Here is a 115,870-nt window from a genome sequence, read left to right on the forward strand (position 1 = left end):
TTTGACATTGCTGCAACTGATTCCTAATCTTAAAACACAGTAAACTATAAGATATGATGTAAAATGCTGTTTTTACTTTTTCTTTTTTTATTGGAAAAAAATAATTCCTCTTTTGTAAACAGTTTCATTTTTAAAAATTTAGCAATCCAGCAGGGACACAATGTCCTTTCCTGGTCAAATCAAATATACATGCAAAAGATTTCCTGACCACTTGTACAAGACCTGTGCAGAAGTTATGCAGAAAAAAATAAAAGAAATTATCTGACAGTATTACTCATTTTATTGCACGATATGTACAGTAGATGGTCTGTCTGCAATGATGTAGATTCACTCATTGCAGTATGCCAAATACTGTAGGAGGCTACCATGGCAGCGGATTGAACCTATTTCTGATTGTTTTACCTTGGAGCTATGTCACCCTAGATGGAATCCATAGACTGCATCATGGTTAAGATTTGAAAAAAAAAAAACAATAATTGAGACCATGATAACTCAGCAAAAGTAACTTACTGTACAAAAGCAGTATGTATGTAACGGCATCAGATAAACTACACATCATGTATTTACCAGAATCTGATCCTTCACAACATGTACCGAATTTCTTCAAACTCGCACCTATATAAAATGTTTTTCAATTCCTATTTCAAGATAGGAAATAGTATGACATCAGGTTTCCTGACATAGTGACATGTTTTTGTGATTTTAAGGAGTGTCTCCATACTTTATCTATGAGGACAAGGAGCTGTCTGAAAGGAAATATTTTTCACTTTCTCTCCCCTGCTTGTGTCAACTGTGATTGAGGTGGAAGGTCATATTCAGAATGCAAAGTGAGGACAACAATAACAGAGTGCACATTTCTCATGCTAGAAAATCTTTATGGGCATGTTTGCGCTGGCATATGATTAGAATAATATGAGACGCTGAAATGGAGCATTTCCTGAGTTCAAATGATTTGCAAGTGATATGCAAGTACATAAGCTAACAGCAAGTCTACTATCACGATCTTTTGAAATCACAACCCGAAACTGAAGTTGAAGTAATTGAAATGCTATTATAAGTATGCAGGCAATTAATACATTTTTAATTGATAAAAAAAAATAATAATTGTGGGTGAAAAAAATCAAATAGTAAAACGAAATGAAATTCGGAGCCAAAGATTTTGCTTTTAATAATATTTTGAAAAATGATACAAATTTAATGTCAGCTATGAACAAATAAGATTAAACTATATTACCTTTGCAGCTGTGTACACATTTCCTGCATGATTCTTCCTATGCTCAGATTCCTGCTGTGATAGTATTATTTCCTACCTAGCAATGCCTGCTGCCTGGGAGGGGACAGCTGGTCTGGTACTTTTGATCCAGGTGGTCCATCATGATTTCATCAGACAGATGATCCTCATAAATGTGTATGCCTACATTGGTAGTAAGATGATTAGCAATTTTCCAAAAAGCTAAATAAATAAATGTATAACCATAAAATTTTTTATGTATGTTAAGGAAAATTCCATTTCAGAAAAAAAGAAAATGTACAATTTGTTTGACTTATAATAATTGGCAATTAGTGTGTTTGTTACATTCCTTGGCACCTAGCTCTATGCATTTAAAGTTGGCACCATTACTGATAAAATACTACACAGGGATTTTACTGTAAAAATGCTTGTGCTTAATACGAATAGTAAAAAAGAGTTATTAGCAAATAATGTAGTACAATTGTCACACAGTCAATGAATCCTGCAAGAGTCACTGTGCACTTGGACACAAGTATGGAGAATAGATCTGGTGTAGTAGATGAGATTAGAGAGTTCACCGATCATCAGAGAGCTAAGAGAAGAGAGAAATTTGTCAAGTTGAAACTTCAAATTAAGTTTAGCTAAGCTATTTCTTAAAATAAAAATTATCTAGAAGGGGCATCTACACAAGAAGTAAGAAAAAGCTAAAGCAGAGCTGACTAGTTTTAGAAAGCCTTGGGTACATGATAACAATATTAATACCTGCTCCTTTTCTCCATAAGCAAACCTTTAAAGCACAACAGTTCAAGTTAAAACCTCCTAGTCTGCCGTGTTCTTCTCTTAGACTGGAGAAAGCTATATTATTCTTAATATAGAACAACTTTTACAGATGACATGGCAATTCTTCTTTGTTAAAAAAATTCTTCATTCTCCACTGAAAAAAAAAAACATTAACTGTTTGTTGCATCTTCAATCTAACAAACCATTAAAATGCCACAGAATTACATACAGCTATAATTGAGCATCACAAGCCTTTCTAAAAAGATGGTAATACCTCACCCACTGGTATTATTGAAAGTTCAAGAATAATCTCCCACTGGGGAACACAGGGTGAATTTTATGTAAATCCATTCCATTGGTTTGGAAAGAGAAATTTGCTACCTTAGTCATGTCAGTACAGAAATCAATCTCATGTTAAAACAAATGTTTTTGAATCTGAAAGTGAAATCTGAGAGCATTTTCAGAAGCTTGCAGATTTGAGCACTTTTAAGGCTCTGTTAAGTTGCCCCCATTTATGAAGGTTTTCTTGGAGAAGAAATATCTAGGAAAAGACCATTGAATGACAATGAAAGGGTAGTCTTGTAACAATGTCATTACGTTGTTTTATCCTATGGCAGTGGCTAGCTATTTGCTGTCGTAATAGGGAACACAGGCTTTTGCATTTAACAAAAACATCTGCATAAATTGCAAGCTGCATCTACAAAACATTACCCAGCTCGCTCTCATTTAAAACATACAAGATGAACAACAAGGCAGCGCATCATTGGATTGGACACGTTGTCAAAACAATCATTTTTTTCACTCTGATGTTAAATTTAATTAAAAGCAGCATTTGTTGTTTTTGTTGTATTTTTTGTTAATAATCTGTAATCGACATTTAGATGTCAGACAATTTAGGTGTGAAAAAGTGCAAAGGGACAATCATCCCTTTTTCAAGTACATCAGTGAAATTCAGCTATTTGTCAATGTCAGCAAATTAGGTTTGAAACTTTAAAAGAATAAGTTGGGTCTGAAAGCTTAATTCTAATTAATTATACATTAGTCAGCATATTGCTGTATAAAGTCAATTTTGTTTAGTATTTTTCAATGTCTTTCCCGCTCTGTTTTTGTCAGAAGCAGACTTTCAAAAACTGCTGCTGTGCCTTTTCACGTATCTAAAATAAACCTTAGCAATGTCGGTCAGAGTAACTCCTGTGTGGTCCAGTGTTGTAATGCGTTTTTTTTTTTTTCCTTTTAGCATGTTGTTCTGTTGGTCTTTTTCTTTGGTTTACAAAGAAAAGTCCTACAAACTTGGGGTACTTTTTTGATGTGTGTATGTGGACTGGGCTCTGGTTCAGAAGCTTTCTTTGAAGTTCAAAATATTTAGGTTGCTATATGTAGTCTTTGTCTCAAAGGGAGCAGTTTCAATCAGGACAGAAAAAGAACACTATTTCTTTTTTGTCAATGTACAGAATCCTAGAAGTAGCCATGTTTTTACTAATAAAACAGAAATGTGTTAACTGGCTCCTTTTTTGTACCCAAAACAGCTCAAAGTCATCTTAAAACCAACATTGGTCCCAAAGTAATAAATACCTAATTACAGCTAATACAACCAATCGTATATGTTTAAATACCTGGTGGCTTCATGGTGCAATGAAATAACACAGTACATACTGTAGTATCCTTATTACAACTCACTCAACGATGAGAGTTGAAAATGCTGCAGTATTTGCTATTATTTTTCCAATTCTTCCTTTTCCAGACAGCAGCAGCCTATATGCAGCTCTGGTTCAAGTTACCTCAGTTGAGAAAACGAGTGATGCTCTCACAATACATCACCTAAAATACATATAGCTTTATTGTTTGTTTCTCAACACACACTGCATATAATCTCATAATCAAGACTTTACTGCAGTCTTCAGTAAAGTTAAGCTTTGCTCCTCTTGCTAACAGTTTACTCCGTTTACAGCTGTGGCCTTTTTCCTAAGTGGTAAGATAACGTTACTGTCTTTGCAGAATATTCTGCAAATAATTTGACTTGTGCCATATTTCAGTTCAGTTTCACCTGTTCTACTGGTGTCTAAAAGGAAATTTAAACACAAGTAATAAGGTTTGTTAAAGGGAAAAGTATTATTCTGTCAGATAGGCGGTATTCACAAGAATTAGGCCATGTAGATATCTGAATTTCATATTGTCTTTGTAACACATGTAGTGAGTTTATATCTCTGTCACAAACTCAGCTCTGTTTTGAGCTTATATTTACAGCAAAAAATCTTATGAGTTTCCAGTACAAACTGCAGGTGACTGCAATTATGCAAATTAGGTCATTAAACTAATAAACAGCATCTGTAAACAACAACACAAAGACACGGCTTCCTCGTTTCCTCCCTTTGTTCTCTTTCTTTCTCTGTTTCAATTAACTTCCTCTGTCTTTCTGTCGATTACTTCTCTCCATGTTTTTTTCATATTTCCAAATTTAACTCTGTGGTCTTTTGGTCTTCATGACAAGTGTCTGAATTTTAGAGAACCCTTTGAAATCAAAAGAAGAAAACATCCGCTTCATCGCAACAGCTAAATAAACAGCTGATGGCGCAGCATGGGAGCTGAATGAGTTTAATGAATAGACTCTGGCAACGTGACCCAGATCTAGTTTCAAGGCTGTCACCGTGCTGCTTGCAAAAAACCAAGCTGACAATAACAATCATCACCAACAAGTCCCATTAATTACAGCAGTGGCACTCCCGGTCTCCATTCTCAAAATCGACCAGAGCCAAGTCCCCTGTGTCTGCTGAGGGAGTGTGAGAGATATCAGCGTCTGTCTCCTGCTAAATCCCTTTCCTACTCCTATCTCCTTCATGTTCTGTAATGCTCTTACTCCAACTTGGCGTTGTCCCACCCTCACATCCTTATTACGCCACACTAAATGTCAACAACTGAATATTCATCACGGTGCAAAAGCCCCTCACTTCTGCCACACTAAACCTAATCACAGACTGGGAAAAACAATTGTGTCATCCCCTTTTGCAGACAGATTAGTTGCAGATTTGAATATTACCAATTACCAACATTACACTAGTAATTTGCTAGTTCTTCGCCTTATTTTCAGCTCAGAGAGATTGGAAAGCATTTTTCTTTTGTAACTAAATAAGACTGACAGTTAAAAATGGAAACAATGGGGATGACTGATGAGAGAAACTGTCACAGAGATGTTCAAATAGACAAAACATTGCTTGTTTTAGCCATTTGATTAAACCAGTCTGTTTTAACAAGCAATCTTTTGTTATAGGATTCATAAGTGTGTTTTAAAAACTTCAGTACAATGGGAACATAGTAGCATGCATAGTTACACGGCAAAACAACATCAAGCAGGTTATAAAAACAAATACAGTTGGACTCAGCAGGTTTCTGTCGAAAAACAGAAGAAGCAGCGTTCTACAATGAGCTGCAGAGTCAAGAAAAGTAAAGCTAAACAAAGTAATTGGCTAAAATTGGAGTCAAAACAAATGACATTTTGTTTCATCACATTGCATAAATCATGGTTTATATTGAGAGTGAATAGTCAGGACAGAAATATTTTACTAGTATTAGAGTCTAAATTTTTTAAATAATACATGAGCAACACCATCAATATCACTGACCACAACACTAGCAACCCTACTTGCTTCATTAAATCTTTTAGTCGTATCTCAAACAGCTCTGGAATGACTAGCCACCCCACCCTCCATGACAGAGTGATGTATTACCTCAGCTTGTTGTTGAAAGCATTGAAGCTCCGCTAGTTCAGTCTCTGACTGGTACAGAAAGGGAGTATTTGATTCTTATTACACAACAAAGTTTCAATTTGACTTTTCATTATTCCCTATCATTTAGTTCTATTGTTCTTGTGTTGCCTGTTCTGACAGCTTGGATAAACATTATGGTGGGTCTTGTGCGTTACATTTGTTTTAACAGATTCACCTACAATCTGTAGGTCAACAATGACCCCATTACATAATACATTTCACTCAAAGGATATTAGTGCTTTGGAGTGACCACAATTTTAACTTGCATCTAGAAAATCTGTTTGGGGGACTAAATAAAAAAAAAAAAAAAGACTTGCAACTGCACTGGAAACATGCAAAAATAATTGGTCAGGTGAAGGCAAAAGAATCAAGAGTTTGATTGTTGTGATCATAATTAAAAGTTTAAAATATATAAATAACCTATGATATGTTAAAAATTTAAATTTTATATATAAATCAATATTTTTTTGTGCTTTTGAGAAATGCCTGTCCCATTTGCTATCAAAAGCAATCATGTTGGTTGAATGAAAATTGTTTTAAATCTAAATATGTCAGTGGAATGAGTTATGTTTAATAAGTTAGCATATTGTTGAAAAGCTAATTTATTTTAGTAATTAATTTCACTAAGTACTGTTAATCATAACAATTTTCCACTTGCAACTAATAAACATGTAACCACTACTTAAACGAATGAGCAATGAGCTCAATATAAGTTGGGGTCAACTCAAGTTTATTCCCCACGACCCACCAAACACCAAAAATAAATAAATTCCAGGTAACACCAATTACCAACCAATAAATGGAAAAAACTTAAATAGTCCACCCTCATAGAAATAAAATTAATGTTCGAAATCAGGGTAGTTTTCTAACCTCTTAGCTTTACAGCTCATTTAAGCAATTGTTTTATTCAAGAAAAATGCAGATTCCAGTTAGTCCTTCAGTATAACAATTCAGTCAGTCATCTCAGTCAATGAGCACATAAGTTGTCAGTCTTGAAAATATTCATAAACGAATAGTTTGTGAAATGAAAAAGTTGAAGGAATTGGGGGTCCCATTTTTTTTCAATAAGCTTATCTGTTGACCAAGCAAAGCATCCAGCTTCAGCAGCACGAGACTGGCCACTGGCTCGCTCAGCCATACAAAATCAACAACAAAAAATAAAAATAAAACAAAACAAACAAACAAAAAAAAAGAAAACAACTTGCATATTGAGCATTAACCAGTCATGCGGGTACATGGGAATCAGTAAGACGTCGCAATGTCTTCCTTCTCAGTGTAAACTGCAATAGCGTTTAAAATAAACCAAAAACGTCCACTATTAAATAACTTTTTTTAATACAATCAACCTCAAACATATACATTATGTATTCACAATACATACTGAACTAATAAAATAAAATGAAAACACGAAAAAAAAATACAAACGGCCTAAAATGAATCAAGACTTTAGCAGAGCAACTAACATAAAAAAATGTAATAATAAAGCAGAAATGGTTACAAACATCATTATTTCACCATCAAATAGTTTCGTTTCACTTAGCTTAGTTATTTACAGAACTACACATCATACTCCGGTTGTTTTTTTGTTTGTTTGTTTTTGTTTTTAGTTCAACAAAAACTTAGCAACGTTAGCCCTGGCTAGGTAGCCATGCTACGTAAGTAAACTGCTGAAATATAACAGCAGACTCACCGGAGAAATCCCAGAACAGACTGCACATTGTCCAGTTCAGCATAGGCGGGTTTCTTTCATATCACAGCAGCACTCATGATAAGTAATTCCAGTAAAGCAAGCTTTTTCTACAGAACGGGCTCCTTCTACGGAGTCCGCTATTTCTTTTTCTTTACTTCCTCCTGCCCTACATTTCTTCTCTGACCGACACAGGAGACGTGCGGGTATAGTGAATCCTACAGGACATTTAAAGAACTAACAAAATTAGTCAAACTTACAGACAGATCAGCACAGTTTAAAATACATGATGTTTAAGATTAGAATATTACATCAGATCAAAACAACTTAAGCAACAACTGCGTGCTTAAGTTTTTGCTTTTTTTAGTCAACTGATTGGCAGTCTGCAGCAACAAGGTGTGGAGGGTAAGTAATGCATATTCTCCATATAGCTGTTAATATAGCCTTTGTTAATTATAATTTTTCCACTGACAGCTAATACAAATATGACCTTTAAGATTAGCATACTAAATCATACCACTGAAGAAACCCCCCCCCCCCCCCCCCCCATATTTGCTGCAAAACATTACTGTCAAAAAGTTATTTTAATCTGACAAACAAGGCTAATTGAAATTCATAATATAATGTATTGAATATAACTGTACATATAATTTTTGGCTTAGCTTAAGCAGTAAGATGTGCTGATTTGGAATCTGGGATTCCCCCCAACAATTAAAAAGCACTGCTTGACTTTGTCTCAGTGTGTGTGGACAGGATTTGCCTGAATTGCTTGCTGTTAGGTGTGGATTTAATGAAAATGAATATATCAAGACCACACGTCTCAGCTTCAATGGCAGGTATAGATTAGAGGTCATCTTGTCTCCGTGAGTCATCGCCGCAACTTTAATCACTGTGACTCATATTTAATGCTCATTCAGGGGCGACTAGAATAGAAATGGAGGCAAGCACCTCCTTTTCAGGTTTCCAATGGCTTGACTGACACAGTCAGGGTTGGGGTTATCTGCCTTATTATGTGTGTGTGAGTGTGGTTAGCAGGAGGTGTGTTTGAGGAAAATGAAAGGTTGAGACTACCATGTAAAGACCCCTTGGGCTCGTGTGGCTTATCAGTCTCACACACACATTCTTTTCTTTTTCACACACCAGCTACCTCCCACACAGACCCACATACACAGTCCATAGAGTTATATGTCACTGTGGTCTTTTGAGTTCATCTGTAACCTGCTCCAGTCTGCTTTGTTCTCTGAGTTGCCACATTATTTTTAGGTCATTACTTTGTGTTAGGATCACAAAGCGCCTCCTCTCTAATTTCTTTCTTTATACTTACTACCTTCTCTCTGTTTTTCCATCTTCTCATGTCAGGATGAGCATAGCAAAATGACATACCTTCAAAGTGCAATGACTGGATGTATAATACATAGCTGGAAGCTAGGAATAGGAAATAGGAAATGTTTCAGACATTACATAAATGTCAGTATGCAAAGGATGTAGCAAAGCACAAAATATTCTAAAGGACATCAGAACTTTATGGCTTCAGTTAAAATGTTAAGTTTTGATTTATGATTGTTAGTTGAATTTAAGCAATATTTACCAATGTCAACATTTAACAATTCAAATTCAAGCTGTTTTCACTTATGCACACATAAACATTAATGACATCATCCTTAATTCATATTGAACTGGACCTTTCTTTGAAGCTACTATAGCTTCAGCTTTTCTGGGAAGGCTCTACATAAAGTTTAGGAGAACACTTGAAAAATTCTTTTAAGAAACCATTTGTGAGGTCAGACACTAATGTTGAACGAAATCCTTGGCTTATATTCTTTGATTGGATCCATCATAATGTTGCTCTGTTGGTTCGGATCAGGGCTCTTTGTAGTTCAGTCAAGCTTATTTCATCCCAAGCTTATGAACTTGCTTTCTGAAATGTTGAACAGTTGTGTTGGATCTGAAGAGACCATTTCCTAACATTTCAGTCAGAGTTAGGTGGTGCAGTACCTTTCACAAAAACTGAGGTCCTGAAAAACAATTCCATTGTAATTCTCTCTGCGTTGACTTTTGCACAAACATTGCAGTCAGGCAGGTTCCATTCTCTCACCAACTGACAAACCAAAACCTTAATGCAAGGCAGAGAGGATTTATTCATCACTCCAGAGAAGGATCTGTACTGCTCTGGAGTCCAGTTGCAGTATGCTTTACACCTCCTTAGCTGATGCTTTGCAGTACACTTGTTGATGTGAGGCTTGGATGCATCTGGTCCATTTCATGAAGCTCTCTGGTTTTCTTGAACTAATCTGAGAGCCAAATGGCTCTTATTGACTACAAGTAGATGGCAATCTCTGCACCACTTGGGACGCACAGAAAAAGGGAACATTTGTGTGTAAAAAGGCTCTGGACTATTCTGCATTCTTAGCTTTCTCTGGATTTTGCTTTGAACATTTTTGGTAAATAAGTCACTCAATGAAACATTGCTGTCATTACTACTTTGTTCAGAAGTTCAGAAAAGCATTGAAATAAATAGTATGAAATCTTAAATGTTGAAAGTTCCTCATATCTTCATCACCAGATGAAGAAACAGATGTTGGAAAATCCCATGGGATGATTGATAAGCCTGTGACTGACTTACATAAGCACTATATGGAGTTTACTCAAATACTACTAAAATGTTAGTCAACCCACAATGTATAATCTTGTGCTAGTCAGCCCTAACTGATAAAGGTTCTTTCACCTCGGCATGCACAATGCTTGCTGACAGCTTGTCAAAACATATAAGAAGCAGTGGTATTTCTTGAGTCACACCTTTTTAATCTGGGCAAACGTGGTAAAGTGTTAGTTCACACACCATGAAGTGTTAATTTAAGAATAGGTCATTTTGATGTCTGATACTTCTATTACAACAAACTAAAGAATGAACTGTACTTCACCTACAATTTAGCCCAGTTTTTTCTAATGTAGGATGTAGGTTGTGAAAGGTTACAGAAGTCAAGCAATACCATTACAGAAATAGAACATGATTGTTACTCTTATAATGAGTTTTGTGCTTGTTGTGCTTACTTTTGACCCGGTCATCTTTTAATTGGAGCATTAAAAGAAAGCTCCCAAACGGAACATTCAGGGACAAATTCATGAAGATATTTGCAATTGCAAAATGTGTGCAAGCCTGATTACTTTATTGATGAAATAGTGTGTCCCTGCGCTAACACAGTTTGTTCACAATTAAATGAGACATTGAGAATACACTCAGGAAAAAGACTTTCAGTAGTTATGTAAACGTGGCTAATTACAGCCAGAGCAAATTGCATTCTCAAAGACTAGAGTTGTTTGTGTTATGCAGACTGGATGGGAAAAGGTACTGCTGACAGCCTGGGGGAATTGTAACCTGCTGAGCTCTTGGCTCAATATGAGTCAACTCAAAACAGATATCATTCAAATATTTTTTAAATTCTGTGCATTGTATGTTTATTTAGAAACAGTTTTCTGACAGTTGAAATGAAAGAATTGTGACATAAATCCTTGAGTTAGATGTTTTCCTTTCCTGGAGGAGTGCCTTCAACAGGCAAGATCTAAGTCCTCTGTTATTTTCAACAATAAAAAGTTACAATGCTGTGCTTGTGACTGAAGAGAGGACCTGATGGGATTATCCATTAAATTGTTTGTGAATAAAATGCAGAAATAAAGCAAAAACCATCAGCAAAACAGTAGTAAAAAAAAAAAACATGAAGAAGACTCCATTCTTCGCAATTGCTTTGCTGCTGCTTTTTGAGGCAGCTACTTGAACTCCCCGCTAAGTTTTCTTTCAGGGCTTTTCCAAAACTGTCATTGTCTGTTCAAACAATCTCTGCAGGCTGGGGGATTGTAACAATTACATAAGATACAAGGATAGTTCCGCAAGTCATTCAGCTCTTGATTCATTACCTTCCCCTGGTCATTGTTCTTTCTGTAAGGCATCCAAATACTGTAGCAACTTATGGCTTTTGCCGGATGCAACATCTGCTCTGGCATCTGTTGTTAGCAGCGACTGTTTCATCACCCCTAACCAGAGAGCACACTCAGTAATTTGAACATCATGTTGATTTTTTGACGATAGTCACAGATGATTAAATTTATGCTCCACAATAGTGCTGATGACAGATTTGTTAGACTCCTATGACTGAGCTGCACCTGATGCCTCGCTTCAGCACTGGTGGTAAACGACTTTGTGTAACTTTATTCAGCACAGAGAGAAGCACACTGTTAGCGGTGCTGTGGAAGAATTTCAACAACACTCACATGTCTGACTTGTGATTGAATTCATAAACACCCTGAAAAACACCTTGTGAGCAGTTAGCAGGAAAGCCTTAATGCTGAAGCTGTCATACTCTGATGTTAAATCCTTTTTGCATATTTTTCATTTTCATCTTTATGCATGCTTTTATTTCTTCCCTCCTGTATGTACATGTCTGGGAATACCTATTTGGTGTTTATTTTTTAATCTTTTAACCACAAATACTAATGATCTTTGTGTGATCTGTGAAAATTCACACAAAGACATCTGTTGCTATGCTCGTATCTCTATTTGACAATACCCTGCGGTAGCTAGTTTAAATGGTCAAGTTCTGACATTTGACCATTTCTTTTGTTTTCTAGGCGCTCCTTTGTGGTACTCTTCATCTCCCTTTATAGCTTAAAGTAGCAGCTAGCATACAAGCATTATCAGTGTAGGCTTTACCAGAAGCGATGTTGTGCAACATAAATAACCTTCCAGCTGACAGTGAGTGGAATAGTGTAACGGTATTTATTATTACAGTAACAAAGCTTTGAAACAAATAATTTGCCTCGAGGAATTTTTGTAATCGAAGTACCCAAATTATTTGAGGAATTGTTTGTAATCAACTGAATAACTCAGCTTGCAAGCTTGTCGTATTCTTGCTTTAACACTACAATAAGCTTATGAATGTAAATATAAAAAGCTTTTAAAGCCTCAGGAAAATCGCCTGGAGTGTGAAGGCGATAATAACTATTAGAGTCTGAAGGCCGAAAGTGGATGCACCATGTTTTATATTTTAAATAATAATCTGGCCACACCTCTTTAACCACTCATATATTCAGCTCCATCTATTATGCTGGCAAACATAAAACAACACCAAATTATTAGTCACTGTGAAAATGCCCTACTTGCTGCCTGTATTACTTTAAAAAAGAAAAATAAAATTCAGTCACAATCTCCAGCAGAAAGATATGTTTGCCAGCCTAATTAGTCTTTTGGGAATGTACTGCAAACATTTTTTTTATCTTCACCTGTTTGAAAAAAATCTGAACTTATAAGCACAGTTTATCTCTAAACAGACCAGTTCCAAGCTGCTAAAAATAAGTCGGTGATAAATGAGTTCTCAGTAACACATCACAAAATACCCCGGAGGAAAGAAATATTTCAGCTTGTTTGCAGCAACATGATGAAACTTATGAGGTTAACTATAAAGTAATTACCAGTTTAATTAGTGATTATGAGCTTTTTTTTTTTACTTCAGGTTTTCTACAGAAACAGATTTATTCAACACTACTGACATCAGCGATTAATCTATTGAAAAGAAACTGCAGCCGTGTGACACTGTAAGGGTGGAACAAAAATACAAATACTCCTTTTTTGAAAGGTTTTATTCATTTCATATAATACTGACACATGTACTCAATAGCAGTTAACAGGCGTTTTTAAAAACACAGATATTAAAATTATTAGAGCATAAATTTATTTCTAGCCCCATTAATTTCATTCATTCCATACTTTCTCTTTTGTTGTTTTTTTATATGTTTACATGTTTCAATATACCATAACATCTAGTTTGTATTAGTCTAACCTCACCTCTGTAAAAATAAAAAGCAGAAAAAAGACAAACTGCGTTTTAAAAAATGGCATGTGGTAAGCCACAACCCGCTCATGGTATAATATTGTTACAGTGTAGAAAAAGAAAAGAATAAACAAGAAAAAAAAAAGAGATCAAGGATTATTTTTGACAGCATTAAGCAGGTTGTATGTGGCACACGTAAATTTGAATATGTCACCAATACTACATGAGGCAAGTATTATGGATTAATAGCCATTTTTGTGATGTTTTGTACTTAAGGGCTCTGTTAAAAGGATTCTTTATAGTTGTTCCAACAATGTATGGGGAGTACAACTTATCCAGAAACATCAGATAAGCAACATGAGCTTCTGGAAAGATGATCTATGTTTAAATCATAGAACTTGTTCATTTTTTCGTAGCATGAAAGGATTGTGGGTAACATAGTCCTTTGCTGTAGATGGTCCAGGAAAGTCAGCCATGTTTAACGCGATGGGAAGCAGTGTTAGAGTCCTGTTCTCCAGCCACTAGTTCCCGGCTGTCCTTGGAAAGATTAAGCAATTGCTGGTTCCACATAGAAATCCATCTGAGTGCACATCCTCAAAGGTTGACGAGTTCATTGTGCTGAGTAAATAACTTTGCCGAGTACTTTTCTTTTTGACTTGAGATGAGCAGGACTATCGGGTTACCTACAACAGGGAAAAAAGATGGAGGTAAAAATCACAATCAACAGTCTTCCTGAAAAACTGAATATCATGTGAAGATAAACATCTACAGATGGCCTGTACCTGCACTGATGTTCGACATGTTGCAACTCAGGGAGAGTGGCACAATATTTAATATCATCCTACTAGTTTTTGTATTGGTGGTAAACTAAAATAATTTCATTATCAATTAATAGTATAGAACAAGTGGATAACAGTGACTTAAGTCCTTACACAATTGAATCTTATCTGTTTCTAAGGTGAAAAAAACAATTACACCCCAGTGAGGGTTGGCGGTTTCATCCTCCAGAAGAGAGTTATACATTTCCACTGTTGCCACATGTTCGCCTAGTATGCGTGACTGCTGCAAAGTCAGTCAACGTAGTGATCTGGGCAACAAACTCAGTTGTAGTATATCTAAGAATAAACTGGTGTTCAAGTTATTAAATTGTATTCCCTCTATGTGATTGATTTGATAATATATTTCTGAATTCAAATACTCTTAACATACAGCAAATGGACAACATGTACTTAAATTCACCACTTAAAATGAGTTTCTCTGATTTCACTTTTTATAGGTATATATGTGAGTAAAATTAATATTATTCTTTTGTTTTATGAACTACTGACAACATGTCTCCAAAATTCCAAGCAAAAATTGAGTATTTATTTGCAGAAATGGTCAAAATAACGAAAAAGATGCAGTTTTTTAAGACCTCAAATAATGTAAAGAAGACAAATTCATATTCATTTAGAAACAACAATATTAATATTTTAACGCAGGAAGAGTTCAGAAATTAATATTTGGTGGAATAACCAGGAGGTTTTCCATGGGGTTCAGTGCAGTGGTCTCTTAATTTTTTTCCAAAGCTGTAAATAAAAAGACTAAATTTAAGAAAAAAACCCCCACAAATATTCATATATCTAGAGCAGTCATGACTGTAGCGAATCATGTGCACAAATGAATATGAATGTGAATGTGAATTGTGCAAAACAGATCAACTTAATTTGTGAGTTTGACTCAAGGCTTTCACTGCACGTTCACCACTTGCTATGAACTACAACAAACCAACTTGTGCTCTTCATTTGTTACAAGTTTGTAAAATTATACTGTTTTGCTTAACCCCTTTGTAAAGTTTGTTGCACAAAAGGTGTTAGTTTTTTGGGGGTTTATAAATTGCTCATTATATTCACATGAGATGGTGAGTTTTTTGGCACTCAAGCAAAACCTTGGCACATGAAATGTCAGGCCTTATTAATAACCTCAAATAATCTATATGCTGACTGCAGTGAATAGGGATTGTTGGTGCCGCACTGATACTATAGCTTGTATAGTCTGTGTCTTCTGGCAAGAAACTAAACATGACGCAGCTTGAGATATGGCAGCCGGCCCAAGCTACCTCATTTTCAACACCTGGCCGTCTGCCACATCATTACGTCTATTTGTTGAGACGGCTGCCCTAATCACTCTGTCTCCTTATCTCATCTGACCATCTGTCCATTTTCTTGCTTCGTACTTTCACTTTTGGTCCATTTCAAGCAATTTGTTGCCAAACAAACACAGTCCACTGTGCTGGAGCAAGTAAGAGACCATCTCTCTGAGGATGTGAAAACTGCGTCTCTGTTTTGAGTTGCCCAGGCCCCTAGACCCCCTCACACCCTGGGTCTCAACACATGCTGTTCCCCTTTTGCTGCTTCTTGAGGGAGTCTCTCTTTTGTTCTGTCATCTAACCGTGAGGCAGCTAACAAAGTGCAAGGACTTGCCTTTTCTGAGAGATCTCAGAGTCTGGCTTCCTTTGAGATGACAACTGAAAGTATTCTTCTGCTCTACATGGCTTCAGGCCACCTTTCCTGGGTCCATCGCCATTGCCTTCAGGCATCCACCCTGCACCTGATCAAAGAGTCTGCAGGAGTTTGTTGTCATGCCAGTTCACTGTGCAAGTACAATGCAGCATTTCTCTGCCTGCTATGTTTTACTGTGCAAAGTCATAACTCCTTTAGGTAGTCATTCATTGCCTTTAAAAAGCATGTCAGTTTCTGAGCCCTATAATAAAAAAAGCACATTTAGGTGCTTACTTTTCAAAGCATAAAGAAGGTGCTTGACTGTCATTTAATGGTTTTTTTTTTTTTTACCATCTTTTCTCTTGGCTGCATTTTTAAATCTTTTGTCCCTTACAATACGAGATGTTACATCTGTTCTGCTGCTTCACTTCACCTATGGGATCTGTTCTAATTGTAACTTTCACTGTTAATTTTCACAGCCAACATATCTCTGACAAAAATTGTTTGCTGTGCCACTAGATCATAGGACACCTGATGAGAGAAGTCCAGCTGTATCTGCAGCTCAACATGAATTTCTTAGGTGAAAGTTGTAGTATAATTTCTTTATATTTTAGTGATGGAGGGCCCCTTACCTCCATCACTCAGAGGAGTTTGAAGCTGCATATTTTCCTCTCTGAGCCTGTATCATTTTAAACTTTACAAAAGCAGCTTAATGAACTTTACGTTAAAAGTTCTAAGTTGTGCCTTATTGCTATACATCTCAGGTTTGATGTCTCTGAGATATTATGAATTATTTTAGCCATTTATTTTTTGTCGCCTGTTTCTTTTCAAAAATGTGATTCCGTGCTTTGGATTACATTTTCACAAGAGTTCATTGTTTGCCAGGTCTTATATTGCCACTAATGTTCTGGCTGAAGAGGCTAATGGTTTTATTATTTTCCCAAAAATAACAGAAAAAAAAAATGACGTCCTGTAACATTTTTTGATTTGTTTGTTTGTCTGTGTTGTTTTGCACACCCTTGCCTTGCAATCTGAGACAACTTCGCGGTTTGGTAATGTGGCCATGTCTGCTTGTTCATCCATATGATATTATTTGGCATCGATCGAGCTGTCTCCTGTCTCCTCCTCTTACCCTCCTCTTCTCCACCTTTCCTTTGCTCCCGGCCAGGGACACAGGGACAAACACAGAGAGTTATCCCCCCATTTCTGTGGGGTGTTGAATAATGTTGTAAGCCTGCCATTGCCACTTATTTTTTCTTCACTTGTTATTTTACTCTCATTTGTCTCCAGGCTCCTTTTTTTCTCTCTCGCTGCAAACCACATCTTCCCCTTTTGCATTTTCCTCTGTCTTTCATTTATGTACCATCGTCAATTTCAATTTACGAGCAGGTCTTAATAGGACTATAAGAGATCGTTCGATGCTATTGATCTGGATGCCAGCACATTTTGACCTCACCATACAAAAGCAAAGCAAAGGAGAAAGTCATAAAAAAAAAAATCACTGTTTTTGTCATCGGACAAACACAACAGCTAACACTCTCAAATGAAGTAGACACAAATACAAAAAATACATCACAAATTATTGATTGAAGAGCCGAATTCAGGAGACTGCAAATATTTGTGCTCTTTTAGGCAATGGCAGCATCGACGATAAAGCAATGGCTGGTTTGGTTTTGATCTTGTTAGGGAATTATGAATGCACACCTTGGGGCGGACAGAACTGAATTCAGAGAAAATTAAGCAAATAAGAAATGCCCTTTATAAAGCCAGAAATTATATCTGTTTTATATCTGGTCAGTAGATATTTGTCTCTTTTTGAGATCTGTTAAAAGATATACTACAAAAATATTCTTACCACATAAACCGTTCTGCATGTTGTCAATGTGAGCCTACGATGCACTTGATTTGGATTTGATCTCATAGTTTAGCACAAATTAGTGCAGAAATGGGGGGAAATAATTAACAAATAAAAACCTGAATTGTGTGACGTGCATTCTTCTTTGCTAAAAAAATGTCTAAGATCAGTCAGACTTTATTAAGAATGTCTATGAACATTAAGTTTCAAGTCTTACCACACATTCTCAAATTAATTTTAGGTCTAGAATTTGGCTCGGCAATTCCAATGAAATGCAATTTGATCAAAACCATTCCACTGAAACTTAGGGTGGTTGTTCTGGTAAGTGATCCTTCTCCCTAATCCTTTACCAGCTTTTCATTCAGGATTTACCTACTGTATGTTTAATCATTTCCTTCTTCCTATACAGTTTTACCAACTTCCTCTTCTCTGCCTAGATTTAGGTTTGTGAAAAGATTTGAAGTCTATGTTTCATTTTCTTTGTACTACAAAGTTTTGTGTTACTATTTGTTTGTTTATAATAAAATCTCAGCAAAATATATTGAAGTTGGTAGCTGTATTATATCAAAATATAAAAAGGGTATGAAAACATTTTAAAAGAGAGCACACATTCTCTCTAGCTCTGTAATACTATTTAACTTGTCAAGTTTGTTCATCTTGTGCTCTCTGCAACGTAAAGTTGAAATCCGAGAAACTGCATGATCATAAAGAAAAGAATGGATGTTGATGTGGAGAAACTTCTTTTGAGTGAGATAATTTCCTTTGCTGGATGGAAAGTTGGCATAGAAAATAAAAGTATGACAACCCATCATATGGTGCCCATATCTTCTGAGTGTTTTAGTGAAAGTCAGGACTGGAAAGAACGTGCAGATTATGTATCTCAAGCTCTTCCAATCACTCTGTTTTGCCCAAAGAGACACATACCCAACCGCTCTTCTCTGACCACGCCTTCGATCAATTATTTAGGCAGAAAACAAAGGTCTGCACCCGGCCATTAATAATGGAGGCTAGCAAAGGCACCGAGAAGGATGGAGGTTAGAAACAGAAGCGTGAAGTTACAGGAGGCGAGAATCACACACATATTCTTCCTATGACAGAAGAAGGCTGCAGGAGGTGGATCGGGTCAGTGAAAGCCAGTGAAGCCAGTGAAATGGGGCAAAGAGGTGCAGACGGATGCTGGTGAACATATGTTCACACAGACACACAAAAAACAGACAGAAATTAGACCTAGAAAAGTCTTTGCACACATAAAACGTACCCTGGAAACACCATTCCAGGACGTTCTGTGCTGTTGTGTATCCAATATGACAAGTTCTTTTTGCATCAAGTCAGATGGAGTGCCAGAGCGGCGGGGGGGGGGGAAACAGGGCAAGTGAGAGCGAGGGGATTTGTGATTTTCATGTTCAGCAAGTGTGTTGGATGCCCTATTCTTGATGAGCGTATTATTTTTTTATTAAAAAATATCTAATGCTGGAGCAAAATGGGAAAAGTAGAGGCAAAAAATGAAAAGAGAGATCTTGGAATGAAAGAGGAGGAAGCGGTGAAGGCGTGGGAGGACAGGAACATGCTCTAAATTAATAAAGGTGTAAAAGTGTGAGACTACGGAAAAAAAAGCAGGTGTATATTTGAGGGAGAACACCCACCTTTGTGGTCTTGACTTTGTTGCCTGTGCTGCAGCTCCATCCTGTGAGGTCCGGTAGAACCTTGCACTCCTCACCTTCCATACACGGCTGCATCTGACACCACCACTTTTGGGCTACAATGGAGGCTGAAAGAAGAGAGAGGTGTGGAAAGTCTCAGAGGTTTTGTTTCTCAGTCATGTGCTTTCATGTGCATTTTTTTCTTCTTTCTTTCTTTTTTTTTCTTTTGAGAGTGCATTTGTGAATTTTGACACAACACTCTCCTGAGCCCTGCTTCCTTATAATCTTCACAAAAGGAAAAGTGTTTCTAAAAAATAAACTTGCAATCCAACCCAGCAAGTTGAATTTTGGGCATACCAAGAGTTTGGGTTGATAAGATAAACACTTGGAGGCAAATTTTTTATTGACTAAAATAAGACCTTGCAGTCGAAAGTGCCACTGAAACCACAAATGAACCAGCTCAAATGTGAAGCACTGCATATGAAAAATTTAGCCATTGTGATTGTTTCTTATACTAATTAAAGACATTTTCTAGCACTTTCATCAAGAAAGAGAAATCTGACATGTCTTTTGTCGTTTGGTATATTTTATCCCCTCATCCCCAGCATGTCGGCGCACGTGGCAGTGTTGACATTTTCAGAGTAAAAATGTCATTATTATTACTATGCAGCCATTAGTTTTTTTATACTAGTTACAGTATATAATATATATATATTGTTTTTTTTGGTTTGCCACTGAGGAGGCTAACCTTCTCAGTGGGTCATTCCATTTGTTTGCCAGAAGGGGAAATTTGGTCTTCAGTTTAATTTGACCATTTCTTTAATGTTTCTTATTTTTGGAAGTTAGTTCAGTTCTAATATTTATTTAATTTAAAGATTTAGTAATGTGTTGACCAGTATTTAAGTTCTTGTGTGTTTATTTACCCCCTTGTGTGTTAGCAGTGGTCTGATCATCCACTATTTAAGTTCCCCTCATCTCTTGTTTGTTAGGTCAGTTTTGTGCTTGAGTTCTTTGTGTTACTACCTGAGTTGTAGTTTGTAATGTTGACCTCAGTTTTGGGCCCAATCCATCAACTTTGAACTATATTTGGACTTTTTGTAATAAATTAAGAATATTTTTAGGAATCCATTCAACGTCTCTCTGGCTGTTCTGTGTAAAACCCTCACAGATGGAGATAGCAGATCAAGTAACAAGAATCTGCATGTTATATGACTTAAAATCACAACAAAATTCCTTAGTCTTTGTATTTATTATTATTATTATTATTATTCTTTTATCATTTGATGTGTACTGATGATTGTGACGATAGCACTTGACAAAATGTAATGTCTGCTATTGGTTTCCACACATGTTGACTACATGATGCTTTTGTTTTTGATGATTTTCACTACATAAAGCACTTTGAACTGTCATCTTGCTGAAATGTGCTACACAAATAAACTTTACTGATTGATTGAAAATAATGGATGCATTTTCTGTAACAATGTTATAGAAGAACTAGTTGTTTTTGGACAATTGCTTTAAATTTTCATTTTAATACAGAAACACTGTGCTGAAGGTTTTTGTACTATGAAAGCAGCATACCAGCTCAGGGCTAGTCTCCATGCAACTAAAATTACTTAAGACTCAAGAAAAAAGGGCAACCGAGATTTTGTCAAACAATCTTAAATACTTTTAGAAACAATAAAAAAAAATGCAGGAATTGCGAAGTGGCTACCTGTTAATCACAGAAAGGACACATTCGAAAAATGTTTTCCGACATTTTTCAGACTCATTTTCTTTCATTAATCCTATTATTAGCTTTATTGGTGTTTTTTAAAGATGTAAGTGTGTTTCCTAGGTGTTTTGTTCAACTGGAAAGTTTTCCAAGGTGTATCCACTTTGTTGTTTACTGTCTGGAAACAGAGACTGGCCCCTCCAACCCTCGGTGGAGTAAATTAGGCATAGCTAATGGATTAGTGGTGATGTGAAGTAAGTGCTTCTCTGAGAGTAAATCAGCATACAAACATGTTGGAAAAAAATCTTACTAAGCTGCATTTCACTCTTTGTTTTTAGTTATCTTAATAAAAATGATTTACTAGATGTGCTTTGGATGGACAGATAGATGAATGTTTTATAAACAGCATTATATGCCATAATTTCATAATTTCCATCCGTCCATTATCTTCCGCGGGGGTTTGTTCTCGAAGGCAGCACCCTAAGCAGAGTGATTTTCTTCACCGCAGCTCGTTTTGGGGGAATCCCAAGTCATTTCCAGGCCAGCCGAGAAACATAGACCCTCCAGCATGACTGGAAGATCCAGGAATGTCTCCTCTTTGTGGGACATTCCAGGATTCATCCTAAGCAGATGCCACCTAAACTGATTTCTCTACATGTGGAGCTTTGAACATTTGAAAGTTGTCACAAGTTGGTGTCAGAAAGGTTTAAAAAGGAATCCAAGCATGTCTACGGGATGCGGGTCTCCTGCATCATAAAGGCTTTCTTCTTTCATGTCGTAGCAATACCTTGTTGCCAGTTAATGTTGTTAAGCTACAAAGAAATTTCTTTCTAAGAAATGTTGTTTTATTCTTCTGTTGCCTCAACAGTGACAAGCTTGTCCCTTTTTTAGCTTGGCTGAAACATTTCCTTAAAAATGCTCCTTCAACAAACGAGTGCTCTCCTGACATAACAGAAGTTCTGCCTTGTCCTGCATTTGTGATCAAATGCTGACTTTGCAGGACTAACCTGCCAGTGGCAAAAAAAAAAAAAGAAAGTGCTTTATTCCAGTCTACATTTTGACATCATTCTGCTGCAATAGGAAAAATAACAATTTTCAGTATAAAAAATAATTGATAAAGTTTATATTTTTGTTCTATTTAAACACTTAAAAGGACAGATTGTTAAGATCTATACTCAGTCTGGTCCTGGCCCTTTGGAGATCATATTATGTCCATTACTCATTGTAGGTATGATTAATAGGAATACCTATTAATCTCATGGTTCTCATGGTTTATATTAAACATAAGATTACAGATAAAAATATTTAGAACTAAAACATGTTAAAAATATTGAAACATTTACATTAAGCGTTCAAAAATTATATAACCAGTCTCTAAAACACTGGCCTCTGTAGAACAATTTCAGTCAGGTTAGAAATCACCTAGATCTCTTTCTCTCATGAACTTAAATCTGCTTTTTATTATTTCAAATTTCAGGCACTATGACACATTTTATTTAAAAAAAACTTGCTATGCGATTCCATCATACCCATCACAAAATTTACCCTGGTTATGTGATAAATTGATCAATGTCAAAATGTTTTATATCTGCTATTGGCACTCATGACTGCAAAATAAGGAGAAAACTTAATTGATTTGTATCACTTTGCATTAATGTACAACTATTTTCCTAACTCAATTCAGCTTTTATTTGTGCCGGATAAAAACAATAAAAAGTTTTAATAAAGAATGGGAGCTGTGTTGCAAGAAAAACAAAAACACAGTTACATAAATTACGCGGCTGAAGTTCCAGAAAGCAATACTGAACACTAAAGTGGCACTAACTCCTCTGTAGCTTTACTGCCAACGCACACATGGGATGCATAAATAGACTGCTGGTAATGCAGGGTAAATGTCAGGCAGCACTGTATACATTAGTTCAGTATTTCTCCCAGACTGCAAGCTCGGCCTCTGTGCAGTGCAGTGAAATAACCAAACAGCAGCTCTGCTCCATCGTCACACCCAGAAAATGGAAAAACGGTAAAAACCACAAATAGTATTTTTCTTCAGGACTCCTCAAATCATGTGTTCATCAGGCACACAGAATTCGCAGATTCATTAGAATATGCACAAACCTCACCCTTTCGGTGCAACTTACCATCAACACAGGAGGGCATCGCCCGAGTGGTGCCGGCAACCTGGCCGGGGAAACAGGAGCACTTGACAGTTTGAGATCTCTCCTCAATCTTGTTCTTGTTGCAGCAGCGGTGGGCAGCAATTACCTCACATGTTCCTGCCTTTACATGCACTGAGGAAAAAAAAAAAGGAAATTGTGAAAATAAGCTCTTTCCCTTTCAAATTTTAGCATCCCATAGTTATTAGGATAAAAATGCATGTGGACGGAAAATTGGACTGAATCAACTGCCTCGATTATACTGAATAATGAAATACATTTGGCAGATTGAAAAAGTCGACAACTGAGTCAGTCCAACACAAACCATTATCTCAATTAATGCACACAAATACGGCAACAAGAAGATGGTGAAGGCAGCGCGTTCAGGTTTTAGAGATGTTCTCACTAAGCCGTACGGCCAAAAGGGTAATTTACTTTCTGAATCATCATATTCTGCAAATTAATAGATAAATATAAATACATGCACATATCTTTATCAGTCTCATTTGTTTCCTGAGCAGCAACCAGGGCTTCAGTTAGTGCAGTCATAGTGAAAGCATAAATGAAGTCTTTTGCAGCTCTGCAAGATGCATGCAATATCTGCTAACATTTGCAGGGGATTAAAATGCTTTGTTTCAGTGTCACTCTTACATCTTTGCAGTACAAACACAGGTCGGATGTGAAAAGCCTCTTTACAGCTTTTGCTGCTGCCAATTTCTGTTTATATTTACGTGCGCACACATTTCAAACAGGCTGGCATGTGCTTAATTAACAACCAGACCAGCCCTGAGCACAAAAGTCCCTCGAGTCGGGCACAAGAGAGGGGAACAAAGAAAGGCACTCTATATTTGAAGATTTGTGATGTCAACATATGGCCCTTTCATATAAGCCTTTCATCAAATACATGAAAATGTCAAGGACAAACAATAAGGCCTGTCAGGAACTCTGTGTTTAAGTATGCAGTCTGTGTGTGTATGCCTTTACACCTGTGCAACAATTTGCACAGGCTACATAGCTTTCTTCTGTTGAGTCTCGTGTTCAGATGGGCTTGGGTTTGTATTTGTAGGCATATAACAAATGACAGTTAACATCTATGTTCAGGCTCGCTACTGGGAAAGTTCCAGCTATATGTAAGTTTTTACTTTTTCAAACAGTGGTTGGAAGTCACCGTCATTTCCATTACAAAGTATGTGCCCACGTTAGGACAAAGGGTGCATGCTGCAGTGAAAACTAAAACAAAGAAAGAAATGCCTTTGCTCTGTCTGAAAAGTATTTAACTGCAAAACATCCTCAACTGAAAGACCCCCATATGAATATGTCAAGCAGGCTAGCAAAGATTTGAAAAGTTTCCTAATTTGAACGGGTAATGGGGCAAAAGGCAAAGTAGCAGAAATGGCAAAATCCAGTCCAATTAAAGTCACAGTGGAAAGCTGTCTGTGACTGAATCTCACCCACAGTGTGTCTGCCTGACATTGTTCTGTTAGATTTTCCCTTTTGTTCCAAAGGCACCATGGCCAAAAGATGTATCTGTCCATCTGGATATCGATTCCAGCCAACACTTTGAAAAATAAAATAAAACTCTGACAGCAATTGAAGATTTATATATATATATATATATATATATATATATATATATATAGCTCTGGATCAGTTTAAGAGACCACTTAACTTAAAATGATCAGTTTCTCTGATTTTACTTTTTATAGGTATATGTTTGAGTAAAATGAACATGAAATGAATATTCTATGAACTACTGACAAAATGTCTCAAATTAATAAAATATAGAACAAACAAGACAACATTTAACATAGGTTACACTAGTTTTAGATGTAATGTATGACTATTGTTGTTGTGTATTATTAGTAAGGTTTACCAGAAAATGGTAGCATGACAAACACAGAAATTAAAATTTAAGTTTTACACAGCAGATCTTAACCAACCGCTTTACAGTTTTGACAAAAAAAGAACATGTTATCGAACTACGGCGAGTCAATTTTGAGCTCTGGTTTCATTTTAAAGTGAAGCCCCTTTTCCTTTGTCCATTTTGTTTTAAAATGCATATGTAATAGGAAATACAGTTGACCAGCTCTTAGTCTTTACGCATACTGATGAGATAAGTTAAAAGTAGTCTAAAATCAAGTGAAGGACACACTTTTAAGAGACACTAGAGTAGGAGAGTGTCCTAGTCTATGTTATTTCTTAAATGAGCTTGACAGCAGTATATGCATTTAGCACAGCTCGAAAAAATCAACACACACGGTGAAAACACCTTAATCGAGCCTCCCACAGACATACATATAGCCAACCCATTTTTAGGCTGAGCACCTGCAGTAGTAATTGACTTAGTATTAGCAAAAGCAGCAGCACGCTGAGCTCAGCAGGAGGAGGGCAGTAATGAAGAGGTGGGTTTTACTAGATGAATGATTTGATTACACATATTAGGGTTAATAGATGGCAGAATGTTCTTTCCAATATGGGCCATATGGTAAATTAACAGTGCGCTAAAGCTCCTTGACACAATGGCTGAGTAATTATTTTGGCACTTCTTTGCGCAAGGAAGTTAAACAGTCTTTGTGTGTGGCAGAAAGGATGTACAGTAACTACAGTAGGCTGGAGAAAATCAGTGCATGCGATGGACAGACTGCATAGCTGAGAATTTAACCAGATAACGTCTTGAATTGAGATAACAGTACTAATTACTGTAAGACTATATCTTATGTCCAAAAGCCAGATTTCAGCTGACATGTTGAAAATAACAGCTGTGAGACTAAAACACTGTTTCTTGTGATTGTTGCGAACACTTTATCAATTTCTTGCCTCCTCTCTGCTACATCGCTTTCCTGCTACACCCTTTTTGTTTCACCTCACCCTCCTGTTATTTCAAAAATGACCCCTCTTTTCTCTCTCAGCTAATGCAGGACCCTATTTTTTTCCTCTGCTCTCGCTCTCGGCTGGGTGCAAAGCAGCTCAGCATGGTAGCAACCTATTATCCTCAATCAGAGTCCCTAAAATCTGAGACTTTTTACACTTTCTATAATGGCTCCTCTTATTCCGTACTGTGAGTATCTCTCTGCTTCGCTTAGTTTGATCCTAGTTTTTCTTCTTGGCACGATCACTTGTTTTCTGTGCCTCTCTTAACACAGCAGTGGCTGTTAACCCCATTTACTAAAGATGACATGAAACTGACAGACTGACAGATGGACACATCGCCTGAACAACCCAGAGGGGGTGAATGGGTGTGTGTGAGTCTCTGTGTGTGTAATAAATCACTTGATCCCAGCAGGGTGCTCTTTCAAATGCCATCCTTGCCACTGACGGCCTTTCTCTTACTTGCACACAGATAAATTTAAATACATGTAACTGTGAAGCAAGTAGATGGAAAACTGGATGCCTATGGGAAAAAGACAAAAAAAAAAAACTGGACTAAAAATATTTTCAGTGATCGCTTCTTATTTTCAACTTCTATCTAATGATTGTTTTGTAAGAATACCATCATTAAAGTCTTGCTTCATTGCTCCAAGAAAAAGGTTTCCTTGTAATCTTCTAAAGTGGCCATGATCAATCAAACTTTGGCATATTTTTAACTCATCTATGGAAATCCTTGTAGCAAATTACTTCTAGAGAAACCGGAAGAACTCAAAAATATGTACAGTAGAACAACAGTATATGGAAGACAAGCCTTAAGCTTCACAGGCAGTTTGGAAGTAGGTAAAAAAAAAAAAAACACTTTATGGAAATTGTCAATTACTGGATTGAACATAACTGTAAAAGCAAAATATGTAGAGAAAAATCATAAATGTACTCTAAAAAGCCAGACAAACATTTTGACCAAGACTACTTGCAAATGTTAGTGCGCACAGTCTGATTGAAAAAGACATAAAACAAAAAAGGGATGACTCAAGACTTTTGCACAATTCTGAATGTTCCTATTTTCCTTTTGTATAAATGTCATTATTATATGACTTTTATACTACAATAATAACACTTGATTTAAAAAAATAATAATTTTGACTACAACTACAAACTCAGCAGTAAGACACAGATCAGTTACAGTAATACTCTTGCAGCATCCACTTTCACTTTACAGGATATTCTCACTATTTTCTCAGATGTGTAATTGGAAGTCAGATGATACAATAATTGTGAACCTAAATAATTCGGTGTTTTCCAGTTGTTTTTAATGAGTGCCACTGACAATAAAGTTCTGTAAAGCCATATACCAGCAGAGCTCACAAAAAAACCTGGAAGCTGTCACATGTCATCAAGCTTCCAGCTGTGCATACCTGTAAGAACATGTTTTATGGGATGATTAGGATGAGTGTAATTGGGATGATCTAAACTTAAAGGTAGAGGAGTGCTCTATCCTTATCTATATCATACATCCCTAAGTTCCTGCAGGGTGAAAATACAATGAGCCTCACATAAATCTGGCTTCCACTGGAAGAGGCAAAGTAAATAATTTTCTTTAAGTCATACAAAGAATAAAAGAAGGTATTTTGTAAAACTCCACTTGTATCATGTAAGTTGGTAAGTCAAAGGCAATTTCTCACTCTTTTGGACAATACGGTCTTACTCTTTTACCTTTTCTTTTTATGGTATTATTGTTATTGTGCTATCACGTTTTAAAGTTTCTGATAGGAGGAGTCTTGTTAAAGCTCAAATGTCTCACAGGAATAATGAAAATACCTTTTAAAAGGTTGTTATAAATGTTCTTTTTTTGAAAGAGTTGAGCATGGTATGGTCCTGTTTTGATCCTACTAACACACCCGCAGTGGTTCTGAGTGGGATGAAGGTTTGGGGGAACGTGGGTCTCTGCTGGTACCAAGGGAGAGAGCCGAGCGGGGGGCTTTTGTGTGGCCTATGACTCTTGCTCTTGGGGATGTGTTAGACCAACTATGGGTAGATGTCATTAAGCAGGGCTCTGATAAGAATCACTCCTTCCTGTCCTTCCTCTGGCCTACTCATATGCTCACCCACTCACAAACATACATAGACACACATTGAATCACCCATACACAAATAATTCAAGTTTTTGAAGGTCATACAAATGCAGGTTACTATTCCACCAATGTAACCAGTCTACTTGCCAGAGTCACACAATCAGGATTTCATCTTTACATCTTTTTTGAAGAGAAAAACTGTTGTGGGACATGTCGGCCAAAAATCCCCAACATGGTGTGACTGAAATGCCAAGACAAATCACGTCAGAAAAGGAAAACTAAACAAAAAACTAATAACTCTAAATAAAACCAGTTAAAAATGATGCATATTTTTCTATTTACATATATGTAGTCTAACATGTCTTGCTGACGTAATGGAATTGCCTTTGCCTTTGGTATATTGTTCCTACACAATTAATACAACTGGGAACATTTCAGCCCACTCTTAAATTAAGCACTGAAGGATGTGGAAAAGAAGAATGGGAGGTATGAGCAATAGCAGGGAGTGAGATTTAGCTCTTATTGTGTATGGAAGGAATAGAAAGGGTATATAATCCTTCAAGTAGAGATTTTTCATCAACACAATTCAAAAGAAGTAGTATATTGTCATATATTTAACTGTTACAGAAGCCAATGCAATATCCTGTTTTGTGAAATTTGAAGCATTACCTTTGCTATCAATTTCAATCTTCACATAATAAATAAAAGTGAACTACTAACAAACATATTAAGGAATATCACTGTTACAAAAAAAAAAATCTAATCAGCAGTTTAATGCAACATGATGAATAATTTTAAGTGACAATGCTGATTTCACTCAACAGGAAAAATAAATAATGTAAACGTTGAAAATAATTGACTTGCTTAGATTTTCTTTCTTTTTTCATTTTTGACCTCTTTCTCTTCTGCCATGGATCTGGCACATCGTCCTTCTTTAAATAACTGACACAGAAATTACTACAAGTGGAACTAGTCTAAACACCACAGTTGTTTATACACAGTCCACATTTCACGGGTATAAATATTTAAGCATTTTCTTGAGCGGGATAGAAGAATATTCATAGAGAAAATTAGTACAGAGTGCATGCCAAATTAATTGGATTACAATGTACATTTTCCAATGAATGTATGTGTGTCCATCATGGACTGCGTGTGTGCTAATTAGATTACATTGGCCTCTGAGATGGCACCATCATAAACAGAGCAAATTAAAATTCTGTTTCAGAATAGGCCAAGAAAATGAGCGTGGAGAGATATGGTGGAAAGCCCATTTGTCCACTTCCCTTTTCTGTCCTCTGTATTGGTTTGCAGTCTCTGAAAGCTTTCTGCTTAAGCTGAACTCCAGCCCCCATATCTGCTACCACAGCCTCTATGTGCAGTGGTGCTTGTTAAAAGATTAAACGAGGTGCATAACAAGCCCAAATGCAAAATATTTCTCAAGAAAATATAATTATCATTCAATTTAATCTGTTGCTAAGATTGGAAAATTTACCAACTGTAAAAATCTTGTGAGCAGATAGCCACTATTTCATCAGAGATTATGTTTTATAAACAATAACATTACTTGTTATTAATTTGGTGTTAAGGGATGAGCGTTTTGTTTTCCTGGTAACAAACTGCCACAAAGTATAAATAGATTTTAACTTTTGTGTTGAATGTCAGTTTTATAATATGTTTACCACCAAAGAAAAAAAACAAAACAAAAAAAAAACAACACATTTTCACTTTTCTGCAAAACTTACCAACTGCACAATTATTAAGTAGTCTAAAATAAGAATCAATTCAAAAGAGCAGAGGAAATCTTATGTTTTTTGAACAATATTTGTTGTTAATCTGTTGCTAAGAGATGAGCGTGTTTTCTGGTAACCAAGTGCCACGAAGTAATCATCTGATTTTTACTTTTGCAAAATTTATCAAAAGTTTTCATAATTATAATATTAGTCGGACGTCGGTGATCTATGTTACCGTTACATTATTATTATTTTGAAAATCCAAATGGCTTTTCACTGATGAATTCAAGACAAACACAGATATAATAAAGCGCGGTTAATGTACAGTATGTTGTATTGAAAGATTTTAATTATTCCTCACAAAATCATTTCGGTTCACATGTCATAGCCCTTAACTGCCATAAAAGCATGTTCATCGCTATATTTCAGTTAAGATATAACTGTAATGTCTTTACTGAGGGCTGAAGATTGTATTTAATAATGAATAAATCTCTTCCTTTATTCTTTGTTGTAGAACTGTCCTATACAATTTATAATATTGTATATAAAGTTTTTAAATTATTATTATTGAACAGCTTTCTCTACAGAACTCCAAAAAGAGTTAACATTGAAATGTAAGTAAATCTCAGTATAAAACAAAGCACTTCTGATATTTTGGTATTTTCACAGAAATACTTATCTACACATAAACCTGGTAGCCAAGAAACATACTTGTCAGTATCAATGTTAATCAAGACATTGATACTTTACACTAATTTGCCCATTTGTTTTAGGGACCAAGGAGCAGACGGGAAATTTAATCTCCCTCAGGGGTCAAAACAGCCACTTGTTCACAGGGGCCAAAAATTCTGCTACAGTAGCCTGGAGGTAAAATAACTTTCCAGTTTTATTTACCTCTATCCAGAAAACTGTGGCGTTGTTTTCAAGATACCACTATTCTTCCTCTTTTAGTAGTCATGTCAACAAATTAAGTTTATTTAACATGATACAACACCTAAGCATACTGTGCAATGTTTTGTGGCTTGCTCTGAAAAACTTTATTCCTTTCATGATTCAAATATTTTCTCTCTCTTTTTCTCTCTGTGCTTGGTCTAGTCTAGAGAAGATGGGCCTCCAGGATGTAGTAACACCTTCTAAGGCCAAAACAAAGAAGGGATAACCTTAAAAAAAATATATAAAGTATGTAATATTTTATTGTCACAATTAATTGAACAAAAATCTAATAAGAGTTTAGTGTATTGCTGTATTTGTCAACTACTGTTTTCTCATTTATTCTTTAGGGCTGCAAATATCCTGGCTCAGGAGAGGGAGTGAAAGGGAAGTCCACTGCTGCTACTTGGCCTTGGTTTGTCCAGATGGATGAGGTGTTAGGACAGAGGCCTTCTATAAGGCATCTTGTCCTAATTTCCTCCTTACCAAATGAGGCTCCAGTGCCAAGTGCAGCAGTGGATGGACGTCATGAAGAGGAAGAGGAAGGTGGCATTATTAAAAGAGGCCAGAAGAGGCGAAGCGAAAGCTTGGAGCTTCTTGAACTGATAAAAGAAGATATGTGATTACAAAGAGAAGCAGAAGACAGAGAAGGGCTTAGGAGAGCAAGGAGAGACTTGATCAATTATTATCTATTTAGCAAAAAATTGCATAGACATAATTATCTTAAAAATAAATTTCTTGAACACTTTTCCAGATTATGATTTTGTCTTTTAATAAACAATTTCATATGATTTACAATATACAGTAGATCTATAAAATTGGTTTCATTTTGAATAACAAGTACAAACATTTTAAATTAAATTACATTCAGTGAGGTTCAGTTCACTTTATTAAACAAATATTAAGTAATGCATATCAATGAAAGCTATTTACACTGAAAACTGCAGAATTAACCTCAGTGACCTCTTCCTGGAAAACTTATGACGAAAACAACAAAACAAACCCCCCCCCCCCATAAAAACAGGAAGTCTTTGTCAGTGTGCCTAAATCTGTTAAGGCAAGATCAGAGACATGGATAGGGTGCTGCAACAGAGACATGTGACTTTTCTTCTTCTGGATGGCAAGCGAAGCATCACACAGGGTGGCCTGCAGAGAGTTGTGACGCTTTCATCCACTGTCCACTCCATCGTCCAAGTGGGTTTACAGGGCTGGCTCAATCGACGACTGCTGCATCACTACATTGGAATCACAGTGATGCAAAATTAGGTAATGGTTCACATGAAATTAGTATTGCAATGTCATGCTGGTAATACTTTGGTGCAGAGATTGGTGCAGATTATTAAAAATAATTATATTTACTCGCCTGCAAGTAGTCATGGTCTGGTGGAATCTCCTCCAGAGCAGACACCTGGGCAGAAAGTTGGTCCCACCAGAGAGCACCACTGACTGCCTCCAAACCAGCTTCCCCCTCATCCTCTTCCACAGATTTCTGCCTCATCCTCTGGTGCCATGACTTCACCAGCCGCGAGGCAGATGTTGTGAAGGATGGCGCATGCTGTTATGACCTGAAAATAGTGAGAGAATCTATATATATATACACAGTACAGACCAAAAGTTTGGACACACCTTTTAATTCAATGAGTTTCCTTTATTTTCATGACTATTGACATTGTAGAATCACACTGAAGGCATCAAACTATGAATTACACATGTGGAAATATGCACTAAACAAAAAAGTGTAAAACAACTGAAAATACCCCTTATATTCTAGTTTCTTCAAAGTAGCAACCTTTTGCTGTGATTACTACTTTGCACACACTCTGCATTTTCTTGATGAGCTTCAAGAGGTAGTCACCTGAAATGGTTTTCACTTCATAGGTGTGCCCTGTCAGGTTAATAAGTGGGATTTATTGCCTTATAAATAGTCATGAAAATAAAGAAAACCCATTTTAATTAGAAGGTGTGTCCAAACTTTTGGTCTGTACTGTATATATATATGTGTGTGTGTGTGTGTGGGGGGGGGGGGGGGGGGGGGTGCATATATGTATGTGATACACAGACACACTGCACACACAGAAACACTAGGCCAGTACTTACATGTGGTACAGAGGTGTGGTGCACCTCCAACTCTTTTGAACAATTTTAACGGAATCCTTGCTTTCATATCTTGCTTTTTGCTCTATAACAGAAGGTGCTTTTGAATGATGATTATTGAAGCGCTGGGCTCTGAAGAAATGTTAAAAATTTAAAAGCTGTTTAGTTTACATAACTAAAAAAGTGTATATTTCAGTCAAATGTAGAATTAAGGTTATTATTATACACACGTTAACAATAACTTTTAACGTTATAAGTTTAATGTTAATAAACTGTTCGCTTTATTAGCTACACAATGTACAGGCTATGAATAGAGAAAAATAAATTCATTTTGCCTGAACGTTTTCTTTCAACCGGAGATATAAAACATATCTGCGCCGACAAAACAAGATCATTAACTGTTCAAATATTATATAGGTGGACAGAAAACAGCAGATCACATTGTTCTCCATCGCTTCAGTTCAGTGCAGCTGAAAACGTGATTTCAACGCTGTCATGGTTACTAGGAGACATAAGTTATGCTGAAGTGGGGGCGGGGACAGTGGTGAAGGCTAGGCCTGTCCGAATTCACAATTTGTTTTCTTCCGGTCTTAGTTTATTCCCGGTCTGCGAAGAACCCGTCCTAGGTAGACCGATCCTTCGAAGGATGCAAACTCTGAATTCGGACACAGCCATTAAGTCCATGTTACTCAACATGCTTGTGATTCTCCACATGCTATTGAGTACATTGTAGCTTACTTTAGCATCCATGCTAATTTTTAGCATCAGAATGCTGGGTTCCCGTTTAAATTTCTTCAGAAATCTTCTATTTTCTTACTAATATCTGAAAGAGAGATACAGGTGGTTGTGCCAGTTCACACACAGAAAGACACAGCAACACTTATTTTCTAGTTGTCTGTAATTTCTGCAAAGGCAGACAAAAGGCGATCAAGATGGAGCTTAAAAGAATAGAAGCTCTGAAAACAAATATTGCTTACACAAGAGGTTTTGAAATCACCTGTCTTAGCAAAATAAGCTTCTAATACTCCATAAGGCCCTGAAGAGCTGCCTCCTCTTATAAACCAGCATGTGTCCACCTTCTGGAAGAAGCAAGCTTAACAGGTTAAGACAAAAAGAAACACAAGCTAAGACATATGTGCAGAATTAAGCTAATTCTTCACTTAAAGCCGAATGCCTTTTTATTGTATACTCTCAGTGAATTGTCCTGCAAAACCACATTTTTGATGTTACAAGAAGCTATGACTCGCATACAAGAGATCATTGGTAAAGATCCAAGTGACAAGTAAAATGAAACAAAAGCCAGGCTTGTGCAGATATACATCTCATTATGCATATCACATGGATTTACAGAAAGGTTTTCTAAGTAGGAGAAAATGCTTCTACACATACAAAATCTTTTTTTTTCCTTCTCTGCTTCAGGCTCAAATCAGAACTTGAAAGTTTGATCTATTTTCTGTTTGAATACTTTCTACTTAATTGTTACCATGTCATGCCATGTTATTTTAAAAGCACTTCAAGAACAATTATAGCAGCTGACCAAAATGCTGTACAAAAAATATGAGAGAGAACAAGAATAGATCATTAAAAGAGCTGACAGTTACCACACAGCAATATAAAATTTTAAATATAAGAGGAGCCTAGGTTACCAAAACTGCAAATGCTCTCTCTTCCTTGACATAAAACACTTTTTCTCAGAATATACAGTTCTGAAAAAAGTTAAGAAACGACTTAAAATTGTCAATTTCTCTGATTTTACTTTTTATGTGATTCCTTTTGAATGCAATGTTTGCTTTTCAACTTAAAACTGGACTGCAAGGATGCTTTTCATGAACTTCTGGATGATCAACCTGTTAAATACCGCTCCCTCCCAAATCAAACAAATATCTGTGACAGTCCTGCTAATGGACGTATGACCACCTTGTGCCAGATTGTTTTTCACACAGCAATATTGGGCTCCTGATTCCTCTGCACAGATTTCATTCACTCCTATTGCCGCTTAGACACAAGAACTATATCTCCACACCAGCAGCATGGCTAATGTCCTGCTAAATCATAGAGGATATTAGTTCATGCGACAGGGTGAGCCTGGTGACACATGGCATGTCCTGACTTATTAGCAAGCCCATCAGCACCGCCGCTGCTACCCCATAGCAGACGATTTGTACTAATTTGTGCTGCAGGCAAGATATTAGGGCGGTGAATTGGATATAAATTGTTAATATGTTCAGATGAATTAACATAGCATTACCACTCAACCATTAACCTGAAGCAGTGTGTGTGAGGGCTGTAAACCCTGTGTTCATTTTTTCCTTGCTGACTAATGGTGTCTTTTCAGAAGCACACCTACATTTCCTCCCTCATCCGTATTTCCACGTTATCTTCTTTGGTGTCTCCTCACCCTCCCAGTTCGCCTCACAGGTTGGAAGTCTGTAGAGTACAGGAATATTTGCATCCTTTTTTTCACACTCCAGTTGCCCTTTTTTTCTCTTTACATTGTGGTTAGCCATAAGCTATTTTTGTCACTTTTATACTGGTGTCTCCTTTCTTTCTCTGCTTTCTCCAGCTTGTCCTTCTGTGGAATACTGGCAGATCAGCAGAGAAAGACATACATGATTGTATTGAGTCCAAACACCCCCTCCTGGGTTTTTCTCTTTGTCAGTCAGGGAACAGAGATGGATCTATACCACAGCAGCTTTGTTGATGAGGATTTCATTCTGTCTGAATTCTGCCCCCGTCAAAGGAATAAAGATGGACACTCGTAAACGTCAAGCTGTGTATTTCACTTTCAGTTTGTACGTGCACGTGTGTGCGAGAGCGCAGACACTGAGTTATGATTGTTGGGTATACGGCTCTGAAGCAGTGTCATTTCACAGATCGTGACAAATGGCTTGCTATCAATCTATTTACTTGCACCGAGGAGACTGGACAATCCCATAATTTGCAGCATACCCTGCCCAAAGTCAAAGCACACAATGCTGCATGTCTCCTGAATCCAAGATTATGGATTGTTGCATTGCTTTTAGAACTTAAGTTTTAGGGATAGTACAGCAAGTCGTCACTCAAAGTAGTGCAGCAGCAAGCAAGTTCAACATGACAAAGCTTTTTTGTTATCTAGATCAGACATTAGATACTAAGCTTCTACTTGTCCCTCATACCATCGATACATTTTCCTTTTTTTCAAACTCTCATCTTTATTTTAAATCTCCAAATAAATTATTTCATACCTATGCAATTAAACAATGGCATACAAATGTTTTGCATTATGACTGTTATGTGTTGTTCAGATAAAGTTCTGAAAAAAAAAGTTCAATGTGTCATTGAATTTAACTACACATAATATCAGAAAACTCTGATTTCGATTTATTTTTCTTCTGATCCCTAAAGAGAGTCTTACTCTCTTTAGAGAGTAAGACCTAAAGAGAGTCTTGGTTACTTAGTAACCAAAATAACTAAGTAACTTCTTGCTGACAAACTGTCCAATGAGAGCAAATGTACAGCATAAGCAAAGATAAATCATCTCTAAATTGTAAAACAATGTACAATTTACTTTACGTACATTATTTTAGACCTGCCAAAAAAAAAAAAAAAAAAGATAATCCAAGGACATTTGGTTCCTTAGCGTAGAAGCAAACCAGCAGAAAGAAATAAAATAGATGTTTTAGATTCATGCCAAAAAAAATAATAAAAATACCTGCAGAAGAACCTGCTTTTAATACAGAATTTACACTTTTTGGTCAAGACATTCTTTTGAGTACTTTTTAAAGACTCCATCATCCAGGAAACTAATTTGAGTTCCTTTTGCTGCAAATGTTGTCTTTTTTATCCCCCTGTCACAAAAAAACTACCTGACATTATAATGACTACCCTTGACACCTTGACAGCTACACAAACACATCTGAAGCTTCATTCAAATGATGCTGGAACATAATGACACAATAGATGTCTCGGATTAAAGGGTTTTATTCATAATTCAAACACTTCCATTGGCTGTTGGACATTGACAGGTCATCTGATGAGCTCTGTGATTGGTGCGTTGAGCTCATCTGCTCCAAACGCTTCCCTTCTGTTGTGTCAGCACTTTCTCTCAAACCGCATTCATCAGGACAGATCATTACATCCCTCCTCTCCTTGGGTCTCTTGCTTCTTTCTGTCTCTCATCCTATCCCTCACTACGAAATGAAAGGGAAACCCTGGTGTGTATGAGCCAGGCTCGCAGCAGAGCCAGAGGTGGAAAGATGAGAGGAGTGAGAGAGAGGAGAGATGAAGGCAAAGAAAAGGGAATAGAAAAGACAGGCAGATGAGAAAAAGCACAGCCTGCACAGACTGTAAATGCTGTGAGGGACAGAGAGAGTTTGTGTTGGAGGGCAGATTGGTCTCTGTTAGAACTCCATGGGGAAGAAATTGAAGAACCAGCAATGCTGGGTTATTAATGTAATGAAATTAAAGCCTATAGACATGCCTTGTCTTGCAGACACACTAGGTGAGTTCTTTTTAAAGAGGATGAAAGAGGTGCATTTCATACTTGACAGACATTTCTTCTTCATTCATTATACAAAACAAAAAATAATGAAGTAAATCCACCCAGCCTATATGTCCACTTAATCCTTGAAAGACTGAGAGACGCGGTTGCCCATTGTCAGTGGTCAAAGAGTGGGACACGGGATACACATCCAGGTGATGGACGTTTCATCAGTCCATCACATGAACAATGCCACACACTGAGACCAAAGTAGCCTGGTAAAATCCAGCCCCTTGTTCTATGGTGTCAAACTGCATTCCTCGAGGGCTAGAGTGCCGTAACTTTTAGACATATCCCTTGTCCCAAACACTTGACTGCTTGTCTGCATCGTTTAAAGTACTGGAAATGCAAAGGTGTTCGTGTCGTCTGTGTGTTCAGGTTCACTGTCAATGTTTGCAGGGTTGCAAAAAGAAAACCGATCAATTTTCTTAATGCCACTTGTTTTCTTGTTGTTGTGAGGAAATCATAATATCCTCAGTTAAAGAGTTTCAACTATTGACCACTTAGATACCTTTAGACAAACCGGGGTTGACTTTCCCTCCCATTGCGCATTGTTGTGCAATGCCTGCAAACCTTTGCTAAGGAAAGTCAAACATTGCACAGGAGGAGTGACATTAACAACATCGGTCCCTGCTGGACTGCTGCACTGTTATGGTTTATTAAGGCCCTTTGCTAATGCAACTCTCGGCAACAAAATTGACGTAAGCTGTTCTTTTGTTGCTGTGAAAAGACAAGAACAGTTTAACTCACCCGGTCACATTACCGACTGAGTTGAAGAATGGACAACAACAAAACTTCGCAAACATGTCATTTTCCACATAGCTCCATTCAGCTCTGGCAGGGGTCTAATTAGCTAGGGGAAGTGAAAACACCTGAGTGGGTGAACAGGCCATTAAAAGGCCCTCAGTGTCGTCTCTACACCCACGCTGGTGTTTTCACCTACCTTTGCCAGAGGTAGCCACAGATCTTTCTCAGGACTGTGTGGGCACATGCAGACAGACACCTTCCTGACTCACCTTTTGTGTTTTAACGAGAAACATCTTTAATTTCAGCACAGCTCTGCCCATTTGGAGCAGGAGGCTAATCAGCAAAATAACTGCAAAAGCACCTGTGTGGGTGAGAGCACAAGCTTGGACTAAAATAAAATAAAAGAAAAAAAGACAATCATGCTTTTTGTTTGTTTTACTGCACCCCGTCTGTGTGTTCAGTTCTCTTACTTTACACTTTGGTAATATCCACCATTTTTTGTTGAAGGGAATAATATTCCAGCTACTTCTGCAGAGCAAATATGCAGTATTTGCTTTTGGGCTGCTTGTATATCTCTCCTCAAACACACCTGGGGAGACATTAAAGAGCTCAGCTGCAAAAACCTATCTGAAAATGAGGAGTAGGGATCTTTATGCATATTTCATCATTTCCACAGATTAATTACAAACTGCATTGTAATATTTTCAGAGCAGTTGAAGGACCCGGGAAAATATTAGGATATGAGAGAGCACATTGAAGTGGAGGCTATGTATTTCTCTTAATTTCTGCTCCCTATCCATAGAAAAAAGGTTTTAGAAGGCCACAGTAATGTTTGGCACCTTGTTGGTGCAACATGACCTTTTACAGAGAATTCTTGATATTTTCCTTATGCACAAAAAATAGTTGATGTACAATTTAATTTTATTTTTTAAAGGACATCCGTTGTTAAATTACATTCAAATTCTGTAAGGGAAAACACTTGAACTCTTTTACTTAACATTCAGTAAAATTATATACAAACTGATAAAGATAAATGTCAGCATACCTGTTTTTATGAAAAATAAATTCTCAGAGGAGAGTAATAAAAAGACACAGCACAAAGACAAACATCTTATTTTGTGATATCTTGGGGAAGATGGAAAAGAGCTGTGTCATGAATTTGTGGAGATGAGTGACACATATTATATTGGATGTAAAACGTAACATGAAGAAATGTATGTCTTTGACATGCAGCACTCATTGCAGATGTGCCTTATCCAAACTTGAATTAATATTTATTAAAAAGGGCCTAATGGGTGTGCTGCAATGGTGCAGGGGTAAAGCACAAACCATGCATGGGGACCTTAGTCCTAGATGCAGCTGTCACATGTTAGAGTCCCGGCCTGATGACATTTGCTGCATGTCTTCCACCTCTCTTTTTACCCATTTTCCTGCCTGGCCACTCAAATAAAGCCCACTAGAGCCAATAAAATCTTAAAAGAAAAAAGGAGGGCCTAATGGAGGACAGTTGGTAAGTAAATGTTTGCTAACGTTTGAGGAGTAGTGATAAACATGAGAACGAGACAGCGCTGAAGTCCAGAGCATTTGAGTCAAGAGGAATTTCACAGCTGCTAAGGGATCTTGAGAAACTTTATTTAACTTTAACCAAAAATCAGGACTCAAATTGGTTAGATTTGGACCGAGCTAACACTAAGTTTCTCATTCCTGTAACTATTCTGTCTGTAACAAAAATAAAACAAATTCAGAATACAGTTCAGCATCAGTTTTTTTGTAGCCTTCATTCCTGCTGCAATCTACAACACAATGCAGCTACAGCATATGGTGACTGCTGCTGTGAGCCACTGAAGCACTTACAGGTGGCCAGTCTGATAATAAAATATAAATGTATTACCAGTTTTGTGTTTAGAAATCTAAAGCTTTTTATTATGGAAAAAACAAACAACGTACTTACATAAAAACATAAACACCACCGCAGGACAAAGTAGGCCATAAGCACGTTAAAGCAGAAGGTACCAATGAAGCTGCGATTTTTCTATTTGATGGTGTAAACCATATATAAGTCATCTCACATCCATTTTTAAGACTTTTTTTCTGACTCAAGGATACACAGTCCTGTATTGATTCACTGCATATATAGTACAAAGATGCATTAGAAAGACACAAACATACACACGCACACAGGAAACAAAAAAAGTACAGAGCAACAGAAGGCCAGGAGGGGTGTCCTATTGTTTCCAGACTCTCTCTCTCTTAGAAATGAAAAAATAACATGAGTTTCTATTAATCTGAACCAAAGTAAGCATAAAACACTCAGTGAGGGCTTGAGTGATTGGTGCTTTAATGCAGCCCACAGAGTATTTACAGTGGTGTTCTGCTAGGATTAGTTGTGTGAGAGGATTAGTGAAGCTGCATTACTGCTGTTTTATTTAACTCACAACAGCAAAAGACTAAAAATGAAAGCCTCTTAAACACATTTAGGCTACATGAGAGGCCTGCCCAAACGTTTAGATAAATCCAATGTTTTCTGCGTCTTTAAAGGCTGGCACCGGAAGGAAACACGCACATGCTTTTTTCACGCACTCAATTTCCTGTTTTGAATCTATAATCTATTTATCGTCTTAAAATTACCCCACTGTTGCACGTGTGGCGCTCGGAAACACCGTGGTCCTTTAGTTTAGGCATTAATGTTGGTGAGACTGCAGCATGTGCAGATAACAGGATCAACAAAGTGCGAAATTTACTGAAAGAGGATAGGATTAATGCAAGCAGATTTGTTGGAGGGCGGGGGCACAGAAAAAAAAGACAGAATAAGGGAGATTTGCAGATGCAGCACAATAATGCTCTCTTTTTCTATCACACTCTCTTCCCTCACATCAGCATTGATCACAGTGCATCAGTAAAGTAAAGAGCAACTCATCCATCAGTGCATGGCTCTGGAGCTGCTGTTAAGAATACTGAAACGATATTCCATGGCAAGCCCTCATTTGTGCAAAATCACAATCAAATACACTTAGTTTACAGCATCAGCATGAGCCTCACCCCATCCAGGCTGAAGATCCGGCTCGTCCAGGGTAGCGCATAGGATAACGTCAGTGTTTTATTGTTTTTACATCATTTATTTACAATCACATGTAGCCGAGGGCACCAGAACATTTAGCCGTACATTAAGCTCCTCCAGATTATCCTTTTCAATTTGACAAATGCCTTTTGAATTAGTTTATTTTCAGTGCAGTCACCATAGTAAATCACTGCAATTTTATGTTCACAAAATCCATTTATAGAGTATGTGTCCCTTCTTCCATGCCAATGAGTCACAGTGCGACACTTTGTAAAGAGCAAACAGGGCTTTGAAAGGCTGCTTTTCTACTTTTTCTTTTTTTAAATATTAAAATGATTCTCCCACCCTCAGGGAAAAACAAACCAAAGAGGTCCAAGGTAATTTTTTCTATGATATAAGTGCTTTTCAAATCTATTTTTTTTTTATTGCTCCATGCTTTACAGGTAAAAGACATTGAACAGAATATGCTCATTATAAGTCAATATTTGCAAAAGTACATTACCTGTTTTCTGCACCAGATCCACAATGCAGATTTCACTAAATTCATCAAGTTATAAATATGAACTTAACCAGATATATATAACTTACACCTATTTTTGTGACAGGTTGCGCTCGACTCCTATTCAGCCACAATCAAAGCAGGCGCAGAAAGATGAAAGAGCAAGAAACATTCCCACTTAATTATAATTTTAAATTCCAGAGGTAATCACACCTTTGTAACAGCCATCGGATTGAAAGATAAGACAAGATCACAGAACAGGTGTAATAGGATGAAATTTTGTTATTAAAAAAGCAACACTTTTTTTTTCTTCTCTTGCTAAATTACCACCATCTTTTAACATGGAGTAATTTCTGCATAATTTGCATGACACAAACAGCTTTCTTCTTTGCAAATACAGTGCTAAAGACTCCGGCTGTCAAGAGGAGAAAACTTTAATAAGAACAAACCAAACATGGCTCACAGAAATTAACACAGGGAGAATCCGAACAAGGAGCAACAACTGGGAAACAGGTAATGCGATGTGTGCAAGTGAATAGGGAGCTATGTATATACCCAAGTAGAAGTGACAATGCCCACCTAAAACTAGTAGGTGGGCAAATGGAAACAGCTGAGGGAAAATGGAGGCAGAGAATAATCAGGAGATGGAAAACACCTGTGAAGGGGAACAGAACGGCAGGCTAAGACAGGAAAAAATACAAACCCAAGAGCCAGGAAAAGGAAAACTAAATGGGAAAACCTAAAACTAACAGGAAACCTAAAACTAACAGGAATCTAATAAACCCAACTCTAATATACAAATAAGAATCCAAAAAATAAACACATAGGGATGAACTGTTGCTGCATTGCATTTGTACCCAGTACTGGAAAATTCTGACTTCCTCGTCAGAAGAATTGACTGAAACGCCTGGATTTCCCACAGGGAAAGGGGAAGCCACTCCAAGTACCCCTAGTTACCACTTGGAAGATTGACTTCGCTTTGCAACATGGCCACTCTTCATATCAACAATAGCAACATGTGGTGGAAACATGTTTATTTCACAATATACACACACATGAGAGCACATCTAAAATGAATGTTACAAGTAGCGCCTGCAACTCTGAGCAAATTAAGAGTGCCTTTTGCTAACGGAATGCAAAGCTTAAATGATGTCTGAGAGTAACGTCACCCGTATATCAGACTGCAAAGATATGGACTGCAAACAATGTCTATAGGTGTATTTAGAAAAAGCCAGCAAGAAAACCGAAACGTCTGAATTTTTGTCTTTATCATCATGAATATACAATGCACGTTTTATGTTGAGAGCTACATGCCACATGTCACTTGAAACCACAGAAATGCCATCATTTCTGTGGTTTCAAGATCCCATAGTGATGTGGTCTGCAATGATTTGTCCTTTTGTGAATGGCTAGAGTTGCCTTAAAGAGGATATCCTTTGTGGTCATTTCAAATAGAAACAAGTATCTTCCCTACTTCTCTACTTTTTCAGTGACCAGGATAATATGGGTTGTTGCAAACGAAAGAGGCCTCTTGAATCCACGAGAATCTCAGCGATATCTCTGCTCATGTTTGGCAGACAAACTATTGCAGGATGAGAACATGAACTTGCATCCTCACACTTTTGTACTAGCATACGTCAGGCTTTTATCTAGACTAAGTATGTTATATTTATTATTCATATAGTTTCAAGCAAGCCTGCACAACTGGGAAACTCTGAAAAAAGGCATAACGCAGAAGAGAAGCACCACTTGGGACGGTACACACCTGAACTACAAACACTAAAAAAGCTTGAGGTACAGAAGACTACTGCTCTGTTGTGATACACAGCATAAAAAATTAAATCACCAATCTTTTTTCTTGCGTTGCACTGATTAAAGTGTGTAACAGAAAAGTTGGATGGATACCTGCCATGGATGGAAGCCAATCTACTGGATTCTAAGATGTCTCCCAAAATTAAAGATAAAAGTTATTTGCAAAGCACCCTGGGCCTGAAGAGAGCTCTTAAAGTGACAAAATGTCAGGAGCACTAAGGAGGACTTCTAGTGAGTTTTAGGTTTTAAAGACAAACAGAAAGGAGAAATATTGTCCATAAAATGGATAGAGCTGTGCCAACAGCAGGCATTGCTCCTCTGTCCTGTTTGATTTTCACATCCTTGGCTCCCACATTTTATGTAGGTTGTTTTGCCAAATCATGCAAATTTATACAAGAAGGCAAACACTGTAAAAGCTCAGAAGCTTGGAAACTGCAGCTCAGAGAGGGAGTTGCGCTCCCTAGGTGGCGCTCGGTCCGCCCAGGTGCTTTGCACAACTGAATGGCTGCTATGGGGGGTTTCTCACATGAATGAAAGGTACCACTGTGTTTTTGATGAGAGGAATAACATAACAACATGATGTAAAGCTCAAAAAAGTGAATTTTACGTAACACTGCGCCTTTAAAGGAAATATCCAGATCAAAGCTAACACTAGGGTTCTTTATGTTACCACTGAAGGTCAAGTTAATACCATCTGGAGTAAGTGACTGAGAAAATAATTTGTTCTTCAGATGATCTTGTGAGAAGGCAGCAATCTCTATCTTGCCAGAGGTTAAAACTAGAAAATTAAACGTCACAAACACTTTTATGTCTTGAAAACATGCTAGTACCCTGATTGATTAATTAATTAATTGGCTTTACCAATTGGTATTGACACTTATTATTGGCAAAAATATGTGCATCAATAGCAATAATGGAAAGTTTTACCATACAGTGGAGGAGTTTTTTTCCAAACTAAAACACAGACTTTCTGTTTTGGATGTGTCAAGTACCACAAAGCTTTATGGCTAAAATAAGGTCTTCTAGTCATTTTTGACCGTAATGACATTTATTTACACTGCACTGTAAATAAATACATAAATTATACTGCAATGCATGTCTACTGAAAGGGGGATCCCGATCTCAATGTGACTTTCTTATGAAACATATCCAAGAGCACTTCAGACGCAGAGTTGGAAATTCAAATGCATACATCTGTAAGTCTGTGTTCCTATGAATACCAAAGACTAGTATTGTACAAACACATAAGAACAAAAGCGCTGTGCCACCCACCAGGCAAATACCTCCAGAGAACAAATTGGAAATTGAATCATAAACTATAAAGAGTCAAGGTTGAGTTCAGCTGCGGAAGAAAAGAGAGACAAGATAGAGGTGGAGAGGGGAAAGGAAAGAACGGCTGCATTAAATAAAAGTTCAGTCTTTTTCTCCTGCACCTGCAGAAATTCACGCTGTGCTACCTGATTGAAATTTCCTGGTTTAATAGCTGTGAAATAAAGCAAAAGTTAGAAAGAGGAGGAAAGGGAGAATATGAAACAGTGGGTAAAGAAGAGGTAATGAGAACAACGCAGGAAAGAATGGAAGTCCTAAAAACTTAAATGACCATCTGATAAGTAAAAGGAATTGCCCTTAGTACAAATGTTAAAACAAAAAAATTAAAAGGAAAGGAAAGGGATTTTTTAAAATCCCTTGGTATAATGGTTGGGGTAAGATGGGCTCTTCTCAATAATTCATAAATTATTGATCCAATTTGATTGCAAGTTATAACCATTCTCCAGTATACATAAAAACGCCTTGTTGTTATCGTTAGAGAAGATCAGGAAGAGCGTTTCAAGAAAATAAAAAAGGCACTGGAGATCACATAACCACAAACAAGGTATGCAGAATACCATCCGTGAAAACACAACATGTCAAACCATGTAGCATACAGGCTACATCAGCAGAATTTTCACTGGACAGCAAACCTTTCTGCTAAAAAGATCAAATTCGGGCATCACTCTGGAGCTACATATATGTCACCAGCTGACATAATGTGACATTTTGTATTTGGTTTGGCAATTAAATTAGGTCTTATATTTGGCTTTTGTTGGTGGTTTTTTTATGTTGGTTTATCCCTATAAATTAATTTCCAAGAGTTGTTTTAGTTTTTAGTTCTCCACATCTTTTATTCATATCTTTCAATATATCTTTATACAAGTGTCTATTTGCATCCAGTCTGCTTTCTTCCTGCATTAAATGGGGTCCTTGAAACCACCATTCCACAGTGAGTCCAGGGTTTTTTCTGAAAAATAAAAAAATAACCTTACATGTCCAGTCCAATGGATCCAATAAGGCTGCAGGATAAACAAATTATTTCCTTTTGCTGAAGGAACTACTGATTTACAAGACTGCATCTATGCAGAATTAGCTTGCAAGCTAAATGGTAATGATTCCCACTAATAAATCCAATCAGAAGGCCCCACTGCGGTAATCTCCCTGCGCACTCAAAGGAAGCTTTTTATTTACACCAATTAGCTTGTGACTAGAACTTTAGACACAGGGTGCTGCAAATGATTACCGTGTTAGCTCTCAGTAAAACTTTTTTTTAACACCGCCCACCAAAAACCTAAAAGGTTTATGTCATACAGCAGTCTCAAACTCCATTCCGCATAGCCCTGAGTCCTGCACCTTTTACTGTAGGTGTGTCCCTTTTCCGACACGGTTGAATTACACGTTGATAGTGCCTCACTAGCTTGAAGTCAAGCTCTCCAGAGTCCTGTTAATGAGCTAATATTGGAGCCAGGTGTGCTGAACCAGAGAGACGTCTAAAAGTTGCAGGACTCTGGCCCTCGATGAATGCAGCTTTAGATCCCTGATATAGTACGATTGAATACTGATGGGCAACAGTGGGACATTTTTTTAGAAATACTAATTTAACATATATTTAAATGAAGTAGCAGCATAGTTCATTTAGTTGTGATTGAGCCTTCGGTTCTAGAAATAAATGACTGGCAGATTTTTAAAAAGCAGGCAGTGATGTAAAAGTGAGCTTTCTGTAAGAAATAAGCTCTATGGCCACCATATAAGCACGTTGTTTCTTCAAGACGCACCTAATATATTTTGGTTTTCTATCTGCTTGGACTGATTAGGTATTAAATGTACCTGTACCTAATCAGGTACCAAACTTGTTTTTTAAAGTGTATTAAAAGCCCATTAAGAACATTGGGCTTTAAATACCTTGACCCATTTGACTTTGAGTTCATTATTAATTATTGTGTGTTTTATTGTTGCTGTCCATTTCTTGTTATTTTGTAGCTAAAATATCTCACCAACATGAACTAAAAGGAAAAAAAAAGTTTTCTAACTAGTAATTTTCAGGTTGCCTGGGGACATTTAAACCAAATGACTGTTTAGAGAATTTCATACAGTTCTAACATTAATTGACTTTTTTAGTTGAATTGTTAATATACAACATGTAATATAATCTAGAGATCTGTCAAATTACAGATGCAATATATATAAGATAATATTTTTTTTTTATTAGTTAGTACTTCATTTTAATCATTCAAGTGATAAATGGTAAGAACTGAGTAGACTGAAATATTTTAAAAGTATATATATATATATATATATATATATATATATATATATATATAATATAAGACATACTAGTATATAAAATGTACAAAGTATACAAGTACATAAAAGCTGCCCTAAGACAGACACAATTACTGCAGACTTTAGTCACAAAGTCGTCAGATGTTTGTGAACTCGACACAATTAAGCACACAGACACTCGTTTTCATCACAAATGCAACATTTGCAACATTGTACTGCAATGTGGTTTTCAAGATGGGCTTTTTTTATGGCAGTATATTTGCAAGCCTACAGGAGAAGCATATCAGTCAATTTCTTGGATATCTTTATCTTAACTTGTTTGGGTATTTGAGAAGAAGCATTTGTGGTTGTGTAAAGTAAATAGAGAATGCATAAGTTATATGTAAAGCTTCCAACTCATCCTTAGTGTGTTACACCAGCATATTCCGCATTTGTTTATTTTTTACTGTGGATTTTCAGGCAGAGGCCATGAATCATACTCCTGCAAGCAGAGTGCATCTTAGTGTCTGTCAGGCTTCACCCTTACATAGACATACATTTTTCCTTGCTCACTTAAAAAACCCAGAAGTAAATACACTCCCTCCCTGCTCTGGATATAAAACATTTTTGCAGCTTTGTCAACTTCCTGTTCAATATTTCAGCAAAAACAGAAAAAAAAACAGCTGTCTTGACGGAGAGGAAAAAAAATGTTTTTCCATCCCTACATTTTTTTTTTAATTTGTGAAGGTATTGTGTCTGAGAAGAAATGAGCACAGAAGATTATCTCATGTTTAACCACAGAAGGTCAAAGAGTCCGTTATGAGATGCATTTCTAGCACATTAATAACTACATGGCTTAACACTACATGTGTACCAAGGACACGCTGATTGGCGAAGGTGAAAATATGCAAATTCTGTTACATTAAAACTTGTAAACAAGAAAAAAGACGGATTGTGAGCCCAAGAGAGTGAAAGCTTGAGGCGATCTAACACATAATTAGGATTAAGAAATGGACAGATTGTAAATAACATGTTTCTCTGAGTAATAAAAGAGGGTTAGCTAGAAACCAGTATGACAATATGCAACGGCCTTAAAATCAATAACTGAGTAAACCAGAGTATGCAAACAACACCCACGTAGACTTGAGCAGGATGTGCAAGCTTCACACAGAAATTCATCCATCCAGATTGGTGGGCTCATGCCCATCTCCAGCGGTCAACAGGTCAGCTTTTGTCTTGTTTTCTAAGTACATAACTTTAAAGTCCTGTGCACTACAGATGAGACACACATGCATTGAGTTTTAACATACTAATTAAATACGGTGTGACTAATGGCAATAAAAATTCAAAACCTCTGTTATTTATTCTAAAATCAAATATGGACTGGTGTGAATCCCACATGTGAGAAAGTTAAAACATTATACTGTTGAATTTGGCAGCAGCTCAGAGAATGGAAAGCTACAAACTGTGCTGTTGACGGGGGGCAATTTCAGTGAAGAGTGGTGGCAGATTTCTTTGGATGCAACAAAGCTGCGACTTCTCTCCACAATCGCCCCCGGAGCTCTCACCCTGTCTCTAAGGATGAGCTCATTTACTCTATGAAAAAAGCTCATTTCAACCATTTCTTATGAGGACCTCTTTCTTTTATAAAGCATATGTCATGATCATGTGTGATAAGTGAGGGCAACTGTGACTCAGTCGGAAGATTAGTCATCTTACAATCTGACAGTTTTGGGGTTTGAGTCCAGCTTCCTCCTTCAACATGCCGATGTGCCCCAGGGCAAGACTCTTAACACTAAGCTGTCTACAAATTTGTGTTTCAGTATAGGAATATGTGCATGTTTGTGAGTACAATTGGGTGAATGTGGCTTTGTGGTGCAACACTTTGACTCATTAGTATCACTGGAAACGTGCTACACAAATTCAGTCCATTTAAACCATGGCCGTTAATCGAGAGCTTTGGTCTTAACTCAGAGAGACTGACTGAATCAGCAGCTAGAGTTTGTCTAAAAGTCTCCTCCTCTTATCATTCATAACCAAGACACCTAGATACTTAAACTCCTTCTCCGAGGTAGATAATGAATACTGGCAGAGAGTGGGCCATCGTTTTTTCCAGCTGAAAAGCACAGCCTGAGATTTGACTATGAACAATTTTAGCGTACACTAAAGATCACTGCTTAAAGAAGCCAAGAGAACCACACTGGCTGGCCTCCTGCAACTTTTACATGTATCTCTACTTCAACACACCTGAGTCAAATAATGAGGTCATTAGCAGGACTCTTGAGAACTGGACTGCACTTAGGATGTGATTCAGCTATTGGATTCAAGTGGATTGGACCAGGGAGACATCTTAGAGTCGCAGGACACTGGCCCTCGAGGACCAGGATTGCCCACCCTTGTCCTAGGGCTAGGATGAAAATTGTGACCCCCTAAAAGTAAAAGTATCCTTCCTAGCCCTCTTGACATCCCCATCCTCCACGTCTCATTGAGAAGGTTTGCCAACCACGCTAGGCTCACAATGTCCAGAGTCTCTCATCTGCTGGCAGCAATGGTGGTTCTGTGTTTATTTAAATTCACACAATGTGTTTTGTAGTGTGAATCATTAAAATGTTTGTTTTACAAACACACACATATCAAGGCCAGTTTGTTCATTAAAATATCAAACATGAAAACAAAAACAGTTCAGTTTTAGCCACAAATTTCATTTGCAATATTTTTTATACTAAACACTAAATACTTGATGTAACTCAATGTCTTTTGACTCTTTCTCACTTACACAACTGTACATGTTCTCCATCTCTTGACCATCTCTTGACCATTGAAGTGACTCTGCAAGGGACTGTTTGAAGGTTTGTCAGCATGAAACATTTCACATTGGTGATTTTTGTAACTTGAATTTTTCACTAGCCATATGGAGCCATGTTGTTGACCAGGCACTGAGTGCAGCTTTGCTGTGGAACGGCCACTAAAGAGGGCAGACAGCTTGTCTCCACAGATCACATTTGTGGATAGCCTCATTGGCCATGCATGAATGTAGACATGTGTGTGTATGTGTGTGTGTGAATGAGGGTTGGTGGGTTGAATGTTTTGTGTGTTTTTGCATGTGCATTCATATGCAGTTTGGTCTAAATGTCCCTCTGAGCTTGTGTAAGGGTGTTGTAGCACCCGTAGCCCCCCTATGCCTTTGTCCTCATATCTCTTTTTCACCTTCTTGGCAGTCACAATCCCTTTCAGAGCAAGTCAAGTTCTCACTGGCCTCTAATCAGAGGCAATGTATGGTGACGGCAGGCCATAGACTGAGAATCAATGACTCGACAGTGTGTGGTGAAGTGATCAGCGTAATCGCTGTTCCGCTTTGCTTCAAAGTCCAAGCCAAGCTGTTTTGCCAAGACTATTGGCAAAGCCACTAAGGCATTTAACCAAGGCCTAGCCTTCGCCTTCAAACAAAAGCTCTTCATTGAAGAAAATCTTTAGTACTCCTAAGGCTTTTTTTAGAGTTCTAAATACATTACAAGGGATGTACAGTTTAAAACGAACAGATGGAGCCGCAACATGAAAAAAACATGATGTATTTCTCAATTCAGTCTTGAAGGCTAAATGTCTGGAGGATGATAAAGGAACAAAACCTATACACACGCATGTATTCACACTTGTACATGTGCTGGAACTTAACCACAGAGACTCTTTTTTTTCCCCATCTCCATCGTTCTGATGATATTGGTTACTGTCTCACCATAGAAAGCATTGAGCATAAATCTGCTGAAATGATGCTTACTTATTTGATATTCATTCCACAATTTTAAATGCTGGCATGTGTAATAGTCAAATAATGAACCACAACTACAATGACACAAGGAAAAATAAGAGGTCAGACACGTTTAAATACATATGTAGGTGCATAAAGTCTGTCTTGTACTTTGTTTATAAATGAGCTTATTGTTGGTAAGTATCTTGGAGACTCTGGAAACATTAATTTAAATGATCACGTTAATGTGGGGTGTATTATCCTGCGAGAGTAGGAGCTTATCTGATCAGGTTTACTTTGAGAGAGCCAACTGAACTAAATATAACACTGAAGATTGCACTTCTGTTGTGCTACAAGGTGGAATATCAATTTGGCAAGTCATCTCAGGGTTGCTTGCTCTAGATATTTGCACATCCATGTAAACCAGTTTGGAGCTGACAAAAAGAGCAATGAATCTCAACTTTAAAGAAGCCATCAAATACACAAATGAATGAATCTGTTTTTGTGATAAGAGGTTGTGGCATCTATTTGGAGATTAGAGAAAATGTAATTCCTAATTACTTTGCCACTGTTTTGCAAATGGTGTATTCAAATTTATTTTCTGCTATCTTGATTCAATGACATTCTGTGAAATGTTTCCTGGTTAAAATGTGATTGAACAGTTCAGTAAAAATGTAAATTGTGATGTGAATATGAATATAAATATACTGACACCATACATAGCCTGACGAGTATAGTGCTCCCATGAACTCTTGATAAATGACAAAGATATATGGAAGGTAGACATTTTAATTAAGGAACACAATTATCATTAGTTTCTAATCTTATCTACTAACAGGGACAGACTTTAAAGTAATTAGTCTCTGTGTAGCTACACAAGGATCAATTCAAATCTGCAAAGATATCTCACACACCACCACTCCAAATATTTTACATATTTCTTCTTTTATTTTATTTTTATTGGGTAAGGAGGCCTTCTGGACACCTCTCCTCGTTAAACTAAGAGAAGACCCAGAGGGAGACTCACAGGAGGCACTATGTTTCTCGACTAGTCTAAGAGGAGCTGGACCAGTTATTTGAGGGGAGGGTAAAGAAGGCAAAGCAAGTGTTGTAACATGTCAATGTTTTTCCATAGCTATATTTCTAATATATCCTTTCAACAGAAATTTTGCATTTATCCTGGTCATCTACACATACAAGGAAATCAAAGCAAATTCATCCACAAATGTGGTGATGAGAAAAATATTTAAGACATTAAAAAAAGGATTGGCATTTAAAGCCAAGAATCCGGTTGAAATCTGCCAGTACATTAAAAATGCATTCCTGCTATTTTCTAGAAAGAAATATCAGCCGGTTCAATATTAATTGATGGCCTACAAAAAAGATTTTTATTTAGTCAAAAGAATAATGAAGGGTTGTGTAAAAAAAAAAAACACTTGGAGTGAGCATCAGAAAACCCTTGCAATAACAGGAAAAGTTTTTCCTATGAAAAGAATAAGTATAAGAATAAGAACAAAACTCCAATAACTTCTATGCACAATCGGTGCACAATACTCCACTGCTAAAGAAAAACACACACTGAAGCTTAGGGAGAGTTTGTAGCACATGATTTGAACAAGTCAGGTAAAAAGTCGAACCCTGTGAACCGATCTGGAGGAAGATTGGTTCTGCACATCACAGATAAATTACTATGCCAAAAAGTCAAGCAGGCTGTCATACGGCATGCAGTACTGGCAGACAACATATAATTGAAGGCGGGATGAATTAAGCAATGTGTTGGGAAATTCTTGATAATAATTTAAAGATGAGTGTGTTTTTCCAAGCAAGTCAATAATTCCAAAAACACAGCAAAGGAAACTCTTAACCGGACTCAAAGAAAAACCTGCTAGAATTGCCCAATCAGTCGCCGGAGTTGTATCCAAATGAACATCTAGAAAAATCAAAAGATCAGAGGAGGATAGATTTTAAGAGGTTTTTTTTTCTTAATTATTTAATACACCTTGGTGTGTTCTACACAAAACATGAACAAAAGGAGGTTGTTTGTTTTTTTGTGTTTTTTTTTTAAATCCACTTTGCTGCTTTTGTTATAAAAAAAAAAAAAAACATCCGAATTTTCTCCCAAACCCTTTTTGCATATGGATGAGGGTGGTATTAGGTCACAGAAAATCTCAGTTTTGCCTCAGTGAAAGACGTAATAAAAATGCGGAAGGGAAAATTCTTAACTCAACCTGAAGTAAAGTGGATAATTCCTGGTTTGCTTACAGGTCCAGATGAGTTTCTGTTAAAACAAGAGATGCACATTTGTCTTCAGAGTTTCTATGCTTCTGTGTATTTAAAATGAGTCTATTTGCAGTGAGGTTAGAGGTAATTCTATTTAAAAAATCACCTATTTTCTCTGCAACAAAAATGTCTCCTACAACCTTTTGTCCATTTTAATCCTTCTCAGTATTTTTTTTATTTGGCTATTTTTTAAGCACAAAGTCTGTTTCTTACAAGCTTGCAAATCTATCCATAAGATATGATTGGTCAAGCAACTACCAATAACATCCTCAATCAAATTTTTAGCTAAAGTAGTTGCACAATATTTAAAATGTCAATACATTCACTCAGTTGTACTAGGGATGTGTGTTCATGCATTTGTGTCTGTGTGTGTATGTGTGAAGGCATTGACCTTGATGTGACTCATCTGTGTGTTCCATAATTATTTGATTACTTGTCTGTTTTTCTGCACGTAAACAACATGCACCTGCATGGTGTTGTTACTCCCTGATTACCAATTACTCTATAATCAATCAACCATTAATGGGAGCACAAACACACCGCTGTAGACCTTGTTAGACAATCAGGCTGAAGCTCCAACTTTTTATTAATGGCCCTAAACAACACTATTGAAAAGAAATGCTAAAACATCAGTTGAATATAAAACTGTTTAAAAGAAAAATACACAAAAAGTAGAAGCACAGATGGATAATTGATTTAGGCAATATATGTCTTTAAATAGAGGGTATCAAGTATTTTCCAGGCACAAATCAAGTAACTATGTCACCTTCAGTTGTTATGAAAATACTACCTATATGAAACGCGACTCAAAAGAAATGTGACTTTGCATCACAGCCACATCTCGCACCTTAAAATCAGCACCTGTCTCTTTAAGAACCTCATACCGTATCTGACGCTCTGACTTCAGCATGTCATCACAGAAATGCTTCTCCATGCTCTCCATTGACAATTTTCACTATTTTTCTTAGGAGCGTTGTAGTTTGTATGACAAGCTTAGCAGATGCAAAGTTCCACCAGATGTTCGCCAATTGCGACTGCTGCTAGTCTGCTGGAGCTGGAAACTGCATCTCCAAGGAGGAGCTATAGGAATCTAGGCGGTGTATTGCAGGAGCAGGTGTTGAGACACCCCTGAATAGCTGCCATAGAAGATTCAAGGAATCCTCAAACATGCATGAATGAGTCAAAGCAACACTCCAAGTGTGTCATTAATAATGGAATGACATTTTAGCATGATATAAAGATCAAAATTATTCCGTAGAATATCCCCCGTCATAGCCGGGACTCCAATTTAGTGCCTTACCTACAATAATTAGTAACAAAGTCAAATAACTATCTTTGAGAAGCAAGTTTTAAATTGTATTCTAAAACGTAATTCAGCTTTTGGATGAAAATCAAAAGATTGCTGTGCCAGACTTGGCTCCCCAGTTTCTCTCGATCCTAACGGTGCCTCTGCACTAAACACATGCTTCTACACAAATGCCTCAAGTAGCAACTGTATTTAAGAATTATGAGACAAATTTCTTTTTGTCTTATCCTGTCACTTTTATATATCTCACACCTCCTGTTTTCAGTGCTTTCACTTCTTTTTGTGGACATCAGCACATAAATGAAAAAGCTTGGCGAAGCACCCCACTATGTGAAGGCCTCTCCCTCTTTCCATGTCTTTCCAAAATCCTTCCTTTTATGAAAATATTTGCCCTTGCCTTGTCAAGAAACTCTCTTTGAGAGCACATGATAATGCCTGACAGGCAGAGAACAGGAGAGTCGATCTCACTCACAAACAGACACCGAACACACACACGCAAACATAGAGAGATGGTTATCGGATTCCAGCAAGTACACAAATTCACTATACAGATGCATAAACTCATAAAGATTCATGTTACTAGGCAGTGATAACACTCAGAAATTCTCAATTTCCTCACAGAACATCAAATGACTCACGCATGTCTCCCTGAAATGGATTATTTTAAAAGAATTGAAGAAAAAGAGTCTGGTAATATCCTATGACGGGAAGCTACTAATGGACCAACTGGACAAGGTAGAGTTTGAAACATAAAACATGCTGACAGCACTACAGAATTTTTTAATTTATCTGGTAAAGTCTTGGCTTCTGAAACTGACTCAGAACTGAGCACGTGAAGGGTTGATTAGAGGGCAAAGAAAAATATGCATGGTATTCGATCAGATGAGCAGTAAAAGAGCTATAAGGTGCTGAGATGAATTTCTCATCCCTTTTAATGAAAGACAAAGTTGCAGTTGTTATTGAGCCACATAGATGAATTTCATCTTAGTCACATGTACATTTTCTCTTGTTTTTAGGTCAGTTAGAAATACCAAAAATATTTCTATTTGCTAAATGCCAGAAAACTAAGCAGAAACATTTTTTAGAGATTTCATTTTTTTTGTAACTTTTCTCAAATCCAGTTTACATAAATTTGGCCAGTAACAGGGACAATTATTGTTCAAACTGTATGACTTGAGTCAAACCTTTTGGTTGGGTTTCTTTCCAGAAACCTCTCACAACAGCTTGCTGGCGTTCTGGCCCGTTCCTCCAGACAGAAATAACGTAACTCAGGATTGTAGGTTTCCTCACTCCCACGCATATTTTCAGATGTGCCTCACAGATCAGGGCTTTGTGATGGCCATGCCAAAACACTGTCTTTATTGTTCTTAGGTCACTTTGTAACCACTTAACAAAACATTATTGTTATTGTCCATTTGGCAGACCAATCTTCGCCCAAGCTTTATCTTCCGGGCTGATATCTTCAGATGTTGCTTCAGTATTTTAGCGGTATGATGGTTAGACATTCCCATCTTGTCTATACTTGCACATAATTGTTTGAGCAGATGAACATGACACCTTCAAGTATCTGGAAATTGTTCCCAAGGGTGAAGCAGACTTGTGCAGCTCCACAATTCCCTTCCTGATATCTTGGCTAATTTTTTTTTCACTTTGTGTCAAACAAGAAACAGTGTGTTCCAGATGCAGCCTTAAAATACATCCAAAGGTGTGCCTCCTAACACCACCTCCTCATTGTTAACTCCAATTAACTCAAATGTGTCAGTGCACCAATTAGAGGTTTCGAAAGCAATTATATTCCCCTTGGGACAGTAATCAATCTGCATGTACGCTTCTGAATTCAAATAAAGTGACAATAATTCTTTGTGCCTTTGACTGACAGAAGGTCTGCTCACTATGAACATAGTCTCATAGTGTCAACGAAGGAGAAATGCTACAAAGCAATTACTTTATGAAAGCATAACATATTTAAGCCGTCTCTACATCTTGGATGTAGTAAAACAGGATGTGAATGCAGCAGACCACTTCACTTCCCATAATATCAGTTTATGATCCTTTTTAATTTTCAATTTGACCACTAGATCATAAATTTAAGTGTTAACAAAGACATGGGTAATCGTTTATGCAAAATGATACATTTAATTGTCAACTATTAAATTAAAAATTTGAAATATTATAGAAAAAACTATGTATAAACTTAACAGTCTCTGTTTTTAAAAGAAACAGCATAAACATACAGTAAAAAAAACTGGAATTGATATTCAGATGACAAATAAAATGTGCTGCCAAGTGGATGAAGTTTGTGATTGTCAGCACAACAAGGGTGATCCCTGAGCAAAGATACTAAAACTTTAAACGAGAAATGAACTGCAGAGTTGCTAAGACACATCCAGGCTCAGTGATGCAGTGGCACAAGAAGACCATCACACAAGCAGAAACCGCAAACAAACAAAGCTCACCGCTCCTTTTGCTGTAACCCCCGGGTATTTTTGAGTGTCACCTCCACCATGATTGGACTGAAAGCATCCTGAGCTGGGCAGGCCGTTTAGCTGGCCGACTTGTATTCCCTTTCCACTTATTAAATAACTTTTTACTGAGTGTTCGTCCTGGCAAATGGCCCCTGCGATCCCATGTTTCACTGGGGATCTGACCTCGACATTCCGTCAGGTGGAAACACAGTCTTTTCACTCCAGCTTTACAACACGTAAATGAAATTGACCGGAGAGGCGCCCCACAGAGGTAATCTGCAAAAGATCCAATACTGTAGGTCCTGTAAAAGCATGCTCGCTGGCTGACAGGAATATTTACAATGAGGACACACACAAACAGATAGGAGGTAGAGATCCATTTACCTGTATGACTTCTGTGTGCATGTGTGAGGGAGGTCAGACAAAGGGATAGCAGAAGACTCCATACACCTACTCCACAAATCCAAAGACCCCGCTCCCGCATTCTGTAAGAAACAGATGAAAGCAGACACCATCAGAATATGAAATGCATTTTTTTTTTCAATCTACATTGCACCCTAAAAGAAAAAACAAAAACACACATATGCAGCTGGAACATTGGTTACTCTGTTATAGAGAGATGACCTGTTCATATGTTTTGTTTAATAAGTGAGGCAAAGGTTGTTTTTTTTTTTGTTTAACTCTCTGTTTAGGTATAATTCAAAACTTAAATTAGACATTGGCGTGTAAACATTTTGTTTTAAAAGTTGAATATTTAAAAGAATTGTATATTTATTGTGGTGTCTAGACATTTTCACATGACTATAGGCGTCTCCTTTAAGGCGGATCAGGTTTTGATTTCATAAAACAAACAAAACTTTACACACAAACATTTTGAGCAAAAACAATAGGTAACAAGATAAGCCATACAGATACATGTATTTGTTTTAACAACTTTAAACAATGGCTAATAATTACATGAAGAATAGTATTTTGAGATATTAATGCACGATGAAAACATTTTTTTCTTTCTATTCTCCAGTATGCTGAAGCTAAACCAGTATCTCTTGCAGCAATTAGGTACGTTTAAGAACAGATTTTGTTTTTGTGTGACATATTACTGTGGGTAATGCACAATGATGGGTACAAACCTTCAAACTGCTGCCAACCTAAATTTTGTCCTATGTTTACCCTGAGCAAGGGGACGCATAGAAATAAAGCACTTTATATTCCGGGCACCAACTAGGACATAAACTTCCACAACAGGCAAACTCTCTGTCTGCTCCACCAGGAGGGCCATTTAGTCTGTGTCTTTGTGTACATTTGTGTGAGGAAATGACACGAAAAGAAATAGGATAAAGCAAATATAGGAGAAAACATACAAAGTGACAAGCGGCTCACCATCTGTTGTATCTTCCACATGATTTATTCTCACAAACAAACAAAAACAAAGCGCTGTAGTAGTGCTGGGAGGATGTAAATCTCATACAAACACACTTCTGCTCTGTGGGTTCTCTTGCTTACATCGAAAGAGAAGTCACATCCACAAATGGCAGAGTGGATTATGTTTTGGGCTTTTCTTGACAAGTAAAGTCTAACTAAATGTGCTATTGCTTTCACTTCAGAGCCTCTTGTTTAATTATTAAAAGAAAATAATTAAACAGGCAGGTTGCTTCAAGACAACTGGCTGTGTTGTCTTGATGCATATTTTGCAATACACTTTTTAAAAAAAACAGTTTGCACTATTTCAGAAATAAGAAATAAAGTTATGTTTAATTGCAATTTAAAGTGATAGATCAGACAGACGTAGGGCTTATTTCTAAAGTGAAAGAAAAACAATGCACAAATTTTAATATTTCATTTATTTTTCTTTTCTTTACAAATATACACATCAGAAATTTTTGGCTTACATTTGTATTCTGCCCTTTAACTGACAGCTAATTAAAGTCCAGGGCAACCAGTTGCTGTTAGAAGTCACCTAATTAGAAAACAGAGTTCATCTGTGTGTAATTTAACTCAACGTAAACTTAAGAAGTGCCAATGCATATCAGCCTGGGTATAATTGTTTAGGGCACATCAAATGTGTAAAAAAGGTGCTCTGGCAAACTCAACAATGAAACATGAAATAACTGCAGCATAATGCTGCCACCATCATCCCATAAATGGGGAAAGCCATTCCTGCTATGGGATGGTTTTTGTTACCAGGGAAGCTGGTCAGCTGATGAGAACACAGAGAGAGCTGCACTGCAAAACACTCAGAAAACCAGTCAGCAGTTTGAGACCGTGACAGGGCATGCCCTTCAGGAAGACAGCAAACCAAAACATTCAGCCAGTGCTCCAACCAGTGGTGAGATCAGTGGTTTTTAATCCCAGTCCTCAGGGTCCACCGTCATTCCTGTTTCACTTTTGTTTCTGCTTAAGCACATCTGGCTCAAATAATTGCTTTGCCTTCCCAGTATGCCATAAACGGCCTCTGATGATGCCCGTTAATCACCCATTCATTTAGGTCAGGCGTGTAGCAGCTGGTAAACACCAAACAAATGCAGGACAGGTCCTGAGGGTCAACATTCAAAACCCCTGCTTTGGATCAAAGCATATTCTGAAGTTGAAAAGGCAAAGTCAAAGTCCTGGCTTAAATCCAACAGAGGATTTCCATCAAGACTTAAAGGTTGATGTTCGGAGATGAACAAAAAAGGGTAAAAATATTAAAGCTGGTAGAAACATACCCCAAAATACCATCAAAATTCCACATTATATATTTAGTTTTCACTTGTCTGGCACATTATTTCTTGCAGCCAAGCAACAGGCAGGGAATCGTGAGGGAAATAAAAGGAAACAACGTAAAAAAAAAGAAGCAAAGTGTGAACATGCTTTGTAATGTTATGTCAAAAGTGCTTTTTTTAAAGTGTGTCTAAAGATAGAACCAATACACTAGATGTTTTTTATGTTTAACCTCCATATATATTTTTCTTTTATAATTTTGAATTTCAGAAACATTCTGGCACACAAAATCCCAATAAAATACACCAAAGTTTTTTGTTGTAATGGAAGAAAAGATGAACAAGTTCAAGGAGTTCTGAACCCTTTTCCCAGGCTCTGTATTTTGTCGCCATTTAAATGTCTCTCTTAGCGCTGATTTACTTTTCCTGTAAACTCTGAAAAGGTGCCACAGAAGAAAGACAGCACATTTCCGCAAAACACTCTTGAAAGAATTTGTGGCGATTTGAGTAAACCAAACTTTGCGGGGCTGTGAAAGTGAGCAGATTAACTCTGTTGTGGATGAGATTACATACACCTGGCCGGACCCAAGTGTGAGGGTACGAGTTCACCCCTGCACACGCACAGTGTTCAGACACACACACACACACACTTTCTTTGTGCATGCGCTTCTCTTTGCCCTGAGGAAGTGTGTGTTAAGCCCTGGTTTGAGTTCGGAGCTTGGTGCATGACTCATCTGGCCGTTACAGACAGGCATTTTTAGCAATAAAAAGCTGCAAAGCTAGAGAGACAAGACCAAGGTTTTATGAAGTTAGAGTCCATCACACACATACAGAGTCAAAAAATGCCACCACATAAAAACCTATGAAGTGATTAACAACATTCATCTCTTATAGGCTCTGCTGCGAAACAATGCCAATGTTTTGACATGTAAGAGACCCAGCTAAGGATTGCTGCAGGTGCCACTGCCAGTCGCTTTTCATAAACCGAATGCATTGTCTGTTTTCCTCTTCTCTCTCGTTTGTTTCCTCCTCTTGTCTCCGGTTGTCCCATATCACTCCCTCTACCCTCACCCTCTTCTTACCGTTCCCACCTATGCTCTGCAAGAAGTAAATAATTAGGAAACAAAGCAGAAACGCTGCCAGCTTCCTCCCCAGCTCATTTAGAACCACAGCGGTGTTTGTGATCATGCAGTGCCACTTCATTATGGCTGGTTGTGGGTCTGTTTGCCGCAGAACAAGTGGGTGTGAGATGCAGAAATGGATTCAGAGAGCAGGGGGTGTGTAGGGAGAAAGAGGGCATGTGTAGGGGTGTGTGTGCGTGTGTTTGTCACTGCACAGAAACAAGGGGGTTCTAATCAATAGCATCTAAACCGCTTGAGTCTTCATCAGTATCAGACTCCGCAGCCAATGGTGACTCACTCGTCAACAAACACACACAAATCTGCACCGACTCCAAAAAAGCACTTTTCTGCACCGACAAACAAATACAAAGAGAATTTGGGAATCCAATTTTACGGTAAGTGCTTGTAAACAATTGTGTTCCACTTGTTTACATCTGATTGTGAGTTTCTGGTAGCGCCTTTGGATGATGCAGTCACCACAGTTCTTCAGCTGCTCTGATCGCATCCTGCGGTACAAATGCAGGCAAAGAAAGCAGCGTTGGATGTTGTGACCCTTTATAATGTTGCTTTCATCAACTGAACACAGAAGAGCAAAAGAGAGAAAAGAGAGAGAAGCGGTGTTGGAGGAAGAGTTGTGCTCTCCAATGATTTCTGCAGTCTGTTCCATCTCTTTAATTAGTCCCGTTGGAGTGCCCTCCCCGCTCCATGAGGCTGATCAGTTTCCTCTTCATACTTTTGGTCTGTATTTGAGTGTGTGTAGGTGTGGGCGTGCGCTTGTGTGTAGGTATGCATCTTAGCTAAAGCCAGACAGACATCTCTGGGGCATTTGGGCTCCAGTTAAGTTCCCTGTGGTTGAGAATAAAATGTAGTGGAAATATTAATATTCAAGGAGCTTTCACTCTCAGAGCCATTTGTAAAAATGGGATACCTGCTTTCTCTGTCTCTGTAGCAATTAGCAAAAAGTGATTCATCTCACACAACATGCAGTAGAGAGCAAGACACGACACCGCATAGGGCTGAAATGATTCATTGTGTTCTGAATCCCCACTAGAGCGCATAGTTTGATTGACAATATCGAGTCAGGCAACAGCTAGGACAGCTAGTTGTATATTGGGGTCCTTAACATGTGCTACAGAGTTTTCATTTATTGCAGCTCAGCAAGCAAGGAACTTTGTATGCGTGACTGAAAATTGTTGCAGATACCATACAACTGGTTCTGTAATTGAGATGGAAAGTCTGAACCTTCATTAAACTCTGCTAAATTAAGAGCTCTGCTTCCATGTCACCTCTTTAATTGTCTCACTGTAGATGAGGAGCTAGCAAAACGGTCTTAATTTATTACACATATAGTAACTCGAATATCTTCCGTAAAGCAAATCTTGTGGCAAAAATCTTTCATCGAATGGACTGCTTAGGAAATATCATGACAATCATGCTTACAAGTGGCTCTTTCACAAAACTGTGCCACGAAATATTCAGAAAAGGTCCACCTCATACACTACCTCTGATTGTTCAAAAATCACAGCTTGGACCACCCATGTCCTAACAAAATGTCAACTTACAAATAAAGCAGCGATTACAAAACCTAAAGTGGCATGGAATGAAGCATAAATGTATGTCACATTTAACACTTGTAGTCAATTATTCGCATAGCTCTGTCATGGTCTGACTTACCGTTTCAAGTGTCAATCATTACGACACTGTCAGTATGTCACTCTGTGGCTCAGAGCCATAAGTGATGGGTTGACTGCAGCCTACTGTTCTGTGGATGCATATGAGTGGGACTAGGGATAGCAATGCAAACTAAATAACACTGATGTGCATGAATATGAAAGATGCAAGCGCATCAGTAGATCATCTGTAAAAAAACAAACAAAAAAAAGAAACACAGTTTTGGAGATAAATCCAGATGCATGTGTTTTCCCATCCTTATATCAGTAAAATTTCAAGATCCTCCCTGGTTTCAGAAACCAGATTCACTAATCATTTTGTGGATTAAGCCTCTTGAGTAAATCTACTGTTTACTAGAAAGTAGATATACCTCACATAGGGTGGCATAGCCTGAGTATAAAGGCACATGTCCCAAGGGTTTTGAAAGTGTTTGGAACTGCGTCACTAGTGGCAGATCCAGGTTTTCTAGTGGCAGATCCGGGTTTTGATTTCTAAGTGAACTTTTGTAAAGTTGTTTACAATAATAGTTTCCTTACATGTTGTAGAAATATGTCACATCACTCTGAGCCTGTTGGGAACTAAGTAAGTGCACCAACTGGTGCAAGCCAACAAGCTAGTCACACATACACAGTGCAGCTTTAGCCTTGCCAACATTTGAGTGAAACATTTGATGCTGAGGTCAGTTGTACCTCAGCATCAAATGTGATAAATCCCCATGCTTTCAATGTACAGTAGTCGACGAGGTGGATTGATGTGCCATACATCTAGTAAGCCAGTTAGCTTCCCTCAATCTTAATTTTATGATGACACAAGCAAATTGAATGTCCTGACCAATCATGAGAAAACTTGGCCTTTATGGTGGAAAATGCTACGGAAGGTATAACAATTCACACAACAGAATGGTCAAATGGCTCTGATAATTTTGTCTATGCACCCCAATTTGCAATATGCTCAAGAGAGAAAATGCCAATTTTTCCAACTGCAGATGTTACAAAGCTTTAATAAAGTTAGCTTTCATGAATTTCAAGGGCAACAGTAGTAAAATCCATGTTCCACTTTCTAATTTTAATTCTCCTGATGTGGTGATTTGTATCTTCATCATACAGGTTTATTAGGAAATGTCACATAGACTATTACAGATTTGTTTGGGATGCTGTTTCACTCCACTCACACACAGACAGACGGGGCTGCGTAGTTATTCTTATTATAGTAGCTGCTTGGAGTCTAGCGAACATTATTCCATAAATACTCGGTAGGCTGGCAGCTAAAGGCAGAACTTTTACAGTCAATAAATTGGGGCCTGTGAGGGCATCCTGCAAGTAAAAATTCCTATCTCATAGAGTACATTGAGTGACACAGACAAACACAACTTGTTCCATGCTGAAGTAGTAAAAAAAAAAGCTGGCAACTACTTTAAAAGGAGAAAAAATTAGGCATGTGTGCAGGTATATGTTTTTCTCCTGGATTTTATTTCACTAGTAGGTAAGGGTGTGGAATGAGATCTCCTTATATTAAAAAGCAATAACATTTCTCATCAAAGCAGGTTTCAAACAGTTATATGGTTGCTGTTGGTATGTAACTTCATCTGGTGAGGCAATTGCAAGTTATGTAAGCCACAGATATGAAAGGTTTGTTTTATACCCCTCAGTTTATTCGTGAACCAACCGCATCTGCTAAACAATCAAAAGTCGCTTTCGTGACAAAAATAAATAAATTTGTACTATTATCAACTTGTTATTATTGATGTCAGTCCTCGCAATATTGATAATATCCAGACCATTCCATTCGTATTTACATGGCAGATTTGAAGCCACAGGAGAAGCTAGGTACGTACTTTATAAATCATAATATCAGCAAGATAAGATAAAAGATTCTAGGTAGTGTTGTTTTAAAAGTCAAAATGAGGATTTTAAAATAGATTAAAAACTGTAGAGAACATTACCCAATATGATGTTTAACAGCAACTTATTCTGAGCTCAGTAATCATCCAAGTCTGGAAATGTCAAAACTGACCAGAAAACTGATTCTGATAAATGTTCATTTATTTGAACACAAAGAGAAGTACTATCTAATAACATGGTTTTTCTAATTTGTTTTATGAAAAACAGCTTTAACTTCAGTACTAGACTGAAACTAACTACTAAAATTTCTAATTTTTTTTTAAAGAAAAACATTACAATTTCTAAATAAAAACAGGTCTCATTGAATGGTAGTGTAGTCAAAGAATGTACTTTATCAATGGCATAAAGAATTTTTTTTCTTCTTCAAGTATGTAATATTTGAGGAAAAAATATATATATAATTTTTTTTTTAAGTCAAAATACACAACTTGGCCAAATTGGATGTATATAGTCTTTTATGATCTTTTTGTGGGGACCACAATAATATTTGTTTTCACAATATTACTGGTAAAGCCTCAATCTTATGAACATAAATATTATTATGTATCTTCTTGTATATATCCTTGAAACTACATAGTGAGTTTTACAAACCCATGAATGACGAGCATGTTCGTATCTCGACGTGAAAGTGGAAAGAAAACTATTTGTCTGACAAATCTCTGCATTCTTCCAAATTAATGAACAGGCTTGTTTGGGAGACAGAGTTAGGACTCCAAGGACTCTCCAAACCTAATTGCGACCTCGAGAGATTTCGCTTGATTAGACTTCTCTGATCCTGCCAGAAGCATGTCCATGTGTTTCATTAATCAAACCCACAGTTTGGCTTTTGCGGATAAATTGACTCAATGTGACCTGTAGAAAAAGCCAGTGGCTTCAAATTAAGCCTCCAATTTAACTAGAATTGTGGTAACTCAGCAATAACATGGTGGGTGGGTGGGTATGGGTTCGTAGGCGTGCTCGTGTGTGTGGGTGTGTGTGTGTGTGTGTGTGCGTGCATTCAAGCTTGAGAAAAAAAGAGATCAAAAGAAGACAAGAAAAAAATGTGGAGTTGGAAGCTTTTGGCCATTTACCCTTACTATTCCTCAACCTTTTATCCGTCTCTTACTAGTTAACAATATTCCATGGCCTGAGCTGAGTGCTCATCACTGTCTTGACATTCCCATCTTTCAAATCAGCTTTTGCTGCTGCCGCTTCAAGTGTGTTCCCAACACATCCCCGAAGCTTGTTTCGACCCAAGGGTGTCACACTCCATTCATCTCGCCGCTCTCTCCTTCTCTTGCCCCCATCTGTGCCTACCGATCGCTGTGCTGGCCTGAAGTACTCACTGCACCGGAAGGTACAATCCTGATGTCACCACCAATCATTTGTGTACACACGACACCGCTACCCCTAAAACATCCTCGGGTCAAACATGCTCAAAGGCTGTGCACGCACGTCGAAGCAAGTGGCTGCTGCAGCACGTCTGCTGACTGTGCAAATCCAGGTGGTAAACGCAATAGAGCTGTCCGAGCCTTTCCCTCACCAGCGAGTCCAACAACATCCAACAATAAAGGAGGAGAAAAAAAATGGCCTCACCTATGACCATGAGTTACACCATAGCTGTAGGCTGACTTAATTCTGTGAAAATAACATCAAAGTCCCTCTCTCTGTAGAATACACGGCACATGGCTTTTTTTTTTTCATATGCATCTATTCCACTTTTGACTACGCTTTAATTTTTTTCAAGGTTCTTGAGCAATGACGGGGAGAAAAAAAAATCTTTGAAGTAAACAAATGCACAAAGGAATCTTTAAAGCTTTGGAATTGAAGAAATATATTAAAGGAAAATGCAAATGACCCTTGGTGCTGTTGAAGAGAGAAGTGAAGCATCTGGAATAAGAGAACACCGACACACACACACACACCAACATATATATATATATATATATATATATATATATATATATACTTTTATAGTAAAAGTTTATACTATTACTATAATAAAAGTAATCCAAGTGGATAAAATGACTTCATCAGTTTGATTTCAGTAGAGGTTTTCAAGCCTTTGAGCCAAGTGACAGTCATGAGCATTATGCTCTCAGGATGTTCTTCAGTCCCATTCTTAGAAAGCCGATTTTTCTGGAACACCTTGAAAGATTTCCTTCATGGGGTAATTGTTGCACCCTGTGTATTTTCAACTCTCTGTACTCATTTTCAGTTGCATCCCCTGTGTTTCATACTTCATCACTTTTTTAAAAAAATGGCTGTATTTAATAAATCTTTAATTACAGGATATTGGTGAAGTTAACCATTTATACTCACAACCACCAAGGGGGAAATTGTACCTAATAGATACAATAGATTGTTTCTCCTTTGCTATGGCAACCAGGCTGCAGTTTAAGTAACCGACAAGAAAATTGACTGATGTAGTATACAAATGAATCTTTGCTGAATTCAGTTTCTTTGCTTGAATGACAGATATCTGTAACTTCTTTTCTCGTGGTTGGTTTTTTTAGTTTGTCTCTGTGTTGCCTCGTCACTGGGGAAGAGCTGGGATACACCGTCTTAGCACTCCAAAGTGTTTAGACTTTGTCAATTCAAATTAAAATCAAGAACAGGTTCGAACAGTAAGCAAGGGTGGAAACTAACTGGTTAAATTTAGTCATGTTAGTGGAATTAAGCACAGTTTGTCTGTACTTTGCTCTTTTCTAAGTTGTTTACAAAGTTTCAAGCTGCATCTTTTTGATAAGGTTCTTGGTTAAAATATTTAAAATTCCATTTATTAATGTGTCTCATTGATGGATTTCAAGCACTGGTTATTAGAAAAGAAGATCAGTGATCAATGAGGTTAATGGACTGCAAAAAATAATTTGGAATGTCTTTTTTGGGACTAGATAAGAAAAAAATCAAAGAAAATATCAGGTTGATTGGTGATGCGAGCTGGTAAAAGCAAGGTAGTAATAAATAGTGCCCAAGCTACACCCTCACAACTCTGTTACTGTCCTGAATACCTAAGCAGAAAAAAATGAATCAGATTAACAGAAATGGGTACTGGCATATCTTATATTTCTTTCTTTCCACATCACTCTCTCACTAACAAAAAAATAATTCGTGAACGAAATTGAGTCGCCTCACTGAAGGCTGCAGTCCTCTCTGGTCTCATTCTGTAACTATAATCTCCTCCAGTTCAGACCTATTTCTATGCCCTACATGCATAATTTTGTAAATGAAGCATCTGCTTGGGTGGTCCCTGTAGGCCAATGTGTATCAGGCTCAGCCGGTACACACAGGACTACACAGCACTATTTAAAATTTGTTCTAACAGAAGTCCCCGAAATATGTAGAACATGGCAGCTATGCTTGTCAAACAGCCAAATTCAAATTAAACGGGAATCTTTAATATACAAATTTGGTAAATAAAGAGGTGAGGAGTGCATGAAAAATGACTTTGAGTTAAATAAAAAAAATGAGAAAGCATTGTTACAAAGGTAGTAATTTATCATATGAGGTCAGCAGAAACAAATATTTAATTGTGAATGATTTTCTTAACTGAAAACACATTCAATACAGGAGCAGGATTGGTAAACAATACACAGATAAATATTTTTGATAAAATGGTTTAAAATCTAACTAGGGAAGACTTTCAAGGTGCCAAGGCTCTTGTTTGTGGTTGACAAGCTTCTTTACTGGTTCATGATGGTCTGGTACAACACCGCTAGAGCAGAAGACTTTTTCTTAAAGTGGTCCCAACCACTTTGTCTAGTCTTTTTACACAGGACAAGTGAATCCTGTAATATAATCTATTTGCTCAGGTTATCTTTGGCACCATGCATCCCTTTCGTCCTGGGAAAGCCTCGGGATTCACCAGAATGGCCTTAAGAGTTTTGTTTTAGAGAAGGATGTCTAGACTTTCCTTTTGGAGCGGGTACTCCTGCGACCTGATCTGGGGTAAGGGAAGTAAAAGCACTGTTGAAAGTAGATCCATTAAACCTTCTCAGCTGCTTTGACGTGTTTTAGCTTCACTTTCAATTGTGTCTCTGAAAATAAGTGTTGTTTTTTCACAAGTGCTAAATTACGCACTTATTTTGTTAGAAGTAGCTTGCTCACTAGTTAAGACTTGACAGCAGCAAGGATTATATGTTTAGAAAATGACACATAGATTCGTCATGATTTATAGTGGGTGGTGCAAAAAAAAATTGGTTAAACTTCAGTGTCAAATCCACTTCATCCTCATTCTGAGACAGATTTAAAGAGAAGCACTGACTGAAGTTGCACTAACAGAACGACCTGCTGTCAACTCCATTAATGTTTTCCTCTGCTCATGTCTGCTCCTCTCACACTTTATATAACTTTGTCTCTCCTCCACGTACAACTCCTTGCACTCTGTTTCTCCTCACAGTCTGGTGCATATAACTTATGCATGCTGTTTTCATGCAGGTTGCCAGAATTAGGTGTGTTGTCTGTGCGCATGTTCCTTGAATGTGTGCATGTGTGTGTGTGTGGTTTTGTGTACAAACATAGTATGCATTTTACAGCCGGCAGCTGTAGATCGCAGGAGATAAGTAATGGTGTATAACTCATGGTAATAATGCGGCAGGAAGCTGCAGATAAGGTCAACATATGAAACTGTGGTGGATGGCAAACTGCCCAGACACACACACACATAAATGAATGAATTCAGACACATAACGACGCACCCCACTGATCGGTAAATCATTTCCCATTCACTATCTACCCTATTTTACTGCAGTCTATTATTTTGTTGATTGTTTACCTGAATGCGCCCATCCTGGCTCACCGCTTTTCTACTGCATTTGTCACTTTGTCTTCTGTACTCACCCCTCAGTCTAAGGCTGATATTGTTAGAGGTCAGATGAGATGAAAAAGAGGATCTGTGATGAGTGGTTCTACAATCATTTGCTGTAATTGTAGTGTTACTGAAGCGTTAGCTGATAATAATGTGCAGGTTTTATGTGTGTGTGTAGGGGTGTGTGTGTGTGTTCTTCTTGTAATGTGCAACTCAGCTCCCCGTAGATGCAGTTGCCATATCAGCAACCCTAACAACAGATGGACTCCGGTTACACACACATGCATTAAAAGCCCCATCACACTTTTATTGTACCTCAAAGTAGCACAATTTAAAATGAGCATGTAACGCAGTTTTGAAAACTTAACCCACCACAAGCGCTTGTTTTTTGATCCAAGTAGAGTTGTATTTCTATACAGTATGGAAACTTCAAACAGAAATCCATCCTGTCGCAACAAATTTCACTCAGCAGGAACCTCTTTAATGTTGCCAGTATCTTTGGCAGATGTGGGGACTGGCAAAAAAAACCTCCTATCACAACTTATTGCCAGCAGATCTGTATGAGCTATTGACTTTTTTTTTACACTTTGTTTCATCCGTCATGATAATGGAGAGCCAGAGCTGCATGGCCAGGCAGATCAGCAGCTGGGATGGAAAGAAAGCAGTGCAGGCAGATGGTCAAAGAAACAAACAAAAAAATTAATTGTTTCGTGTCACTTTTAAAAATTTTATTATTGCATGTGTTTTTGACCAGATGCAATAATTGTTTTGGTAAAATTTATTTTAATTGGCATTTTGGCATCTGGTCAAACAGTGTTTCAACACATAACCATCCTTCTCCCAGTTTCTCTTACATTAAATCAGACAGGGTTGTTGTCTGCAGGTTACCAAACCAGTTATATTTCTCAAATACTAAAACAATGTTGGATAACAATTAGCTAATTTTTCTTACTTTCTTCAAATTAAAAATATAGTAATTAGAGAAACCCCAGATAATGAAACAGCAGATTTGTTCGCCTCTGATAGGTTAACTCATAACAGTTTAGATAGTGGCCTAAATATGTTTGAATTTCCTATTGACCTAAAACATGATTGCAAAAATTGTATGTCTTTATTATAGTTTTCACCTAAGCAATGCATTCTGGGCTGATTGTGCTTTTAAGCTATAGTGAACTTCAATCTATAACTAAACACAAGAAGTCAAGATCTTGAAGGCTGATTGAGACAATTGAGAGATTTCATGTCCTGTTATCCAGGAGATCTCTGTTAAAACAAACAGAGGGTCTTCTGTTTACTGTATTAGGTAAGGCTAACAAGTGTTAGCAGAGGCTAATGCAAAATCAAAGTAAATTGGAAAATAACGAATGGATGCTTAAAGTGAAAATGAAGCACCTTTAAGTCTTTATAATCTTTCTAGTATATTTGACAAAATGTTTTGATCCCAATGCTTACAGTAAACAAATGGAGTTACAAACTGAAGCTCCTTTGGTTCGGCATTTTCCAAGCAAAAAGAGCAACCTCGCTGTAATGTGTTGAGGCATCCCGTTGTCTGGTGAAAGTCTGACTTTGTTTTTTAAACTGAAAAATCAGTTTCCTCTTTGATTGCTCCATAAACTGTTTGTTCCTGATACATCAATGTGTGAGCAACTTTGCAGAGCTTTGAGTTTTCTTTACTCAGCAACAACTTCAAAGGGTTTTATCACTGAAGTTATTGGTCTTTGGGGTTTCCAACCAGTAAGACGCCGAGAAGAGCATGAAGAGCATCAGATCCTGGTCACAAGCTGATTTCTCTCCACACTTATGGCTTTTTAAATAAATATGCGGAAAAAATTGGCCTGTTTTTTAGTTTAATTTCTCTAGATCATGCCAGACCTCCCCACATTGTATTTTTAAAACATTAGACTGGTTTAAAATCAATGTAAGCGGAATGATGCTTTTATGACCTAATGCTCTATATTTGTCCCAATGAGTCCTCCATTTTGCATTGTAATATGTTTTAAAAGCTGCAGAATTGTAACATGTGTGACAGTTGTGGTAATAACACCTTTTGAGTTAAACCATTCCCATGCCTCCGTCTGAGAGCGATTTAAGTTTGCAACATCCTGCTAATCGAAGCAGATGTTCCAGCACCATCACTGTAAGCTGACTAAATCATTCATAATGCATGGGCTACTGCTCTGCATGCCTACAAAAACAACACACTGTCTGTTGCCAAGGATGTGTTTTATACTGAAAGAAATAAAGTTAAGATTCACAAGTCAAATTCTGGGCTACATCTAAAAGGAGGCTGGGCATCACTACATATCTTCTACATGCGTGAAAGCGTTGTCATGTCTTTTTATTTTTTATCTTCTGTGTTTGTGAGAGTGTATGTCTGCCAGGAAGAAAGACGGATCCACTCAGACGATGTGTGTGTGTGTCTACTTGGTATTCCAGGGTGGCTTGTTGTGACTGTGGTTTCCCACAATTCTTATCAGAGCTGTGATCACAGAAAACTGGTCTGGTCTAATAGAACACATCCCTCCCTCACGCTATCAGGGACATTCACTCACACACAGACACACACCCACACACTCAGAGATGTCCCTCTGATGGCGACTCCCTTCCTCCGATCTAATTCAGTCGGCAGCACAACACCGAAGTGTGAATACCCAAGAACACGAATGCAATTTGGAACAATCTGAGGTAAGTATGTCTGCCTTAGTAGTCCTGCTTGTAGCCAGCAGAGAAAAAAAGTCTGCCTGGGGATGGATAAAACAATGGCTGTCTTAGAAAAATTGAAAACAAAGTCTAAAAAATGCTGTTGCAAACACAACACAAAGCGCTGGGGAGTGAAAGACATGCAATATTCAGTGGAGGAAGCAAAAAGGTCGACATTTTGAGGATAGGTGGTGGTGGTGGGGTTTTGGGGGGAAGCAAATGGCTGCCAGGTCCGGCTTGAGTTCCCCTCTTTCAGCTTGCGGTTTCACCCCTGAGATGGAAACACTCCTACCAGCCTTTTATTGAGAAACAGGCTAATTGACAGGCCAGTGGAGCAGCGCGCAAAGTTAACATATATATATATAAATAAATTTATATTCTGTGTACTCTTGGCTGAAGCTGTGCTGAACTTGTTTAATAGTGATGATGATGTTCATGCTGGAGAATGCATCAAATAAGAAGAAGAAAAAAAGTGATGAAGGAAACACTTTGAGGACTGAAATCTTGTTCTGAATCTGGCTTTGCTTCATTCTGGGAGATGTGTCCTAGTTAGTAACCCACACGCAGCAGCAGCAGCAGCAGCAGTATTCAGGCTTGATACAAACACACAAACATTCCTACACTACTAATGAACAGACTGCTTTCTCCTTAGGGATTCCCCCCCCCCCCCCCCCATATGTTTCCTTTTCTCTCTATATACCTTTAACAGATCCTTCTACCCCTATCTATTACCGTTCTCCTGCGTTCCTGTGACAGCTTCTCTTCTCCTGGGATTAGACATTTGACGTATTTCACTCATATACACACACGCACAAGCACACCCCGCACAAGTTGACAAGTTTAGACACTAAACACAGACACAGAAGAATGTGATTTAAGAAATGTGCAAAGTCAAGTGTCTTTCTTCAAAATACGCCAGCAGAAATGTAATGAAATAAAAGTGCAATGCAGATAAGTCAAACAGAGAAAAGAAATCAACTCAAACTGCAGATTCAAACAAGACGTCAGCTGCATTTATTAATGCTGAGCAGATCAGAAAGCACATCTATAAATAAAACACATCAACTCTCCTCACAATAATGTGTGAGTAACATTTGATAGTAATTTACAAAGCAAAAAGCAACCCTTTGCCATTGATTATGACGAGGACTATAATCTCAATTAGGACACAATCTTAGAGAAAAGAATAATCATAAAAAGCGCTTGAACAAAGTCCACACTTTTTTTTTTCCTAGTTGTGCTGTAAAAAAAAAAGAAATAGTTTCAAGGTGGAAAAACCTGCAGGAAAGAAATGTCCAGAAATCATTCAGTTAAAAAAAAAAATCATTTAAAAATGTGACTTATTACGTCCTGGTATTTAGCTCCGTTTGAGAGAAAAATCATTACATTCTGACATTTGCATTTTTTTCCTCAAAATCTACCAGAAGCCAATTCCAAATAAAGCCTTATTTGACAAATATTAGCTTCCCCTATGAGTCATAATTGTATGCTCAAACCTGATAATGCTTTAATTACTGCTGCCTTTGCTGTGATCTCTGGCAGTTTTTAGTCTGTGAGAAGATTGGCACAAACCAGTCTGACGCTTCCTATGAGTGACTCTGTTTTCACCTCTGAATCTGCAAATTAGGTACACAAATAAAACTATAATTCCCAAACATCACACATGATATGAAATCTGTGTCTTGGATCAGCTCCCTGATCCAAGACATATTTATGCTATTCCTTTTCATGCCACTCAAAGCCACTGCTCTACAAATATGTCTTTTAATAATCCTCTAAAATTCTCATGGACTAATTTAGAGAATGATTTAAGACTATATATTGAGACAACTGAAGTTGATCCAGCATACTACTGCTCACATTTTTACTAAGAAAATAAAGCACATCACCTCAGTTCTATAGCTCTTACACTCGACGCCTTGTAGCTCAAAGAATAGACTTTTGTTAGTTTATAAATCAATTAATGGCTTCGTCCCAAAATTCATTAAAGCCCTGTTATTGTTGTAGACCTTCCATACCACCCAGGGCTTCTTTATCTACAATAAGCAAGAACCAAACATAGAGAAGGAGCATTTGGTTTGTGTTCTGGAACAAATGTGTTTAGCATTGTGTGACTCTTCTAATTATAATATTAATTAGGATTTTCTAGGCTGATTTTTCCCTATTTTTGGTTATTATGCCAATACAATGTACTGTTTTTAAAGCTTTATTTCTATCAAGCAATTTAAATCATCTTGTTACTGAAAAGTGCTTTGCAAGTAAACTTGAACCGACTTTTCCAAAAAAAAAACGTATAACAATCTGTATACAAAGACAACTATTCCTTCCTGGTTTCCAGTGTTGTGAGCTTAACCTACCCAGGTGATAATGACACAACCTGGTAGCTGATGTTAAGTTTAAATCAGGTCTTTGTTTTGTTGGTCATAATATACATTGCCTTATTAGCCCACCTTGTAAAGATGGCTAAAACCCTTAAAACCCTTAAATAATTTATCATTACTACATACTGCCATACAAAAATTTTAAATAGAAAATAATGACCTATAGTTATTATTTATGTGCATATGTTTAGTGTATGAAACAAGACAGAGATTGGACTTGCTTAGTTTCCATTTGGGCGTGACTTTAGGCAAACTTGGAATGCATGAGAAAGCAGCACATGCTTTTATATTCTTCCAAAGACACTGAGAACCGTGCTTAAGTGCATGGCAACCTGGACTCTTTAAAATACCAGAATATTTTAAATAAAAAATTAACAAAGATCAATAATGTTATCTGTGTTATATATTCACATTTAACAGTACAAATTGTTATATGTGAACACTGAGCAATGTCCTGCTGGCAAAAGGTGCTTGTAGAAAGTTACAAACACAATAATTGTTGCCCTATGGATAAAATGCCAATAAATCAAATAATTGTGTCCCTACATTGTAATTACAGTATTTAGCTGTAATGACAGATGAATTCATTTTAATGATTTTTACTCACATATGCCAGAGGTGTGAACAAGTGCAGAAGGATTGCTAGGTAAACTTAAGAAACCTTCTGTTCAAATTTCGTTTTACATCTCCTTCACACTGGTAACACAACTTTCTTATCAGAAAGAGAGTATGCAAGACGCAGAATTTATGGTTGGCGTTTTGACTTGACATCAGGTGCGTCAGGTGTGTTAAAAGAGAACTGCATTCTATATTACTTCACCACCTGTGCACATGGATTGCTTATTATTGTTATTACCAGAGTTTTTCCTACTGGTTCAAGTTAAATCATCTGCTTAGAAATAGGCTTACTGTAGTCTCTTAAAGACATATCAAGAAGCAAACATGTATTACTGTAGTTCTACTTGTATATGCAAAGTGCAACGAACTGTGGAAAAATACAAGCTTCCCTTCTTGGGCCTTTTAAACAAAAGCATTTCATTATTAATTTTTTTTCTCAATAAAAATGTGCATTGTTGCATAGCAGAAACTCCCTGCAGAGACAGTTTTGCATTTGCCCCTCACTGATTTCTTGCTATCTTAACAGCTGTAGTTAGCTGGGGGGTGCCTTTCTCTACTTTATGAAAATAACAGCTGAAAAACAATGAAGGAATCACTGGGATATGAAATACCAGAACAAGGAAAATAGAAATGCTTGTGTGCACCTGCAGTAGAAACCAAAGTTTTCTGTTGTGTGTGGGCGTGTGGGGGTGTGTTTGTAAAGGTGGGGTCCATAATTAAACCTGATTCCCGCTGAGCTTTTCAAGAATAACACACTCAGACTTAACCCATTGATTCACATCACCTGATTAAGCCTGATTACAAACTGCTGTCCTCTGGACGACAACAACTCAGATGTGCTACAGAGCACTCACACATATCTGACTCTCTCTCTCTCTTTCTCTCCCTCTCTCACACACACACATCACAGATTTCACACAGCCAGCTCCTGATAGCATATTGCCAAAATAAACAGCATCAGTCCTGCCAACACATAAATCTCTCACTGCAACCACGAGACTCAGACTCACACCTGATTGTCACACCTACACAAACACGCCTCCGCGCACAAACACACCCCTAGACACACACACCCAGAGATACCCTCTCTCTTTGTAAACACATCTGGCAGGCAGAGGTGTGCAGAGACCCACAGTGGGGAAAAGAGGATCAGTGGGGTATTGATATTACAAGCACACATGCACGTATCTCGTTTTTCTTTCCCCTTTCCGCCGCTCACTCACACAAACCCGGAGTCTCCCCTCCGACAGAGATGCAGACTGTTTCTGACAACCTGATTTCCTGGCAGCCTTCGTCTCCTCGCCTCTTAATCCGGGGTGTAGGAGGTGGGCAGAGTTGACTTCTGAGACCAGAGTCTGAAATCCTCTCATATCTGACCTTTAACACAGCCAGACTAGACCAGGTAAAGGTCTACAGCTCCCTGGTGACACGCACGGATTTGATACAGCATACTGAACCAAGCAAGAAAGGAAAAGAGGAAAAGACAACGGTGCACAGGCACAAAAGGAGAATGCTTGCGGTTTTTTTTGGTTTTTGTATGATTGCTGATACACTAATATTAAAACTGTCCTACAATTAGCAAAACACCAGCTCCAATTTGCACAAATATCAGCACATAATGGTAAAACACAGCCACCAGTTGCACATGCACACAGCTGAGTAATTATCAGGTCGAAAAACACTATGAAAAGGCAACAGGTCATCTGTCTTCACCAAACATTCATAGATATTGATGAGGCTGGGTTTAATGTGAGAACAACGAGAGGAAAGGAAGAAATGTCATTGGCCAAAGGGTTATTGTCAATGTGCCAGGGCAATGTGGGGATAACATTACGCTTTATGCATCCATATCACAGAATACAGTCCCTGCACAAAAACTGCACAAAAAGCATTATCTGAATGGCAAGAATGACATTGCCTACTATGATAAAATCACACTATTAGCAAACTGTCTTTAAAATTAATCTCCAAAAATCCATCCTTATGTTACTAAAATTACGTCAAGAACACTTGAAACATCCCAATGAATGTAAAAATGTATAATTATCTAGGTTATTTAGGTATTCATATAGTTCCCTTTGTAGTTTATATTGTTTTAAAAAAGATACAAAATTATTTCTGGAAACTTTTAGATTGGTGGAAAAGTATCCCCTGTTATGGCACAATTACCACTTGTTTAGTGGGACTAAACCTTTTACAAAAGACACCTGGGTGCAAAGTGTCATTTGTGTATTAGATTATTTAAATGGAATAAACTCATTGCTTAGTTTCTTAGATCTAGCTGGGTGCTACAGAGTCTCTGGGTAATCTTTATTTCACTTCTTCAGACTACATTCCAGCAGTCTTAGCCCACTCTGCTGGAGCCAGAACGAGTTAAGTCGGTGCATTGTTGAATCAATAGTTATACCACCTCTCTGCAGTTTCCTTCATGGCTGGAGGTTCAGCAGGGAGCAAAGATTTCTAATTTGTGCCCCTTTTTAATTAAAATCGTCTGATGTTGTAAATGCTACACAACCACCTCGTGCTTCTGTAAAAGTCTTTAAAAGATTCAAATTAATGTGAATATTGCAATGCAATTAGCAATAATTGTAAATACTGCACATTCTATTGCACTGACAATTGCAGATACAGTATGTGAGGTTATTATAATGATGAACATTAAAATTAATGTCTGCAGAACAAATTGCAATATTTGTTGCTTTGGTTTTTCTCTCCTATGAAATAATCAGTTTCATGTTACAACATTTAACATGTTTTGCTACATTTTTTTGATATTTATTCACCAGGAACAGTCGCCCTCACTATAAATAATTTCCATGTGGCTTTCTGAAGATAATTTGATATCTACTAGAGGGAAAAAGGCCTTGTTTTTTTTAGCTTAAAACATTATTACAGAGCCAAAATTAGCAGATAACATCTTAACCAGTTTAATTGTTCATTATTATTCCAAGATTTGTGACCGTTTGTGGTTTCCAAGTTGAGGAAATCTGACCAAAGAACACAGTGTGTTGAGCGCTGATAACTTTTCAAAGTTATTTAAAAAATCACATTCTTATCAGCAAACATCACTGCAGTCTCCTTTCAGATTTGCACCAGAACAAACAAAGAAGCCAAAATTGAATTTTTCACAGCAGCATTTTAGATTCAGCTGCAGGCAGTGACGTGAGCTGCTTGGACAGCCTAATAAAGAAAACACAACATCTCGGCCCTTAAATAACAAATGCATTGGCGAGGATGGATGTAGTTGTTGTTTTCATAATTGTTTTCATAAATAATTCATAAAAGAAAATAACTTTAATTATAGGTCACACAATTTTGTAGCATTAAAAGTTTCATGGCAGCCTGCCCTCACAACGAATCAAACATCTGACCTTTTGATCTACAAGCATAGACTGAACCTCCAATGATTATTTATCTTCCATCACAGACTTGGACAAATATATGGTCCATGGGCCAGTGAGGGCCAGTTGTGGCCTGAGGTCATAAGAAGATCCAAAATGAAACATGAATAATGAGCACAATTGGAGCTACACCTACCGGCGGTGGCCAAAAATCGTATTTAGGGTTCTTTATCAAATATATTTTGAGAAGAATTGAGTTCAAGCCATCTCTTTATTCTTCATTTTATTCAGACTCAGATTTATCTTTGGCTTTGCACAGCGTTGTGGTCCGTGCCACTCTCTGGCCTGACAATTCTCCACAGTTATCTGTGACCTGAAAAAGGAAGATGAGGACAAGCTTCGACTTACCCCTGACACTTGCCACGCAGGTCCACAAGCCAGGGTTGTCATGTCTGTCAGGGTCACAGTGAGTCGGGTTAGCTGGTGTCCAAGCGGTTTAATCTTCAACAGATTCCCACCACCTGTCCCTACTGGCGTCTCACCAGGCCCCACAGCCCGACAATCTGCCAGCTCCTGTTGTCACGTTGCAAAGGATTCAAGCAGAAGATCCAAATTGTAGGTGAATGGATGGGAGTTGCTCGAAACCTTTATCTACTGTATCAATTCTGCTTTGTTCAGCGTATACAGTTGGAACTGCGGGTGACCCACAGGCTGTACTGCTGCGTAAAGTGTGTGTGAATGCATGAATATTTGCCTCAGGGGTCGGGGGGATTTGCTCTGGGGTCTTTGATTACACGCTCACAGCCAGGCTCTCAAAAGAAGCACAAATGCTAGATTTCCTTGCAGCAGTATTATAAGGATTCCAGTCAAACCTCCCCACCTGTTGTGTGAGGATCAACTTTTCAGTCCAATTGTTATGGAGCTGTATAAACAAAGTGAAAGCCATTCATCCGATCATTTTTGTTTGCTGCTTTCAAATGTGTGAAGAAAAATTTGTTATAAACAGAAATGGCTTTATTTTGTCTCATTGCCCTCCACTAATAAGAAAAAGAGAACCATATTGTAAAGAGTCATACAAGCTATTTCATGCTTCCACATCAATACCTGCTCAATGTTTCTTCAGACAGACGGAATGCCCTGATAACCCATGCAACACAATTTACACCACTGGCAAAAATGTATTAAAACCTTGTAAATTCATCTTTTACTACAGTAGCGTGACTGAACACTGAAAAGGGAATGAAAAAGCCCAATTTTCCAATTTTACTCCTTTTATTCAAAATTAATAAACTTCCATGGGGACTGAGATACCTAAGGTTGATTTCATTTTGTCAAGTGAGTTATTTCTGCATTAATTTGGATATATGTTTTGAAGTTTTTATTTGTCTCCCTTTTCAGTTTTCTGACAATGATCACTAGAGTTTTAATTTATTTATTTAAGTATTTTAAATAATTTACAAGGTCATGCAACCTAACAAGGTTTCCACTTGTTTTTGGAAGAGAGGGAAAAAAAACAGGATCACATGTCCTCCATAATGCTTAGCAATGAACAAAGGTGTTTATTCCACCCAGAACCACCTGCAATGTTTGATAAGATATTAGCATGATTTGACTATCCCCAGAGTACTGGTTAAAATTCAGCACTGCTTAGCAAGCTCCCTCTGTTTACATTTGTGGCGGTGGAGTAAAGAAAAAAACCTGTAAACAACAAGATGGCACAGATACCATCCAATGGTGTTACAGATATCTGCAGTCCACAAGGTGCCACTCATGGCCGCGATGGTTTTCTTTATGTAAATTCCATTTCACCTCTTCTCAGCATGATGTGATGGTAGAATAAAAATTATCTTGGCACAAGGTTGGAGACCATGTCTAATATTAAACATACGCTGCTGTAAAACACGGATCAAATTAAAATATAAATAAGAAAAAGAACGTAATAGTTCCATTGTCACTTATGAAAACAAAGCAAAAAACCACGTTTCTTTTGCTCATCCTTATCAAGTGTTACAATTAGTTTTGATAACATAGCCTTTCTTTCATGTACCTTACGCTTGGGGAAAATTTACACATTTCCTTTAAAAATAAAAAAATGTTATTTTAAAAATCTATTATCATAGGTGCCACATGGATTTGGTCATGTTTCTAATTTGGGAACTATACAGACTCCTTTACTTCATTTTCTCAACTCCCTTCAGAAAAAGACTCAAGAAAGATAAATAAAACAGCAATTAAATAAAATGGATTGTGACTATTAATAGGAATATTCATAGGTTTAATTTAGCATCTCACAGTATAATTGGAAGCCTATTCTGAAGCTTTATAAAGCTTCTTCATTAACTTTTATGGCTCTTAATCCAGTTAGATTTCAATTAGAGTAAATTGAGCGAACTTTAAGTGAGACGTGTGGATTAGAAACCAGGGAGAAAGAGATGAGCACACGGTTGAAGACTAATAACACACACCTTGCAGTCAGATCGAGCCACTTATCACAGTGACTAATAATATCCCACAGTGGTATTAGGCCGAGCAACAGAATTGTATTTTATTTTTCCACACTCTCGCTGAGCGGTGAAAGTTACCAGACATGCACACCAGCAGCGCTCCGCACAACTGCCAGCAGAGCAGCGTCGTCCTGACTCAACATTATCACACTGTGAAGCAAATGAAAGGCCCGTGTTTGTGCTGCACTCATCCAACATTTGAAAACAGAAGGGCAGAGTCAGACAATCGGAGAAGGCGGATTAAAATAGATGAGTGTAAGACAAGAACAACAGCCAAGAAGAACAGAGCCGTGGGGAGAGGAAGACAGACAGAGGGAGACGGCGGAATGCTTAGTAGGTGGGGACCACGAAAAGCTTTTGTTCTCTCAACACACAGGGTTAGTGAGGCAGCACTTGGCAGCTGCTTCAAAGCAACAACTCTAAATCAATCTTTTATGGCTTGTCCAAACAGACTCAGGGGGACACATACACATGGACACAGAAAAGGGCACCCCCGCACACACACACACACACACAATAGAAGACATTTTGTATCATCTAAGATGTGTGCTGTTGGAGACAAGACAACTTTTCACTTCCTATGTTTGTGCCTGAAATCAGAGAGGTTCAGGTTTGATGTTGACAGTGTGCTCGTGTGTGACTATGTTTATGAAAGTGTGTGTGACCAACGCCGTGTTTCTTTAATGAGCTCGGTTTACACACTTCGTTAATTGGCTGGCACCGCGGAGGACTGTCCACGATCCACAGAATGGTCTCCCCACACACACGCACATGTGCGCACGCCCACCCCGGTACGCACACACACATCTCCATTTCACTGTGCTTATTTATTCATGCATTAGTTAGTTTGTTCCACTAGGTTCACTTACCGGCAGCTGTAGTAATTGCCACTATATTCTCTGCATTGATTTGTTCTGTTGACATCAACTCTGTGCTGAGTGCTCGCATGCATACACATTCACAAACAAGGTGGAAGAGCTTTATTTTATTTATTTTATTTGCTCAATTGTCTTTGAGAAAAGAAAAGAAAAAAAAACACAGCCTGCACAAATTGTATTTTCAGTCAATTTATCAATCCATTTATCCATTTACCGGCTTCTCCTGAACATGTATTATTTTCTGTAACAAAGAGACAGGTGAGAGAGCAAGAAGTGCAAGCACTCTAATTAAAGTGTCTGGTGGGTGTAAGGAGGGGAGTGGTGGGGGGAAATGGAGGGGGCAGTGGGGGATTCTAAGATTTCTCCCAGCACATCCCTCATCTCTGCTGGCTGCAAAAATAGCATCAGCCCCACAATCCCAAGCAATGTTCTGTGTGCTCACAGCTCAGGGCTTGTTTCTGATGAGCCATAGGAGGTATGGTGGAGAGATTCTGCTGTTACTGCACAACAAACACAGCCGGCGAGCCTGCGGACTCAATCTGCGTAGGCATTTTGTTACAGCTGGATTTAATAAGTCCATTTAGACAGGACTGGGGATGTGCATAAGAAAGCCATTCTAGAAAAAAAATATATTACAGATGAGGAAACTCATCGCAAATTTGTGTGTATTGGTTTACGAAGCACTGTGTGGGTGTGTGTGTGTGGGTGTGTGGGTGTGCGTGTGTGTGTGTGGGCAGGCTGGACAGGAGGTCTGCAGGGAAAGATAACTGCTCAAATCTGTCTTCTCCTTCTCACTCACACCCTTCTGCTTAGACCTCTAAAAGCTTACCCCTAGGCTTACCCTGCTCACACACACCCACTCGCATTCATGTTGCACAGAAACCTCGTAAACACCCCGTCACCAAACTCCCATTTCATTCCCTCGCAAAACTTTCCAAACCAGAAAAAATAAATAAAAAAGCATTTTGGGGCTAATTTGAGAGATACCAAAATACATTACTGCAGCTTCATCCAGTCAAGGAAAGTATCCATTAATAGGACAAAGATTGACTTTGCAAGTCCATGAGCATACATAATACATATTTTTGGAAATATATGCACAATCGCAATCATTAACAGATTCAAAATGATATGAAGCTGAACTTGTTTAATATTGAAGTTCAACAAAAGTAGGGAAAGTGGTCTTGAATGATCTCCAAAGACAGGGAGTTAATTAAGCTAAAATGAAATTCATATTTTATCATAAGTCTTTCCTGTGTGAATAATCGCTCAGGCTTTCTCTTTTAAAACTCCTTTTTTTTGCCTGTTTCTAAAGTCCTTCTTCTTTTTCACTGCCCTGCTGCCCTCCTGTCTCTTCTTTCTCAGCGTAAACAAACAACTCTCTGTCTGATGGATTTTCATGACACCGTGTCGCTGTGTATTTGCTCCTCTTTCCCAAAATACGCACGGGGCGAAGAAAGACCATGCCATGTCAGGAGATACTTGAAAGCACAATGTTTCCATTACGGCTAAGTGTTAAGAGTCTGCAAAAGAAATCAGTCGATTTAACAACTGAACTCTAAAACCTGAGCCTCGGACGTCGGGGCGCGCTCTTCCGTCATGCGGCTTGACACGTTCAGATCAGTGACACAAACTGTGATCTGGTAAACTGATGTCATGCATGACAAGTGGATTAAAGTGACCAATGTCTTTATCCCTGTTTTCTGTTACTTGTCAATGACAGAGCATTTGTCGTGCAGCGCCACGGACAGATCTCCCACTGCTCGGTGCGTTGAACTGGTCAGAACGATGGACAGTTCCTTAAAGTGCAGGTTGTTGACACAGGGATCTTTAACACCACTCTCAAAACATGTAGGGCCCTCATTACCGCATTCAGAAAGCATGCAGGTTCTGCAGAAAATTTCCACCTCAAGGATCACAATAATAAAGAATCCCCCAGCTCACAGTGAGATCAGTCCCACAGGTACATAGCATTAATTAAGACTCTTTAATTTTCTTCCAGGATGATGTTCCCTACATAAATTGTGTAGCTGCTAGGTAATACGTTGGTGATAAGATTTTATGGAGAATGTTGTAACGAAAGACTGCATGATATACTACTGTCATCAGACGGCCTTGAATCAAGATTTAAAGTAGTAGTATTTTGTAAAATTGACTTTTTTTAGCTTTACATCATGTTATAAAGTTATTCTCTCATCAAAAACATACTTGGAGTGTTGCCCTAGCTCCATTTTTTTCACAGATTATCTGTATAATGCTATACTGTCGCAACAGTTTTGGCAAATATGAAACATGTCAGAAGTGGCCCTTGAGATGCCAGTCTGCATAAACTTTATGCAGTAAAGATGTGTGGGTAAGATGGAAATATTAGATTTGATTTGATTTTCTCCAGAAGTTGGATACAGTGCCTGTTTGCTTTGAAGCAAAATGACATTTCAACTAATAATTTCTTCATCACAAGTCATGTCATTATCACAGAATTTTCCAATATCATAGCACATTGCAAGCTTTTTAAATATTGTGCAGCCCTAATTTCATAGTGTTTAGAGATACCTTTTTTTAACTGTCAAATAAAAACATCTTGATTGAATGATAATAATTTAAAATTTGCCAGTGGTGTGTTATTTTGAGCTGAACTGTGCAATTATTTCTCCTATTCAAAAATTAATATTTTATCAAGTCCACAGAAATATACTAAAAGCTAAGATTTTGAGAAATTACCATCTTTGAAAGTGTTGCTTAAAAAACTGCTGGTTTACATAGGGAGGGGCTTATTTTACAAAATATCTGGTATAGACATGGACAAGGTTAAAATATTTTGACCAGACAATAAAAAGCAGTCTTTCTGATTTCATTCCTCTCCATTGAACTGCAACTACAGAAGAACACTTCTGGGGATACCACAAGTAAGGAAAATAAGGAGAAAGCTGTTAAACCAGTTCAGCTCCAGCTAAAGCAGCAAAAAAGCTGCCTACAGATTCATGCATAGAGAGGGGATAAATATGTTTTGCTACTTAATTGTAAACTAGATCCAGAGCATACACCTTTATTAATTTAGCTCCATAAAGAAAATGTAATCAAAAAACATATGAGATATGTTTTTAAAAAAAAGTAAAATCTGAATCATTTCTGTGGCCATTCTCTTTTTAAAACAAGAGTTTTAAGACCACCACCATTACAACTGAAGCTCCTCTTTGTGCCCTTCACTGCCACAGCTGCAGCCATCAAGAGGACACAAGGCTGGCACAGCCTCATCGTATAAAGGCAGGGGGAATGCTAATAAAGCTGGGTTCAATCAAATTGAAAGCAGTCTTTTGGTAATTCATGCCTTTAAAATTAGAATTCTTGTTGTGCATTCAGAGTCTTTCTCTGTCCAGCCCACACATACACACGCACACACGCACACAGCTGGCCGAGTTACTGGCTCAGCCTGAAAGAATATTGTGTTACACTCTGAGAGACAGACGATTAAAACCTGTTTGACTTGAATAAAGCAGAAATGCTTAGGAAGAACAGGATTTTAATTATTATTAGTGTTGCACGACATCAGGCAACTATGTAATTGGGATTCCATTGCTAAAAGTTTTCATGGCTATCTGAACTATGATTCTTTTTTTTTCTGAGTCTTTTCTTGCTTAACCAAGAAGCACTGTCCACACCATCCTCCATAACCCTTAGTGTCTCAGCAGTTTAAAATATAACCCAAATATTTGGATTAAGCCCTATTAGAGAGCATCCAACTGGCCAAATATGTTATCGGTATGTACAGATTGAATGCATTACACTTGAAGTATTGTATCATACCAAATACTGCCTCCAAGTAATCCTTTGAGATGGTGATTCTGCACACACTAATATGACAGCTGAGATTGAATGTATTGTGCAGTACTACTTATTATAGTGCAAATGTTAGATATTCACTTTTTCCATGTTCAAAATAATTTTGAATTGGTATTACACAAATAAGTTGTGGTGTTTTAGTGGAATAGCTGTATTTTTCTTCCTTCTGTTAATTGACTAAAATGTATTTTCCTTGGGCACACACTCCACAGCCCTGATGTCCAGCTAAGCTTCTAACTTATGTAATATATCATCATTTTGTTTCCTCCAAATGTCTTCTTCTGCAGTTGACTAGCACTGAAGCTTTCAAATATGTTCATAAAATCAGCATTGTGTAGTTTTATTTAGATCAGTTATTTATTTAAATATTTAAAACATTAATGCTTCAAATCTGCTCAAGGAACAGGTATTTTCTTGCACATGTGCAAAACATTGATTTTTGCCTAATGTATGAGGCCTCAGAGTGCTGCAGCTAATGGCAGTTTCATAATATTGGACACATTAGGATGGGATTAGTAAGAGAAGCTGCTTTTAGGATGTGATCCCTGGGAGGAGGGTGTCGGATAGTGCTTGTATTACTGTCATCCCTATCTCTCTCTCTCTCACACACAGAGAGTGTGTGTGTGTGTGTGTGTGCGGGTGTGCGTGTGTGTGTGAGACACACACACACACCCCGACACGCAGGTTGTCCTACACCCTTGCTGGCTTTTCTCAATAGCATCTGTGGAGGAACATGACACACTGAAGCATCACCGACAGTAGCTCATATTCCTCTTCCAACAAGATATATATTTTTTTTATCTCATCTATTTGAGGTGCTGGTGTAAAACGTGTTTGGTGGAAAAACAGAAAAGCTGTGCTGGAAGGCTGAACTTGTAGAGATTAGAAGAGGTATCCCTCAGCTCCCTTTAACAAGGTGTTTCCTCTTTCTCGTCAGACTGAATCATTAATGACTAAAGCTTAAATTTACTTCATTACAGAACGTCTCTGATATACACATGCTTATAAAGTGCTTTACAAATGTTTTAATGCTCTCTCACATTTTGTCATGACAATATATTTTTGGAGGAATTTTTTTTGCAGTGGACCAACAAAATATGACACGATTGTGAGGTAGAAGGAATCAGACATTTAGATCTTTTACAAATAAAAATCCAAAGGTTCTGTGTGTTTATGTGTTTAGTCCCACAACTAAATACTTTGCAATAATGCTCTCCCTAATATTACAAATATATATATTTTTTTATTATTTTCGCAACAAACAAAAAAAATCACATCTACCTGTAGTCAGTGTTACACAGCAGGAAATGATGGGCCGAGTCACTCCTCGTGCAGCATATTTATTCAGTTTAAACTGTAAAAAAAAAAATACAGCGGTTACAGTAGCGCTCCCAACATCCGCTGCAACAAGCTGTCCTCTCTGCAATGGCGGACTCCTACAGCCTGCCAGAGCGTCACCCGCTGTTGTATGTGGTACTACAACAAATACACATGCTCTCTACTGACATCACTGTACATCTACATCCAACATACTTTCATTAACTCAACTGAACTCAAACCATACATAAGTTTAAAACACATGTTGCGGCCCTATTAAGCCGACCCACCGAGCCCACATAAGCGCGAGCCAAGCGTGAGCCGTTAGCCTCGCTACTTTAGCCTGGTGCTAACTCCTGCTTTATATCTAGCTCAGTAATGCAGCTATACTGAAGCGCCTTTGTTGTGTCATTCCGTACCCGTCGGAGGCTACTGGCGTTACGAGCTATACATTCTAATACTCAGCTTACCTGTAAAAAAGAAAATACAGCGGTTACAGTAGCGCTCCCAACATCCGCTGCAACAAGCTGTCCTCTCTGCAATGGCGGACTCCTACAGCCTGCCAGAGCGTCACCCGCTGTTGTATGTGGTACTGAGCGCCCTCCGATGGCGAAACCAAAACATTGTTAAATCTAATAAACATTAACTCTAATAAACATTGTTAACTCTAATAAATTCTAACGCTAGGCTGTGATCATCACCAAAAACAAAATGTGGGGGGGCTAGTTTCATGCCTCACTTTCCTAGTGCCACATCAGGTCTCTCTTAAATGGATTTTAAATTTTAAAGACATGTTTTACTGAGTTAAATAAAGGATACAAAACATAAATATATTAAAACATCATAATATTTGTCATTCAGGTGACAGCTATGTTATAAGTAGCAGCCAGTTGCAGTCAGTATGGCTTGGAATAGAAAATGTCCCAACTATTCTTAAATCATTTGTTTGCCAGCATTTGGGTTTCAACTAGAACAAATACATGTCGACAAAGCGACAGACAAGACACTAACAATTTGTTAGTGAAAGTTGTTCAGACACTGAAGGAACCAGAAAGCATTGCTAAAATGCCCAATGGCTGGACGTCTGCTCAGTGCCATTGTCCCCGGTTCGCGCCCCGGGCCATTTACTGCCTATCCTCTCCTTCTCTCTATACACATGTTCCTGTTCAGCTACTTTTGAGTAAAGGCCTAAGAGCCACAAAAGCTTTTAAAAACTGCACTGGTAAGGTCTGAATATATTCTTTTTAAAATCAAAGTGTTCTAAAACAAAAACAAAACAAAAAAAAAAATTTTGTGTCATAAAGTTCTTTCCTGTAGAGTTTGGTTTGGTACATGTAAATCTTGAAAGAGGGAAAGAAATTAACAGACAACTTTTTTTTTATCAGTTTATGCAAAGACTTTTTCATTGTGTTCAAAATGTACACAATATAAAAATAACCATCTCCCACAACTTTGGCCCAACTCTGAAAACCATACAGCTAGTGATGATGCAGAAAGTCTTATAGGTTCCACTTGTTGCTATGTGAGTATAAAAGTAACACAATCTGTGTTGGTTCATTTCTCCACCATCTCCTTTATCTGTATTATTATCCCTGCACAAAACCACCCATCAAACTGCAATAATTACTGCGGCGTGTGTTTGAGCTCAAATATACCCAACTACAGTATATATAACACTTTATATTGGATTCATAATTGCATAATTAGATATAATTGCAGGCACTGCGGGCTTGCCTGACAACCTAATGAGGCAGCTATAAAATAGCTGGTGGTTCCACTTGTAAGAAAATAATCAAAGACTACAAGATAAAAGGGCATACACAGATAAACACAGCCAACCAGTAGAACAGGCCCTGGGCTACAACCAAGCACAAAAAAGGGAAAATTAATAAAGAAAGATAGGACAGAGAGGGTGAGTGAGAGATTTTACAACAGTCTTTGTACTCAATGTTGTCTGCGTCACTGGTAACTAGAAATGAGCTGGAAAACTGGCTGGTGACCGGAGTAAGGATATTTTCAACTTGATTGGACCTGGATGGTAAGTGGTTGTTTGGAACGTGAACAATCAGTTCTTTATCATTATAAATAACATTTATTATTATTATTATTATTATTATTATTATTATTATTATTATTATTATTATTCATTAACACAAAAAACTTGTCAGGTAATTATCGTGTAACTATTTTCCAATGGTTTCTTCCATCAGAACCATGCACCAACCCACTAAATTCAGGTTATCTCAAACTGGTTTATTAAACATTTCAATTACTTACATGTTCTTCAAAAGTCACCAGATCTAACTCCAACAGAGCACGTTTTGTAGAACCTTAGATCTCCATCAACGATGCACAGCTGAAAGATATACAGTACCTGCCTGATGCTATCATGTCAATATGGATCAACTTCACTGATGAATGTTTTGATCCCTTATTGAATTCCTGCCATTAAGAATTAAAAGACTTATGCAGTCAAAAAGGAGGACCGACTTGATATTAGCAAGGAGTTCCTTATAAATGATCTGTAAGAAAATAGTAAGTCTCCATGGAATTAGCTGCTTTAGCAATTTATCTCTCTGTTTTAATAAAATAGTCTCTCTCTGTCTGTCTTATCTCATTCTTATATTATAGTCTGAATATAGGTCAAAACTTCACCGATCAGCCACGTACGTTCTGATCAATGTATTTTTAATAGTGAACATACAATTATGCCCAATATTATTCATAGCCCTGGCAGATTTAGGTTATAAGTTATCTTTTAGCATTATCAGCGTGTTTCTTCTGACTGGAAGAATATTAACATTTCAGAGCAGCCCACACTTTCCCAACATGCATCTGATAGAATATCTATGAAAGGAGCTAAACATTTGGATTATGGGAGAGAAGGTCTTCCAACCTGAAATACTTCAAGCTCATCTAAAACAAATAATCAAAATGTCATTAGAAACACACAAAATGCTGGTCAGCAATTATAAGAAGGCTTTGTCCACTGATTACTGAGAAGGCCATAAATAAAAACAGGAATTATTATTAATTAAAATAAAATTTAGAATATTTTCACATTGCTTTATTATCTATTGAAAGATGCTTCTGTTAGTTCCTATGAATAACAAATCTTTTGGTTGAATGAAAATGAAATTAAATCTGAATTTGAAATGTTTGAATAATTTTGGGCTCAAGTGTGACTTCCTCTGCTTCTTAAGATGACCCCAGAGAGTTCCCTTCACTCTTAATAAAAATGTAGACAGCATACACACAGAGACATAAAAACAAAAAAACAGTGAGCCCCTAAATTGACGGCCTAACGGCCACAGTGACTGATGCCTGGTTAATGATGAAGAAAGCAGCGCAATTGATTCATGTGTGACATAGCTCTGACTCCTGGTTAACAGCTCTTCTTTGCAATTAGCCATAATGAGTCAGAACTGACACTGCCAAAGATACAGTGCCTGCAATGCTTTGTTTATAACGGCTGCAGAAAGCAAGACCACCTCTCAGCTGACAAATTGGCAGAGAGTCCTGTCACTGCAGAGTCATTAGCAAAACCTATGGCCACGCCAAAATCTACAAATCGAATTGCTTTCCTAATAAGCTGCAATATGTCACGGCAAGTGGGCTGCTATAATAGCAATGATAGCTCACCTGAACATCGTGAATTTACCTACCATGGAACAGCTGCATTCACTGTCGTTTCTGGAATGTGGCCAGTAGTCTGTCACTGAGCCCTGGCATTAAAGCAAACACATCCTTGCAAAGACAAATACCACTGAAATCATTACAGAAAAGGAAAAAAAAAAACACACACACACACACACGCACCCCCACACGCACACACACACACACACACACACAAAGCAAAACGAAAAATTCTTAAATGTCTTCAAATGCTTTCTTTAAAGATTTAACATGTTTTTGTGTACCTGCATCAACAGTCTTACTGTGCCATGCAGATCACTTGCAAATTTCTTCAGATTTATTTTCTTGAAAAATAGACAGTTGCTATAAAGTGGGCAGGACAGTCTCATTTGAGTTTATTCTTTGCAGTTTATTTTCAGACAGACAAATTACCATCACAATTAACAATGCAAAATGTGGCCTTGTCAAGCATATGAACATATTGTTTAAAAATGACAAAATCTGAAGATTTGACCAGTGGAGCTTCCCTAACTGGCCATTCCAAGTGTTAGTCAAAGTCTGTTTCTTTCAAATTGAAGGCTTATTGACATCCTCCAAAAACCACACATTCGTCACATGGTAACTTGATCATAAATAAGTCAGTGCTGTGCTATTAACCTTCTAAACAAAGCTTACAAATGCCTTGGTTTTGCACCAAACTGAATGTAATAGGTGGAATAAGTAGCAGAATGTAATGCTGAACCTGTATTAATTCTTGAATTTTTCACTAATGGACTCAGTGATGCATTCGCTTGGATGAAGAAAAGTGAACTTTTTAGGAGAGAGAGGGGGAAATTGGAGAAGGGTTTGAGAGTGAGACAGACAGTGCAGAGTTTGGCCAGGAGAGATGGCTATTAGCAGTGTAAATGAAGGGAAACATGTAATGACAGGACCCCTGAGTTACTAACAAGGGTGATGGATGATGTTCAGCTCAGACATGAGGCAGTTCATCACTCACCTCAGACTTAAACAAACATAAACACAGTCTTACAGCTTTTCTGCTCGCACTAAATTACAGCCCTTTTTCTCCCTTATTAACCTTCTACATAGCCACTTCTATTGTAGCCACAAGACATTCAGCATTGTAATGTGTGCAGCTCAAACACACAGGCCTCACAACACTTGCACTCAACAAATGCACCACTATACTTCAGCCACTTAAAGAACAAGACTGGGTTTTCAATATTCTAAAGTATATTAATGTATACCAGATAGATTCCAGAAAGAGAAACATTTATCCTCCATCATTAGATGCTTTTAAAAAAAGAAAGGCATCCATAGTTCAGGCTGCTGATGGTGGAGTAATGGTGTTGGGGATACTTTCTCAACACTCTGGGCCCTTTAGTACCAGATGTGCATTCCTTAATTGGCACACGGCTTACTTGAGTATTGTTGCTTGCTGTTTCCATGAGTTTATGACCACAGTTTTTTCATGTTGCAATGGCTACTTACAGCAGAATAATGCACCATATTACAAAGTTCAAGTCATGTCAGACTGGTTTGTGGTTGACAATGAGTTCACCGTACCCCCAAGGCCACCAGATCTCAAAACAGTTTCAGATATTTAGGATGTTGTGAAACAGGACATTTGCTTCGGGGGTATACAGCTGAGAAATATGGACCTGCTGAGGGATGCTATTATGTGAACATAATGGTCATAAATCTTAAGTCTACACCACAAAAAAAAATAATGGCAATTTTGAAGGCAAAACAATCTGGTGCTAGCGTGGCATACTTAATAAAAATGCCTGTTAAATGTGTATTAACAAATAGCAATCCCTCTCCGGCAGAATGTCAAAACTTGAACATTTAAAGCTGCAATACGTAACGTTTTGAAAATATATATGTTTTTTTCCATATTTGTTAAAACTATCAGTATGAGACAGATAATCTGTGAAAATAAAAAATCGAGGTCCTCTGCCTTCTCCCAGTGCTGCCAGCGTTAATTACAAAAATACACAGTTTGGTCAGCAATAATCAATCAGAGGTAGGAGGAGGGTCTTAGCGGTCAGTCATGCTTGTGTATACCTTGCTATACCCATCCCATTGTACTCTGCTACACTACAGGCTCTTCCCGATTGCAGAACCTGCTGTGAATCCAAAGGCTAGTTAGCATGGCAACCAATGATGGTGGAAAAACAGTTTTTCATTAGCGGTAAGTTGTTTCTCCACCATTAGTAGATTTAGCAGCGAATGCATGAGCATAATAGACAGCGCTAAAACCTTCCTCTGACCAGGAGTGGTGTATTTCAGGCTTTAAGCATTACAGAAACATTTTTAGCAGTGGACTCTCTATCTAAAGCTAACATTTTAGTTTGTTTATGCTCAGTCTTTGATGATGACCCACTCTGTTCTGAATGGTCACCTGAGTGGTCATAAGAGGCAGCTTCTCATTCTTTGCTTGATATGTGCCAAACTAACCAGTGGAGACAGAGTAAGTGGGGAAGGTTAATGTTAAGGTTACCGGAGTCTGGACTACACTAAAGGTTTCCAAGAAAGTATGCTCTATTCAGAAGAGATGCTGGCTTTGTAAATCTGGAGACTCTTCATGTAGAAAAAAACGCTACAGCATATAAAAAAAAAATTGAATTCAGATTTAAATGTCAATGATTTATATGTCGCTCTACAGTACATCTTTAATTCAATTCAGAAATACGTAATTATTCCCAGAGGAAATTATATATCTTTATGCACATAAGTGCATATTTGTCTTGCATTCTTTGCTGTTTTATTGCTTTTACATCGAAGAATCCTAGAGCCTACAAAGATTGTCATTAAAAACACTGCATTGTTAAATTAAAGCTCAATATTTCTCCCCAATGATGCTCTTGCTCTCTCCTCTGGTCTCCTCTCCGTCATTGCTGCGCTAGTCAAGGGAAGCGGCGTGGGGCTTAGAGGTGCTGGATAAACATTAGATCTGCAAAGTGCTTTTTCCCCCCAGTCTGTGTACCTGGGTAATAGATGCAGTAATGGAGTTTGTTCAGGCTAAGGTAATCCTAGAGTTGTAAGCGCAGCATCTGATGCTGTTTCTCTCTTCTGATGTCCTGTTCCACAGCAGGCACTGATGCTGTTGCAGCTGTCACTGTTACTGATCCACACAAGCCATTCTGGAGCAAAGCAAAAGAGTGCATTTTATTGTGCAAAAGTGTATTGCCTGATGGAAGTATTGGGTGCAAAAGCAAGCATGTCTGAGCAAGTACATGTGTGTGAGTGCCTTTGTAGTTTAAGCGAGGAAAGGATGCAACGATATATCGCTGTTTGGATGTTATAAGTCACCTTTGGGAGGAGGGATAAGAACAAGGCTGGGGGCTAAGAATGAATTTACGGGGTCCAATCTCCTAGAAACAATTTCTTTATGTGGGTTACACACATTTAGAGTGGCTACTCGTCTCTGATGGGCCTCAACTGACCACAAACAGCTTCTGGTGATGGCCAATGAAATACAGCGCAACCTTTTATGGGACATGCTTTTTATTTCTTTCTCTTTATCCCTTGTGGACTTGCTTGTCTGCTTCTTTTCCATTATGTCAAGGTCTTTCATTTCTGTTTCATTTTCACTCAACTCCATTTCTCTTTTAATTAAGCAGAGGTTAATATATTTAGGTGGCCAAAGAGAAATGTCTCTTTTTATAGGACACAAGGTGCAGTTATTGTAGCCTGGTAAAAACCAGCCCCTTGTTGTATACTTTGCTATCGGCTGTTGAGAAATGATTGCTTCCTGGAGGCGTGGACTGTGTTAAGGTGTTACATGTTACCCAACCCCTAAAATTTGGCCAGGAAGTTCGTAATCCGACAGTTCAACGCTTTAACGCCTACCGAGAATTGTGTGCGCTGAAAACAACGTGGGGAGTAGAGCCACAACCTCTTAGCTAGCAATCAAACAACTTAAGCATTCTTCCTATTCTGACTTTCTATTCTAAGTGCTCAATATTTGGAAGGGTGACAAACATGTTTGCTTCCTTTGCAGCAATTGCCAAACTACTGCCACGGCAGAATACAATTCTAAAACAGTGGAGAAAATCAACATCTTGGTTCACAACTCCTCCTTCTCTTTGCTGATTCACCCGGTTGAAATTCAACCATAGAAACTGAGCTCTGGTTGTCCCAGACAGACCACTGAAAGGAGATGAGAACAGAGTGGAATTGCGTAGGAAAGCAATCGCCAGGCTACAGTTATCTACTTCTGTTTGGTCTTTTTCACGCTGTCTTCTCTTTTAATATATTCCCCTCTTTTTGTTGTCTTTCTTTGCAGTGGAGCCTTGACATTACTCTTAAGGCCCAAAAGGCTTATTGGAAGAAAAGATGGATAAAGGAAAGAGCAGGGGAAATGCTGCAAAGGGAGTTGTATCTGTGTGTGTGTGAGAGAGAGAGAGAGAGTTAAAGGTACACAGAAAGATATAAAGCAGTGAAATACATATATCAATATCTTTCAAAAGATTAAATACCACATCATTTTGTTAATATATTTCTTAAAGCTTCATGCAGAATGCATAAGCAGTGTGTAAACAACTTCTTTTCAAATGTCCATATGAAGATTTTGAACCAAGGGAGAGGAATGATGATGATATATCCAACTCAAAAAATAATATATTACACGACTTTGGGTTTACAAGACAAAATTTTTAAAAAGAAAGAAAACTAACAAATATGTAACATTTTTTGTTTGTTTGTTTGCTTGTTTGGACAAAGAAAAAACATATAGATTGCTAACTGTGTCTTAACGACTCTGTTATCTGAATGGAATAACTAAATCCAGGTTTGACAAAGCCATGTTTTTCAGTTTCTATGCTTTTCTGATTCTAAGGTGGTCCTGACTCTAAATTATTACTCATAATAAATTACTAATTATTATTTGAAATATTCTGTTTTTAAAACAGAATTAAGGCTACAAAAATCTCAAAACATACTTTTTAAAATCTCTGTTCAGTTTGGATTAATCCATCAAAGATTTTATCAATCCCAGCATTAAGGACGCGATGAATAAATGATGTCCAGACTCATTAAAAACTGTGAAGCAGCTTTTAGTGTTTATCAGTGTTAAGAAGCAGATGTTAGCAGATGCTAACTCATTAGCAGTTATTATCATTATCATCACTAGCAGTCATTGTGATTGTACAGTACTTAAAAAAAACATTTGTGTCTTATCTGTCACTCTGTCAGTGTTACTCTTTTTTTCTCAGTACTTAAAGTCCTACCAAAAAAACAGGTTACCAGTAGTGAAGGATTCTTCAGTGCTTTTTGTATTTTCCCAACCAACACTTGCAGACTCTTGTAACACTGTAATTACATCAAAATCTCAAAAATACAGGGTATAAATTTATCTTCATATCCAGAGCCTATAGTGGATAACACTCTTTTTGTTAAGTGCAGCCGATAAAGTGTCAGGATCTGTGTTTTTCTGTGTTTATTTAGAGTTTTCTGTGTCCTTAAGTCTCTTCGTTGTCCTGTCCTCCCCTTGATTGTTCCCTGGTGTGTCTCGTTTCTGTGATTACCCTCCCGTGTATTTAACTCCACCTGTGTTCCTTGTTCCTCGTCGGGTCCTCGTCAATGTCTAGTCTGTTCGTCGTCGGTGTGTCTCTGTGCGAGCTGCCGTGTTACTGGACTTATTTATTATTAAATCATCATAATTCATCTAACCTGGGTCCGCTGCCTCTGCCTCACCACCAACACCACCCGCACTTCATGACATAAAGTAACTTCATGAGACAAACTATGCTTTCACTACAAATTTCCAATTGAATGCCTAGAAAAATGAAAACAACCAGGATTTTTCCAGTGCCCAATCTGAGCCCAGGAATCAATCAGCAAGCTTCAAGTTGTAAAAGACATGCATTTTTTTTATTACTTCTTATAAATAACCAATGGCACTGTGTAATATGTCAAGCAGTTTTCCTCTTCTGAAGTGGTATTTACTGCATGTAAATAAAATGGTATTATTAGAGTGGTATTACTGTTGCCTTTTAACAGGAAAGTCCTGCGGTCTTTTTGAGTTTTTATGTTCTCCCAATGCATGTCTGAGTTCTCCTCAGGTACTCTGGCTTCCCACCACAGTTCAAAAACATAACTGTTGGGTCAATTGGTCTCTGTATATTGTCTTTAGGTATGAGTCTGTCTGTGTGTGTGGTTGTTAGTCTTTTACGTCTTTGTGTTGTCATGTGATGAACCAGTGACATGTCCAGGGTTTACCTCTCGCCCAATGGCAGCTAGAGATATACACCAGCACCCCCAATGACCCAGCAAAGAAGAAGTGGATATAGAAAATGTATGTACCAGAAGTACTAGAAGCAGTTTTTTACCTTAACAAAAACGTAAGATTTGAAAGAGCTTGTTTTTAGCAATGTTGCAGATCCTGTTTACATCTAGTTTTATATTTGTCTTGAATGGTAATAAGTGGACAGATCCGAGTGGGTCACTTTACACCTGGCACTGAAATGCATCTCCACGTGCTTCTCCAGTGACCACATGAGATTGGAGCTACTTCCCCACTCTCTATGCAAATAAACAGATATGCTACTGTAAGTCACCCACTTCCAGTCCAATCCCAGACGGCATTCAGTGATGCCTTCTATTTTACTGTTAAGTTAGAGGTGAAAAGTATTTCAGATTTGTCTAAGTAAACATAGAATTTTAATAAACACTTTAGTGATTTCAAGGTAAATATGCTCCAAGGCTGGCAAGTAAATAACACAGAATCCAGAACATAATCTGTCTGTGAAATATGATAGCTAACAACAAGGATATGTAATAATAATGGTATTTGTACCAATCTTTCACAGATGGACATTACTCACAAATACATTTTGATTAAGAACATATCAGTTACAGGCAATTGCCATTTTTACCCAGAGGAGGGTGCTCATATGTGCTTATAATGTGTTTGGTAAGTACCAAAACTGATTGGTGTTTACCAAGAATGCCTGATAAAATCTGAAAGCAGTTGGATTTTCTGATGAAAGAGCAACAGCAAATCAGTGTTAGGCAAGCCTAGTGGTAATAAAAGCATGGCTAAGGCAAGTCTTTTGTATATTTAATGTAATTTCTTAAACTCTGGCCTCATCAAGTTTGCAACTTGTCATACTTTATCAATACCTGATAAGAGTTCCCCATAAGCTAAATGAACACAAGTGAACTTTTCTGTCACTATTAGCTGATGACATTCATGTCATTAATACTTATTGTAAACCATTTATTCAATGTGACTCAGTGCCTAGTGTTCTTCCCAAATATGTCCTTAATAACAACACATTTCCAAATCTTTGCAGCTAAATTAAAAATAATCCACAAATATTACTTGCAAAAATAAAATCAGTTTCCCCCCTAGAATCTTGTTTTTAATCTTGTTTCCCAATATATTTGCTCCCTTTTCAGCCTCTACCTTTTCTCATTGCAGCATTTGTCTGCCTGTGATTAATAATGCGAGCACAAAACCAGAAACTGTTTATTGAATAAGCTTGTGACACTAACAGTGTATTGTGATTTATTTTGTTGTGTGGCTGCATTAAAAATACATTTGAGCCATTTCTGAAAGCTACCAGTGAGTGGCCACATATCTCTTTTCTATAATGCATTTGAGTATCTCTCCATAAACACCCAGAAATCCAATCCAATCTTTGCAGCTGTTCCGCTTGCCACCTCCCTACTGCGTTTCCTTCCTGTCAGTCAAGTCTGAAAAGCATGTCCAAAAATTATATACAGTTTTGTTCAAGTAGCGGCTTCAAAGCACAGATGCCCTTGCTTTTGTGGCCTGAGCTGAAAATAACAAGAAGGATGTTACACAGTGTAAATTCTCATATTCTATGCCTTACAAAGGCATTCTTGCCACTTGAATTTTTCTGCATCTTGACACATTACAACCACAAAGTTTTTTTTTCAATAAATTGACAAAATGTTGCATAATCATGAAATGGCACATCAAAATCTAATGTCTACCATGTATTTGTAATTAGCCCCATTTAATCTGATATCCCTATATCAATTCAATTGCCTTCAGAACTAACCTAAGTTCTAAACAGATTTCAGATGTTTGTCACTTAGTTTCACAATAAAATTATTCTGTGAAGATTTGACATGTTTGTCAGAGAACCTTAGTGAACAAGCAGCATCATAAAGACCAAGCTACATACCAGAGAGCTCAGAGATAAAGTTGTGGAAATTTTAAAGCTAAATTATATTGTAAAACTCTCTCCTAATCATCAAACAGTCTCACAAACCGATGCTCAATCCATAACTGAAAAAAGTGGCACACCTGCAAACTTACACAAAAAAAAAGATTGCACACCTTCTCTTATTGGGTGAGCCACTAGGCTGCTAACCTTGTGGTTCTTCTCTTTGCCAAGGCTGCAAGAGCAAAAATGACATCATTCTTTTCTGGCAGCTGTGGTTTAATAGTTCTTGCAGCTTCTTCTGGACATCCCAACAGAGCTTTTTTCTAATGTGATGCCCAACAGGTACACTGTGACGGGTAAGAAATGTAAAGTGGGCGTGCTTACTACACTGACGCATGCTAGAGTCACAGGTCCCAATGATGTTTGCACAGGAAACATCATTGGGAAATGAAATTATTGTTCTCATCACCTCAAGTAAAGGAAAAAAAATCTGGTCTTGTACACGCCTCAACTTTAGGTGTTCCAGAGATCTGTCATGTAAGAATATCTGTTTCAGTCATGCACTTCACAACCCTGTACTTTACGGAGAAGTGGCAGAAAAAAAGTAATTCTAGACATAAAGGTACCACTTGCAGTTTGCCTCGAGGTTTGCAGGGTGCACTATCAAACATGTGGAAGAAAATAGTCTAATCAGATGAGAACAAAATTGAACTTAGGCTCTAGGTAGAATTCTATGTATTGAAAGAAAAACTAGCACTGCACAACATCCCCACCCAGAATGATGGGAGTGGCATCATCATGCTGTGGGGGCAAGCTGGTCATGGTTGATGGAAAGATGGATGGAAATAATTGCAGGACAGTCCTGTCCTGAAAAAAGTTAAGAGGCAGAAAAAGAATGATGAATAATTTGGATCAAAGTCTTAAATGTGTTAAAATGGCCCAGCCAAAGCTAAGGTTGTTACATCAAATCTGAATAAAGTTACTGACGTTTAGCTATACTGTGACAAAACGTGAGAATGTTCAAGAGTAGAGATCCTTAAATACATTGAATGGTAACTCAATATCTATAAGTTAAGGTGTTTCAAGAGCTTCAGATTCAGGTTTGGATATAGGAGTGTGTCGAAGAAAGACGGTGCAAATAAATGCATGACTACCCAGTCCCATCTTTTCATACAGCTCATATCTATAGAACAAATCAACTAAAGTGATAAAGAACCGAGACAGGCCGGCTCTGCCAACAAATACATAACACGTGCCCGCAGACGCCATACAGCTACCTCACCTGCGTGGCAATGAGAGTGAGTGCGCGTGCGCTCATTTGTGTGCGCGCGTGCGTCTGAGTGGGGAAGAAAGAGCGAGGGGAGCTTCCGACAGGCGCAACACCTGAAGCAACCGCAATCATTTGTCTTCTCTGTAAAATCACCACCGTCTAAATGAAGCTGATTCCAGGGCAGTAGAATTCTTCCCCCCCCCCCCCCCCCCCCCCCCCCCCCCCCCCAGCAACTCTTCCATAAAATCCCCTCCATTTATAGTCCCCTAACACGGCCAGAATAAGAAGCTTTCTATCATTTGTTAAAAAAAAAAAAATTAAAAAAAATTAGCAAAGACAACGGTATGTCTACCAATCCGTTCCATTGGTAGACATAATAGACTTAAACTGGAAAGCTGTAATGCAGTTTGTATTCATGCAGAGCAGATGTGAGGCGTTCATGACTTTTATCACGCTCACTTTCCAGGCAGTAAATAAAAAGCGCATAAAACACATCCCCTTCCCTCCCTCGGTGAAGTGCGGAGGTTACCCAGAAATCCATACCTGTTGGTGCGGTGTGGTCCTGTTCTGTTAACCCAGCAGGTGAACCTCTTTCCTCATAGCCACTCCACTATCCGAGACGCAGGAGATTCTCGCATGCCCTCTGCGCTTACACCGTGAAGCGGCTCCTTTCTGGCACAGAGCAGGAAAGTTACACCATACCATCCACGCGTCGGAATATGCGGAGATAAGGTGAATAGACAGGAAGCTCTGACCCTCCTGTCTTGAAACCAAGCCTGCTGCCCTCTGCGACCGATCCGCTGCTGAAAGAAGGATCCCTGAAAGTTCCGTTTCTCCTCTCCTCTTTTACACAAGAAAGTTCCCTAAGCCATGTTAATATGATGGAAACGCCCTAACTGGGCTTTTATTTGGCGTGGGGAATCTTCTTTTTATTCCTCGAGAAGAACGTGATGAGACCGCAGCCGGTGGCGGGACAGAGGTGCGATTGTGTCGGGGCGTCACGCAGACTGCTGATGCGCTCCTGTTTGTCCTGCCTGGAAGATGTGGAGCGTTTGCTGTAAGATGTTATAGTGGTGCACCGCCCCCTAGCGGACTGATGTGGAAACGTGTGTCCATAGAAGCAAGGCGTATGCAGCAAGCCCTAAACGATACTGTACACTAATGTGACTAGAGCCAGATGGGCTGCGCAAGGACGTGTGGGATACATGATATTATTCATCATCTGTCAGTGTATCCTGGTAGTCAGACAGAAAGAGGCATGGGCTAAAGTCGAAACACAATACAAACACACGCACACACACACACACACACACCCCAACTAATTTAGGTGCATCAGGAATGCCCCGAGGAGTTTGGATGCTGGATACAGTGGGGGTTCTTGCCCTGGGCAAGAACCTCCTTTTGCTGCCCAACACACATCAGCACACGCCCACTCAATAAAGAGCCTTCTCACTATGTAAATGATCAGATATGTCTTAAAGCCAAATACAAAAACCAATTCTCATGAATTCTAAATTCGCTTTTTTACTGTTTGTGTAAATAAAATTTAAAAAACGTTTTCTCGTTTTAGCCACAATGGCACTCATTGCTTTTGCTTTCATGTAACCATACAATAGTTTTTTGATGAAAGTTCTAACTTTAAGAGGTCTAATGCTAAGAAAACACATTTTTCAAGTAGAGAATTAAGATTTTATCATTTCCAAATAGTTCCAATTTAGAATCCTGTCTTCCGACAATAATCAAATATGTAATAAGTATGAGTGCATACTTCTAAAAAGTATGCACTCATACTTTTTAGTAAAAAAAAGCCCCCAGCTAAATACATCTCAAATTTAGCACAGAATAATTGGGTTCTAATGTTATACCAACCAAGTTCAATGTCCTACGTTAAAATTGATATTTTCCTAAGGTGCTTAGATGATGTCCATGACAGTTTAATGAAAGTATCTGGTTAATTCTACGAACATCCTGATAGGTTACAAGAGTTATATACTGTATAAGTTAAACGAAAGATTCATTCAGTGCCAGGTAACTTGCATAAAAACACTCAACATATGTTCTACGGATGCATCTGGCAAACCAATGAAACTTTCATGAGATTAGCTTTTCATTCATTCATTTCATTTTTAGGTTTCACGATAGCATCTGGTATAGTATTAATAAAAGATGGATGAAAGTATCTGGCAAGTTACCTACACATTCTGTAAAGCAATAATCAACAGCAATGAAAGTAACCTCTGTGTTCTAAATGAATATGGGCTGCATCATGAGCCCATATTCATCATCATAGAAAATTAATTTGGGGCTCATTTCTTTCGCAATGTGGAACCCCTGGATGTGCTGCCCTGGGCAGATAGCCTCGTTTCCCATATCAAAAACTGCCACTGGTTGGACTAAAGGAAAATCCTAAAGTCTGTGACCTACAGTATTAAGATGTATCTGTGATCTGTATGAGCAAGTCCCTGTCAGCTGTGAGAAGTTTATATTAATCTGATCTCAGCCTAACCGACCAACAGCAGCAGAGTGACAGATTGTCACCATGCAAACAGAAGTGCCTCCTTGTTTTCATGCGTGTGTTTCCCACTGGCTGAAATGACCCTCGCTGCCCAAAGAAGTTTACTCACAACAAATGACTTTCTCCAGACTCTGGCCACTGCAGTTCATTTGAAGAAGCAAAGCCGAACCGGGCTGTAAAGCGCGACTGCCTGTGTTGAACAGGAGAAACGGACAGACAGGAGCCGACATGAAGTCACACCGGAGAGATTCCTGTTTGTAAAGCACAGTACAAAGCACGGCTGAAGTTCCGTATGTGTTTGAGATGTAATCAAGCTGATGATGTATGGTTGCCCACACATGTGACAGAACAATTGATCCGAAGACAGGGCTGTGATTGTGCACATGTGGTCATACATCATTTCACCCAGTGAGCTAATCTGTTACTCTGACCAAGAGTGTATATCCATGGTGTCACATCTCCTTGCTGCCCTATTTCTTGAACTTTCAACGCCCTCCTCACTGCTCTCTCTTTTCTTTTCTTTTTCTTTTTTTTAACTCTTTTTGCCTTTTGATGATCTTCTCGCTGTGCTTCAAGGTTCTTCTCTTTCTCACCGAAGTTACACTGTTGTATCTCAGATAACCTGAATAACCCAACCAGGGGATTATTCTTCTGTTCTGCTCCCTGGCAGCACAGTTAAACATCAGCATGTGGACCGGGAGATAACAAACAAGCGACTCACATGCATGCGACATCCCAGAGCTGCTTGGAAGCCCTCAAAAATCATCCTAATTCACTTGGGATTGGTGGCATTTACCCACATGCAACCTTTCCCTCACATGTACTCACACACTCGAAGATGTACACCACAGTTGATGGCCTCCCAGTGACTCACAAAGGGATTTAAATGTGTGCCAATCGGAGACCTCTGTGCATTTCTGTTACAGAATAGATAGTCAATTCTCTCTGAGAGAGGCTTTGCTGATCACATGACAGCCTTGGGGCAACATGCTGTGTGCGCGCACGGAGTGGCATAAGCAAGCACGCACGCACACACACGCCGCCATGTGAACATTATAATAGAGAAGCTCAGAATAGTCCAATCAAATTCATTTGTCATACATTTCCTTCAGTCAGCTCACTAAGTCAGCTGAAATGGAGACAACTGCTACAGGACCAGGAGATAATCCGCAGAGACATGGGGATTTTACCACATGGCTCTGTGCTAATACTCATAATCATCAGAGCAATTAATTATAATAGACAGTGCATTGTTTGGCAGCTGTCAAAACCTCAGAGGGAGAAGTTTTTTTTTTTTAAAAATAACATTTCAAATAATGAAAGACTGATTTTCTATTTTTGTTCATGTCCGAAAGAAAAAATTGCTCAATGCCCACCAGTTCTTTCATAGTTGTCACAGAGCTGTTTGGTTTAAGGCTTTGCTATTTTTGTGAGCATTTACAATAACAGCAAAGTTTTGCTGTCTTTGTAATTTTTCTCAGTACAACTCTAAAAAAAAAGTACAAAGTCACCACTCCTTATCCTTATGAGTCTTTGCTCCATTGACTTGTTCTGTATGGGAATTAGAATCATGATCATTACTCTAAATTAGGTAAATTCATAACTATGTAAAAACATAATGATAATATTTTTAAAACTATGATTGCTAAAAGAAAAAAGGCTTTTGTTAGGAAACATAAATGAAATAAGAGGCAGAGTTTTTTATGTTTTTCTTTTGCCTTTTATTGTTGCTTAGTTGACTTAGTTAACACAATCAGGAAGAAAAAATATTTTATTTTCCTTTTTCAGTATTTTTCAGGTCAAGATTGTTTGGCATGTTATTCAGCTGATATATCTTATACAATTCGGGCCTAATTATTCTGAATATGCATGTACATATCATAAATGGCAAAACAATGTCATTTCATTCTGCTATTGTTCTGCAATACATTGACAATTTAGGAAAAATTAGGCAAATTTCTTAAAGAGCTCACTAACTGGACATTTTACTAAACGTTACCATGTAACTCCAAATTATATGGTAACTTCACAACAATAAGCTGACATGTCCATATACGGAGAGACATGTTGTCTCCAGGATTGCAAAAGCTCCAACATTAGCATGTGAAAGACAGCAACTGGAAGCTATTTATGTCACTATTATTGTTACTGGCTGACTTATTTATTTTCTGAGCAGTTTTTCTATCTAGTCTCCATCTCTCTTTCCAGCGACGCCTGCTGTCTTTCTCAATGTTATTCTCCTTTGCATTTACAGTTCCTTGCAAAAGTATTTAACTTTCTCACAGTACGCTTATTACAGCCTCAAACTTTAATGCATTTAATTAGGAGTTATGTAAAAAAAAAAAAATTATATATATAATAGACGACTTTAAAAATTGTTGCAGATAAAATCTGGTAAGTGTGATGTGCATATGTATCCATTTTCACTATTTAGTAGTGCATTCTGTTGTTTTCTAAAACCAAAAACTCCAAGTGTGTTCAATTTATTTTCTGCAGAAGATCAAAGAGGAATGTGCAAAAACAAAACAAAACAAAAAAAAACAAATTCAGAGCTCAAATTCTGCAACATTATATGATTATCACAAGAAATAGCAGTAGATACTTCCATCATAGATCACATAATTTGAGTTTGGTCTAAAGACAGAGCTGCCCTCAGCAGAAAACACTTTATCTCAGATAGCAGCAGGGGGCCTCCAGCTTAACTCTTTCTCTCCCCCTGCTCTGCTTGACTCATTTCACTCAAAGATGTAAAATGTTCAAACGAAGTAATTCCTTCAAAGACATGATGAGCATGAAAGGCCACTCTCCACCCTCATTCTTAATTGATGGTCTTGCATCGCAGCATGAAAGCTGCTAAGTCCTGCTCGAGACCCTCATTAGCAATAACTGCACTACAGTTAGCTCCATTAAAATTACATTACAATTTTCAGACACACCTTTCACTCCTCCGCTTTCAGCATCATTCTTTCACGTTTTACATGTCATCTGCAGAGTCAAGTCCTTTCATAAAACAATCCTCTCTCTCTTTTTTTTGTTCTTTTCAAATGTTATCTGACAACTGTGGAGAAGAATGATCATCTTCATCTGTCCTCTTCACCTGTCTTTTTTCAGAAAGCGTCATGCCACACCTCCTATCTTCCTGTGACTGTTCAAACCACAGCTATAAGTGCCTTTCTCCAGGGGAAGCCAGTCCACGTTAGCTTGTGGCCTGCAGGCAATTGTTAAGCCTTCGTCTCCAGAGCCATCTGACAGCTTGATTGACAAGATGAAAGAGACGCGATGGCAGCACCTGGCGATCATCCAGGAGGACCTCTGCAATGATGCTCTGCTTGCAGTTTTCAAACAACAGCTGCATTTTCTTGTTGTCATGTCTGCCTCTTTCACTAGTTTATGTCTACTATCTCACGGAGCTTTTTGCAGAAAACAGTTGCCGAGATCCAAATTTTTAAGATTGCTAATGTGGTGCTACATCCACTGCCCTCTGCTTTTTAAAACGCTTTCCACATTTGCATGGAAATGTTTGTTTGAGTATATGATGAACAATATACTCAGGTTCCTCAGATGAACCTTATAGAAACCAGTGGCTGGACAATTACTTTGCAAGTCATACGTAAGTTCCAAGTTTTTCCGTTCATATCTCTTGTCAAATTCTAAGTTATTGTACCAAACATGTAACCTGACTGCAAAATAACAAATTTCCAAAAATTATTTGTGCAGCTTCATTGACGTACCTGTTAGGAAGAACAAGCAGAAAGTGGACTTGAACTTCAAAACATTTGTAAAATCTGCTCTGCTGTTGATTTCCACACTAAATATCATTACAGTACAAAAACATAGAAAGATTTTTTGTCCTGCTGTTCCCATGCCTGAAGTTTGCAGCAGAGGGGATTATTTTTTTCAGATGAAAGAACTCTGGGTGCTTCCAATTTATTTCGAATGATTCTATCTTCCCAGGCTCGTCCGAACAAGCTGGGGACTGTCTTGTTTTATATCTTTCTGCTTAATCAAAAATGTTACAAAAAAATAAATCACTTTTCTTCATTAACTTTGTAAAAGTTTATAACAAGTCCAAAATTCTCAGCAATTTTCAAGTGAATACAATAGTGAGTGAAAAAAGAAAAGAAAAACAGGAGAGATGTTACATTGCTCAAAGCAACTGTACATGATTTTCAAACCAGAAATCAAAAAATGCCAAACACTTGTTCATTTAATTTTGAGCTCTCGGAATCATTCAGAAGACTCATCAGTGTATCAGTTTACACCACCTCAAGGCCTCTGTTTTTGTCTAAAAAGTAATGCAAGCAATTTCAAATATTAAATATTTATATTAAGTTTAAAATTACATTTTCATATTTTAATTTTGATTAATTCTATTGCCGCTGCCATTTCCTCAAGTTGTCTTGTTTCTGTTTTTATCCCAAAATTTATTAACAAAGCCGTAGCACAATGTGGCAACAATTAATGTGTTTCCTGCTGAGGTGACATGTAAAGGTACTTCCTGTACAAGTTCCTGCTAATATAGACCTCACTTTAACAGACGTGCTCTGGATCTGAGAGGAGAAAATAAAAAGAGGTTAACAGCACTCACTGGTACTTCTTCTGTTCTTAAAATGACACTTCATTCTGCCTCTTTGTCAGGTTGTTCACTAAAATATATGCATCGGAAGAGTAGGGACACCTTTTCAGGAACAGATTGTCCTCTTCAGAAATACACCAACATTGGGCACAGCGGTGGTGCAGGCGGGATAGAGCATGCAACCCATGTACCGAGGCCTCAGTCCTCAACATGGCCGTAACGGGATTGTAGTTTGTCATAAACTATGCAGTGGACACAGCAAATATCCTCTAAAACTACATGTTGCATTCTTTGACATTGTTTCGTACAGTCAAATTTAAAAATATATACCATTTTATTTTCACTTCAGTATTGCACACCAATTTGTTTCAACGCATATTGCTGAGCAGATGAAGCAAAGGAGTAGTCGCTTGCTGAAGTTGCGAGACATAACTGAAATTATCTATAAATGTCTTTGGTAAAAACTGGCAATCCTCTTTCCTCTGATAAAACCTAGACTATTTTAGATTCAGGTATAAGTTAACTACAAAGACAATCATAAAGAAAACACATTTTGTCAAATGAGCTGCTTTTGGAAGAAGAAGAAGATGACACCTCATGGTGATGATATCAACGGGGAGAAGAGTCAGTTATCCCGCAGGTGGAGAGAGATACGCAAGCCAGCTGGATGGCTCTCACTGTGCAACTTGAGAGGGTGCGAAAGGACTTGTTCCCGAAGCTTTTTTAAATATTCAGTGGTGAAAGCACCCAAACCAAAAAGGTATTTTAAGCAACATCCAATATTTATTTTGTAGATGTTCAAACTCAAAAGCAAGCATCTTCATCTATTTTTCTTTTGCTCGTTTTCTATTGTAGCTTGTCCACTCACCACCACTAATATGAACAGCAGGACAACAAGGTCATGTGTACATCCATCCATCCATTTTCTGCACACCCTTGTCCCTTAGAGGGGTCACCAGCTAAAGTTCCGGGCGAGAGGCGGGGTCACCCTGGACAGGTCGCCAGTCTGTCGCAGGTCATGTGTACAATCTGCTGAAATATATGCCTTGTATTGCACCAGCCGCTTCAAATCCAAAAGCCTTTTAGGAAAAATAAAACACACACACACACAAAAATCCTGGATTACTTCGTTCCACACTGCCTATTTTGGGATAGCAATATGACGGACTTCTTCTCTAAATCTTTTTTAATCCTCTCTCATTCTCTGCTTTTTTTCCATTTTTTCTCTCTTTTCTTCTCTAAATCTCATAAACAGCTTTAGTTCTTATCGGGTTGGGATCAGATAGAGGAAATAAAATGGTGGAGGAAAAAAGTTTTCCGCAGATGCGTTTGTCAAGTTTATGCTGAACTTACGTAGAGAAAGGCGAGCACTAGGAACATTGGGAAGTATTATCAATGCCCTATGAATCTATGGATCAACATACATAAACTGGATTACACAAACACAAGCAAAGATCCATGCCTTTAGCATACTGAAGCCTCACAGTTAAGTTTCTGACTCGCATGGAATGCAATAAAACTTACACTATTTCTCAAACAGAATTCTGTCGATTCTGTCCTTTTTTGTGGTGTTTTTAAAAAGCCTTTCAAACAAAGTCATTCAAATTTAAATTGTCTTCTAACTGCGATTCATCCCAGCCAAGCAATGCTGTGTGTGTCTATAGAGATGTCACTGTGGGAAAAAACAGTCACTGAACCTGCTTCAGCCCACTGCTTGAAGATACTACACTGCATTCATTCATCTGTCCTCCTCGCCCTCCCACTATCACACCCTCCCACCTGCTTCCCGACCGCCTCACTTACTCCCCCCTCCTCCCTCATGACAACACACCCTAGTGATTAATGGCAAACCTGCACTGACCACTGGCCGCACGTTTGGGAGCATTTTAAATGAGCGGCAGCAGGGGAGGATTTCCACACATTTTTTTTTCTCCTTTCCCAACAGTCTCTTTTTCTCAACCGACTTAAGCTTACTGAGGAAAATACACCGGAGGGAACCAAGATAAAAGACACTTTAGAGACAAGAGAAACAGGAAGCCCACATTCTCTGCTACTAATAGCAGTGTTTTGAAGAAAAATATGCTTCAAGCATGAGTAGGAGGTGGAAGATGAGGTCGATGGTTATAAATGTCATAATGTGGAGGAATGTGATTCTTTCTACTGAAAAGTGGCCTAGTTTTTTGTTTTTAAATCCCAAAACTTCCTGTGTTTTGACAGAAGGCATGTAGAAAATGGAGTATATTCAAACTAGTCTTGTTCAAAGTATTATCTTATGTAAAAGGCTTACACCATGAAAGATAAACACACATACACATGGGTAGATCTCAATCTGTGGCATGTGAAGGCCCTCTAGTGGTCTAGCAGGTCCTAACTTCTATTTTCAGATATTGCAGTGAAGGACTTTCCAAAGTTTTCAGCTTCTGACCCCGAAAATGAAAAACTGAACCCAACTCTTGGTTGAGCATACAAGGGTTTTAAATGCTGCAGTTCATCAGACACATTTTGTAACAGTGCAGAGTAAGCCAGTAAGAACAAAAAAGCAGTTTCCAAATGGTAATTTCATTTATCAAGGCAGGTTGGAGAGCTATTCAAAAAAGCCACTGTGAAAAAGTAATTACTCCCTGAAACTGATAGGTGCTTGTGCAGCTAAAACAACTGCAGTCATGTATTTTTTATATATTGTTGTGAAGAAATTTTGGTTCACTTTTCTTTGCAGACTTTCTTTTTAATTTAGTCACATTGGAGGGTTTTAAAGCATGAATGGCTTGTTTATGGTTATAGCACAGCATCCCAAGTGTTTTAACTGCACTTTGGCTCGGCTATTTCAAAACGTTCGTTTTGAAATAAATTCAGTTTTATTTATATAGTGCCAATTCACTAAATATAGTCTTGAGGAACTTAGCAAAAAAATATTTCAATTAAATCAGACATACATTCTAATTGATCCTAGTTAGCAAACAGTAAGGTAAGCTTAGTTAGTTATTTGAATTAGTTTAAAAAGACTTCTGAATCCAGCAGATTGCATTAAGTCATTGACTTGAAGCATTCCAAACACCTGGATGAGCGTGCATCTACAGTAAAACGATGGCATTGTGTCATCTACTTTATAGCAATCACTCATACTGATAATTCATGTAGCAGTAGTGGAAAGAAAAAAACTCCCCTTTTAACAGAAAGAAACCACCAGAAAAACCCGTCAGAGTACGAGCGGCCGTCTGCCACGACTGACTGGAGGTTTGAGAAGACAAAGCAGATGCACAAGAAGAAACAGGTGAACTGATGTACAGTAGAGTTACTGTATAGCTCATGAAAGTAAAAAGTTAATATCAGAAGAGGGAGAATGATTAGTTGATGGCAATCTACAGGAGGACATTAGAGCTTAGCCAGTCGTTGGAAATTTCTTCCTGTTAAAGGAGAATTTTTCCTTTTCCACTATGCTCGATATGAGGGATTGCTGTTGAGTAGACAACACAAACCAAGCCGTTGTCTATTGTCGCTACACGCTCTCAACAAGCTTGATAAGGATGAGTTTTTTTCTGCTTAGATAAAAACTTTTTAAACTACTGTAATTTGAATAATTGCCTGAGCTTAATACTGTATATTGTTTACTATAGACCTTACTGTCCTTTTCTTGTGGGTGTTAACTGTAGTGTTCATGTAACACCACTAAGTGTCAGCATTTCCACACAGTTCAGCTTATCGCTGATGTAAGGGTGAGCTGAGGACATCAAGAAAAGCAGCTCCTGAGTAAACTTCCTGCGGGACGTGAAGAGTGACTCAGTGGTCCACATAAGCCTCGAGCCTGTTTCCTTGTTCTCTGTGTTTACTGATCCATATAAGGGAACAGTGGAATGAGATCATAAATGCCAACTTTAGTTTCCACAAAGATTTTATTGATATTTTCATTTGCCCTGAGGGAGAAAGCAGAGCAAGACCACAGAATTACAACAAAATGAGCCTCAAGAATCAAAACGTTCAGTCATTGTGCAGTTTCTGATACAGAAAGTCCTTGTGCATCATTGGGTCATTATTCTTTCAATTAAGTCTTTATTTTAGGAATAAATTACCACAATAAGTTATGAGGGCCGCATGTCTTAACAGATATCAATACAAGAAGAATCAGGTGTTTACATCAGAATTTGCTGGGAAAATTCCAGTGCTTTTGCAGATGATAATTTTCAATAATTTTCCACAAATCCTGATTAATGTAATCAGTTTATTTGAGTGCAGGCATGCCCTAATGACATAAAGGGCTGGATCACTTTTTATTATCTGCTTTTAAACTGAAAAAATACAAGAATTCAAATCTTTTAACCACAAGACATTGTGGCCAAAAGACTCTGTCTGGCATTAGTTAGCCTCCAGTAACAATGTAAAAACAATTGTTACATACAGTATATAGTCAGGGTTAAATCTAACTAGGAGATGTCCTTTAAATTTCACATTAAAATAGCTTTCTAGGACATCCTTCTTTCACCTTGTGACACAGAAAATGTGGCACAGAAAAACTAGTCTATGCATTTGTTAATTCAAGGCTGGTACAGTACAATTCTTCGTCATCAGAAAATCTCCCCGAACATTTGCATGAAGCCTTTGCCTGATCTAAAATACTACATTGAAAGTTCTGAAGAAAATTATAAGGAGAGCCATATATTTCTGGCGTTAGCTTTTCTTCATTATTTATCTGGAAGAGAACTTATAACTCTTCTTCTAACAACTAAAGCCCCTAGCAGAACCAAATAGAAATAGAAAAAACACTAGATTTAGCACACTGTTGGCAGAGCAGGAAAGATTGTAAAAAAAAAAGATTTTTTAGCTTGTTGAAAAGCGCTCTGAGGTTTTAAATTAGCAATTACTTTAAACTTTAAATGAGAAATTCATATTTTCATGAAGAGCAAGACTCATGACACATTTAATCTGCCACATTGACATATGTTATTTTATTTTATTTTTTATTGTGTTCATAAGTTGATGAAATAACTGACAGTCAGATTTAGTCCAGTCCACAGTGAGACTGTTGTTCAAATGGAGGATTAGTAGTTTAATCTCTGGCTCAGGCATCTCTCACAAACAATTTCACTTTGAAAATATATCTCTCAAATGTGTTTTTCTAATGCATTGTCAAGCATTTAATTCTTTGTGCCAGTATTTATGAAATGACTCCAGTACCCATGAGCTTTTTCTCAAAATATATATTTGTTTATTGATGCCTTGCATACAACTGCTAATCAGACACAGGTCAGAACAAATATTATTAGGGAAACAGGTCTAAGACATTCAGCAATTCCACAAAAAAGACCACAGACTGCAGGACATCATAAGGAAGATTCAGAGATTTGCGTCATCTCTCTCGTTCATTTCATTTGCCTTTTTTTCTACAACTAACCAAATGAACTTGATCCCTTTAATGACTTTATTAGTTAATGTTGACGGTGCAGGAAAGAATGTAAAAACATCTTTTTGACTTGCTGAAAAGTCCGCAAGTGTTTCAACTTCTGCGACATATGGAGCAAAAGTTGTTTTCAAGTCTTTCAAGATGTTTAGCCGAGTATGAGGACAATTTCTAAATGATCCCTTACAATTGCTGCTCACACATACTTCACATCAGGGTGTATCCTGCAGGAGGTATGTTTTTAGAGTATGAAATATGAGGAAGAGGAGATTTTGTTGCCTGAGCTTGAGAATCCTGGGGAAAGGCAAAAACAAGCTATGAAATTTTCCTTGTTTTCTTTACATCGCATCGAAATTGCAATAGAGATATTTCATGACATTTCTTGTGTTTTATCAGCGTGTTTCTAACTACCACAACAGCAAGGAAGCCAATGAAAAACATTACAGAAAGTACCCAGTAAGGGTGTTTAATCAGAAGGAATTCATCACAAAATCTCAGCAAGAGCCAGAGCAATTTGCTGTAAATATTTGTATCCACAAATTCAATAGAACATGTCTTATGTTGCATCTAGGACTAAAAATAGTCCCTAAACATAATTTAATAGCAATAGAATTTGTTCAGTGGCAGGAGAAGTAACTCTTCTTCCTTCAGATATGGGATGTAAATTTAGGACATGTGGGTCAGAGCGACCCAATTTTCAGAGAAATTGTTCCGCAGTGTGTTGAATTTCGTAGAGAGGAATGTAAAACGATAAACTATAGTCATTTAGCACAGTTAATCTTATCTTTGCATTTACAACCACTCCACCTAGTAGGATGAGCTATTATTGGTTGAAAACAGCAAGGAGCAAGCTTATGCAACTTCTGGTCAAATTTAATTTCCTCTGCATCACTGATGGAGTCACCAAATAGTTTGTAAACATCACTGGGAGCACTATTGAAGTGACTCCTGCTGTTAATGATTTACACAGTATCCTTTGCCAATAGGACAGCTCTTAAGTCTTCTATAATATTTCATAACGTTAGAGTAAACCAGACAGATCCTTGGCAATTCGTCTGTGCACCACCCATCTAGATTGTCCATTCTATTGCTCCTTTCTTCTCTGGTCACTACATATACTTTCAATCAGATTCAGGTCCGAGAACGTAAAGGGACACATAACGTTTTTTTCTCCGATTAACTTCTCCATGTTGACCAGCCATATGCTTAGATCATCATCCAGCTGAAAGTCCCAGTGACAACAGCGTTCAGTTTACTGATGAGTTTAATCAGATTTTTTTATTTAAAATATCAAATAATTAATGATACCCCACCTTCAAGAAAGGTTCCCAGAGTTTTTTGAAGAGAAAAAGGCTGATAACATCTACCATACTTGACAATAGGCATATAGGTATTCATCCTTTGATTCAGGTCAAACAAAACCAGTGCTTGTGGTTGAAAAGTCCTATCTTAGCAGAGTCATCAAAGGACATTGTTGCAGTTAAAATCTAAGTAGAGTTCAGCAAACTCTACAAATTTAGACTTGTGATAGTAAGATAAAATGTGTTTTCCAGGTATGCCCCTCTAACAGCTGATTGGTATGTCGATAGTGTCTCATTGTTATGGAGACTTCATGATGTCACTCTTCTCTAACAGCAACAATAGGATATTTTTATTTCCTCCCTTTCCATATTTCCTTTTGTGTGTGGTCCTTGCCCAAACTGGCCAGTTGGTCAAAAAATTAGGCCTCTATGACATGTCATATGTACCTTCAAAAAGTAAAGTTATAACCGTAAAGGCCAATTGAGTAAAAGTACCTTTGTTTATTATAAACTGTTGAGATTATGTGCTTTTATTTTGGTAACTTCCTTGTGAGTGTAGCTATGGTGACGGAATGCAGTTCTACATGAAAAGGTTAACCACAATACACAGAAAAGGATAGCAATACAATACAAAGAATAAAAAGCAGCTCAATTTTAGTTTCAGTCGACAAGAAAAACAGGTTAGTAACCAAGATGTTTGAGTAACTTGGAATGTTTATGGAAAAATTTATGGTTGGTTGTATTAATGAAATGGAATGAACTAATGTAATCGGCATGCAAAACAACAGAAGGTGAAAACGATTGTAATTATTATTTGTTCTTGTCTTACTCCATTGGTTGATGATACTGATATCTTTATTAAGTCATCACTTAACCATCAGTTCTGAAGTTCTCAATATTGACTGGATCCTACTATAATAATAAAAACATTTGCTACATTTATTTTAAGGTTGTCAGAGTACCAACAACTGTGGCACAGGTTATTTTGTTAAAGGGGTAGAAAAATCTACTTTTTTGAACTTCAGATCATGCTATAACATTATTTTCTCATCAAAAACATGCATGGAGTGTTGATTTGATTTTGTAATGCATGTTTGAGAAATCCTTTACGTTGTTTTGGCAGCCATCTTGAAGGACGAAACTATCATGATTCGGCTACGTAGAAGAGAAGCGCGACCAAAGTGTCAGGAAATAGTAAGTGATTTTCTTTAATGCCATCAAACCTGTACGGAAAGTCAAGTGAGACACAAAGGTTGAAACAAGTGGAAGAGACACAAAGACACAAATCTAACTAACAAATGACGAAGATACAACGGGGAATAAAGCACACAGGTGAGGTTAAATACACAGGGGATAACGAGGGAACACGTGACCACTGGAACCAATAAAAGGGGAAACAACATGACAGAAGAGGACCAAAATAATCGAGGTACATAACCTACCACAATCCTTGCAGAAGCTCCTATTTGGCGTTGCAATTTCCGAACGTCCGAGTTTAAAGATAACAGAGAACACCTTCCCCAGGTATCTCCCACTCAACTCCTTCAGGCTAGCCAGAGAACTGTTGCAAATCCTCTTGCATATTTTTTCCCCCCTCAAACTCTAGTACCACCGCAGACGTTCTAAAATCTGCTTACTCAAATCAGAAGGTCCAGTCTAAAAAGATAATCCATAGAAATAGCATAGCGCCTTGTGGCACTGAGAGGGATCATTTATGTAACTACCAAAGACATATATCATTATAGAAACTGTGAAGGACTGTATAGTTTACTAGTAAGGCATCAGAATAAAGAATATCTACAGACGCAACATAATGAGAAAGATTTTGATCCTAATCTTAAAAGGCTTAGTTTTAAAATCGATGCTCCAGGGAATTTTGTTCAATGGCTTTTTTCTTTCAGTCTAATAAAACTTCCTGAACTGATTTAGAATAACTAACTTCTGATATAGGAGTTCCTGTGGTAAACCACTGTGGTCTAATAATGTCCCTACTGTTAGTGGAAATGTTCTTCTTACCCTGAAGCCAATGTTGCTGTATTACAACAGTGTGCCGCAGTGTGCTGAGAGGGGGGCTGAACTTACGACCTCACTGGGAGAATGGCATGTTAAAAAGCTCAAATCCCTGTTGCGTGGTTTCCTGTTGCTCTGTGGGAGAATAGTACTTGGGTCAAAGTCAATTTCCTTACACAAGAAACATAAAACAATAACAACATCAACGATAATGTTAATAATAAGGTGACGAAAGTGGAAATGAAAATGAGGGTTCCTGTTAAATAAGGATTATTAGTTAAAAAATACAATCTTGTAAATAAATTATGTCATTGTACTTTAACCGTAAAGAGGAGGGGACGCTGAACTGCTAAATGATTTCGGCCAATAGAGAGCAAGCGCGTGAATATGAAATGATCAAGCTTTTGTGTTCTATTTGTGTGCAGCTAGGAATTTTGAGTGCTCT

The 115,870-nt window shown here is 37.8% G+C and overlaps 1 protein-coding gene across 2 annotated transcripts; it reads right to left on the minus strand.

Annotated features, from left to right (window-relative positions):
• Positions 1–13,072: 13,072 nt before the first annotated feature.
• LOC116727698 (chemokine-like protein TAFA-2) lies at positions 13,073–100,651 on the minus strand. Of its 2 annotated transcripts, none has more exons than XM_032575302.1 (5): positions 100,175–100,651; positions 57,209–57,309; positions 23,112–23,261; positions 19,260–19,384; positions 13,073–13,964 (listed from the first exon to the last, which is right to left on the minus strand). In XM_032575302.1, exons 2-5 carry the CDS (start codon positions 57,306–57,308, stop codon positions 13,953–13,955), a joined length of 387 nt encoding a protein of 128 aa, XP_032431193.1. In that variant the 5' UTR covers position 57,309; positions 100,175–100,651; the 3' UTR covers positions 13,073–13,952. The 2 variants fall into 2 exon arrangements, with proteins under 2 accessions (XP_032431193.1, XP_032431202.1); XM_032575311.1 differs by lacking the exon at positions 100,175–100,651 and adding an exon at positions 78,451–78,556.
• Between the last annotated feature and the right edge of the window lie 15,219 nt (positions 100,652–115,870).

Source organism: Xiphophorus hellerii, chromosome 1 (assembly GCF_003331165.1).
Source record: "Xiphophorus hellerii strain 12219 chromosome 1, Xiphophorus_hellerii-4.1, whole genome shotgun sequence".
Lineage (NCBI taxonomy): Eukaryota > Metazoa > Chordata > Actinopteri > Cyprinodontiformes > Poeciliidae > Xiphophorus > Xiphophorus hellerii.

Bases quoted from the DNA above. Each gene is read 5' to 3' on its own strand.
- LOC116727698 (XM_032575302.1), bottom strand. From the start codon at position 57,308: ATGCGGGAGCGGGGTCTTTGGATTTGTGGAGTAGGTGTATGGAGTCTT. The intron at 23,262-57,208 runs GTAAATGGATCT...TTTTTTCCTCAG, and splicing joins TGCACACAGAAGTCATACAG to TGCATGTAAAGGCAGGAACA. The intron at 19,385-23,111 runs GTAAGTTGCACC...CTCTTCTTTCAG, and splicing joins GATGCCCTCCTGTGTTGATG to CCTCCATTGTAGCCCAAAAG.